General features: G+C 41.1%; 3 protein-coding genes across 7 annotated transcripts; 2 read left to right on the top strand and 1 right to left on the bottom strand.

Annotated features, from left to right (window-relative positions):
* Window positions 1-20,003: 20,003 nt before the first annotated feature.
* Window positions 20,004-27,995, bottom strand: CKAP4 (cytoskeleton associated protein 4). Its single transcript, XM_065679747.1, has 2 exons — window positions 27,557-27,995; window positions 20,004-23,111 (listed from the first exon to the last, which is right to left on the bottom strand). The coding sequence occupies exons 1-2, from the start codon at window positions 27,911-27,913 to the stop codon at window positions 21,783-21,785; spliced, it is 1,686 nt and encodes a 561-aa protein (XP_065535819.1). The 5' UTR covers window positions 27,914-27,995; the 3' UTR covers window positions 20,004-21,782.
* Window positions 27,996-35,308: 7,313 nt separating this feature from the next.
* On the top strand, window positions 35,309-52,560 carry TCP11L2 (t-complex 11 like 2). Of its 5 annotated transcripts, none has more exons than XM_065679718.1 (11): window positions 35,309-35,332; window positions 39,018-39,138; window positions 40,993-41,162; window positions 42,412-42,547; window positions 43,499-43,619; window positions 44,532-44,752; window positions 45,599-45,735; window positions 46,773-46,960; window positions 48,329-48,510; window positions 49,249-49,421; window positions 49,970-52,560. In XM_065679718.1, the coding sequence occupies exons 3-11, from the start codon at window positions 41,027-41,029 to the stop codon at window positions 50,218-50,220; spliced, it is 1,545 nt and encodes a 514-aa protein (XP_065535790.1). In that variant the 5' UTR covers window positions 35,309-35,332; window positions 39,018-39,138; window positions 40,993-41,026; the 3' UTR covers window positions 50,221-52,560. The 5 variants fall into 5 exon arrangements, with proteins under 5 accessions (XP_065535790.1, XP_065535783.1, XP_065535806.1 ...); XM_065679711.1 differs by lacking the exon at window positions 35,309-35,332 and adding an exon at window positions 35,835-36,060; XM_065679734.1 differs by lacking the exon at window positions 35,309-35,332 and adding an exon at window positions 36,091-36,157 and having other exon boundaries at window positions 42,415-42,547.
* Window positions 52,561-54,137: 1,577 nt separating this feature from the next.
* Window positions 54,138-129,310, top strand: POLR3B (RNA polymerase III subunit B). The gene is made up of 28 exons (XM_065679691.1): window positions 54,138-54,261; window positions 55,368-55,400; window positions 57,853-57,909; window positions 57,998-58,062; window positions 58,605-58,680; window positions 61,342-61,442; window positions 62,604-62,695; window positions 63,862-63,979; window positions 64,999-65,107; window positions 72,434-72,556; window positions 74,057-74,173; window positions 74,657-74,791; window positions 80,971-81,132; window positions 83,813-84,013; window positions 85,060-85,222; window positions 86,856-87,009; window positions 88,782-88,856; window positions 89,614-89,712; window positions 93,194-93,321; window positions 100,428-100,637; window positions 102,510-102,668; window positions 104,074-104,191; window positions 104,874-105,016; window positions 116,876-116,979; window positions 117,836-118,002; window positions 119,327-119,440; window positions 124,196-124,369; window positions 128,745-129,310. Exons 1-28 carry the CDS (start codon window positions 54,190-54,192, stop codon window positions 128,872-128,874), a joined length of 3,399 nt encoding a protein of 1,132 aa, XP_065535763.1. The 5' UTR covers window positions 54,138-54,189; the 3' UTR covers window positions 128,875-129,310.
* Window positions 129,311-136,782: the final 7,472 nt, after the last annotated feature.

Below are 136,782 nucleotides of genomic sequence, written 5' to 3'. Positions count from 1 at the left end.
CATATTTGCACTCAGTATTGTCAGTACAGGAATAAAAATCTCTAGAGCAAATAGTACACCAATGTCCTTCACAAGTATGAGAATACCAAGAAGCAAAAATCGCAGAAGAAAGATGAGATGATGTTAGAATGGAAATAGAAAATCTTAAATACTGACTTAGTAGGCAATTTGCATTGTTCTAGCTGTTCCTGTCGGTGTAAAACATGCGGTGTTTCATCCTTTCTGAAATAAACATTTGGTAAGAATTTCAGCTCTCTGAGCTTATAGACATCACTAGGGAATTCTTCATTTCTGACAGTATTATTTTACGTAAATGCATTTCCATATTCACAAAAAGGAATTATCTTCCCATTGAAACCAGCAGACAGCTTCAAAGGAAATAGGATTAGGCTCTAATTTGCAAAATGGCACTGGGGGATATGCTGTACCAAATCTGAGCTATACAGATAAACACAATAACAATAAAGCCACTGATTTCAGCAGGCTTACCTTCTTGAAGACAGTGTTAGTTGGAAAACAATCTATAAAGATTGCAACGTTGGGATTATAAATTCATCCCAAAATTCTGTATATTGCAGTGTAACCTGGTGAGATGGTATAATTTATACACAAACAGACCCTTCAGTGGTTGTGAAGTGTTCAACTGTGTTGTTACCACCCCGTGTTGGCTTCCAGGGGGCTGTTGGAGAACTGAACACCTTTCACTGTAATGTAGAGGAAAGAGAAGAAATGCATACTAAAGGGATTCCTGGATGTAAGGATCTGTATTCTCTGATATTAATGTCCTGCTCTTTTAAGTTTCTGCTCTCTGCTGAACTCTGGTCTGTATGTGGAGAAACATAGAACCATAGACTTAATTAAGTTGTTTTGCTCACGCTTGATGATCAAGCTGAGCATAGGCGTACACATTTGCTGGGCCAAGCTGAAGTGCTCAGCATTGTCCAGTCTGCAAATCTAAAGATGATATAACTGCAAATATTTGGAAGGTGCTGGGAGGGGAAACCAGAGGCCCTTCTCTCAATTGAACTTTCTCCCCTGTATAAGTACCTGCTGAGAGAGAGCTTTTTGTTCCACTGAAGTGAGAGCATGTTAATGTGTTCCACTCAATGATAGGGATTATCCTTTAGAAAGAGGCAGCTGGCAGAGGCGGCTGCTTTCCTGCAGCAGGTATCTGCATATTATCTGCTCTGGCAGATCACACCCAGTTCTTGAAATTGCATGCTTTATGAACATTACAGAAGTCACGCAAGTTCAGGATTAAGACTGTAATGCTGATTTTCTCTGTAGTGAGCCATATAAAAACTTTACCTTGACAAGCAGTTGTCTTTTGAGGTTTGTCTTGTTTGCATCGCACAGATGTCAGTTCACTATTAAAAGAATACTTCAATCAAGTAACGAATACCCACACCCTGGCTCAGGATCCAGGGCTCAGATTCAGAGGTCATAACTTCCATCTAAACTCTTGTTATTTGCTTGCCTCAAGGCTTCGCAAGGTATCCATGCAATAGGCGTCTTTAAGCCCTCTAAATCTGGATCCTGGACCCGTTACAGAGCTTTATGGGCAATGAAGAAGTTGAGGAATACTTTCAAGTCTGTTAGAGGACTCTGGAATTTAGACTAGGGTTCTTTATAAGACTTTCAATAGGAGAGGAGCCATATGTCCATAAAACATCTTTTAAAATTCCATTTCCAAGCCTCAAGCCTTTCTTTCAAGCCTTTCTTTCAGTAGCTTCCACTGAGAATGAACATGCTATCAGTTCTTCCTGTAGTACTGGTTATTTCTTTTACTGCTTGTTGTGTTTTATTGGAATATCCATAGAATAGAGGATACCAGTTGCCTGCTGAATTTACATCTCCAGATCTGAAAGTTCATTTTCATATTTACATATGCATGTGTGTGCCTGTATGCTTATGTCAAATTATTTTACCTATGTAAAATCTGCTTTTCTACACCCTACAGTTCTGTGTGGTACTTGAACTTCTCACTGCTGTTGCTAAACTAGGGCATGCAGGACCTCCGAGAAGTGAGGAGAAACAAGTGGAACCCCATGGGAGAGAAAGCTGGAATGTAGGGTCTAAGGCTCAGGATCTCTTCTGTGGCAGGGTTCCCAAAAGGATTGAGCACACACAATTCCTTCACCTGTTGCTTTTCTATTTCTTGTTCAGCCTAGATACTCTTTCAGTAAAACTCAGTGATGGTGTGTTTATTGTGCTATTTATATAGTATTTTTATTATATAAATGAGCCATCCCATCTAAACTATCAGCTCCGCCCCTCTGCACATTAATGCTTTTGGGATTGAAGTCCACATACATCAGCAGGTTGTAATGAGTAAAAACCAACACTGCAGTTTCCATCATCGTGAGCAGGGAGTTGCGGCAGACCACGGTTGCTGGATTGCGCATCTAACCAAAATAAACTGCAAAAAATGAAGTGAAAAAAGTAATTAAGTCACTCAGCAGCACGCTCCTCTCCTCTCATTACTTCCTTCTTTACCTCTGGTTCCCTCCCTTCCGCCACCTGTGGGTTTTTTGCCCTTATTTTGAGAGGCTGACTGCATCGCTTTCAACCATCAGTGTGTTAGGCCACGTGTAGGCAGCCGGATCTCTGCCTGGCCCATTTCGTCCACTGCTGTCTCCCACACATGTAACAACTGTTCTTGGAGTAGCATATACATGCATGTCTTCTCCAAAGCACCAGGGAGACATCATCTCTGAAGCATGGCTAAGGGACACTTCCTGGCCACCATTTCACAATGCTCCTGACCCCAGCTCCCCCAGCTCAATGGTGCATGCAAGCGAGGTGCCTTGACTTTGGTTTTCGGTGCTGCAGCCCCAAGCCGTTATCCAGTAAACACGGGTAGACTTTGGTAGTGCCTGTGGGTTGTGGCGGAAAAGGGTGGAGCTGTGTGGCTGTGGCTTGGGTTAGGGCCCGGAGGCAGCAGAATGGAGAATGGGGAAGCGAAATGCAGCCGAGGTGCTGACGGCCTGGGGGGCATCCTGCTGAGGGCTGCTGCCCACACCGGGAACTCCAGGGGCCTTTGCTCAGAGACCCTTGTGTGGGAATGTAACGGGGAAGTGTGAACTTTTGCCATTGTGACCCCTTCATCCTGGATGACTCATGGATGAGATAGGGCAGATATGTCCCTTCAGGACTATGGGATTTCCTGCCCAGTCTGATCGACTGGAGATACAGCACAGCCACTGGGTAGATCCTACAAAGAGTGGTGCTTTAGCCTCCGCTGTGGCTTTAGTGTGGTGTTCATTGTGCTGATGCTTGTGATGAAGAAAACCAAAAGTATGTTTTGCACAAGATGTTTGTTTTGATGTTGAGATCTATGTCTAGATTGTATCGCTCTTTTCATGCAGCTATTGGATGTTTTCTTGGAAATGCTACAGTAAGGCTACTCCAATAATACAGGGGGTAAAATGTATTTTTTTTTTCTTAAATACATATATTTTTAGAGTGAAGAAGGTTAAGCACTAGATGTTATGATAAAACTCATGCTGCATGTGGCATCAATGACTTACTGGACGTTCATGACTTTGGATGCACTCATCTAAACAAGCCTTTCCCTAAGGCTACCACTGACCAGAAGATATCTGGGATATTGACAGCAAATCCTGCCCAGTTACTGAAAATGGACCCCATGACACTCAGAACATAACATCTGCTGCGTTATGACAGGTATACGATGTACCTTATCAGAAAGAATAGTATTTGTTATATTCAACTGGTAATACGCATCTCTTCCCTGGGTACAACCCTGGCTTGGCAGTGTGGGTTTGCAGTTCATGTCTAGAGAAGGAGAGGGCACTGCGTGCCACCTTTACTCCTCTTGGGGGACAAATCTGTGGGGAATAGGTGGCAACATGGCTGTCTATTCCCTCTTTCCCACTTGTGCTGCAAGTAACTGGCAGCCTCCTTCCCTCCATAGACAAAGAGAAGCAAGGGCTGAATCATGCCTCCCTGAAAGACAGCCCTTTCCTCTCCTGAAGGTGGACAACTCCAACCCTTGCCATGAGCACCATACTCGGGATGCAGTCTGGCTCTGAGAATTTGCTTCCTGCTCCTCACCTTCCTCCAAATTCCCACTCAAACACTGGAATTCAGCACAGTGTGCATCGAGGCTTCATAGCTTTAAGAATGGCTGTATTTTCCCTTCAGTGATCATTAGTCTGTCAAAATCAAAACAATACTGAATTAGAAAATAGACTTAGCATGGAGGCTGCCAGCTTCCTTTAGTGTTACTTTGTTTACTTTTCATTTGTCTGCAGCGGCTTCCTGGCTTTAGAAAACAGTGTTGCCTATGACTTGTAAATAAAATTAGGTCAAATAATAAAAACTGTTAATAGCAACATAATAATTTTATGGCAAGTGATTAGAAAGCTATAAACAGAATATTATGACTTTAGGATGTGTACCAACGATGCGGCATGGCTTTTACAGGAAAAGGACATACCCAGAAATCTGGGGCAACAAACTACAAAGAGCAGCTAAATGGGAAATGAGTCTGTTTGCGTATAGATACCCGAGAACCAAATATAATTTTCCATTAGATCTTTTTCAAATCCCATCCTTTATGCCTGTTTGCTAGCAGAGAGAACTCTCTAAATCAATAGCAAATTGGCTAAGCGACAGACTTGATCAAAGCCTCATTATGCATGAAAATTTCATTTCACTGGCTAGGGAATTGTGAGGGGGGAGGCTTTGTGGCTCTCTGTGTTTCCTTTGTGCTTCTTATGGAGTATAAAGGGAATTGCAAATTTCCAAAATCCCCATAGTGCCATAGGGAAGCAGAGGACTCCAATGCTGTCCTAATTGCCAGGCCCACAGCAGGGTGACTGTCAGGGCTAGGGTTGGGGGCTTTTAGGGATGGGGAAGAGATGTTCTTGCTGTGCTGACAGGCCATTTTATTTGGAGCTGATGCTAGCTGGTCCACATGACAGCCACCTCTAGGCTTCTCCAATCTGCGCTGCGGCCACAGACAGTCACAGTTCAACAACCCCAAAAAGACAACACAGATCTTCAGAGAAGATGCAGCCACAGTCATACAAGGAGAAGGAAGGCAACACAGTGATGCCAGTAGCTTCCCTGCATCAATGCAAAGCACACAGCACTTTGGGTAAAGCTAAGTGTAGGAAAGACCTACCTTCCCCAGCAAGTCCACAGAGATGCCTCCCTCTCCTCCATGAGCTATGGCGAACCAGAAAATCTGGCCCAGAGCCTAAAAGCACTTTTAAACTTGTCTTTCCTTATCTCTCCTCCAGAACTAGAATGCTCTTTCCTGCCTCCCAAGAATTATACAAAAATAAATCTTCTCGGATCTGCAGAATGCTTTGCCGACATTAATTGTGTTATAGGAAAGAAACAGATTTATTTTTAATGGAACAGGACACTCGCGTCTAAAGAACATGTTTGAAGGTCTGTTACCAAGATGAAAAAAGTGTTCAAATTTAATAAGAGGAGCAACATGACCTCTGCATATTTCCCATTGCTTTAGCAAGGCCAAATCCTCATTTTACCTCAGCTTGTGCTAATCTCCATGAGGGTTCCTTGCACAGGAGCCTTTGTCAGCACCAAAGATGACACCAGTTAGGCTGCCTAGAATTAACCAGATGCTGCTGGAAAACAGCTGGAAATTACTAATCTCCCTCAGCATTCATCCCCTCTTGGCCATGACACTGTGTGAAGTCTTCTGTGTGATCCCTTCCTGCTTCTGTTCTCTTCCCTCGGTCCTCAACCCACTCTCTCTTGCCGGGGCAGATGCAGCAGGCTGATTGTGGGCATTTCCCCCTTAGGACCTAGACATGAAGCTCAAGAACTTTGCCCCATCAGGGCTTTCATCACCGTTCTGCCCTGGCTTGATAAAAAGGAGGGTTTTGACCTCTCATCAGCTGTCACCTACGCACTATGTCTGGGGTTTTCCAAGGAGCCAGAGGGTTGTCGGTGCTCAGATCTCCCTGGCTTTGCACTCTGTGACACACATCCTCTGCTCTGAGTCACTGAACTCTTGAATGTGCAACCTGAACGCACCTGCTTTCTGTGAGTGGTGGTGCTCAAGAAAAGCAAAAAGGAGTGCTGGATGATCAAGAAAAGCAAGCGTGAGCTGGCTTGGGGCTTGTTCATTTTTAAGCGGGTGAATTATCCCAGGATGCTCCCTCTCCTGCAATTTTCAGCTCCATTGGAAATGCATAGATCAAGTGTCTGATAGAGGGAAATGAGTCAGATGAGGCTGTAACTCTACACACACCTTCAGTGGGGAAATGCAATAGCTAGATTTCTAAGATTTCACCCTTGCAATGCCCGTATGAGAAGAGAGAAAGGAAGAAATGTGCTTCTTGCCACAGCCTTATCTAATGTGGTCTCTGGTTGCTGTTGATGAAAAAGACAAAAGCTGCTTTGCTTTAGAAAGCGAAGTAGACCCTTTCTGTAGCACCACCAAGTGGTTGAGCATCTGTAGAAAAATCTATCTGCAAAGCAAGCATGCAGCAGTGCTCGCAGCAACGTTTTTCAACTACTTTACGGTCTTTTAAGTAGTAAATATTATTTTCAGCATGCAAACCTGGATGTAAATTGGGATTAACAACACTGATGCTGGCCAGAGTGTGGGTGAAGACAGTATTAGATGTATTCCACTCAAAGCTATCAGAAGAGTGACAAAACCTGAATGCTCATCTGTCGTCTTTGTGGGTAAGCAGATGTCTTGAAAAAAACCCAGGACCTGGTTGCATTAGGAGTGCAGCAGGTTTATAAAGCAGATTTGAACAGCTATGAAATGGGTTGTGATCAGAAATAGAGATGGGGTCGGGTTCCTGGTTCCATGAGAGGCTCCTGGTGTAAATTGCCCCATCAGTAAAACTTCTTCATATGACATATTACAAGCTGTTGCTGCCCTGCCTTCAGGGTTGCTACCTGAGGAGGATTCCTTTGCCTTTAGTCTCCCTATGATGGAGAGGGGCCTGTAGCAGCCTGGTTGCTCAAGCTCACCCCTGCCACAAAGGGACTTTCAGGCAAAGAGATTGCTTGGGGTGTCCCTTGTAAAACCTGGCTCCCAAAATGGTCCTCAGGAGCGCACAAGTATCTAGTATAAGAGCCCACACCACTGGTATTGTCCTCACGGCTTATTTGAACCGAAAACCTGAGTTATGGAAAGACTAAAAGGGACGTGACCATCAGGCTTCATCTGCATAAACTGGTTTAAGCAGGTTTCAGTGCAGGAGCAAAGCCTTTGTATCTGTGGTAATTAGCCCTTAGAAAGGCACACTGCGTAATATGCCTCTCGGCTACCATGTCCCCCTGCATTCATTAATTGTAGGTGTCATTAGGTCTTAGCCAATGACCCCTACTTGCTTCCTGGCTGGAAAGGAGGACACTGAGGCTTGTGTTCATCACTCACCTTTTGCAGAGCCACAGCAACACTAGCTCCCTTCTATCTCCAGGAACAAAGGGGACCAGAGGTACCTCTGTCTTTCATGGGGCTTGCTCAGGTGGAAAGAGCCCCAGGAGGAATAAAAGGCCACCTTCTGGTGTGCCACCTAACACTTCTGTAATTAATAAAGCAAGTGCTTGGTGGCCATTCTGTTTGCCAGCCTGCAAACTTGAGGCACATCCAACGATGCCTGAGGTGCCACTGTTTGGAAAAGCAGCAGAAGACTCAGCACTCCTAGTACAGAGATAGGCTTTCAAAAATGCATTTCTTAGCATGACAGGCAAAGCTGTCATGGGGTGAAGTCTCAGGTGAAGTATTGCAGCGTCCCATTTTGAGGGACTTCCAGTGGTATGGCTGCTAGACTCATCCTGCAAGATGCTGCAGACAAATAATGGGAATATTCTTACTTGAAAAGAAGAGAAGCACCAACAGACCAGGACCCATCATAAACAAGCTTGTGAGAGCTAAATGTGATTTTCAGAGGAGGTGATTATGCATGGATGTCACAGCGTTTGCTGGGATCAGTGGCTGTTCAGCACTCCTGAAGAGAAGGCTGCATTGACCCTGAGGGAAAGTAGATAAATTGAGTCAAAACACATGGTACTTTCTAGTTTCCAAGAGATTATTATACTCAATAACTACTCTGTGCATTTGTGCATATGCATCTGTGATATAATGAACAGCAGCATATATGTAAGTATATATAAAAATATTATCTGCATATATGTATGTACACAAGCAAGCTCATATTGCTTTAACAGCTATAGTAGGGACCCTGTCAATATTAGCCATCAATATTAAACATCCTTTAATGTTTATCTTGATGCTTGAGGATCTGAAAGCCATAGTTGACAACAAGTTGAAATATTGTTCACTAATAGCTCTAAAACTATAATCGCAGCGGAGCACATCACTGCTTTCAAGCCAAAGTCAAGCTGCTTGTATTAATACAAAGCTGGGCACCCCATTGTAGCTCTGCCCATCTGTATGCACGCTGTATTTAAAATGGAAAAAGGCCTCCAGGGAAAGTGAACCAAATTCACCATGGGTACAAGCAGGCATGGCTCCTTTGAGGTCTGTGTAATGTATTTGCTTACACCAGTAATGGGTTTAATCCAGAGAGCATTGTTCTTTATAAGACTGTATTTTTCTTTGTGTTTATGCCAGCTGAGCTCCATTTACTTTGGGAGGAATAATAATAATTTATACCAGTGTGAGTGGTGCTATGTAACAACTTTCATTGCCTGTTTCCTTTTCTACTTTACTCTACTTTTTCTGCAGGTGCTGCTCCTCTGTTTTTTCTACTTTTAATTCAGATTTCATTGGTCTCAATGAGAAGGCAGCCAGGCCTTCAGTGCCCACATCCAGTACCCTTTTCCCAGTGCACATCGCATTCCTGGTGCTGAGGATTTCTCTGTTGCCTTCACTGGCACTTCCCTCCTTCTACCATCACAACCACCACCATTCCAGCCGGGAAGGTCCATGCGTTCCAGTAGTTCATCAATGCTACTTGTTAATTGCCCAAAGACTGGAGACAGAGGGGTGCTGCTCCGTGCGCATGAGGCATCCCTTCTCTTCCTTGTGGCCTGACTGGATAACCTCATTCTCCATGGAGAAATAACTTATGGTTAATAACACATGCCATGTCAATAAAACTAGGTAGGAAACAACAGTGTGCAAGAATCAGGCAGTATTGTAGAGCACTAGAGCTGATCAAAAGGGCTTAATATTTAGTGGTCATTAAGTGTATTAAGTAATATTAAGTGGCTTAATATTTAGACCGGAGTGAAGGTAATGTTAACTCTCCCTATCATACAGTTAGCAAAAAGCACACATTTATTCTGCCTCTTTACTGTCAGACTTCGTGTCTCCAGACTTAACCTTACAGTGAGTGCCACTAAAGGCTATTTCCTTAAGTTTTGCATTCCCGAAAATCAGTGGCAGAATGGTGCATGAATTTGGGCTATTGACTTTATATACGCTGCTAAAAAGAGAGCCAGTCAGAAAAGGCTACCTAAGCATCACACCATGGGTGTGGTTGGAGAGGTTAAAGTACAATCTGCCTTTCTTAGATGCCTGTCCTCTCACCCACTGATGTCATTTCCCCCTATAGCTGGAGCATTAGCCCTCTCCTCAGTTGAAAGATGAGTCCCCAAGGAGCCTAAATTAAAGACACCCGTACAAAAGTGCAGGGCCTGACCTCCTGCAGCTGCACCAGGGCTAATACTGATTCATTGTGCTGCTCCGTGTTACAGAACAAGGGGGCAGGGGAGGGATACGGAGGCATTTCGGGCTCCTCGTTAGCTCATTCATAGACACCTGGTACCCCGCCTCCTCCTTACGCTTCAGTGAACGCAACCCCTATTGTATAGAAACCCCACTTCTTTAGAGACCTGAGCTGCTCGGGCTGGACAAAGACCAACATTAAATCCGCAGCTGCCCAGGAAGAGGCTTTCTCCGTCAGCGGTTATTATTGAGGACGTCTGATGAGAGACTGGAGTGGGGAACTCCCCTCACCTCTGTCACTTCCAGTTACAGGTTTGGATGGATCTGTCTGCACACAGTTTTCTTCCTTAACATAAAAAGCACGGGCCACTCCATAGCTGATGCCGACTGTCACACCTCTGCTGACCCACTTTAGCTCCAGAGCTCCATGAGAGATATATGACCTGCTGCACTCACCATGTTTGGCTGGACAACACTCCCAACTGTTTACAGCCTGCAGGGGCAGTGAGGCCAAAATACTCCCGTTGCAGCTCCTTCACCCTCAATGAAGTTGCATTAAGGGTAAATTTGAACCGACAAGGGCCAGCTCCTATTCTCAGTTACCCCAGAGAGAGCCTGGAATTGTGTCATTAGTGTCCAAGGAGTTAGTTTAGATCCACATGGGCACAAACGTGAGCAGAATCTGGCACTGAGTTTAAAGGAGCAGAACAAAGAGGGGTTTATGTCAAAAAAGAACAGTGGTAGGTGGCACATATAAGCTGTATAGCCCTGAGTTTTGAAGGGAAAAGAAATGTAAAGTTAATAGAAAACCTTTGTGGCTACTAAATACGTTTTATTCTTGAATCCCCTGTGGAAGCGATCAGCCCCTTGGCTTATAAAATAGGTGCAGCAGGTGTGAGTTTGAAGGCTTTTGTGCCTCGTGTTAAGGGCACTAATGAAAAGTTTATGGTCAGTGAAACCTGGAGGAGAAAGCGGGAGTGGAAAAAATTCTGCCCCGCTACACTAGAGAACATCTGGAGCTATGCCATTGAGCAGGGGAATTTAAATCTACATCTCAAAAGTGTTGCATATCTGATCACCATTCCCACTATCGCTGTCTAAACAGACCTCATGCTGGTAACCTGACCTATTTAGTTGGTGGCTGCGCCTCCTGTTCTCTGCATCTAACTCATTTCTTTCAAGGCGATGCTGAGGACCAGTGTTGTTATCTGACTTTCTTCTGATTTCCCTGTTTATTCTGATGTGTTTCCTGTGTTTTCTTTGGGCACATCAGCTAAGTTGCAGCTCTTGAAGGCAGCCAAGGACAAGTCGCCTCCTAGGAACTGATGCTAGCCAAGCTGCAGCATGGGAGTGTGAACATTATGCAAATAGCAAGATATGGAGCTGAGAGTGGGGATTCACAGCCACCACGGGGAATTGGATGACTGAATCCCATTAGGGTTGCAGTGAGGTTTGGCAACCTTGCTCTTCCTGGCTGCCTTTGAAGAAGTCTCAACACAAAAGCTGAAGGCTAAATCTTGCATAAAGCAAGACACTGTTACTCCCACAGGAATGAGTACTGCTCATTGCTATTGCAGTAGCTGAGCTGGATGCTGTGTAAGGATCCCTAGGCAAAACTCCCATTATCCTGTATAAGGATAGAAGGAAATATAAGGAGAATTTCACGCATTGTCAAAAGATATTATGAGAATGTTGAAGTTCTGTCCAAATCTCTAGAGGCAAATCAGCTAGAATGAAAACTGCAATATATTGGTAAGATTTGTACATGTTTATAATGATACTATATGTATAAAAAGTGATCAGTGTTCTTATTCAGAGATCCACGTGCACTTTAGCAGCTGCTATTACTCATTTAGTAATTAGTGAATATTGAAATAGCGTATTACTAAATAATGAAATAGTGAATTACTCATGTGACTCTTCAACACAGAAAGCCTGGTCATCAGGAACTAGCCGCCCTATGCATTGCAGTATGGAATCATAGAATCATAGAAAGGTTTGGGTTGGAAGGAACCTTAAGATCACCCAGTTCCAACCCCCTTTGCCATGGGCCAGGACACCTCACCCTAGACCATGTTGCCCAAGATTCTGTCCAGCCTGGCCTTGAACAATGCCAGGGAAATTCTGCCCCAGCTTGTGAATACTATGGGATTTGGGACAGAAAGAAGCAATTAATCAACATGTTTAACCCACAGATGGACAGTACCAGACCTGTTCTACACATCTTAAGTAACTCTAGTTCTTGACTGACTATGGAATTGTTTTAACTTTAAAGTACGTTTACACTGCCAGAGTGATGACAAGAGGCTCTTGTGTGTCAACAAACCAAGCTGCAGAATTAGGGGCTTCAGCATTACATCTCATCCTAAGGGTCCTGCAGTCTTCCTTTGCCCTCTGCTGCTGGAGCAGTGCATGAGAGTGAACAGGCAGTGACGAAGGGCTGCTGAACCCCAGTGCTCTGGGAGGGTTTCCCACACAGTTGCTTACTCTCAATTAGACGTTTAAGATCATTAGAGCATCATAACAATGTGCTGCTTCCTTCTTGCTTGTAATCATGCAAGTTTATTTGATAAATTTAAAACAAAACAAAACAATCCCTACTTTAAAATGGTTTAATTTTGACTTGGAAAAGAGTAAACTGAGTTGAACTGCCTTGAAATGCTGTGTTTGTCTGCAGCAAATACTCCTAATGAGTAGGAGAAGGCAGGGAAAGGACATACCCCACGGTTTCCTACCAAGGGTTAATATAATGTAGAGTAATATTGTAGAAGCACAGGAAGCTGTGAGATTCTCCATAATATCAGGACTTACATTGAAGCAAACCGTTGTTTTGAATAAACTTTCTGGTAGAAACTGCATTAGAGATCTGCCAAATTGCCCAGAGTTCTTCCTTGATACCTGTGAAGGAGACCCAGAATACAGCCAGACAGGGGTTTCATTGTCAGAAACGTGCATATAAAGTCTAAGGTCAAAGTACATGAGAAGATTTTCAGCTACACCTCAGAAGTTGCTGTTCTTTTTGAAAGCAGGTTGATTGGTGGCCCTGAGCCTTTCGCTGCACTCGGGACCTTTCCTCAGAGGGAGTTTTAACTGCCCTCGCTCTACCTCACTGTACTGGAAACAATGTGGGGAAAGGTTTTCTCCTGCAGTAAAAGCACTTCAGCGAACGCATTGATGAGGAATGTCTGGGACTTAAACACAGGGAAACCCAGGAAGCCTGGAACAGAGGGAGATATAACAAGGCAACTTAAGAAAATAAAAGCTAATTACAAACATGTGTAAAGCATAAGGCAAGAAAAAGAAAACAGGGAAAGAATGGCAAGGATCCTGTGGCAAAGTGACCGGTGGTGAGCTGTCATGCCCAAAGCCACAGGATGAGGCCCACAGCATTTATTGCTCACTGGAAGTCATTTTTCAAGTCAAGGAGCAATACTTCTCCAACATAAATGAAAAATTCCAGTCAGCAGAAGGGAACTGAAGCCCTCTTTAAACAAAAGTATCATTGAAGAGGGACTAATAAATCACCGAGTGACTACATTTTTTCATCTGCAGTGGAGAATCCTCTCTCAAGCCAGGTCCCTGTGTCAAGCTCATCCCTGTGGTATTAACAACACACTTCAGGATGTGTTTATCTTTACTTGGTACAAACTTCAGAGAGACCTAAGCACTTTGGGAGTATTCACTTTGGCTGGGAATTCCAACTGTCCTAGTGGGAGAGTTAGCTGCTAGCCTGAGCCCCCAGTCCACTTTGCCTGTATAAACCTATAATAAAGGGCTGCTTCTGCTTTCTGAATGCAGATTGAACAGAGGGAAGGAAAGAAGCTCCTCTGGGCTCCTCTGCCAAAATACATACTAAACACCACTCCCGAACACATTTAGGCATGAAGGAAATTTGGGCTCACACTCAAGGCATGGTATAGCTTCATCCTCTGAAAGTCCTTTTGCGGGCAGCAGTGTTGAGGTGGGCTGGATTCACTGAAGAACGTGGCGATATACGTTTGCTTGTTGCATTCTTAATTCCTTTTGCAGGAACTTCGGGCATCATCCTGAGACAAACTTGTCCCCACATTCCATCCAGGAAACGCTGAAATCAGGGCTATATTCATTAACTACCTGTCTGGTGCTAACAGTTCAGACAAAAACGCAAACACTGAATTTCACTTGCTGCAGTGCATCTTTCCTGAGTGTGCTTCTCTTTTGCCAATGCAGAAAAGCACACCTAGTCCTGAACTTGGATTGTGCAGTGAAGTTCTTAGATTTATTTCATTGCTCTGCAGGCATAGGATAACTTTCTGTTACAGTGACATGAGAGAAATTGAAAGGAACAATAAATAGCATTACAACACCTCTTTTTAATAGATTTGCTTCTTTTTATAGTTCAAATACTTTCACAAACAGGGATTTAGCTCTGTGCAACCATTTGAAACAGCAGCTCTGTTACCGAGTTAATTTTATAGGTAAAGCAGTAAATTCTACCAGTTCTAATGAATGCAGAATAGCAAATCTAAGGAAACTGAAGAGCTTTGCGAAGGCACCTGGAGGTAAATCAAGATCTGACAAAGGACAATGTAGTAGGACTCTTGAATATATTAAGCTTTTACACCCACTGTTTGAGGTTTGGGGGCAGACCTCCACATGCACAAGAGCTGCATTACTGACCTGTGTTAGGCAGAGAGTCAGCATGCAGGCTGCAAGGGGCAGGACACTAAGATATTAATATGACATTCTTCCTGGGAGAATGGGCAGAAGAAATAGAAGATTCTTTGCCCTGGAAAAAGTTGTAAACTAATAAAGCTCCCCAAACCCTGGAAAATACGTAATGGGACCAGAAGCTGGAAAGCAGTAGGCATCCTTTGATCCTTGCAAATTTTGCCTTGCAACTGAATTCTTCCCTATTCTGATCCTACACATAATTCATCCAATGACTGTGGAAATTGACAAAGAAGGAGCTATCCATGTCCATGGGCCTTGGAAAGATGTGATATTACAGAAGACAGGGAAGGGAAGGGGCAGAAATACCTAGAAGTTAATGTTATAACAGGTGCAGTGGTTGCCACCAGCCAACTAGACTGGTTGCTCTCTCTGCTGTGTGCCACGTTGCTTTAGCACACCTCGTCTTTGTCTTTGGTTGATCAGCTCCTTTGGCAGGTAGTCTCTTACGTGACTATGCAGATTTTTCCCCATGCTGTTGTTAAAGGATAACCCAAAAGTGCATGTGCGATAATACATACAGAAGGCCCTACAGTGTCCTGGCCTGGCTTAGTCAAAGGAGGCTCCCCTGAACCCAAAGTAGGAGGAGTCATCCTGCTGCAGCTTTTAAACCCCAAGGACTTAGGAAGAGGGTACAGGGCTTTTTCCGATCCTGCCCCCAACCTGGAAGGTTCACTGGAAGGCTGTGACATTCTTCTGGGATGCTGTAATGCCGTTTAATCACGGAATGCATTCAAGTACAGAAGCATTTTTCAAGGGTCTAAGAGGTTATTATCACCTCAGTTAATTATCTGAGAGGATTCAGACTCCAGCAAATGTTAATTATCCTTCCATCAATCTCATGTTCACAAAAGCTTAGTAGGGCTATTTTTAGCAATACAGATATCTCCTTCCTCAATGAAAAAGCTGCTGTTTTCTTGCATATCTTTTTGCAAATGTTAAACACATTAGATGGAACTGAGGGGATTTTCCCTCTCTTAGAAACCATCCTAAGAATGTGCAGTACTTAATGAAAGTGCTAAGAACAATACCATCTTCAGACCTGAATGTATGATGTTAGAAATCTGGTATGGGGATGGGGCAAAATTTATCAGAATGGAGGGTTTGGAGTCCACATTTAATCCTGCAAAATATCCCATTGGTAGAGTGGTACCCAGACCATTCGAGGGGATAGATGCCTACATAAGTCTTCTCATCCAGCACCTATAGCAAGGATTTGAACCAGTGGGTGATGGTGTTATATGCATGATGTAGGAATAACAGTGCTACATTCAGATCAGTCAACATTCCTCGTTTCTAGAGCTGAGGGTTGTGATGGGATCTCTGAAAGCGTCAGCTGGATGTGTACCAGTGTAGCTGCTCTGCCTGAAACCCCAAGCAGCTGGAAGCAATAGCACTGAGAAGTTTGTCCCTCAGTTCAGTGTTTGCTCTGGAGCTTAATGATGAGCATTGGGCTGTCTATACTATTAGTGTTTCCAATTTTTTGGACAGAAACAGGTAGAAAGTATGCCCTGGGGCCCAGCCTGCTTCCCCAACACCACAAACCATATTTGTTTAAACCATAAACCTTACAAGCCAATACTACCTCCTCTGATAATGTTCTTACACTGCTGCATCCAGACCCCAAGAAGGAGACTTTAGAAAGGAAAGGCTCACTCAATATGGGAAGATCTGTTAGGTGTTCTGGTAAATAGGTCTCATGCACTCAGAGGAGAGGATTTTTGGAGCTTTAGGTACTGGAAATCATCACTGGATACATTACACATTTTCTGTGTGGCTTTGGGCAAAGTGCTTTGGCCTTGATTTTGTACCAGGAAAGGAAAGGGGAGTGTAGCTACTGGCTTCAGTGGGATCTGGATCAGGACCCTTGTCGCTCTGTAATTTCTATGTTTCCCATCTGGTTGGAAACTTTCCTTTAAGACTTCACTGTTTTCACTTTACAGGCTTCAAGTCTTTTGCAGTGCTCTCTCCAAACAGGTGGCTCTGCAGTGGTTATCCTCTTCAGATTATTGCTGTAAAGCAAATAATATTTAAGCATCATATTCTGCATCCCCCCTGACATGTAAATATTGACGGGAAGTTGGTACAAATGAAGACGTGAAGGGAAAAGAAAACATCAGCACTTTGTTTGAAAGTCGAAGCACTAAAAAAAATTGGAAGTTTCAAGGTAACCCTGATTCTTTCTCCACTTGTTATGTTTTCCATCCTGACTCATAGCTGTAGGACTCCATCCCAACCCCAACCTAAGCAGTATTGACAGGAAAGGATTATCCGCAGGAATTTGACATGGACTGTGCCAAAGGAAAATCTTTCTGAATGGAACAAAGCCGGCCTTATTTGAACTAGATTCTTCCTCTAGAACTGTGGATGGACACCAGGATACAGGGCACAGGAGTCAACTGCGCAATAAGTATTAAATCAAAACCATTTATTTCTAAACAGGATATGTCATAAAATGAGACATTACCTCTTTGGCTTTTATTCCTCTCACAGTGAAACTGGAATCACTTGAGAGAAGATTCAGTCCAAATGCTAAGCTCAGCATCTAGATAGCATTGTCTTGGAAAAGATTTAGAGATGTTTGTGTATCTGCAGCAGCCAAAGGAACACCTGCTCCATAAGCTCCAATATAAAACAAAGCAGAGTTCAGGGATCTCTTTGTCTGAGGCCTAGCTGGCTACTACTGTGATGCTGCATTAACTCTGAATAGCTCTGGGGTTTAGTATTTGCATTATAAATGCAGGAATCATCAAGCGCTGCTCTTAAAAAGAAATTTCCGAGTTTGCTTTCTCAGTGCATGAGCAATCAATCACTACTGAGAAGATAACATTATATAGGGAGCTTGCAACATATTGTATATTAGAGATTCTAGAGAGGTTTTGCTATGTGAGCAAGAAGAAAATGCACTTTTTGCTTTGGTGTCCAAGGCAGAACTGCTTTTTGAGCATCCTTGGTCAGCATTAGGCCAAATGGGTTCTTGGCAAAAGGGATTGCTCTGTATGCTGTTGCACCGTCTCATGCCAGAATTATAAATAAGCACTGGCAAAGTCCTGCAGGTAAATACTCTGTCTCTGCATCTCTGACACTGGTATCTATCTGCTCATGGTTGGGAGAGAATCACAATGACTGAAACATCTGCAGAAAGGGCAAGGTAACAGCAATGTGTGAGCACTCAAGAGGACCAGGAAGGATGAGTATCTATCTCTTTGTGCTACATATCATATACAGCTGGCACTAAAACCAAACCCAAAACACTCATCACAGCCTCCCCCTCCCTAAACATTTATAGATGATGGCACAAGAACTGGGCGAGGGGCCACTTATTACCCAAACGGCTAACTGGGCAGCATAGGTAGCACTTGCTCCTAGAGTCAGCCCAGCGCTGGCTGAAGGCGCTTTTCAGGGGGGCGATACCGCATGAGGAGAGCATCAAGCAGGGCACACGAGCCCACGCCGCTGCGGGACCAGAAGGGACATGGCGGGGCAGCGGCGCCTTTGCGAGCAGGAGGCGGAAGGCATAGCGCCGGGGCCGGGGGTCGGACGGACGAAAGGACAGCCCCCACGGAGCCGCCGCTGCCCTGCCGCGCCGCGCTGCCGCCACGAGGGGGCGCCCGCCGGTATTCCCGGCAAGTCCCGGTCGGGCGCTGGGGGCCGTTTGTGGTCCTTTCCTCTGAGCGCTCCCTCCGCCTCCTTGGAATGTGAGCAGCCCGGTAGTTCAACTGCTCGTGCCCGCCTTATGAGGAACGGCTGGGGAACGGCGGTGCTTACTCGGGGGGACCTCGGCGCTCTCTACAGCTGCCTGAAAGGAGGATGGAGAGAGGCGGGGTCGGTCTCTACTCCCAAGTAACAAGTGACAGGACAAGAGGGAACAGCCTCAAGCTGCGCCAGGGGAGGTTTAGATTGGATATGAGGAAAAATTTCCTCACAGAGAGCGTGATCAGGCCCCGGAACAGGCTGCGTGGGGAATGGTGGAGTCACTGTCCCCGAAGCGTAGATGAGGACCTCAGTGACATAGAATCAGCTAGACTGGAAAAGACCTGTAAGATCGAGTCCAACCATTGCCCTGGACTGCCAAGACCGCCACTAAACTAAGGGCAAACCGGTCTCCCCTCACGATCTCCACTGACAGCCAGCCCTCATCCACCCCCCCTAGTGGCACACACTGTATAGCTTCTGCTCCTACTCGTCATGGCTGCCCCTCGTCTTCCCTCACGATCACCCCTCGTGGGCGCTTCTCACAGCCCCATGACTGCCCTTCCTCTCCCCTCATGATCTTCCCGCATGTCCTCCCTAGCCATGCCGCTGCCCATGGCTGCTGGGGTACACAGACCAGCACTGGCACCTCCTTCCCTGTCCCTGTCACGACATGCTCCCAAGCACTGACACGGTTTAGCAGTAGACTTGGCAGTGCTGGGGTAATGGTTGGACTTGATGATCTTGAAGGTCTTTTCCAACCTGGCTGATCCTATGATTCTCTTTCATTCTAGAACATTTTACCTCTCAGCATCACCCTCCTCCTTGACATGCTCTCCAGCTCAGCCTCAGCTTTCTCGAAGGGCTCCAAACGGGACAAACTGCCCTTGGCATTACCGAGCAGAACTGATGACCCACACCGGGTATTTTTAGGCTAGTGTCTGTACATCTCAGAAAGCTTCTTTTACTGTGATCATTTAATTTCTCCACAGCTTTATTTACACTACCGAGTTACGTCAAACAAGATGGTAAAAAGACGACATCACTAAACCACCTTTAGGCTCCCAGAAACTCTTCTTCCTCTTACAGGTTATTTCACTTGAGGCAGCAGTTGATGCGCAACTGGGAGAAGCCCTTGCACAACACAAGATTTATCTCCGTCATGTTTGCTGGCACAGCTATTTGGGCAAAGTTCTTTCAAATGTGATCAAGTCCACAGTGCCTTGGTATAATGACTTCTTCAACTCTAAGATGGGATCAAATATAGCCCAGCTGCACTGCTGGCTTTACACCCTCCAAGTTCCCTCATCATGCAGCTACTACCCTTTAAAGCCTACTACATGCTCATGACCACCTTGCTGTCAACAGGTTCTATCAAATCTTTTAGATGGTAGGTAGTCTAATAACAGGGATTGCCTACTTCTATGAATTTGGCCTCACAAATTGCTACGGATGTGATGATGCCCATACTCCTAAAATCATCCTTTCCCAAACTTCTGAATGACAGTCATCTATCATGCAGACTGAAACAGTTTATGTGCCTTGCAATCCAGCATTCCAAACTATGCAAAAGCAGCTGCCACTCTGGAGAGATGACATAGGTCCTTTCTGCACATTATTTCTATTCTGCATGCTTCGGGAATTGACGTCTTACCAAGGCATCGCTGGCAGTGTCCAACAGCATTCATTCACTGCATAAATCACTTATTTCACGTATCACAAGTACCATGTTGGGCTTCTGAGCCTGGAAGTCAACACCACTGCCTTAAGCTGACTCAAACCCCATTTTCACAAGCTCACCTGTAACTACAACAGATGAAGAGTGCCCCCACATTCCCTTACGAAAGCTGAGAACAAGTACAGGGCTTCACCCAGGCCCTTTCCTGTAACCTCACTGGAAGCATCCTGGGAAACACATTAAGTAGCCATCAGATAAAAAAGGTGCAAAGAATATTCCAAATGTTTATTATGTATTAAAAATACCGCAAGTAAGCCATACAGTTCATTTCACAGTAACCTAACCAACATTGTTCAAGAACTTCAGAAGTCAACAATGAACAGTGCAGTTCCGACAGCGACAAATTACCTTAATGCCATGGCTCCCTCTTTCTCTGCCAGCGATTCTTTCCTGTTTACAGTGGGAACAACTCTGGATATGGTTCAATATTTACCTAGGAGAACTCCTTTTCACCTGTGCTGTTCCCATAAGCACACCACTTCTGGAAGGTGATGTTTTAAGGAATTGTTCTAACATAGTCACGGATCTGGCTAGCACAGGCTGAGGTGGGATGATGCCCACAATGCATTTCCAAGGTATCTGTGTGCAGACTCCTTTACCAGATCTTTGGATAAACTTCAAAAGTAAACTTTAAAAAGGAGGGATATTGGAACTCCTTTCCAGAAAGATAGAAACCCAAGAAAGCTCGATGAAAAACTGGGTTTTAAATGAGCATCTAGAGAACTACAACACTTTTTCCTCACTCTCAGCCAGTTCCTAGAAGGATCCTTTGCTACCAGTGCTGCAGGCAGACACCTGGGGACAACGATGGTGACAATCAGGCACCAAGTCCTGAATACATAACAAGAGTTCAGGTTACTGTCAGCTGTGTGAAAACCTGGAAATGTATATGCCTTAGAGCAATTCTGCTGATTTCACAGTGATCTTCCCCTTTGTGTGTTTTGGAGTGTATTGTTATTGTTAGCATGCTTGCTATACTTGGAACACAAGGTGCATTTTTGGTCCTTCTCTTTCCTTGTTCAAATTTGTGACAGCTTTTACAGAAAACCCTGTATTACCCTGTATTAGGCCTTTCCAGAAGAGACACATCCTCATCGTGGAAACAGTCTAAAAATATGACAAAAATATTACTGTACCCTCTTGAAAGTTATCTCACCCTTCAGATGATCCTTCTAAGCACTGATCGGCACCAGCAGCTGAAGATGCTCCAAAGACGCCTGTGATCACAGAGAATGAATCTCTCCAGCCATGTGGTGAAATACCTTTCTTAGGTCTTGGTCCCAGGCAATGCCACTTAGCTCAAACCTTCCTTTGTGTTGAGGGGGCTCCTTGTTAACTCCTTGATACAGATTAAGGACACACAGAAATATACTACAGCTCAGCTGACACCTGGTAAACTGACCACATGGCTGAATCCCAAACTGTGGAAACAGGTAAGTTGCTTCAAACCTGGTCCACACTTCAGGTTTACTGCTCTAAACAGCTTAATATATGGATGTAGTTTTGTTCATGTGTTTCTTAAACCAAAACATACTAGTAAAATTGCCAGTGCGTACAGAAGTATGCTTTTCATACCAGAAGTTGTAGCTTTTCTGTGTGGGGTATCTAGTGTCATAGTGTGAAACACCTTTGTGTCATGAAATACGCCCATGCTGGTGAAAAACCTTCATGCCATTAAATACGTCCATGCTAATGAGGCTGTAGTGCCTCAGTTACACCACTACAGCTACAGCCGTACAGCTTGATAGAAACTCAACCCGCAACTAAACTCTTGTTTTCTGGAAATTAAAATAACATGAACAACCACAAACCAACCAAAAACACTACACAAAAGAGAAATAAGGGAAATAAGCAGAACCGTCTCTATTATTAAAGTATTCTTATTCTCTTTGGAGGTATCAAATTGCTTTTAAAAAGAGTAAAAAACTGGGCATACAAAAGCTATTCTCCTTAATCCATTATCTGCACAAGGAGCATCGCTGCCTAAACTTTTTCATGGATTTTTTCTACTTTCACAAACAACCTTTCCAGGTCATTCCTCAGGTCATCTACTGAGCTCTTCACAGACTCCAAGTTGTTCTCATTGTTTTCAATTTTCACCGAGTAGGAGACTAAACTATCCACTGCAGTTCTTATCATTTTCAAATCGGAATCAACCTGGCTGACAGAGGATCTCAGTTCATCTACAGAGCCTTCCACAGAAGAAAACTTTTCAAGATAGCCTTGAGGCTGTGCTTCACCCTGGAGATTCCCTTGATCCAACAAAGTACTGATTTGCTTCTGGACATCCTGAAGAGCACCGGAGGATGGCAGTTCACTGATGCTCCTCCTCAAGTTCTCCACGTCATTGTACAGCGAGGTCTGTGATTCACCAAGATTTTTCAGAACATCTGTGACTGAAGTTAAGTCCATGTCTGAGATTCCCTGAAGAGCAGCAATGCTTTGTTCTAGGGTACTGAGCTTATTCTTATATTCTGCCTCCTTAGAAAGAAAGGATCGCATGTTTTCACTGTTTTGAACAGCAGCAGAAGTTAGAGACTCCAGGCTGTCTTCTATGTGTCTCAATCGAGACTCCAGTCCTTCAGTGTTCTTCCCAAAAGTTTCTAATGCTTTTCTGAAGAGCTCATTTTCTTCCCATTTGTTGAGGTCAGCTTTAACTTGCAGCAAATCTTCATCGAGTCTTTTAATGTCACTAGGGAGATGCAAAATAGAATCCTCAGCTCTCAGAACTTTCTCCTGTAAAGCTTTTAATGAAAGGTGTTCAGTGTCTGCAGCCTCTTTGAATTTCTCATGTTCTTGTTTGAGGTTGACTAGCTCTTTCACTTCAGTATACACATCCGACTCCATGGAGTCTATTGTACTCTTCAAGGACTCTATGTCCTTTTCTTTGGTTTTCATGGCTGCTTGCATCTCATCAAAAGCATCTTTTAGCACCTTAATTTCATGTTTATACACATCTGCCTCCTCTAGTGAATCAACCTTTGCTTTCATATTGTTGATTTCATCTTGGCTCCTTTGCTGGACTTCGGTGAATACAGCAATGTTATCATTTATAGACTTGGTTAGCTCTGTTAGTCTCTCTTCAACTGTGTTTTCCAGAGATGTGAAGTCTCGTTCCCTTGCATCCTTCACCATGTGGATGCCATCAGACAAGTCTTTCAATATTTCATTTTGCAGCTTTTGAAGCACTTCACTGATGCGGTTTATTTCACTCTCCCCTTGTTTAACAGCCTTCTCAGTCACCTCCTGCTTCTGCTGAGCTATTTTCATCATGGACTCAAATTCTCCAAATGTGGCTTGAAGGGAACGCACCTAAAACAGAAATACACATGGTTAACACAATTTCATCCTCACCCTTTGTGTCCTTATGGCCCTTGTTACTATATGAGATGACCACCTTGCAATCCTTCATGCTCTCTACCCAAGGTGACCCTATGGTGAATGGATACAGGAGGCACAAAAAGCCCATCATCTACAGCCTTACAGCTACATAGAGAAATTCACCTTCTGCTGAGGATCCTTGGCCTCACTGACCTGCCACAGATGATCCAGGAAATGCACGTGTAAAAATCAAATTTGAGCCTCTTGAGTTTGCATCCATGCCCCTGAGCCATCCCTCCCCTATATGATGCCTGGTTTTACAAGCTGCAAGTCCACAAGGGAGGAAAGGGAGGGGGGGAAAGCAAACAAACAAAAACCATCTGGCATCAGCTTCTGAATACAGAAAAGCTGGCATTAGAAGTTAGCAAGCAGTAATACCCAAGGCCAATTCATGAACATGAAAGAAGTTTCACAGTAGACAAGAAAGAATAACAGGAAAAACTAAGGGGAAAGGGGAGGTGGGAATGGCTGGGGAATGGGAGTAGTGACATTTCCTATACACCGAGACACAGATTTTTCTTGTTAGCTATTTTTTAAGATAAAAAACATAGAAAGGCTTTAATGTTCTCAATACTTAGTACCTCATTATTCATACACTCACATGCTTTTAGTGAATGTATATGTGCACAGGCAGAGAACAAAGCCATAGCAGCTGCCAAGGGGACTGACTCGCATCTATCTTAGGTTAATACAGAGGGCTGTTACCACTGGATCATGGAGGTCCAGTTAAAAAACCCTATCTTTACAGCTGGTTTTAGTAGCAGCAGGAGGGGAAAAGGCAAGGGGTGAGTGACCACGACACCTCCACATTGGTTTACTCTTACAATTAAAGGTAATATCCAGGCTAGAGAAGCACACATTACTTCATTTAGGGGCCACACTGAGTATCAGTCTCAGACTGCGGAGAAATCTCGTGTGCGTGTGGGGATTGTACTTTTTTAAACTTTGCAAAGCAGTGTAAGAACTCCCACTGGCTGCAACAGGAATCCATCACGTACAAAATACCTCAAGGCTTTGGCAGGATGGCAAGTGCTGAGTAATGCATGCTGCCTTGCCTCATGCTACTCCCTGTGTCTGAGGGGCAGATTAATCAGTCATGCCACATGGGCTGCCATGTTTACTGATTAGATACACAGCTGGAGGGATGGTTTTATTTTATAAATAGAAGGAAGTATATTTTATATGTTCTTAGAAAGAAATACACAGAACTCCTTTTTTTTCTTCATAACTGGAGGAGGCTCCATCAGTTCCCAGTCAGACTCTGAACCCAGAAATTATTTTCAAAAAAACCCAACAGATCTACTATTTAGAAATTAAATTATTTATAGGTATTTTTGCAAGACTAAATCCCTGGCCAAATCCTCCTTGATTTTCATGGAAGTCTATACTGTGTAAGGATTGTGGGGTTTGGCCATGAGATTTACCCTTACTCCAATAGATCCCTGCAGTTTGAAGAATACCCATATAGACGACTTCTTTCCCCTTCCCTCTGTAAAAAGGTCTGTAACGTCTTTACATTCCCTATGCTTGTATTCTCTAGTGCTCAAATACGAAACTAGAAGCAAGCGGGGGGGAGCAGATAATACTGCCATATGTATAGCAGCAGTGCACCAGCCATTACAATGACTTACAAACCTCATTTTCATTATGAAAGCCTTAGCTTTCATTTATTCCGATTTTTCTCCACACAGACCTTTTTCTGTGTCACTATGAATGGACATCAGAAATCTAAGAGCACAGCAAAGGTCTCCTCTCCCTCTTATGACAGAATTTTTCTTTGACACATTCAACCAAATCACTGGATTCATATTTGCAATTAACTATCTTCACTTATTAGTCTAAGAAAAAGCATCAGAAATGGCCAGGAGAACTCTCCAAAGGCCAGAAGGTCTCTGCTGCTGTATGTTTGCCAGAGATGAATCCCACTCCTCCTCAGTGGAAGTACTTTATACCAGCTCCTCCACTGCATTTGGACAATGCTCATGTTGGAACCTGAAGCTATTCTCCTATACTTCCCACTGGGCCAGCCACATGAAGGTCAGAGAGCTCTGCCATTATAAAATGGACTGGAGTCTTCAAATTAGACCAGCTTCTAATCTGACCTGTCCTAACCAAGAGCCACCAGGACCCAAAGCAAACCCCTTGCAGATGAGGGGTAAAACTGCAACTTCAGAATAGTAGTTTGTATTCACTACACAGTTGGTTTGCATGTGCACCTATGTGTGAGTTTGTGCGTTTGGTGTCCAAGGCTGGTAAGGTTTGAGACCATAGCCCTTGAAAGGTTTCACAGCATAAACAGCACATAAAAATGTATCTATAGCTAACACCTGTGACTTCTCTAACTGGTCATACTACCTTCTGTTTAAACACCAAACGACCTTGGCCTCTCAGAGAACTGGGCTATATTCAAGACTAAACTTCCACATCATTTCCTTTCTCCTGCTGATGTGTAAAGCAGATGAGTGCACATAACACTCCTGATGGGAGCTCTCTGCAATAAAAAGGCTGAAGGACAAAGCCAGTTCCAGATGGCAGCCTGCACTGATGGCACTCTGCAGAACCCTGCACTTTCGGAAAGCAGTGACAGCAGCCTGGTCTCCTCTGCAGCAAGTCCATTCTTTTGTTAAGACATCAAACCAAAGCAAGCAAAGCTTTCAAGGGTTACACTGAAAATCTGTGTAATCTCTTTCCCCTGCCATTTCTGCCTTACTTGTATGTATGTCTTACATCAGCCACCTGCTATACACAGGCAAATAAAGTTTCAGTTCTCTTTGAAACCAACTATTTATAAACATTGGTTACATACCTGTCTCCTTGAGCATGTCAGATATACCTATGATTTTCTGCAATGACATGGAGATGGGAGGCAGCAAAATGTAACAATTCCTATGCTTATATATAGCAAAGACTTATATATATATACTGCACATTCATCTGCATTCCATGCTCACGCATTGTAACCTTGGGTCCTGCACGCCTTGACATTGCAATTCCTTCCTTCCCACAAAGAGTCTGTAAAAATGCCTTAAAAAACAGGTAAAAACCAACAACCCTCACTAGTTCAAATCATGATCCGATCATCAGTGAGTAAAATCCCCAGGATTTAAAATTAGCTTCAGAAACACTACAGCCCTGAATTTTACAACCCTTTTCACCCCTCATGTGAGTTTTCCCTTTCCTACTTGTACGGGAGAAGGAACACCAACGCTGACCCTACGAACTCCACGTGTGCGGGCTGCCTCACTTCAGGGAGCACCACAGACCAGTCAGAGGATCTCTGCTAGCGCCTGTCCCAACCACCCTGTCCCCTCACCACCAGCCCGGAGGGATACAGGGAATCTGCACAGCAAGCAGTCAAGCTGAGACAAGAATTTCCTTTTCTTTGATCTGATTCCCTCATAACTTTACATACCACTTTCCAACCAATTTACCTACTCCCCAGACAGGAGCTTGATTACATGTTGATGATACGCCCTCACAGACGCCATTTTTTAAAGGTTTTAGGCACCCCAAAGCACATCCAGATGGACAGTGCTGTTTGTGAAACTGTAGCTCGGGGGCTAATGAGGCCCGAGAGAGAAAAAATTAGGGAAACCAGCATCTTTCACTACATTTGAGCCGCACCCTTTGCCAACAGCTTGTCAGCTCTTCCACGGCCCTGGCCTGCCATGGACACGGAGAGCGTTGTTCCCTCGACCACAGGTAGCAGCAGGAATGTGGCAGGCAGGGTACTGCAGGCGCAGCGTTTCTGGCGTGGTCTCTGCTGTTTGGTGAAGCTGGCACACGTTTTGTTTTCAGAGGCAGGATGGTGCCACGTCCCACCGCACTGCCACGCCAGTGCACACACCTGCCCGCTCGACGCGGCCACAAAGAGCAGCCCATCTGCCACGCTCGGCTTCAAGTGACTGGCGAGCGTCGAAGATGCGGACCCACCGTCAGCAGGCTCTCGAACTGCGGCTCCTCCGCACAGCTGCCAGCGTAAGCGTGCTGCCTGCGCTGCCTAAAATGGCTTCGCGCCCAAGCCCTGGAGGAGCGAGCTGGGCAGCGGGCCGCCACTGTGGGCTACCCCTCAGGTCCCGCCCCGGCCCGGCCCCTCGCTGCGCTCTGCTCCCTGCCAGGGATTCTCTCTTTACGAGGCCACGTTTGCAAGCGCAGGCCCAGGCTCGATTTGTCCCTCTAATGCCATGAAAGCATCTTCACGGAGGGGGAGAAGTGGAAGCCGTGCGGTGCGGGACACCTCTGCTCTCCCGCAAGCCGGGCTGTCCCACAGCTGCGTGGCTGCTTTTTTAAGGGGTGACCCCGCCGCTCCCCGCCGCCGCGGAGCTACTCCGCAGGGTACCCCGCCCGCCTCCCAGCGATGCCCGGCGCCGCGCTACCTTCTGCACCACGGCGTCCAGGGTGGCGGCCAGCTCCTGCCGCTGCCGGCCGGAGGCCTCCCGCTCCCGGGCGCTCCTCCCGACCTCCTCCCGCAGCTGCCGCACGTACCAGCCGGCGGGCAGCGCGGCGCCCAGCACCACTGCGGCGCCCAGCAGCAGCGCCCAGCCGCGGCGGGGGCCAGCGCCGGAGCGGCTCCCTCCGCCCCCGCCGGCGGCCCTGCCGCCCCGGCCGTGGGATGCCGCCGGCGGTTTCTTAGCCGCCGGCTCCTCGGCGCCGCCGGGCTGCGCGCTCTTGTCGTTGGCGGCGGCGGCGGGCGGGCTGCCCCCCTTAGCGCCGCGGTGCTTGGCGGACGACATGGCGGGACGCCGCCACCGCCGTACGCGGAGCGGGAGCGGAGGAAAGGGAGGGAGGGATGGCGAGAGGGAAAGAGGGAGGGCGGGGGCGCCGGCCCGGGCAGCGCCGCGCTCCGCTCCCCGCCCCGCCCCGGCCCCCGCCCTGGGGTGCCGCCACGCACACGGGGCCGGCCCCGGGCCCGTACGGAGGGAGGCAGCGGGACGGCGGAGCGGGGGGCACAGCGGAGGGCGGTCCGGCCCGGCCCGGCCCGACCCGACCCGACCCGACCCGACCCGGGCTGGCAGACCCGATCGCGGCCTCTCCGGCTGCCGGCGGGACCCAGCCCGCAGGCCTCACAGCGGATTGCGCCGGGCCCTCCCTTGTCACAGCCGCGGGTGTCCTCAAGCCCATCCCGGTCCCGCTGCCGGGTAGTTTTAGTGGCTTCATGCAACTCCTGTTTTGCTTGGTTGTGATTTCGGCACACAGAGCAAGCTCCAAGAGCAAGGCACAGAGAAGTTGTTTTCTCCATCCGCATCCTTGTTTCTGTGCCTGCAGAGCAGGGACTTGGCATAAGGCTGGTCCCTAAGGGACACAACAGCTGCCTTGACTGGCAGCAGTGCTGGCCCCACACGAATTCCCACCGGTTTCGCAGAGTGCTTTGTGTGAGGACACTCTCGAAGATGGGAACTCAGCACTCAAACTCCCTACGGAGCCTTGGCGCTCCCAGCATGCTCTTTTGCCTCACCACGTCGACACGAGTCTGCTGCATCCCAACAGAGCCTGTCCCGACACATGGAAGGAAAGGATGAGCAGGCTTCCTCCTGCACCATGAGCTACAGCCGGGGCCTGCCAAGGTGCCAAGCACAGCCATCCCACCGTCTTTGTCTCTCAGTTTTTATGCTGGTATGAAGCCAGATTAGAGGGAGGTGGGAGCAGACTGATTTGGATATGTCGCCAAGGAAAGAACTGTGGAGGAAAGAATAAAGCAGAATAAAGCAGAATAAAGGGATGGGATAAGGCATTGGTGGAGGAAATGGTCTGCTGTGCACCGGATTAATTAAACGATCCTATGGGAGGGGAGAATTGCATCTGATACTGTAATACAGGATCCTTATGCAAGTTCCACCAAGGAACTGGGTGGACTTGAGGCTATGGTTTTAGGGCGCTGGTAATAGAGGGCTGGCGGTAGGTACTCTTCATGGAGGAAAGTGGTAGGGAATATGCTGTACAGCCGTGTTTGGGTGGAAGGGAGATACATAGGAATAACTTGAAAACTGTTAAAAATCCATAAATTTTTTCAGCATGACAAAGACCTCCTTAAACTCTTCAGAAACTGAGTAGTTGTACCTTAAACTGTTATAATGTACTTGCTTGATTGTGGAAACTTGAAAAAAATACAACCTAAGTGCCTTTCTGCTGCCTGCCTACAACTTTGGCTAGACTATAGGACAGGTGACAGCCCAGAAAAAGCCTTAAATTTTAAAAAAATTGCCTTGAGTTCAGCAGGATTGTACCCCTTTTTTGTTCTTTAGTCCTAAATGAAGAGGTTAACATAGTGACTGTTGTCCAGTAAGACATACAACTGCTCTGCCAGGTCACTATGTCACTGATAGCTTAGAGAGATGGACTTTTTGTCACCTTTGATATCAAGTTGTCCACACACACAGAGCACAAGGCCAAAGTGTGTGTGTCTGTTTTTTCTAACTATGGGTTACAATTCGCAAAGTGAGTCCTAATTTTCACAAGAAAGGACTGGGGCATATTCTCTTTTAACTTCACTGGGTACCTTGCAGGCAACAGCAATACAGACTCACATACTAGCTGAGTACAAATACAAGTGCATTGCACTTGTATTTGCTTGGCCTTCTTCAGCTCTTGAGCCCCCCATGCCTTCTTCCCTTCTTGAGTCCCTTGTGCTGATGTCCTGGTTGCTGCTTCCTTTGAAGTTGGAAGCAGCGCTTACTCCCGTTTCGTGAGTTGCCTGAAGATTCAGAGTGAGATGCGTACTGCAAATTGCTATTTCAGTGTTAGTAGAAGAGAGCTCGCAATCAGGTGGAGACTTGTTGCTGACAGTTTCCATGAGGGTCTTGGACCCAGGATTCTGGACCTAGGACAGTGTTGTAATGAAGTGCCCATGTAGCTAGGGTATCAGGATGGACTTGCCAGTATTTTTGAAAACTGCCTTTCACTACAAGATGATCAATGAACAAAGTAAAGCTGGTCCTGTATTGTTCCTTTCTTTTACAATTATGAAGACCAGATACTTACACAGTAGACTTCTATTACTGCCTCTGTCTCACATTCTCAGGGGGTCATGCAGAGTAATAATGGCTCTAGACCTGGGCTAAATGCAAACAACTGCTAGACAACTAGTAGCAAATGTGGTAGTTTCAAAAGGATTTGGTGTTTGTGTTTTTAAGAACAATGCAATGAAAAGTTCTTGGCTATTGGTTTCTCCCTCAGACATGTTACTCTTCTGCTGTATTTTAATGTGTATCTTTCTAGCTAAAGCTAACTTCTACAACAAAAAGTCTTTACTCATGTTTCTATCTGTTAATATTTGACCGTATTAAATATCTGTGGGGGATAAAAGAAAATTTTGTTCAAGACACAGAATCAATGAATGAAAATAATGCTTTAAAGCTCTACAGGGGCTTCTGGGCAGAGATCTTACGTGTGTTGCTTTGGTGTCTCTAAGACATGAAAGAAAATGTTACTAGCAACAAGCTCGTTCCAGTTCTATGCCTGGGCTGCTGAACTGCTGATGTTAATTTGATTTATTTCCTTCTTGTGCTTTTATGTTACACGGAAATGCATTGCTTGCCAAGAGGCACTGCACAAGTGAAGTTCAGCACATTACTGTGCAAGCCGTAACTCCTTGCAAGAGAAAAGCCTCAGGTGCTAATGTATCTGTTTCTCTGTTTGATTACAGCAAGAAATCCAATCAGGTTTTGTCTTGGGAGACATTTTCTTTTCTTGGTCGTTCATTTGATTCCCAGTACATATTATAGGCTTTATTTTTAACTAAATTTTAGGTTGAGTATTCTTTAGAGACAACAGTCTTTACCTAGGCAGTATCACAGCTCCTGACGTCAGACAAGCAAATCCAGTTCCATTCAATACTTCCGGCAAGGTTTAAGAGGAACTGAACTGTTTAGCTTGTACGTGGTGTTCTAGGCAGTAACTACCAGCATGGGTAATAGAAGCAGAATTTATAGTTGAATGTCTCAGGCATTTTGTCAGCACACTTGTGTTTAAACACCAAATGACCTTGGCCTTGACCTTCTACAGACCTGAAGCCAAAAGTTACTATCTGGAGATGATGCTGAAGTGACTGCAGGTACAGACACCAAAGCAAAACTTGCTTAGCTGATTGCACTGACCATGATAGTCCCACATAGTGGAGAGCTTGCACAGGGTCAAGAGGTTGTCTTGAATAAATCCCAGAGGTGGCTGGAGCTGACAGAAGAAGGAGGCTTGCACTGAAACGGCTGAGGAACCTTCAGTACTCTGTCCACCTCAGTACCATGGGAGTAGAAATCTTCATCAGTAACTGAAGCACCCTGGGAAGGCTAGGACAACAGTTTCCACAGCGAACATCCAGCCACAGCCTTAGCTGTCTCACACTTTGTAAATGTGATAAAGGGGATCTCAGATTTCTCTTAGGAAGGGGCTAGAAGGGCCAAGATTTGTAGCAGTACCTTGAGACCCACCTTTGAATTTGTTTATTTCAGAGAGCTTACAATAAGAACTGAGCCGTATGGATGTTACCAGGGACGATAATCAAGAGGATCACCAATGTTAAGCATGACGGGAAGCAAATCTTTTTCAGATAGTAAGGCAGTGTAGGCAACTGTTCTACCATTTCTCCTCAAGCTTGGCAGTGACAAGGAAAATGTTAGCCATGTACCAGCCAAGGCTTGTTCTCACCAAGGAGCCAAAGCAAACTATTCCACACCAAAAGTATCGCTCTACAATTTCTCATTGTACTTGGTGCAGTGTGTCAAACTCTTTCTTTCCTATGTACAGAAAGACAGAGCACTAGTGCGGAGGAGACTGTGCATTAGGGATTCACTGAGGTGCAGAAGTAGCTGGAGACTGCAGACTGGTGCAGTTGTGGAGTTTACTGATATGCCAGTTTTTCTCAGACTTCAATATTCTGGTTTGCCTCTGTGAATTTGAAGCCAAATGCTTCAGTGTGAAGAAGCAGGAATCCTGTTTGCCTCTCACAAGACTTTTCTCCTTGGAACGCAGGAAACCACAAAAGATCAATCTGGGAATGCATCCTTAACACCTGCCTTGTGGACTTTTTGTCTTACCCTTGAGCCTATTATCAAATCTGGGCCTGATGGTCTCAGCCAACCCAGAGTCTTAACATCCATCTGTTAATGCTAAAGCCAGTCTGACTGGCTCAGTTATTAGGATTAGGGTAAAATATCTTGTGACTTCAAGTTAAGTTCTCAACTTAGTGGTCATGAGCCCTGAGTAAACAATAACATGCATTGTCCTTTCCCTCTCCTCCCAGTCAAACCATAAGTTAGCCATATACTGCGACATTTCTGACTTGTAGGGCCAAATGCAGCTGCACATCTTACCTAGCCAGTAGCTGTAGCTGTTAGCTGGATAAAGCAGTGCATCACTTGTAGGCTTTATTGGCTTTGCCAGTTTTACTGGTAACAGTAAGAAAACGTTACGAACTAACACCCGGCAAAGGCTGAGCACAACCAGTTCTTCACTTCAATTAACAGTGCTTCTATAGTGAGGGAGAATTAAGGCCAAATTGAGATACTTGTCAAAATTCCAGATCTGTACGTTGCTGTGGTTTAACCCTAGCCGGCAGCGAAGCACCACACAGCTGCTCATTTGCTTTCCCCAGTGGGATGAGGGAAAAGAAGCAGTAGGGTAAAAGTGAGAAAACTCATGGACTGAGATAAAAGTAGTTTCATAATTGAAATAAAATAGTAAGACATTTTAATGAAAAGGAATATAACACGGTGTCCTGGGTTCAGCAGTAGCAGTCATTTTTCTCCTTCTGAGTAGCTGGTGGAATGCTGTGGTTTTGACTTTCAGCCTGGGAACAGCGCTGATAACACCAATGTTTTTAGTTGTTGCTCAGTAATGTTCAGTCTGACCAAGGACTTTGTGAGTCTCATGCTCTGCCAGGGAGGAGGGGAAGCCGGGAGGAAGCAGAGACAGGACACCTGACCCAAACTAACCAAAGAGGTATTTCATACCATAGCCTGTCATGCCCACTATATAAACTGGGGGCAGTTACCCAGAAGGGCTAGATCACTGCTTGGTCAGGCTGGGTATCAGTCGGCGGGTGGTGAGCGGTTGTATTCTCTTCCCTTGTTATTTCCCTTATCATTATTATTATTGGTGGTAGCAGCAGTGATTTGTGTTATACCTTAGTTACTGGACTGCTCTTATCTCAGCCTGTGGGAGTTACATTCTTTTGATTCTCCTCCCCATCCCTCCAGGAGCCAGGGGACGGGAGGAAGGGGGGAAGTGAGACAGCAACTACGTGGTTCTGAATTACTGACTGGACTTAAACCATGACACAAGGAGAGAGAAATAAACCCCAAAAAAGACAAGTGCTACAAAGGAGAAAACAATTGCTCACCACCAACCTGCTTGACACCAGTCCCCAAGCCGTGACTCCCCAACAACCTCCTTCCTAGTTTTATTGCTGAGCATGACTTCCTATGGCATAGAATATCTCTTTGGTCAGTTGGAGCCAGCTGTCCCCACTGTGTCACCTCTTAACATCTTATGCACCCCGAGCCTACTCACTGGTGGGGAGATGTCAGGAGCAGAAAAGTCCTTGATCTTTGTAATCACTGCTCAATAACTAAAATATCCCTGTGTTGTCAACACTGTTTCCAGCACAAATCCCAAACATCATCCCATACAAGTTACTATGAAGAAAATTATACCAGCCAAAAGCAGCACATACCCACATGTCCTATATAAGACACAAGGACATTGATCTTCTTAATTGCGCAGAACACGTTCAAAGGTTGTACACTTAATATTCCTGGCTGACATTGCAGAAGACACAAACAAGAAATGAGTGAAATTTCTCCATAGAGAAAATCTCCACAGTAGGTAACCTACTTCAAGATCCATATAATGGCCTATAGATTCAGTGCCTCTGGATCAGGAAGGAACTGAAACCAAGAAGCAGGTTAAGTGTTGAGTGCTCTGGTGTCTAACTTATTCTTGGCCTGTGGACTGGAATCTGGAAGAATGTCTTTGGGGCATCAGCTATGTACACAGATGCACATCTCAGATAGATAGACAGACAGATAGATAGGACCAACTAGGTATTTAATGAGCTCCAAAACAGCTAGTGTGCTGTGGGAGAAGGGCACTGCTACAACTGAAAAAAAAAAAAAAAGCTGTTTTAAAGCCATCCCTTTCTGGAATCCCATCTCTTACTCCATGATGTAGGGTGATACCCCTGAGATACTTTTTTCTTTAAAGTTGATCTTTCATACAAATATTTAGAAGCTAGTTTACCTGGTGAGACTGGGGCATCCCTTTCCCTCCCTGTGCAAGCTAGGCCACTGAGCATCACAGGTTTCCTCAACTGCCAGTCCACACAGACAACACATAAAATGCACCTAAGTCACTGGCCCTGGTGTTTGCAGCAGGTGGATGCAGTTTTAGATGATATAGCTGGTTAATTTATAAAAGGTGCCAGCTGCCATCACAACAAAAGGAGAATACAGCTTCCCCCCATCTTTCAGATGGCATTTAAGAGAAAATGGATGTAAAAAAATAACACTAAATAATGTCATCTGAAGTGGAAACAGTCCTGTACAAGGCAGCCCATCTGTGTGCCATCAGTCTTCTCCAAGGCTGTTTTGAGCTTCTCTCAGATTGTCATTGCCACCTGACATGCAGAAACTGGGGCAAAGTAGTGCAAACACAGTTATTTAAAACGTCGTCTTCTTTCTGGGAGCTATCGGATTAGGCTGTTGGACTTAATCCCATTTAATGTCTCTGGAGGCCAGGCTCAGAGCGCCAGGGCTGGCAGGTGCTCTGTACTGCCAGGAGCAATTGCTCCTACCCAAGCAGGCCACTGCATTTGTGTAGCCAAACTCCCTTGCCTGCTTCAGGACCTCGCTTTTATAGTAGAGGTTAATAGGACCCACAGTGGGCTTTGGTCTATGCAAATACAACATCTATCCCATATAGTTCACTATGTGTGCTAGAAGATTATCTGCAGGAAGGGGACCTCAGTGTCTCCATGACAAACAAAGCTTGATTTAGTTACGTGCTGCCTCAGAGATGACTGCCACTCTTCTCCCCTCCGTGCTTCCTGGTAGGTGGGGCAATGGTGGCACGTAGCTCCTGGACAGGAAGAGGTGATGACCCTGACAGGTACTGCTGGCCCGGCGGGTGCGTGAAGCTGCCTGGTCAATGAGGTCAATACAGTAAGTAATGCATTCACAGTAATAGTGCCGTACTGCCTCATGTCGCGTTCCTCAGTGGGCACTCAGCAGCCCCGCCAGCACCACAGCCATGAGCAAGGCGGCTGACCAAACTCGGCACAGCCCTCAGACTAAGATGGCGGGGGGGTGGCCGCGGGGGGCCAAGTTGGCCGGGGTGTGGAGGGGGGTACCTCACCCCCTCCCCGTCGAGAGACTAAGGAAAGCAGGGCAGGATTGCTCGTGGCGGCATACGTGAAGCTTCCACGGCAGAGCGACTAACACCGACGGGCAAACGCGCCCCGGAGTGCTGCCGCTTCCCGTGTTGAGAACGGGACCTTTAGCGTCCCGCCCCCTCTGCCGTGTAGCCTCGCCCACTGAGGCCGCGCGGGGCGGGGCGGGGCTAAGGCGCAGACCCTTCTCTTTCCCAGCGTGGGGCGGAGCCAGCCACACCGCCGCGGCTCTTCCGTAAACACCACCCCGGCCTTCCCCCCCCCACCCGGTAAGGCCCATTCCACGCGGGGGACTCTGCAGAAGCGTTTCCCCAGTCGCTTGACATATTATCCGCCCTTAGTGCTCGCAGCCGGGTAGAATGAGGACATACGGACTTTTTCTGCGGGGATAGGCACAAGTTGACCCAAGTCATCGGACCAACTGGCCGCTGGCAGGCCGGAAAAGGTTACCTCCCCCCACGTCCCCGGCGGAGATGGACGCGTCCAAGGAAGACACTAATAGTCCGTGCTGGGTATATAGCTCCGGGGGGAGGGGGGGGTGTTTAAAGCTCTGGCGAGCGCCGCGCGGAGGGTGAGCTGCTGTGGCCGCCGGCCCGCGGTGAGTGACCGGGGTGAGCGGGGTAGGGCCGCGTTTGTGCCGGCCCGCGCTGTGCGCCCACGTACTGCGGGGTCAGAGCTGGCCCGTGCGGAGGGCTGGCAGGAGCGGGGTGCGCTCTGCCCTGCAGCCCCAGTAGGGCTCCCGCTGCAGCAGGTGGGCTTCGCAGCCACTGCTGTGGGTCTGTAGTGTGGCCCTTGCCCTGCGTCTCCTGGGCTGGCTCTGTCCCTTGATGTCCGCTGCCCACCGGGACGGGCGCAGCAGTGGGGTTTTCCCGTTGCAGCCCCGCTCCCGCTCCCTTCCCGGGGCGTGCGGGGCCAGGACGCTTGGGGACGGGTTCGCTTTCCACGGGGCTGGCGGAGACAGGATTCCTTCCTCTCTTGTCCTCCTCCCTTCCTCCCCCCCGGCCCTGTCCTTGGAAACGCTGTTTGTTTTGGTCGGTGAGTGCCAAGCTCCTGCCTCTGGTAACTGCTCAAAACATGGGGCTAGGGGAGGAGACAAGCAAAGAAACAGATGGAGGAAGAGGAGGAGCAGGCGGCGGTACCGCTGTCCCGCTGAGGGGAGGGGGTCGGACAGGGTTGGGCATCATCGGCCTCCCTCAGCGGTGTTTCTGGCCCTGGGTTGGGGCGCCCTGTGCCCAAATGCGGGAGGTGAGGGTGACTGCCGTGGGCACGGGCAGTGGGGGACACTTGCTCATCTCGCTTTTACATAGTTTTGAACTCCTCTTCGAAAGAAACCTGTATGTAAAGGAGAGAGCTGCGGAACTAGGAAGGTAAAGGAGAGAAATGACGGCTCTGAGCTGTGAAAAAGGAGGCATGAGGAAATTCCGTAACTGTTAACAAAGGCTCTTTTCTGCTCCGGTGCCGTGAGTGCTGGCAGAGGTGGAATCAGTGATAGGGAAACTCGACCCCGAAGGAGATTCGGTCGGTGCCAGCTAGAAGATAGTAAGGATGTAAGCCCAGTAGAGTGAACACAGTTAAGACACTTGAAGTGGTAAAACTGGACAGAGCGCTTTTAAAGTGCGCATGGATGAAGTGACTTACTTGAATAAAGCAGGGCTGTGGAAAAACTTTTCTTGACGATGTTATCTTAAGTTAAACCCATCCAAACTGCCTTTCCCTCCCCCAAGGTGCTTCATGAAATAACTTTTAAAGGAAGCTTTTGGGTATAAAAAGCGTGTTCTCTAAAACTAATCTGATCTTGTGATCTTTATCAGTTATAACTGTATGATACAGTTACCGCATCACCCAGCCCGATAAGAGCAAGATGCCTTTAGGCATCTACAGTGTTGTATTCGTTGCATCCAAGCTGTTTAAATCACAGCAGAAACCATCATAACTTAGTTAGCTAGAATCTTGGGGTTTGTACACTTTGAAGATATTTTTATCTCGGTCTCCTATTAAGAGTTTTTCCTTAAAACCCTGTGAAATCATACTGATTGAAAGGGAGAAAACAGTGAAGCCCACTGTGAAGGAATTGAACCTAATATAAAAGTAAACGTCATTTGTTTTCAGTTCAGGAAGAGTAAAGCAGGTTGTAACCACAGGCTGATCCTTTAATGGAATAGGTAGGATATTAAACTATGTATTAAAAACAACAACCTAATATGTAATACCTAATGAACAATTGAAAAAAAGTTGGGATTGTCTATTCAGTATGGGGAGTTACAAAGAGATGTTGGAATGTCAGAAGGATTTCTGAAATATTTTTACTTGGGAATTAAATGAAACATAAAGTTACATGTGAACTTGGCTTGTAATAATTTACAACATGCTCTGTGCTGTCTGGAACAGCAGCTCTTCCAGTGTTTAGGCTATAAAAAAAAGGACCAAATGATTCTGTTGTCTTTTGTTGTAACTACTTAGAAGTGCTTTTTTTCCTGGTTTGAACTTCCCTTTGATATGCTCAATGAATGTACTTTTGTCAGAGCTTTTTAGCTGTTGGGTAACATATTTAAAAACTGTAAATGACATGTCCGGATTCTGCTTGCACATTCATCTGTGTTTACTTTGTTGCGCTTACTGCCTTGTTTATCTTTTAAACTTGTAATGTAGCAATAATGTTCTGAATCTGCAGAATGTACCCATTCTTCCTTACCATTCCATTTGAGGCATCCTACTTGGTAGTACATTTACTGTGGCAAAGATTTCAATGTATTTTCAGTGTGTCATCTCCGGTTGCATTGTTGAAACCTGTTATTTAAAACCTTTTATTTAAATTGGGTCTTCTGAAGCACTCTGACAGCTCTGCTATCTGCATGTGTGTATGTATTGTAGGAACAGCTATGGTCTCAGTACTTCAAAATATGTCATGGGCCTCTTTGAAATGCATGTATTTGTTGCTGAAAGATCCTTTACTGGGACTAGTATGTAAAGATTTAATGTATATAGAATTCTATCATCATGGAATCATCATAGAGTGGATTGGGCTGGAAGGGTCCTTAATGATCTTCTAGTTCCAATACCCTGCCATGGGCAGGGACACCTGCCACTAGACCAGGTTGCTCAAAGCCCTGTCCAGCCTGAACTTGAACACTGCCAAGGATGGGGCAGCCACTTCTCTGGGCAACCTGTGCCAGTGTCTCAGAACCCTCATGATGAAATTTTAATTTCTACCATAATGATTTGGACCTCTTGGGAATAAAGATTGGGGCAGAAAATGGCAATACTGACTTTCCTCCATGGCTGGCTGAGTATTTCTGTCAGGAGCACCTTGCAAATTTGAGTATTAACAAATTGGAGTATTTATTAGGATTATTATACTAACAAATTTTTGAAATGATGATGTGAAAATTGTGTGAGAATGTTGGGGTTTTAATGGTCATGTAACTTCTTCCATGTTCTTAACACCTGGACTGGACCAGTAAACACATCTTGAAGTGTTCATACTAGGCAAGTGACTTGCAAGACCTTTTGGGCCAGTACGCTGCTAACAACATTAACTGAATCTTTCGATGGACCACATGCAACATTAACCTTTTGGAGGTTAGTTATTTTTGCATAAATAAAGTTATATACATGACTAACACTTTGAAATACAGTGTTCTGATGCTTATCCAGAAACAATAGCAGGAGGGCAATATAGGCTTTGCAGACTCTGAAGAGTTAAAGTATTTAAATAAGCAGTTCCATGTCAAGAACCTACAGATAGGTTACTTGTCACAACTAGTTTCTGGCTGGCACTAGCCTTGAGATCTGTAGTGCATGTCTTAAGCAAAAAAGTAGTTTTAGTGTTTTGTGTAACATTAACTAGTGATTAATTTCTAATTGTAACTTAAATACAATTTTCAAGTATTGAAATTGCTGTTTTAATAAGTTATGGTGTTAAAGATCACAACGCTCTTAAGTCTTGAACCTATGACCTCTATCCAAAGTGGCTTCTTCAGTAAGATGGTAAACTGTCAATTCTTGCTGCTGTGATTCTTTTCACAAAAAAAACCCCAATGTAATTACATAAATAAGACACTCAAATGCATCTTTTCTCTTGGGAGAGGAGGGAAGAGTAAGCATACACCTAGCAAATGTTAATCATCTCAATTAACAGGGTAGTACTCATCAGTGTAATACCTCATCAGGTTATAAAGGCCTACTCAGGATGAGCTGGTACCCAAAAACTCAAATGCTCTTAAGCTGTAACTAGGTGCCAGTGTAAAAAAATCTTTTTTTTTTTTTTTTTTTTAACTCCCTTTTGTCTGTCTCTTGGCCCTGTGATATGTTGATTCACGTAAATGCACACAAAGATCATCCTTTTGCTTCCAAAAGTGGCTTTTCCAAGTTCAACAGTTGTGAAGTGTGGTATTCCTTGCCTGCTGAATCTGGTGCAATTCAATCATAGATGAAGTCATAGTACTTAAATTTGCTGGTGGAGGGTATTGTTGGCTGTGTCTCTGCATAAAATCTACTACAGAATGCTTCGTGGCTGTAATCAAAGATGGACAGCTACTTTTGGTATCTGGGCCAAATTCCTTTGGTAGTAATTATGGCTGACTTCCTCATTTTAATATGATTAGGAGCATATTTTTTACTTCCTGTCATACAATCATTAATCATCTCTATCGTACTATGCAGCTGTCTAAATTCTCTGCAGTTGCAGTTTATCTGCCTGGGAGGCAGTTTCTTTATGTAGACAGAAGCACTATGAAGCGTGACGTTTCTCGGTGTTGTTATGCTGAATGTAATATTAAGAGGCTCAGTCACCATTTGATTTAAATCGCAAAACCCATCCACCCTCACTGTACCATTATTTTTGGGGTCTATGCCATTGTTGACCTGATTCTGAGCAAAAAATCCACCTAAAGGAGGAGGCCAGGCTTTCAGCTACACCCTGTCAGAATGTAATATTCTGAATTATTTGCCTACTCTGCCCAGCAACTTCTGTTTGCTTCACAATTGTTCCACTCAGTACAGTTTGTTTGTGGAAGGAAGCTAATTGCTAAACATCACTTGCTGGTGAAGTCAGGTGGGGGATGGTAATACCATGAGTTGCCTTTATGGATGTAGAGAACTTACAAAGTTCTGACAACAGGCAACTTCTGGGGTTATGGTGGGTAGTCTTGTATTTTTTATTATTTTTTTTTTTAATACAGTGAATTTACAGACTGTCTCTAACATAACCATGAGGGTATGAAACAGCAGAAGGTACAAAGCTTGCTTGCAAAACAGGTGTAGTTTGTTAATAACTGTATGCGTCTGCATGTCAAGCCAGATCCTTTCTGCAACGCCTTTTTAAGAAAGGTAGCTACTTGGTTTTTATTGACAAAGTAATGATCATTATCTGACTTCTGAGAAATAAACAATAGTAAGCATTGGTTTTATGGCAAGTGTATTTTGTTTTTCCAGGTCTTGTGTACTGTAGCACCTAAAGTGAATCAGAATGCCTCTCAGTGATGAGCATAACAGTGATTCAGAGTCTTCGCGCCTCTCAGAAAGCACAGCTGCTTCTAGTGACTCTGAATATTCAAGACAGAGCTTTAACAGCGATTCGTCAAGCAAACCCAGTTCTCCAGCATGTAAGCCTATTTCATCCTTACCTGCTTTGTGCATAGACAGATGAGGCTAACTTAATTAATTTTTCTTTGCTATTCTGGGTAGAACCTGGGATTCTGTATCTCTGTTTAAGAGTATTAAGAGAAAGGCATGGCTTTCTCTTTGCTGTGAAACAATGCATCTACTTGTGTCTGGAACACCACCAGCAGCTGTATCCATGGGGGTCTCCCTGTGCACTCCTTCCCTTCAGAAAGTGTAAGAAGAGTGTGCCACTGTGGACATCCTAATCTTGATGTGGATAGTGGTTTCCCACTCAACCAGATACAGCTTTGTGCGAAGGGTGCCTTTCTTCTGTTTGCTCCATACATTTAAAAATATAATCTGTAGCTTACAGGTTTATATTATAACATCAAGTTACATGAAGTTAATCCCAAATTCCCTTTTTTTCCTTTTTTTTTCTTTCGTAAATACTAGGATCAAACAGAAAACACATATTTGCACAAGGAATATATTTTGAGTAATTATAAATAAAACCTTGGTTAAGATGTGCTTCACGTTCACGTCTAAGCATTCTTAGACCATGCATACTTTTTAGCATCTATGTAAGTCTGACATTAAAACAATCTTGTTAGTGGAGCTGTAACTGGCAGCTGGCTACCTCTGTCTTTATTACCTGTCTTCAAAGGGTTAATTGCAAATACTAAATTAAAAGGCAGAATTTGGGGGTTTAGAAACTTTGGGAATTACTCTTGCTTTCTAATGTAGAGTTTCTGTTATGATGCTGATGCTTATTTGTAAAAATGTGTAATTTACAAAGCATCTGCTATGGAACATAAGTGGGGGTGTTCCCAAGTCTGTAACTTCAGAATCTTCTCTACAGGCAATAAAACCACAATATAGCTATTATATGCTCAGAATTATAATGGACATCTGGTATCTGTTATTGCCAAGGTTTTTGGTCTGGTGGATTTTATAGAAGAGTTAATAGCAGATCTGTGGAATGCAAGATCCTGTTTTAAAGGGAAAAAAATCTTGCTTAAGATGCAAAAAATATGAAATTGCTCTTCAAAATGTTATGAGGCTTGTGTGGTATTACCCACACACACACCCCTGATAAGCTGGGAGTTTCCTGAGTTAGTGTTTTAAGAAGATATACGAGGTTGTGTTTTCTAGAGTCCAGTTAGCAAGCAGCAAAACTTCTAAATTTTAATATTTTTCAATTGCACTTATGAGTTATAGATGTTTGGCTTGAACGGATCTTGTTTGTTCCAGCAGCAAGTCCCCCTAAGATGATTACATTTGATGAACTGATGGCAGCTGCAAGAAATTTGACAAACTTGACCCTAGCTCATGAAATTGCTGTAAACGCAAATTTTTGCATAAAACATGAAGACTTGCCACAGAACAGGTAAGAGCCTGAATTTTGTGAAAAGCAACGCTGGGGTTAGGAAGAGAGTAAAATAAAATACCACCCCACCCCAGAAATAACCCAATCAGAACAAAAAACTACCAACAAACAAAATCCAAACCCAAAACATTTTTATCCTGCACGTCCAGGAGTCACTGTCAATATGATCTTGCTTGGAACAAGTGGTGGAGTCCAGCTGAGTTGATATACTGTCTTGGCATGTTGCTCTGTTTTAAATGTCATGGAAGATAAAGGGTTAATGTAATATGAATGCGCATAGTGAAGATGAGTATTGGTTTGTTCTGTGCAGTACCAAGCCCTGTGGAAAAGGTGAAATAGTGGCTTTGTATGTAATAGTTCGTTGGTGTGGTATTAAGAAGATAAAGCTCATCATGAACATAGCTCTAGCATTAGCCCCAGAAGACATGCAGAAATACCTGGAGATCCAGAGGAAGCAAGGTGTAACTTCCCTTATGTAGGTAGCTAAATAGACATATCTGTGAGCAAGAGCAACTAAAAAATGACCCTGGTCTTTGCTTTGAGAAAACTTATGTAAAAAAACAAGGGTATTTTTAATTGTGTAAGTCCCTTAACTGATAATTAGTTATATGACAGAGTATTTTTTGAGAAAGCATAGTACATAACATACAAGGTTAGGACAGTGAGTCCAAATCCAATATAGAAAAAGGGCAGTTAATATTACTTTACCCACATCTGAATTGCCAGCACCACTTTGTAAGACACCTGTATTTTATAAAAGACTTGTCAGTCTAGATGATGTTTTGGGAGCAGATGACCCACAGCCCAAGAAAGATATGATTGCAGGGCACAGTAGCTGGTGAGGTGCATTTTCCCTCACCAGTGATTGTGATCAGACTTACCTAAATCACTTTTACCAATGATGAAAAATAGTTGGGAGTCATTTCTGTATCTAATTGAATTATTACACAGTTTTGCAGGCACAGTGAAACAGATTGTACACAAGGCATTTTGGGATCACTTGGAATCGGAACTGAATGAAGATCCTCCAGAATATGAACATGCTATCAAGCTCTTTGAGGAAATCAGGGAGGTAATGTTCTTCCTCTCCTGTGCCCCAGTATTGTTTTGTCAGCTTAGGTCTGAAAGGCTCTGACTTCACTGAAGTGTCTGCTAACTCAGTCAACACCTTTATGTTTGTTCTTTAAAGATGAAGTCATCTCAGAACTGCAAATAGGTGTATTTATATTTATATTAATATATTATGATAAGTTGCAAGTCAGCTCTTCTCTCAAAGCTTTATATTTCTCCTAGTTTCTTTCCAGCAACATACTGTGAGCTTATGGTATCTGTGAGCTTATGGTATGAACAGGAGTATAAATGTGACTGTACCTGCTCATGTAGACTTTGTTTACCCACCTTCCTGGGCATTTCACACTCCGAAGACGCACTCTCAACAACTTTTCTGGTCCTTTAGATTGGATATTAGGAAAAATCTCTCCACTGGAAAGGGAAGTCAGGTGTTGGAACAGGCTTCCCAGGGATGTGGTGGAATCACCATCCCTGGAAGCGTTCAGAAGGTGTGTAGATGCAGCCTTTAGCGACATGGTTTAGTGGTGGACTTGGCAGTGCTGGGGGAATGGTTTGACTCGATGATCATAAAGGTCTTTTCCAATCTTGTTGATTCTGTGATCATAGAGGGAAGCATGCACACCTTCAATCCTAGCACAATACTAACTCTTTAAAAATTTTGAGTTAGGAACTGTTTGTTTTATAGGGCAGTATCCCAGACATGCTTTCTGTTTAACTAGAGCTTTGAGCTTTTTTGCACAACTGTACAGAGATAATTTTAACAGTACTTCTTTCCTGCTACCTTACTGCTCAGTCTTAATATGTCTTGTTATAGTTAGCTAAATACACTTGACATTAAGATCTTATTTCAGCATGTTTACGAAGTGGTTTGGTTTTTATTAATAAGCTTTTTTTTATTTCCCCCCTACTTTAGATACTTCTTTCCTTCCTGACTCCTGGAGCAAACAGGATTCAAAATCAAATTTGTGAAGTTCTAGATACGGATCTTATACGACAGCAGGCAGAACATAATGCTGTTGATATTCATGGGCTAGCTAATTATGTTATCAACACTATGGGAAAGCTATGTGCTCCAATAAGAGACAATGATATAAAACAGTTAAAAGCAACTGACAATATCGTAGAATTACTGAGGTTGGTATTTGGGTGTCTTGGGGGTTTTCAGATGAAAAACTCTTCTGAAGGAGTACTGGGCAGTGGAAGAGGGGGGTATAGTCTTAAAAAGTCTTACATTATGTCAGTTTACATAACACCTGCTCTCAAACCATAGGAAAACTTATGCAGAAGTATTAAAGGGGAGAAGCTATGACATGCTGACAAGAACATTGTCTTACTTTGTAATAAAATGGGTAGAATGCCTAGATCAAGCAGTACCAACTCGGCTTGATACTCAAGCAGTACCAACAAAAAAACACTCTTGCAATAATCTGTTTCAGAGACTGCTTTTTCAGTCTTGTTCATCCTCACAAAGCTTACGCAGTGCATTTGTACAGTTCCATCTTGAACTATTTAGTGCATGTGGGAGGCCAAACTTTGCATTTTAAATATCTCTAGTAAAGATATTATTATTTGAACTTGAGTAAAGCGTAACTGGCAGAAACTAGTTTTAGTTTTAGTAGATGGAGCTGTTCTACTGTTCTACTGTTTTATTGCAACTTAGATCATATGCAGGGATCAAAGCTACTGGGATTGTTTCTCTTTGTACAAATTTAAATAAAAAGTTAAAATATGTTCATTTAGGCTGAAATGTACCAACTTATAGGTGCTGCATATTGGTCTTGGTATCTGTGACTTGCACCAAACCTTATACACGATACTCCTTCAGGTATCCTGGAAGCTACATAACGTATCTGTTACACTGAAATACTGATGCAGTTTACTTCTCCCAGAATTGAAGTTAAAGTACTAATGTAGGTGTATCTCACATGTGCTGATTAAAATCAATAGACTAATTGTCAAATTTTAACTTTCTCCTTTCAGACAAATATTCCGTGTTTTGGACCTGATGAAAATGGATATGGCAAATTACACAATTCAAAACCTTAGACCATACCTTCAGCGTAATTTGGTGGACTACGAAAGAACGAAATTCCAGGAAATTCTTGAAGAAACACCAAGTAGGTATCCTGCTATCTTTAAATCAAAACTTTCTGAAAAAAAACCCCAAACAAAAAACCCACCTATTTAAAGACATGCTATAAAATCTCTCAGTTGCAGTTAATTTGGAGGAAAACTTCAATTTCTTGTCTGGATCTAGCTAACACAAAAGTTCTTTGACAAGCAAGCTACCAGTGGGCAATTGCTTAACTTGCTGTAAAATATGTTCATCTGTAATCTGGGGTGCTTTCAGACAAATTTGTATTTGCCGTATTGGTTTGTGTCTGAAAAACAAACTGTAGCTCTTCCTGTCTGGAGATAGGAGCCTTATATACTGAAAGATGAGACTTTATCTCTTTTGTATACAGCTAGTCTATTGTTAGTTTGAAGTAAACAGATGAAACTAGTTAGTATGCATGAAAGTTGGGACAGGATCCTGTTTTTAATAAGCAAAAGGCAAGCTCTGAGGGAATATCTCTGCAAAATCAACTTTATCCATTATTACAGGTTTTGTGTAGTGTGGCTAAACAGGGTTCAGGAAACATTTTCCAAGAAGAAAAAGTAAGCTTACTAATGTCTGGAGAAGGGGCTTCTGAAATAAGAACCCTGAGCCACTGATGCAGCCTGCAGCATTTATATATGCAGCCTGAGGAAAAACTGTGTTAACAGCAAATGAAATGCTTTTAGAGTTCTTTCTCCCTTCACCTCTATTTTCCAGTCCTGTACCCCAACTAGTAACTTGCCTTCCTGAAAAAGGAAAATAAAAAATGCTTTGGGAGCTCTGAGGCTGCTTTTACCAGAAGATCTTGGCTGAAGTCTTAACAATTTGTTGCTGCGTTAGTACAAGTTAGCTAGAATATTAAGGTGACCAGTGGAAGATAAGTGTGGGGTGGGGAGAAATGAGGGGGAGAATTTACACATTAAAACTCATCTGTCCACTATGTTTGAGTCTTCAGAAGTCATACTCTTGTTTATGAGTGCAACTCTTTTTTTCCTCAAGGTAGTGCTTATTTTGATGAGAACATGCAGTAAATCTGTACTGATTTGCAATGCTTAGGTGCCCTGGACCTCACAACAGAATGGATAAAGGATTCTATACAAGATGAATTGTCATCTACTTCTGATGAATCTTCATCATCCCCTGGTGCTGATAGTAGTTCTAAACAAACCATTAGTCCTACACTGGTGCTAAACAATGGCTACTTGAAACTGTTACAGTGGAATTATCACAAAACAATTCCAGAGGTAGGAAGTGTATTTCAGTGTCTTCAGATTTCTAGCTATATGAAAATATTTGTGTAGAATAATAATCCTTCTGTTGATAACTAAGTGAAGTATTCTCTTGCATTTCTTAAATTTCTGAATAGTAAATTTGGAGAGTATGTGCTAGTGTAGTGTCTGAAATACAAGATGGGCAGCAAAGAACAAGGTAAACCTTGTCTTCATTCTATCCCATCATAGCTCACCAGCTCCACCCTGAGAGCAGTCTTGGCCATGGTCACAGGCTGGGCCTGGTACCGCCAGCTCTTGGCTTTGGGTACCTTAGAGGGAACTGATTATAGCATTCTGTTTTCCTAAGAGCAGCAGGGATTAGTGGGATTGCTCTTGCTTTAGAACAGAGTCAGTAAGAACTTGAAGCCCTCTAAAGTAGATATTCATCCCTTTTCAGTGCATATAAACTATTGCTTTGAGAATCAGTGTGCAGTTTTTCCTTCCAACTCCTGATCATTGACCTCTGCAACTTTCCATAAAGCCAATTTGAAATTGTCCATCAGTCAGGGCTGAAATTAGCATCTGCAGTGAGCTCCTTAGCTATACTTAGGGTAGCCTGGTAGACAACTTGCTGAATACATGGGGAGGCTTTTAGTGTTCTCAGTCAGTGGACACAAGGGAAACCACCTTGTTCTTACCTTAATTTGAAAAGTCTTGAATAATAGCTACACACAGGTATCCTCTGGTGAATGTAGTTTGCCATACTATGAAACTACTACTACTACTGAATGTTAATGCCCCTGTGCTTCACCATGAAGGGGTTTGGTTAGGATTGAACTCTTTCTAACCTAAAAAGTCACTCCAGCTACGTTTTGCTATGGGAATTACAGTCTTGGTATGATCAACTGTGTGTTTGCCTGTAACAGATTATGAATCACTTGCAGAATTTGCTCTGGTGGTTGAGCTCGTGGTTGTCATGCACAGTTGCTCATCACTATCTGTCAGTTCCAGATTGCCATTTTTCAAAGAACAGCTGAATCCAGGAGACTGTCTGTAACCTTGATCATTGCAATGTCCTCTGGATCCCCTGAGCCTTTTGCTTTGTTGAATTGTTGGTTGTAAATTTCCATCAGCAGTGATGAGGAATAACATGCAATGTCCTTGGTTTCCTCTGCACTAAAGACATTACCTTTCTTCCTGCCATAGGCTTACTTCTGGTACTCATACATAATGTCACTTCATGCAATATTACATATTCAGGGTATTTTAGCTGCTGTCTCTTCTGACATTGTGTATTTGTGCTAAAAAATGTCAATGCTTCATGACTATATCCAGCATCTGTCCTTTTTCTTGCCTCTCTCCCTCTGTATTCCTAAATTAGTATTACTCTTTCAATTCCAGACTCTAATAACAGATGAAGCTCGTCTTCAGGAGTTGAGAGAAAAGCTCAAACAATTACAGATCATAGCTTGTGTCTGGCTTATAACAAACAATATGGTGGGCGCAGCAATTGTAGATGTGCCTGATTTTGCTGAGCAGCTGAAAAGGATCTCCCTTCCTCTTCTTGAAGGCATGAACAAGAAGTAAGGTCTTATTTTTATCACTCTCCATATTTATTTATTTATATTAAACAGGAAATACCAGGTGGATCTGAAAACCGTTGGAAACAACTCAAATGTCATAGCCAGTGCTTGTTAATAATAGGAAAATATAAAATTTTAATAATCTGTACCTATATCCCCTTGAAAATGTAAGTCCCCTCTGTTAGGCGCATGCTTTCAAAGGTATATTTTTACGAAATCTTAATCTTGATGTTAGTATACAGAACTTTGGGCTCTAGTACTAAAGTTCATTCATATGCTCCTAATACTGAAGAGACTCTGGCAATACATTCACTGAATTGTCTTGCCAGTTGCTTCAAACTAGTTGTAGTTAAAGCTATTTGGCTGCTTATTTCTGCTGCCTGCAAGTAAGTGATGTGATCTGAAGGAGTGTCTTAAAATAGTCTTTCCACTCTGCTTTTTCTTACAAAATACTATGCATGTGGCCCAGGAAAACACATTAGCATAATGGCAAAATGAAGTGGTGCCACTGCTGTACACTTGAAATTATTTTTCATATTAAGTACTTATTTTATCTTCCACATGAAGATTTGTGCTTTACCTGTAGATGCTTGTAAATCTGCAAAAGATAACTTTTCTAAATTCTTTTATTGCAGAGGGTGGGTTTAAAATAAAAGGGGAAAAAGACAAGTAAAGTCACTTTACAACCTATACTCTAGAAACTGCCAAAGTTAATATTTTTCTCTTTCTTTCTTCCAGAACTTTTGATTTGAAGGAGGCTCTGAATGCTATAGGTGTCCAAATTTGCAGTAAAGTGAACAGGTCTCTAACTGAAAGAGGTCTTCCCACTCTTGATGAAGAAATGCAGAGTAATTTAATGGGTCAAATCGCTCATATTATAGAGGAGAATAATCCTGTCTGTTCCTTGATTGGTTAGTAAGATTATGTATAATTGTTGTCTTGTATGTGTTATGTCATATATCACAGCTTAATCAGCTATGTAATTATTTTTAAAAACACTGCAGCAAAACATTGGGGCAACTAAGAGTAAGGAAATCTTGTTTACATAAAGAGGGTGTTCTTAGTGTGCTGTAGAGCATGACTAGTCACAGCTAGAAACACTTTGAAAAGTGCCTGAAGAAACAAGCCTTGACATGCTCATATTTTGGTGGAGAATTGAGAAAAATGAGTACCATTCAGTCTCCCTTCTGTCAGTTCTGGGTTTTAACTTAGTGGGCTTTGTAATTTGAGTCTACTTAGGTAGTATAACTTGTTGCAGCAGGTTTATGCTGCATCCAGCTTGCAGGAGCCAACTTCAAGAAGCTTTCAGTATTGTTTCCCACTACAACACAGGCTTGGGAAAGAGTTGTTACCCACACTACTGGATTTTGTGCTGTGCTGATGTGTAGGGTGCTTACAAAGTGACTATGGCTTCAGCTTGGTTTCTCTTGTTCTGAATGTACTTTATATTTTATTTCAGACAAACGGATTCAGTTCTTCCTGAGAAGCTTGCTTTCTCTTCCCAGTTTTCAGAAGTCTATGCCTACTATGCCAGGAGGTCTTTCCGTGATTCAGACAGAAATGGAGCTTGTTGGATCTCAGTATGCAAGCATTGTAAACTTCAATAAACAAGTGTATGGACCGTTCTATGCAAACATACTTAGAAAACTACTTTTTCGTGAGACACCAGTGGGAAAAGCAGAAACAGGAACAGCAACAACTACCAGTTAAAAAAATTTCACCTATTTCTTTACCCCTTTTTTTTATCTTCCAAAGTGATCTGTCTTCCACACTAAGAACAGTCCACTCCAGTGAATATCAATGAGAGAGATCTTGTAAAATGTATACAGATAGCTTCTGAAATTCACTGGAAAGACATTCAAGTTCAAGAACATACATATTTTAATAGAATAAATTTGTTTGATGCATTTTGTCACTTGTAATAGCCAGTGAACTATTAGTTCTCATGGCAAGCATTTATGATTTGCATTGGGAAAGGGCTGGCAAAGTACTTGTTTTTTTGCCACCATTAAAACAATGTTATTTTTTCAACATAAATATATTTACATATAGCAATGCAATTATGAAATGAGAAAACAATTGTAGGTAAAATGTACTGTGCTTACATTGTATTTTTGTAGAGCAACATCTAATACAACACTCAAATTTCTGAAAAGACTTTACTGCAAGAACTGCTTTTGTAACCAAAACCAGATTCATACTAGGCCAAGTTCTGGTACTCCTGCAACTACTGGAATGAGAACTTGGCCTCTGTTAATGTTAAGGAATGCCAGTGTTGTAAGCTGTATGAAGTATAGCAGTTACAGAAGAAGCATGCACCATTTGAAGTGGGAATCATTCAGAACTTCTCAATTGTAATTGAGATTAATGATAAACACCTAAGAAACATCATGTTGGTGGGAGGGGGGTGGAGTTAACTTCTGTATATAATGTTTATAAGCATTTTGTTTATCCGGTGGTGGTAATACAGCTCTTAAAATCTAACCTTTAATATGTGTATGTACTAATCTTTGATCTTAATGGGTATTAAGTATTTTTAAGTTGGGTCTTTCTGACCTTTATTCCCAAAAGCACTTGAAAGTGACCTTGGAGAGTACCACAGAGCAACTTCTCCCTTTTATATTCTGTTGGCTGAGGGCGTAAGCTTATCAAAGGATATTCTGGGGTCTGAAAGCAAGAACCCAAGTGATTAGTCATTCTGAAAACGTGATTGAGTTCACTTTCACTCATTTTGTGAGAAATATTGCGGTTTTCTTTAAAGTTCTTTGTAATAGGCCCCAATAATTAGTTCCCATTTAAGGCATCAGGAATCTTGCACACAGAAAATGAATAGGCTTGAAATTGAGAAACGTGGAAATAAACTGTAAGTTTACACAGGCTTTATTTTGCATATTTCAGATTACTGGGAATAGATACTGCTGGAATACATATTATAGATATGTTATCTATGAAATTGAATCATAACTTACTTGAAAATAATCTTTTAATATATTACTACATAATAGTCCTTTTTAAAATGTCATATAAACTCCATATGGTACAAGTTGTATAGCTTGTTCTAATATTTTATATTACAATCTATTTTTTATGAAGAGACAAGATCACCCATAAAAGCTTAATGTGTCCCACAAATTGTGTATGTACTTTACTATGTCTTACCATAAAAGTCTAAAAAAACTGGGCATTATTAGCACTGTGGTTTTGTAGTCCGTTTCTAGAGAACTGTGTACTCTTTTTGGTAAGTTGTTCCTCACTGTTGAAGAATTTTGGTCACATGTACATAAACTTTCTCTAAAATGCCTTTTTAGAAATTCCTCTAGTGCACTTCTGCTCTATCCCTTGTAAAAAACATTGCACAAAATAAAGATGAATACATATTTTAAAGGGAACTGTTTCCTGAAGCCTGAAGAACCTGTGAGAAAGAAACTCCTAAAATACAGGAATTATGCCACTAGGTAGAACAGGCTTGCTTAGATGAATATGAAATTTTGATATGCAATTCAAAATCATCAAGAGAAGAATGCATTTCAAAAGCAATTATGGGAAGTTAAATCCTAGTGATTTGCTGCATCTTTGGAAAGTCTTAAACTATTTTAAGCTTCAGCCAAAAGAGGATCTTATCAGTGTTTTGAAGATGATTTATAACATGATTATGATTTTTTTTTTTATCATAATACTTTATATGCATTCTTCTATAAAATTAAATACAACTATAGATCTTCAGTGTTCTGGGGAAACTCTCATACTAGGTCTCACCAGTAAATATTATAAGGGTTTGTTGGGATTGGTGGTGGTTAACTAGCAAAGGGCATTTTATTGCATGGCCTATGTTTTGATTGTTTAATGTACCTTAATTTTTATTTAATGTTTGAAGCATAGGCACTGCATCAGTTTAATGTCATGTATTGCATGCTGTTGACATTACTGTGGCTGAAATGCACTTGCCTTTACTCTGAAGTTGTCCTTGTGAACCAAGATGCAATTCTGTAGCAGCTTTCCCTCTTGAAATGAATTTGAGGGTTTGTATGCATTAAATTGTTTGTGATATGACTGGTGGTGAGAAGTCATTTATGCCAACTTGCTGAAATGTAATGGATTATTAAATGCTGAAGATAAATGACTGCACTAATAACACATCGTGATTCAAATTTCTCAGTTGTAGGTGGAGTCTAGAGCTGTGATTTAAACTGGGCTACACAAATAACATTCAGAACACTTGTGTGCTTAACTCGGATTCCTTGGAAGAAGGTTGTATTGGGTTTGCAGGGCATGGTTTTGACAGCAGGGTGTCTACAGGGGCAGCTTCTGTGAGAAGCTGCTGGAAGCTTTGCCGCATGTCCAACAGAGCCAATGCTAGCTGGCTTCAAACAGACCTGTCACTGGCTAAGGCTGAGCCTCCCATCAGTAATGGCAGCACCTCTGGGGTAACATAGTTAACAAGGAGGAAGAAAAAAACCTGCTGTACAACAGCAACTAGAAGAGAGGAGTGACAGTATGTGAGAGGTCAACCCACCAGGAAGGTAACGTGTACTTTATCACAGCTCCGCTCTTGGGAATGATTAAATAGATGGGAGGCTTCAGACTGGAAGATACTGGGGTAGAGGGCAATGCCACATCCCTATAGTGAGTGGCAATAAAGACATGGGCAAGCTTTCTGCTTTTCCTGTAAAACGTCTTAATCTCCTAGAATCACCGAATGGTTTGAGGTGCTTGGTTTAGAAAGGTAAGAATAAACTCTTAATCCTCTGAATATCATTGTTTGTTTATTACTGTTTTCTATTGTGGAAGTAATCATGATTTCTGATTATGTACAAATGGAGCAGGCTACAGGTCACTGGACTGGAACAGTTACTCTTTGAGCATGTCCTTAGTTAGATGGAAGGGCATGAAGGATGTTGCAGCACTGCTATGCGTTGAACTCTTCAGGCTGACTGTGAATGGAGGTGATATGAAATGCCGCCACTCAGGTTTAACCTGGGCCTTTGTGTCTAGGATGTATGTGTGGAGCCCACACCAAATTCAGCTGTTCATGCAGAATGCGAGCCAGAGCAGAGGTGTGTGCACAAGTACTGTTTTCACTCTACTTTTAAAATGTACTCAGCAACTGTTACACGTGAACTGGCAAAAGCTTTCTGCCACGGGAATCTGAAAAGGTCAGTAATGTGCTTTGTTCAAACTGGGGAAGAGTCCTGTTAACTGTGATTTGGGCATCTCTATAGCACTTGGGGGTGGGGGGGAAGCCCAGCTGTAGGTGATCCAGCTGCAGCACTGAACACTAAGCTTGGGAAGAGACAACACTAACAGTAATATTTTCTGAAAGCTTTTCTTTGCATCCTAAACCGTGTAAAATACCAGCACCCCGCTTGCGCTGTGCCCTTGTGCGTGCGTCCGCCTGCCCTCCAGATTCAGAGGGAGACCCCCCAAGCGCTGACAGGCATTAAAGTCCCCTCCGAGGAGCCAGAGCAGCGGCGGAAGAGGAGGTTGGGGAGCCCCGGCCGCCCCTACCGAAGCCCCCCTTCCGCCCCGTTTTCCTGCCTGCGTCTCTGTGCTCATCCCGTCAGCGCCTGGCGGCCCCGGAACATTCGTGCAGTGTGCGGCCGCGGCGGGAGGACGCGTTTGGTTGCGGCACAGCGGTCCCTCGCCGTCAGGCTCCGGTGCGGTGTGTGTGTGGGGTTGGGGATGGAGGCGCTGGCGGAGGAGCTGGGGGCCCTGAGCCCGGAGCAGGCGGCGGCTCCCGTGAACACGGTGGAGGTTAGCGGCGGGGCAGGGGCCACGCGCGTTACGGCGGTCTCCACTCCTGGGTTTGCCCAGGAGCAAAGAGGCCTCTGCCCTCGGCGGTGTTCCCTTAACGTCTGGGGATTGCCTGGCGTGGGGATAGGGAGGAAGCGAAGGAGGCCGTGTGTCAGGTGCCTTTGGCTGGACTGGGCTTCGCGTGTGGAAAGAGCGCGTCAGCAATGCAGCCCAGGAGCCTTGTGCTGCGGTTTTCCCTGAGTTCCTCTACCAGCTCCACCGTGGAGGATTATTACACCACAGCTGCAGCGCTGACATGTGCTTCTGGATGTCAGACTGAAGTGGTGATGATCTGTGAATGCTACAGTATGCTGTCTCCCCTGGAGCCAACTGCTGCAGCCTCGTCCTCCTCACCTTTACCCTCCACCCGCATCCCTCATCTCAAGTGAGGGGTGTGCTCCCCGTGCCAGGGGGGGTGAAGGTGGGGCTGATGTAAGAAGGTGTTCCATGGGGTCATCAAAGACTAGAAAGGGAGGAAAGCTTGTAGGAACCTTGGTGTGCTTGGACTGCACTTTGTTTGATATCAAACTTTGTGTTGCATCAAACTTTGATAGTTTTGCTAAATCTCCATAGGAGTCAAGGTAGTGGTAGGTTTTACAGAGACTCATGTCTGTAAGTGCTGCTCCCAGGACTGAGATTCTTACATGTGTTTTGTTGAGGAAAAGTTGTAGCAAGTCTTCCCTTGCTAGGAATATAATTTACGGTGTTAACGACTGAAAAACCATTATTTATTCTTAAATGAGGGTGTGTTAGTAAGGAATGTTTTAAGAAATATATATTGCCACATCAGTTGCTTTTAGAAAACAGAATGTCCTGTTGCATCCTGACTAAATACTGCATAGTACATATAGACATATAGCTTATTAAGATGATCCGAGTCATCTCTCTGTTTTGTTTTTTCTCATCTAGGTTGGTTTTGCAGTCTGTTTTTATAAATGGATCTGATTTTAAATAACAGTGTTTAAAATTGTAATGATAACAATAGTAATAAACTAAACCCAAGCTTAAGCCTCTTAGATGCTTGGTCACACTTCGGAAAGATATTTCAAACTGTTTTTTGTTTTCAGGAAAAATGGAGACTTCTTCCAGCATTTCTGAAGGTTAGTGTTGTGCGTGCATTTCATGGCATGAATATTTCGTCTCCTTTCTAACTTTACATTCCTCTCTTCTAGCTTTTGCTGTTTCCCAGAATACCTGTCCTCATCTGTGTGGATTTCGCTGTTATTTTTTTCTTAATTCCAATACAATTACAGATAAAGTCATTACATAGATAGGTTTCTTGATTACTTTACAGATTAATTTGTGGGGGCATTCTTTTTGCTGGGTTTTGAATGACTATTTTCAATGAACAATGTATATATGTAATGTTTCCAGATTATTTTGCTGGTTTGCTGGCACTCAGAGGTCCTATCATGGTCTTTATAGAAGACTGGGTGTTAAGTTTGTAGTTGTGTTTGTCACAGGGATCATATAACTACAGTTCTGGGTTCTGCAAAGGCTTGAATATGTGTATATCTTCCCTTGTGAAGTCTCAGCCTGACAGAACTCAGATTGCTAGCGTCTTAATTTCAGTGCTACTCATTTAATCTGGTATTAGTTTAAGGCACAGTTCTATATAAAATGCCATTGGATGTAATAGCAGGGCTAACAAACAGTTGGAAGTGAGGGAGGAGAAAGGCAGTAATGAAAATTGTATCATAAAGATGATAGGTAAAGTCTGTGATGTTCATAGGTACCTTCAGGGAATTGCAGCCACCTCTGCACCCATCGTCAGTCTTGAGAAATGTTGCCCGCTTCAGCAAGCTTCTTTTCAGCCTCACTATGTTAATTCCTTTCCTTCCCAGTTTCTTCTTTCTTTCCTTCTCTGCACTTCTCTTTTTGTTGTACCCGTGAGTGTTTGATCCTGGCAGGAAAACAAAGCTCAAAAGCCAGTTACTGATTGTGTATGTTTTCACTTTGGCTCAGGGCTCTGAAGATGCTTCAGGGCCCTAATGAATCCTGTTTCTGTGTCTCTCCTAGCAACCACATGGACTTCCATCACAAGCTTGAGCTACTGATATTGTCTGAATTCTTGAGACTGTGAAAAAGGGAGGGTTGCTGCTGATTGTGAGGTGCAATTTGCTGTGTGCTTTATGCCAAGTGTATCCATCCCACATTATTTCCAGCCAGTGAGCCCTTTGCTACCAGGCTGCTGGTGGTGGTCTGGCCTGTCTGATGCATGTTGATTTATTTATGCCAGCAGTGATACAGTTATACAAAGCTGATGCTGTGCATTACAGTTTGTAAAGTGGAGTTTCCTTCAATAAAGCTGTTGAGATCACCTCATTGAAAAATAGAACTACTAGCCTGATTTCGAATAAATGCATATTTTCCATAATAAATCCATAATAATACATCTAATCTAATAAATCCATAATCTAATAAATCCATAATATTTTTCTTGCTTTATCATATGATGTGCAGTGTTGTTGTAAATTAGGGAAAGTCTTATCTGAAGAATTCTCCTTTGTCTTAACCCATAGAGGTTTCAATGAGAAGCCTGATGAGTCGTTCTGAGCTTCCCATTTCCTACTAATAATTTTAGAATAAACTGTTGCCTACCATGCGAACTACGTAAATGTGTCTATTTTCTGTATGAACTTTTAAGTCTTATAACATGTTATTTGTCATGAGATGTTTCAAAGCTTGAAGCCCTCTGTAAGCATGTAAGCACGAGTCAATATCAGCTAGCACTCTCCTTTTCAAGGCTGGATTTTGCACTGTAGTGAGGATAGTTACACCTTCTATTTCTGCAAATGCCAGTCTGTTAACAAAATTAATGCTTCTCTTAGTACTCCTTCAAGCCAAAATCTTTCTTTTCTTGAATCCCAGATAATTTTATTTCTGATAATACCCCTTCTTTTGATTACTCTAAACACTTTAAACTTAAATCCTTGAAATGTATCATATTAACCCACTGCCTGAGGGAACGGGGTAATGTTTATTGTGTGATATTACCCCTGCGCATGTCCTCTCTCTTCCTGCCTACAAATCAAACTCAGATTTCTTAGCAGTGTCCTGCCCTGCTGTGACTGTTTCCTTGCTTGTTGACCTCTTTCACAGCCCACTTCTGTTCCATTTGCCCCATCTCATTTGCTATCCCTCTCATTCTTTATGCTAACTGCTCTTGTTAGGGTGCGGGCAACTTCTTTCTCAAGCAGCACACATGGCTAATTATAGTCTAAATGCTTAAAATTATTTCAGAATAACAGCAATCTGATAAAAGATTTTCCCTTGTATTGGCTCTTGTTTGTTTATATGAATTTCAAAGTCTATTGGGTGTTTACTTTGTACGATTACTGAGTTATTTTTCTGACTCAAAAGGCAATGACAGCTCATGGCGATGCCTAGTGTAGAACCAGACTGGTTGTCCAGGCACTTACCAGGATTTTTTAACTGAAAGAATTTATCACAAATTCAAAAGTACTTATAAATTCTTGTCTCTTAATTTCTGCCTTGTATGATTTATGTTACTGACACTAATTCTGTTTGCTGCATGCATTTATTTTTTAGGTGAAAGGACTTGTGAAGCAGCACATAGACTCGTTCAACTATTTCATCAATGTGGAGGTATGTTTTCTTAGTGGGAAGAGAGTGGCTCTTAGTACTCAGAAATGGCACGTGATTCTCTGTTGTTTTGTGTTTTTTTTCCCTCCAGATAAAGAAAATTATGAAAGCAAATGAAAAAGTTACAAGCGATGCTGACCCAATGTGGTACTTGAAGTAAGCATGAAATGTTTTCCATATCAGCAGTAGCATCTGGTGCTGTCTTTCGGGTTTGTCATTGGCTATGCTTATAGGCACCTGTGTACGTATAAATCAAGAGAATATTTTCCATGGTTTACCTCTTCTTTGGAGCTTCTCTTCTTTTCTATTGAAATATAGGAATATTTAAAGAATAATTATGTGAAGCAGGCTAAATAGCCAGCTGTTATCAATACTTTATGTCATGATTTTATCTGTAATTTAGTAATTTTGGGTGACAGGTGGAGGTTTCTTTTTGTCTATTTGCAAAGGTAACTTGGGGCTTATTGCGTATGCAATTTAAATCTTAATTTTAACTAACCAGAACATAGCTCAAATATAATGGGTTACTTTGGGGAACTCATTAGTAACCAACCTACATTTATCAAAACATTTTTCAGTAATATTTCATATTACTGAAACCTATCAAAAACATTTTTCAGTATATGTAGAATTCTGCTTCCTGAATTTCCTTAAAAATATTTGCCTTGTTGCTCATTTTGGAACTGTTTGTGTTACAGGTACCTCAACATCTATGTTGGTACTCCAGATGTGGAAGAAAGCTTCAATGTGACACGACCTGTATCACCTCATGAGGTATTAATGTTTGCATCTGTGTATGTTTGATCTTGGGAATGTCTTGGGTACTAGCTGCAGATAACTTTGAGTATGGGCATGCTACCTGAGGTGATACAGTGCATGCCATCATCACAGTAGTAAAAAGTTTCAGAGATTTAAACATTGTGTAATAAATTATTTTAATTTTTTTTAGTTCTTTTTCTGTGACATGTTCATAGCTGTATTTGGTGTTTCATGATAACTGTATTTGAGTGAGTTTCCACGAAAGTGGTGAAAAATACTTCTCTTGCTTAGTCTTGTGGCTCTCCTTATTACAGCTGAAGTCATCACACCACAATGTGGTGTTCTTCGATGTTTTTATTAGCTTCTTTTAAATATTAGCCTTGCTACTGTCTATACCATAGGTCACTTCAGTCTTCCTTTCCCTCTCAGTCTTCTTTGAGAACATATGTCTGATTTTCTTCTTATAGTTCTTAACTCTGAGTCAGAGAGCAAACACAAAAACTTTGAGAAAACCCAGGTGGAAGCTGATAAAATTACAAGAAACTGCAGAAGAACATTAGCTTTATGGGCAGTATATTTAACTTCTTTGCACTGCTGTAGGCATGTAGGTTAACAAATGGATTGTGTACTTCTGGAATGAAGATGCATGTTGGAGAACAGATGCTGCTGTGAACTGACATCAGAATGTCTGTTGCTTTTGGAAGGATATAAGGTAGCTTCTGTACATATAAGAAGGCCATAAACTAAGATGAGTTTTAGACTTTTTAGGATTGCTTCCAGGTATTTGAAGTCATTCAGTTCCTGTCAAAGGTTGCTCAGGAATAAAGTACTCCTCTCCTGTTGCTATGCTTCAAGATATGTGCCACTGCAACAGAGGTACTGACAGCTTCTTTTTTAGCCCCAGAACAGAAGCTGAGTTTGGAACTTTGCGTACAGCTTGTTGTCAACCTGATAAATCAGGTCATGTATCAGATGCTTTTTATCTTGCTATATACACTTGATTCATGAAGTTGGATTGTTTGGGTTTTGGTTTTTTTTTCATGTAGACTCTTACAATGAAATACATTCTGTCCTTCAGAAAAATACTGGAAAATCAAGCCATCTAGTGGCTGCCTCTTGTGCATAGCCACGTTTCTGTCTCCAGTGACCTGACTGTAATTTGTATTTTGTATTTGTGTCTTGTGTGGACAAAGCACACACAAAGAATCCCAAAGCCTTTTCTCCCCCCCCCCCCCCCCCCCCAGGTAATACTAATGAGGCTGTCTAAATCCCCTTCTCACACAGTTCTCATGGAGTTTCATGAACTCTTCATACACATGAATTTAAAGTAATTAGAAAACAGAATTATTCTCAGTTACTTTTAAATTTGATGACATTGTTGGGAGCACAACAGGACCTAGTTTCTTACAGGTCACAGCTGAAAACTGCTGGTGCATATCAGTATTTTATTACTACAGAAGTAGTTTACTTTTTAGTATGGCAAGAATGAGCAACGATGTTGTGAGAAAGTCTGCAATGATTCTTGAGGTGTTTTTTTCCATACAGTTGCATCTTCAATGTGTAGCACAATCTTAATTGCATTTTATTAATGCATAATGAACACATTGAAAGACTACAGTATCATAAATGTCAAGTTTGAATCCTGATAGATTTATAATCCTGGAGCTCAAAGGTATAGAATGCTCAGTGAGGTCGTGAATGGCCTGACGTGCATTGCTCAGTTGTATTCAGCAAATGTTATAAACCTTGTCTGTATGAAGCTAAGCCATACCTTAAAGGCTAGCAAGCAGTCAAAGAGTGAGGCTGGGGAGAGCAGACCGGAAAGACTGGATTAGAAATGATTGAGCCTTGAGCTGAGTTATGTCGTAAATATATATATCTTGCTTCTCTTGCTGTTTGAGGAATTTGCAAACTAATTCTGGGAGTCTTTACGGGAAGTGGTGCTGTAGTGAACCTTCTGTAAGACATGTTTAGAAAAGATACCATACAGTGAGATTTGCTCATTCTGTTAATAAGGTAGCACACTCTCTGCCTTGCTCACATGTGTTTCTCTCCCAGCAAACTTCATATGACAGCACAGCTTTACAGCTTCTGAGAGTCTTCATGCAGAAATGTCCCTGAGCTGAGCGCTGCTCTCAGAGCCTGTGACACAGTATGGTCTTTGTGTCAGCTCTGTGGATTTGGCCTGTTTGTTTGATTAAACTGTTAAGAAGTTGAAGAAGTTGCACTCTGCAGTGCTGTCCTTTGAAGATAGATCCACTGGCTGCTTTTGAAACATGACAGTATTTGGGGTTTTTTTGTTATTGTTTTGTTTTAAACAGGGATTCATAGAATCATAGAATGGTTAGGGTTGGAAATGGGATGACCTTAAGATCATCTAGTTCCAATCCCTATGCCATGGGTGGGAACGCCTCACACTAAACCATGTCGCCCAAGTCTCTGTCAAACCTGGCCTTGAACACTGCCAGGGATGGAACATTTGCCACTTCTTTGGGCAAATTGTGCCAGTGGCTCACCACCCTCACAATAGCCCAGGTACCATAAAAAGCTTGGTCAAGCTTTGCTTTGCTTGATTTCTTTGAGGATTTATAGGAGACAGAGCAAACACAAAATGTTTTAAGAGAACCTCTTCAGCTTGTAAGCCAACATCTAACCACATGACTGTTCTCCTTTTAGTGCCGCCTGCGAGACATGACTTACTCTGCCCCGATTACAGTGGACATTGAATATACACGAGGAAGCCAGAGGATCATACGTAATGCATTGCCCATTGGCAGGTAAGGTACTGTATGTCAAGCATCTGGTACTAGTTTTCATTTGGTTCTGTGTCTGGAAGAGGTTTTACTGCAAAGTAAATGTAGGCTAACCTTGCTTCCTTGTTAAAAGAAATAGTGACCAAATTTTCATGAGCAGCTATACAAGATGTGATTGTCAGGTTCTGTGGTAAGATCCTGTTTTGCAAAAGCTTCTGGAAATCCCTTTCCTTCCAAAGAAGGGTGGATATAAGGACAGATGTTGTCTATGTTTATACTAATATAAAACCAAAGAGGGAAATATATGAAAGAACACTGGAGCTGCAAAATGAAAATAATCATGTTTGCTTTGTAGTCAAATTACTTGTTCTTTCATATATAATATGCAGAGATATATCTGTAGAAGGTGAATGCTAAAACCAGTAAGGCAAGCATTAGTTCTTCTGCACGAGGTTAAGATCACCTTTAAATTTTGTTTGGTTTAGAATTAAGGCTGAAGGACTTTTTACTGATTTTGTTTTTCTAAACTCTGTCAGATGACTTGAGGTTATTATTTTTTTCTTTAAGTAATTAGATGTCCTTCTTAACCATACCAAAAATGCAAAATCCCTGACAGTTCTAGCATTTAGTGAAAGCAGAATTCCATTTTAAAGACAGTAAAGATGTCTGTCTTTTGTAGACCATATTTCTTAAAGACCATCCCTGCTGGCTTTAAAGGTCAGTGCCTTACAGAGATTGTTTACTGTGTGACTGTGCATCTTATTAAAGGTGGAGTAGTGGTAGGAAAGAAAAGATGCTTACTTAAGGAGCTACACTTGTAGTGAAATTTTCTGTTTTCATATAAAAAAAATACACTTTAATTCTGTCAGTAGAACGTGATGCACTACAATGCTTTTACAAAGCCGAGCTTCTATAGGTGTAGTGACAGTTTCTTGTTCTAAGTAATTTCTTAAGAAAAGTCTTGAAAAGACCATCTAAATTTGAGTCCTTTGAATTACTTCATGGTGTGTGCTAAAGACAAAGAGAAAAGTTCAAGTAAATGCTAATTTTCAACAAAATACATTACCAGTTTCTATACAAAAGACAGTCTTTAAAGAGTTTATTCAGCAAGGTTTTGTTCAGAATTTGGCTCTTCATATTATTCTCTCTGAATCTAAAGTAAAAGTGTATCTGGTTTTCTTGCAGAATGCCTATAATGCTGCGTAGCTCCAATTGTGTTCTTACGGGGAAAACTCCAGCAGAATTTGCCAAACTTAATGAATGTCCTTTAGATCCAGGTACTTTTGCACTCATGTTCTTTTTTTGCCATCTGTGTTTTTAGTTTTAAATGTTTTTCAGCATAGAGCTACCCCATCGTATTGTTTCCTGCCACTGTGAAGTCATCACGGGAACTTCTCAACTGTATGCTTGTAACTGAAAGAAATGGGCAGGCTTTTGAAAATAGTAAGAAATGGTTGACAGCATGAAATCTTTGTATTTGCAGACAGTTTTCAACCACAAAAACCATACACCAAAATGCTGAAAAAGTTAACAAATGTGCATAGTATTGTAAAGTGGTGTGGTATATAGGAAGAGAGACGGAATTTGTTCAGGAAAATGAAGAGGATCAAGGGAGAGCTGCATATAATGCTGTACTCCAGAGTAGGAGCTCTCATTTGCTGTCTTTTTTAAAACAAGAATTACGTGTTACATGATAATATTTGGAATGTAGAGAGGAAATGAAGGGTTATAACAACCAATTTCTTTAGTTTTTATCTGCTGCCTTTGTAGCATGCACTGGACATGTGTTGTGCTTGCAAGATGGACTGAAGGAGCATTAATAGCTACAATGTAAGAGATAAATCTAATGTGGCTTATGTGCAGATTCTTTATATTGCCTTAGATAAAACAAGGGTTTAAAATACGTTTTTAAAAGTAATAGAAATTGATCCCTGGACTGCTGGAGAGAGCGAGTCAGTAATTATGGAATGCTTTCTTCATTTGATACCAGGCATCTGGAATGGACAGTTCTTTTTTGATGCCAGTTCTGTTTTGATATACCCTTCTCACATGCAATATTTTTACCTAATTTGTAGAACTAACAATTCTGCACCATCTTTTAATAAGTATGGTAATCTTACAGGTTTGGGGCTTTTTACAGCTTTACAGTTTTTGGTCTGCCTGTGGGTTCGTTCTTTCTAAGTACTTCCCACATGAAGTCTTAGATCTCAAATGCTGTCTGTGAACCTCGCAAAAGTTCTGTTTAGTCTAGTGATAAATTGTTTTAGTTATAGGTTCCACACAGAGTTGGAACTTTACTCTTATAAGGGAGTATTTACTCTCCTGGTTTTTTTGTTTGTGTACTCCCTGTATACTTTAATAATTTATATTCAAAGGCATAATGAAGGAGGCAAGTAAGGTGCAAGGGTACTGACATGCAAAATCTTTCTTTTCCATTCAATAGGTGGCTATTTCATTGTTAAAGGTGTAGAGAAAGTCATTCTTATTCAAGAGCAGTTATCCAAAAACAGAATAATTGTGGAAGCAGATAGAAAAGGCACAGTTGGCGCTTCTGTTACCAGGTAAGGTAAATGCCTGCAATTACGTACAGAGATAAATACAAAGTTTATTGTTTTATTTTAAGTACCTGTGTAGTTTTCTTCCTAATATAGTTTAACAGGAAAAAGCTATAGACATTCAGTGCCCCTCTCTTGCTAGCACCATTTTGTACCCTAAAACGTTAATCTCAAAATCAGTTAGTACAGTATTCCTACAGAAATCAGTGGGAGTTGCTCATGCACTTGAGGATTCATCCCAGACTAGAAAAAGCAAGTTCTAATTTATAACATAACAAAGTGCACTTCCTAATTGATGGTGTTTGGTCTCATTTTGCAGCAAGTAGCATGAAGTTAACTGGATATTGGAAATTGGATAGTAACCTTTTGTCTGACCATCTAATTGGTGTAAAATCTTTTAAAGGCAATTGAGAAGGAAACAAAAATCATGTATTTTTGTACTGAACAAATTATTGAAAACAGCAAGATGTCTAAATTTGGCCTTTACTCCTTGACTAAGTTTTCTCTGTATTTTGTTTGCTTTTTCTTCTTTGAGCTGCATGCTGGTATAAGATCGTTATTGTCACTGTTCAGTATGAGGGCTGTTTTTATTTCTCCAGAAGCCTCTCTCACATATCTCCTAGCCTAGCTACTTTACTGTTCCATAGTAAACCTAGATGAGGTTAAGTGTATAATACAAGGTACTGTTATATCTCATTACTGTTATTGCTGCAGTAATTGTGCCCAGTATGAGCTTGCTGATTATATCCAAGTCGATAATAAAATCATGCAAAGATGATTTTGAAAAGTACAGGCTTCTACTTGCTTAAGTCAGATATTGACCTTCCCCATCACAGGTGATAGTACCCTATTGGCTTGGAGTTACAGGGTGATGCCTGGCTGTTCTAATGTAATTTTTAAAAGAGGAGATAGTGGGATTAATTCAGCTGCAACATTGGTCAAGCTTGATAAGTCTTACAGAGGAGATTCTAGGAGTGTCAGTACAAGCTTTGTTGAACATATGTTGGTTGTTTTCTTAACTTCAGTTCCACTCATGAGAAGAAGAGCAGAACAAATCTGGTTGTGAAACAAGGAAGATTTTACCTGAAGCACAACACTCTGTCAGAAGATATTCCCATTGCTATCATATTTAAGGTAATACAGCTGTTACATTTAAGGTAATGCAACTGTTGGTTTGGAAAGAAAAGAGAAAAAAAAAAAACCCCAAACTGTGCTGTTGCTGAAGAATGAAGATTGGCAGCAGCTCTTAGAGGTTCGTACATACAGAAGGACTTGGCAGGGCTTAGGGAATACAAGCTTTTTTCCCCTGGAAAAAATCCTTATTGTACAGCAAAAGGAGAAAAAGCACTGCATTTTTCTGCAAGGAGAGCATTGGTGTGCCAAGACAAATGCCTGCTACCGCCTTACAGCTTTGTAAGGTCCCTCGGCACCACTGTTTGTGCTCCTGCTGCTACAGAAAGTCAGAAGGGTTTTGGTTTCTTTTGTTATGAGCTATGTTGCAAACTTGTGTTAAGGCTCTTCATTTCTGGTTTTGGTCCCCACTACCTCCAACTTGTGGACTGCTCAACATCCTTTGGATGGACTGGAACATCCTTTGTTTCAGATCTGGGGACATAACATAGCCATGAGGTCATTGTACATGACTGTAAACAAAACTGATAGCCTTTGGGGAAGTCTTGCAATTCTTAGACCTGTTCCTAAATCTGTTAAGATGACTGGCTAGGCTTGCATGTCTTGGCAGTTTACTTCCTTCCCCTGTGAATGAGCTCTGCCTCAGTCAGAACACTTCAGAATCCCTGTTTGATTCAGGAACAGTCACTGGTATTTTCAGTGCAGTGAATACCTGGTTAGTTATCTGAGCTTTGAAGCGCCCTCCAGTGGGACTTAAACCTGTGAGAGGCATCTCCCTCTCATTCTGGGCAAGAATTGAGGAGTATTTCCCCTGCCAGCATAGCTAGTGGTCATGTCTTGGCCCTCATTGCATGTGAAACTGCTACAGCTGCTTTCTCTTTCTCTCTACGTCTCTCAATTTCACCCAAGGGTGCCCACAACTGAAGGCATAATGGTGACTTCTGCCTAGCTGCCCTAGGACTGGAAGCAGACAGGTAACCCGCCTGTGTGCGGTATCAAATGCATGGGCTACGTCCAGTGAAGATGATTGGTGGACATGCACTGTCCAGCTGCTGCAGAAGACAGCAGGGCATGGCCAGGCCTTAAGCTAGGACCTTTTCCTCCTGGGGGTTGGTAACTTCTTCCTATCTTACAGGCTTCACTGCTGCCTGTGGGTTTTCAGCATGGTGCGCTGTGTGTGCAGAAGGAAATGGGTGGCAGTCTTGGAGGCACTGTTCACGTGGAAGATGGCTTAGGGCACTAAAATGCTTCTGACTGGGTCTAGCAACCAATAGGAGTAAATCCTTTAGCTTCCTTTTCATTTTATCTGTTTACACCGCGGAAAGTTTGGAAGGTGGTAGTCGCTCGAGGAATTAAATTGCCAGGAGAGGGCAGCACTTACTCACAGCATCCAAACAGTTTCTGCCAGCCGGGCTGATTTGTTGGCCTTGGCAAGTACAGACTTTTCTGTATTACCACAGCTCTTCAGCTGATTGGAAACTGTAAGAATCGGTTTTCTTGTAGGAAGTGCTTTGGCGTGTGTACTAGAAAATAGTGTAATAATTGGATTTAGACTTGAGAAACAAATCTGTTATCTCTGTTTAAGCTGGTCGCTTCAAGATGATCGCTTGAAGGAGATCATCTAGTTTTAGTGACCAGTGTTAAAGGAGGTTGAGAAGTTATTGTGGACAAAATGCACATAAAAGCATCAGGATTAAAGTCACAACTTTTCCGTTGCAGGAAAGTGTTAATGTTGCTCCCTTTGCTGGAGTACCAGCCGGCTGGATTCCACCTTTGCTTACAGACTTTTATTACATTTTGTCACCCCCTGTTGGTGTAGATAAATACCTGCTCACACAAGAGTAACTGCTCAGGGTTATTAAGTCTGAGGAGGTGGTTGTTGGGGTTTTTTTTTAAGCAGCGTTGTACTATTTGATCACCTTCTGACAATGCTTCCTATAATTATTCCCTGTCTATATTTTATATTCTATACCATGTTATAGTATTTTTCATGTATTTATTGAATAAGGGGTTACAGTTGTTCAAGCTCTTTGCTGTAGTGCCTTTCAAAGATTTCTACTCATTTAATCCAATAGCAAATTAGCCGCACCCACTTCAGCTATTCTCAATGTTCTGTTCTTGACCGGCATTTAACTGTACTCATGAGTTCTTACTTTGTCTTTAATGACATGGGAACTTTAGGGATCTTCTGTCCACTTTTGATGAGTGTCCAGCTGGAAACTAAAAATCACAGATAGTCTTTTCAATGGATTCTTAGGCAGGCACCAGCCTCTGATCTTTCTTGGGCATTGCTGTAATGCAGTATTACTTTGTTGTATTTAAGTACTAAAAGCAAGGTTAACAAGTGCTACAGCTCTGAAAATAGAAAATCCCTATGTTAGGGATCGCTGTATAGCTTCAGCTGTCTCACATAGTAGTATTATGCATAGGAGATTTGTTGGAAAAGCAACGAGAATAGTTCCCTTCTGCTCACTCTAAGCCTTGGGCATGAAGCATGGGACTTCCTCATTACTAGTAAGTGCTGTGGTTCTTGTTATGCGAGGATACACATCTACAAGGGTCAAAGTTAAGCTGCACAGACAGTATGAGGTCTGAAGTTTTGGTTGCCTTTGCATCCTTAACTTTTGCTATGACAAGTGCTTTTATAATCTCTGATTAAAAAATAAAGGGAGAAAGCAGTGACAAAAATTTCCTCCCAGAGCAGCATTCAGGCTGCAACCAAGTTCCACACACCTCAGTGTTTTGACTAAGAAAATGGCTAGTAATTGGTCACCTAGAGGGGACAGTTTTGTCACGGGCTATCTCTTATTCAATGGGAGAAGACTGGGCAATTTTAGATTGTCTTTCTAGTCCCACTAGCTTTAAATGGCCCAGTGTCCCCCCAGATGATTTAGGATGTAGATTTGGTTCAGAAAATCACTGTAACTTTACGGAAAAGAGAGCAAGTATTGGAGATGTATGATCTAATGTGGATTTAAAGCTACTGCAACTGTAAAATGGAAGTGTACTAATAGCCCTTAGACATCTTTGTCAAAAGCAAGGGCTATGAAGTAGAAAGCGTTACAAACACTACCTGCTGGCAGAGCTGAGGCCTAAAATTCATAAAGAGCTCCCTAGACTAGATCTAAGAGCGCTGTTGTGCTTCAGGCATGAGTCATGGACACAGCTGCAAGGGCAAGACCTGGGTATACAGTGCTCCCATCCTACATTTTCTTTCCTAGTGAGGAAGGAAATACAGGCACGTGAGCTGTTGGGAGGGGTGGAATAGTGTGGGTCTAGAAGTCTGTTGGTCTGGATAGGTGTGGAGGGGGACAGGACTGTGTAGGATCACCCTAAAAGGTGCATCTGCCTTGCCCTTGTGTTTTCTAAACTGGAAGCTTGAATGACTTTGTTCTGCTGCTTTGCTTTTCTGCCATTCAGACCTGTAAGGATCTTTGCGATAGACATATTTGTAGATTAACAGCTCATTGTGCTGAGAACAAGTAAAGTTGTGGTTTTGTGAAGTTTACCACATTAACACAGCTAACTGAAATTTGATAGGCTACAAATGGCATTCTAGGACAGAAGTGTCTGCTCTTCGGGTGTGGGGGAGTTAGTGCTTGGTTGCTGTGCTAGCTTAAAGATGTTTCCCCTAACCTTTCTTCTTGGAAGTGACGGAAGTATTTGTGCAGCCCCTGTATGTGTAACCGAAGATTTTGGTTTGAAATAATGATATAAATTGAACAGTTTTGCCCCCAAAGTATGTATTTGTTGAGATTTCTAGAGGGCTGTTATCTGCCTTGTAATGGGAAGTAGACACAACTAATTTGTTTCCTGTTCATGGTGTAGCACTGCTTCTTTAGCTAATATACACGTGCAACCAGAATGGTATTCAGGGTGTTCTGAGTTGACTTGCAACCCCAGGAGACCTTTACTTTAGCTGTGTGTCAGTTGTGCACAGGTCATAGGACTGTGTGAACTGTGTATTGTGGGGTTTTAGTATGTCAGGCTAAGAGCTACACACGCTTTACCTGGGGCGCTTGAACAGTTTTAGGTAGCAGTGAGCATTAGAGGAGATGTGGAATATTTGTGTAGTACTTAAGGTGTTTCTATCCTGAAAAACATCAGGGTTAAAGGTGAGGTAGTGCTGCTCCTTATGCAGGGAGCTCCCTACATTGCAGGTAAGGTAAGGGGTATTTCTTCTTTTGGGTTTGTAATCTTGATTCGGTAGGCTTGATTGTGTCCTGAGAGGTGAAGTAAATGGAGGTTGCATGCTGCACCAAAACTGGCTGTGGAGAGAAGAAAGTATAAGTAACCTAGGGGGACTTAAAAGTTGAATTTTATGACCTCAATTGCTAGGTGAAGTATTTTTAGTTTATGTGGGAGCTATAAAGAACTGCACTAGGACCTGCGGCAAAAGGTTTGAACAGGGGGTCAAGTTTCATTTTTACAAATGAAACCTGTGTTTGTCTTGGAGCTGTTAAAATGCAGCTCTAGAGGAAGAACTGAATGGTGGTCTTACATGAGCCACAGAATTACGGGTTCCCATGGTTGCAGTTTCATAGCTCGTAACTTTTGAATTATGAAAGCTCCAGACCAATTCTGTCTGTGATGTCAACCTTGAACTTCCCTGACATCTTTTTAATCCAGTCATCTGCCTGTCTCCATTCTGTAATTTAGCCTGATGGCCTGCAGAACTACATTCTAGGGAAGTGCCATGGAAACGCCCAGATATCATCATTAAGACACGAACTGGGGGAGGAAGAGCCGGGCTCACATTCGCTCATATGCTCTCTAATATGCACATGTGTGTGCGCACACACACACGTTTTGGGCAGCGGGAACCTCCCCATCCTAGGAAGCGGCTGACCCTATTTGGACTACTTTTCCCTGCTTGAACTCAAGGGTGATCTGAATGTTTGCTTTGATTTGTCTGCCTTCTGTCCATCGACTACTAGTCTTCCAGCCATGCTCTTCAAAAGCCTGTTACCGTCTCTTTCCTCATCCTTTCACTGCTGATGTTATCCCTTTGCAATGTCTCCTTCCCCTCCCCCCGTAAAATCATCCCTTTGTGACATTGCCTTCCAATGAAAAATAAACAAGACATCTTGTCTCCTGCTTTGCTTTTATGTTAATTCCCTTTCTCTTGACTTTGTCCTAGGATCATGAGCACTGTAAGAGTAGGACCCAGTCCTACTTTGCATGTACTCAGTGTTTCTGTAACGCAAGCAACAACCCAGGAATATTTTGTTCCTATCCTTTTGTGATGTTACAGACTCATTTTGAAGTCCTTTTTTGTTTTGGTTTGAGTTGTTTTTTGGGGTTTTGGTTGGGTTTTTTGTTTTATTTTGTTTTGGTTTTTTTTAGAATTGTAGCTTCAGGGCCAAATTTACCAAAAAAAAGGAATTCAGAATTCTCAAGTGAGTTTGCTGCTACAGAGTTCAACTAGAAAATATACATGTGCATAGTGATATGTCCTATTCTCATCTTGTTGTCAGATTTCTGATCAGAGAATTCATTAAGTTAGAAGAAATAATCAACCCTTTTTAATTTATTGTGGCTTTTCAGATTGATTTCCTGTCACATACACTTGCTTTGTTCGCTTGTTATGTGACTCTTATGATCTGGTTGTCATCCAAAAACCAACTGGATGGGCAGAAATACGGTGGTATTTATAAGTTTTTGATAAATTTACTCATGGTATATGTGCCTGGTATGGCACAAAGATTCCCTTAATTAAATTTTGTTCTTCTGCAGGCTAAGTGCAATAATTGTATGAATCCAGTTGTGGTTCCTAAACTGGTTTGCTGATCAGCAAGTCCTAAACACATGGAAAATGACTATTGTGAAGCTTTCATACTTCTGTAGAGTTTCTGGCTCTCAGGTCATGAGGGATTTTGTTAACTACTGTGTGACCTTATTTAAAAGGGTGAGGAAGAATAAAAATGTTGAAAAATAGAGATCTGAACTACAGTAAGATCACTTGGGAAAATTCTGGCACTGAAAAGAGCCTTGAGATCAGAGGGGTTACTACTCAGTGGGAGCAAACTACAATGAAACTTTCATCTGGTGAAGTAACTGTATCTTGATTTGGCACTCAGGTCTGTCTGAGATGGTGGAATTGTGATCTGTTCTTTGCACTAAAATGAGAATGTTCTCACAGTGGGTGTGTGCTACTTTTGCACTGCTTTTAATTTCTGATAAGCCACATGGTGAACAGCCAGAGTTTGAAATTAAAGGAACTTCAACCAACCACTTCTTTGTTGAAAAAGAAAGCAGAAATGAAAGAAAAAAGGAAAACAAATGGCTGGATACTTCACAATTAGAGCAAGAGTTTTGTAAGGGGATAGCGCTGGCTAGGTGCTAAGCAGAATGTCACCCAATGAAGGCAATAAGAAGGGAAGGTATTTGGGCATTTTTGAGGAAAATGTGACTTTTTGAGGCAGTGCCAGTTTTTAATAAGAACCAGAGTACGAGGGTCTACATAGGCCATGATTTACAATGGTCTTTGTGGCAGGCAGTTTGAGGAATAATACGAATGCAAACGTAACTTCCTCACAAAGTTCTGAGGAGCATATTCCCACTTAGCCAGAAGAGGTTTAGTGAGATTATTCCATTTCTTGATATGGCAGAGCTCCAGGCAAATGTGTGAAAGGGGGAGCTTTAGCACCATCTGGAATCCACAAAGGCCTTCACTGTTGGCTGCCACCTTGAAACACTTACTGATAGAGAGATTTTTCTAAACCTGTTAAGCACTTTCTTAGTTTATTAAGCTTTTTCCGCAGTATAAAGTCTAACAAGGTGTCCAAGGATCAGTGAAATAATAGGATGGCTTTCAAGAGGAATTGTGTAGTGAAGTCATCCTCTAAATGCAGAGAGCTGCAAAGGAGGTAAATTGAAACTGTTTCCCAAATAGGACATGCTGCTTAGTCAACTGAGTTGACAAAATTGCTTGTGGCAAGAGACCATGTGTAATCTTCTAATAAATTCCGCCTCCCTTTATTTATTATAGATTTTTACTTGGTTTTCATTGTTGCACGTGTAAGGTTGTTATTACCTGGTATTTATTTATTTTTCTGAAGGAAAATAAATAGGACTTAACTTCTGTCCATGAAGAAAAAAAAAGCACTCCAAAAAGTATCTGTGTGTTCCTGCTGCTTATTAAGAGTTCCATTTAGCGTTCTTCCCTAGCTAGAATATGTGCTGCCAGTGCCAGATGGCACCGTTTCTTAGAGAAGAAGTAGCTCTTGCTTAGTAGTAATGCAGACAAACAATACCAAATTAGCATAAGCAAATGTCAGTGAGTTAACATAAAGCCTGTGCTATTTCTGTCTTTTCTTCTTTTCCTAGGCCATGGGTGTTGAGAGTGACCAAGAGATTGTACAGATGATTGGCACAGAAGAACATGTGATGGCTGCATTTGCTCCTAGTCTGGAAGAATGCCAAAAAGCTCAGATTTTTACCCAGATGCAGGTGTGTCTTTTCACATGGCCAAAGGCCATAAAAATCTAAAGACAGTATTGACCACTTTGCTGTGTCAGCAATTGACACACACTTTGTGTTTTGCAGTTTCTTTGGGGGGGGGGGGTATTTTAAGCAGAGAGTTTTAAAGGGGATGGGTCTTGTCAAAAGTGAAGCTTTTCTTTCATTGCCCAACTGAGAAAAAAAAAAACAAAGTCAAGAAATGGTTCGATTTCAGAAACCCAGGGTTATGTTTTATAATGCATGGGAGAAGTAGTTGATGTCCATAAGATTATGGGGTTTTGTGGAGGACAATTCCTATTTTCTAAGATGTAATTGCATGCTCCATTTCACAGAAGCCCCACTGCTGAGATGTGACCATTTCATCGATAGTAGATGTTCTTCTCCAATTCTGATTTCTTGTATAAAGTCCACTATAATAGCCACCTTCCATCCTACTAAAGATTTGCAAGAATTCTCTTCAGGTCATATGTAGTTTTATAATTAGCCTCAACACAGACCATTTTACTGGCAGCATTTGCGTCATGTACATATTAATCTGCTAGAAAATTAGTCTTGTTTCTGCTATTTCAGTGTAAACTTTATCAAATCTTCTAATGTGTGATGTTGAGTGCTGTAAAGTGAACATCCTTCTAGTTTGCATCTTTCGGGGCTTTTCAGGGATAGAGGTAGTGTCAAGGCCTCCTAATTCAAAGTCGTAAGAGTACAATGATGATGCTGGAGGAACATAGGGAAATGTGAAGCATCCAGGAAAACAGAAAAAACAGAAATATAGAAGTTGCTCTGTGCATGAAATGTCAAATTAAATGAAAGTGAGCTATTTGCGGAAGAAGGTAACAGATGGAAAGGATAGCCTGTTATTTAGTGGAGAGGGTAGTTCTTTGACGTAAGGGACGTGACTTCATTTCCAGGCAATAACTTCCTGTGTGGACCTGGATAGTTTCTTTCACTCCTCTGATCCTGAATTCTGCAGATTGATTCCATTTCTTGGACAACTGACAAGAGAGTAAGAATCCATTAATCATTGTACTCTTTGAGACAGATGTAGGTACCAAACAGCAGCGTTTGTTCCTATTAAACAGTGAGTGCCACCTCACAGTTTAATATCTGAATGAAATTTAGCAAGTACGCTAAAGAAAGGTGGAAAGTCAAATTGAATAAACTAGACATCTCTCAATTTTCTATAATCCTTTTTCTTATCTCTGCAGTCTCCTTTCTTTCAGTATTTTAATATTGCTTTTCCACTGGTTCCCATTCCATTTGCTAAACAACAAGTTATATATTTAATTATAATCAATTGTGTCAATTTTCAAGATTATTTTTTCTTATTAGCCTCACTTACATGTTTCATATTTTGCTCTTTGTTTGGAGTTTGCATCGTCTGTGGAAACTGGTTGTACAGACTGATGAATACATACTGATCTCCATGCATGTGCATATTTGCATAGGTTACAATTCTGACATTGACTCATTAATTCCCACCATTGACAGGCACTGAAGTACATTGGGAATAAAGTGCGAAGGCAAAGGATGTGGGGAGGCCCAAAGAAAACAAAGATGGAAGAAGCACGAGAGCTGCTGGCATCAACTATTCTGACCCATGTTCTTGTATGTAATGTTGTGTTGGTCTTTTAAAACTGGTGTAAATTTGTATGGTTTTTTATGGTGTGAGCTTTGTTGGCAGGGGAAGATGTTTTTGAGTGTTTAGTAGTTGAGATAAAGCAAATCATCCTCAAAGGGAAAGATTAGGTTTGAGTCAGAAGTAATTTTTATGTTTATGAAATGCTGTACCATTGAACTACGTATCATGCAATGCATTTTTATCTGCATAGCCAGGCATATCAGCTGTTAGTTCAGGTTCTTATTCTCATGATCTATACTTTTATTCAGATATGTTTTCATTTACTATCTGTTTCCATGTCATTATTGTTTATTACTTCTAGCTTTTTTTAAGAATGTAATATGCACAGATCCCTTTTGTAACTCCTCAGTCAGTCAGATTACCCACTGATTTAAATGGATATGTTTGAGTAAGAAGGAAGGAACTGATCCTGAAACAACAGTATGGTTTCAGTTTTGTTTTGTTTACAGGTGAAGGAATTCAATTTTCGTGCCAAGTGCATATACACAGCAGTGATGGTGCGCAGAGTCATTTTGGCTCAAGGAGAAAATAAAGTAGATGACAGAGACTACTATGGAAATAAACGTTTGGAGTTGGCAGGGCAGGTGAGTTTTTACTTAAGAGTGAGTTTTTACTTAAGAGTAAGCTTTTCTTACTATCTCTTTTTAAAAGATGCAAAATACGGAGCATCCCTGTCTTCTTGACTGAAGTGGTTTTCCTCTCATTTTATTTTTGTTGGGTTTTTTTCTGTGTTGACTCATAGATATGCTTCTCTGATTAAGACTAAGAAATTATATCCTCATTTCCGTATTACCTCTTTATACCATATGAATGGACAGAGTAATGTAAATATGGTATTCATCGTAACAATGTTAGTGCCAAAAAGGCAGCAATGAGATCCAGCGTCCCTGCAACTTAGCAACTGGGTAATAGAATAAACTGGAGCCAAGTAGGTGCCTGTGTGTCAGCTCTAGGCTCTCCCACTGTGGGGAACCTAGCTTGTGTAGCAGCTCACAGAACAACTACTCAAACCTCCTGTAATTTGCAGAAGCCCATAAGATTGCTTATTTGTTGTCATCTGCTTTTCTGGTCTCTAGAGCAGCATGAATTAGCAGAATGGTTTAAAGTTGACTTAAGCAGCTAAATGAAAGTGGATTGTGTGGACTTCTCTGCTTGCAGAATTTTGACACTGAAGGTAGAAGTAAGAAAGGGCTGTGAAGGAGAGAATGGTCTGAGGTGTTTGACTGGCAATCTTCTTTTCCAGAGAGAGTGGCAGTTCACAGCTGTTGGCCAAATTATGTTCTCCTAATGCAGTTGGAATTTGCCTATCAGGTGAAGAAACTGCTTTGTTACCATGGCATGGATTTTTCCTTTCCATGTGTGGTTATTTGATTAACTACCTTAGTTTAGGATTGGACTAATTTACTGTGCTCTGATTTAACTGAAGTTGGAGTTTTGGCAGTCAGTATCATCTGTGGTTATTGATCATGCATCAGAACCTCGAACAAGTATACATAATGCACCAGGTGGGAGAAACTGCATCTCTGCTCCCGCCATGGGTTGCATTGGGATTTCTGTTGTAGCACAAGTAACAATATGCATTCATTTGTGTTTCTGTCCAGTGGGAATTCTCATCTTCTTTTACTTTTTAAGATGTGTGATTGCGTATTGTCTCATGCTCCTGTTCACCTCCCCACCCTGCCCTGTCCTCCTTGCACACATGTGAACGCACACACACAGAGTGCACAGTCATTTCAGAGTAAAAACACATTTCAGAGTAAAAACACGCTTTGCTTCCTAGTTCTCTAAAGGAGCTAAGATGATGCTCTTGAACACACTCTAAGCACAAATACGAGGGGAACGAAAACGCTCTTAAACTATTGGGAAAAAAAATCCTTTCTTGAAAATAATATGTTTACTGTTCATCAGACTTTTGTGCTGAAGCAGGACATATCTGTAAAGGTAAGGAGTGGTAAGAGGACATAAGTGCAATATTCTAATGGAGCAAATATTTTAAACTGTGATGGATTTATTTGGATTCTGGTGTAATGTTGCTGTAGTTCAGTATGACTGTAATCAATAAAATTAGTTGTTGCTTTGTCATCGTATTGTTCTCATTTAACTGGACTGAAGGAGTAGTTTGGTTTTTCCCAATATTTCTAGAAGCAAAAGGTAGAGCAGGTGAAAGGTTTTCTGCAAGCTGTATGAAAAAGGCCTATGCTCTCACAGATGTTAAGAACCAAAGTCCTTTTAAATTAAGTGGGAAGAGGTTTTAAGTGTAGAGGATCATCATAACAAAGCCAGTGCATATTTTTTCTGCATCAAGGAGAACTGTGCTGGGGTGTGTGCGTGGTGTGGTGTGTTGTAACACTTGATTAAGAGTAGTTCTGGCTCCCCTGTGATATTTTAAAAGCTCATTTAAAGCTGAACACTCTAATTCCTTTCTGCCACATTATCAGTGTAATATTAATTTGATTGGATTACAGACTATAAAGGGTAGAGATTTTTTGCTGGTTTCTAAATGTTTGTGTTTAGCTAAGGTTGCATGGATAAAATGGTTGGTGCAGGGTATTTATTTTTTTGGGGGGGAGGGGGGTGTTCTGTTTTGAAAGTTTTTTTTAATGCCAGCATGTTCCTGGAATAAAAATCCTGTTAATTTAAAATTTGAATAAAGACAGAAAAAAGATTCCCATATGAGGGGAAAAACATAGCGGACTAAACAATGTAAAGACATAAAAGGCATTGTGTTTATAAAAATGTGTGAAAACAATAGCTGCTAATTTCACACCCCATGGGACAAGAGAGTACGAAATGTGCTTTAGCTTTAGATAACAGAGTTGTATCCACTAGCCAAGCTGGTTTACAGAGCTTTCTCGTAGTCTTTCTGCCACTAGAGGCTCGGTAGGCCAGGTGCCAGCTGAGGTGTTAGCAAAACCTACTGAATTCAGGCTTAATCTTTTCACCTACCTTTTCTCTTTCCTTAATGTGTTCATTATTTGCTAAGCATTACTCTGTTCTTTGTCCTCATTTTTTTTTGTTTCTAATGCAGCTTGCTTTGTATGGGTGAGATATGGAACAGCACCAAAATCCGGCACCCTGGAAAGCAAGGGATTTCTACCCTGTGACAAAAGAATACCGCCTTGACTTCAGAGATTGCCTAATCCCAGCTGTTCTGATAATATAATTAAGGCTGCCTAATGTCTTTAATTTTGCAACCAGTTTGTGTGAAAAGGAGAATTTGGCACTCTAAAGGCTTAAACGCTAAATAGCAATCTCAAGGCGCCTAATTAGAATTCTCTGACATTAAGCTAATTGGTGAAACTGTATTTCAGCAGCTTAACTTCTTTATTAATTTTTCTTAGCATTTTCAATGAAAATCAATTGATGAGCTGTCAGTAGGTTTTTTTCTGAAATATAATTTGCTCTTTAGTGCTCCTGTCTGAAGCAGGCTGAAACGCCCTGGACTAACTGTGAAATCCGTTGAATATTATCACTGGCATTCCATCCTTTTTCTTTAATCTCTTGCTCTTGACCTAAATAATGCAGTTATTGTGAGATTCAGCCTTGCCAGATAGTCAGAGCTCTTACAGACCGCAAGTCGGGGAGTGAAACTAGCAAACTGACGCCTTTCAGACTGGCAGATAGTAGCAAGTTTATGTACTTGGGGTATAACTTTATTAGTTCAGAGAAGAGGAGGGATGGTGTGGCTTTATAATCCCTATGGCATGTAGAATTTGGGGATTTTTGCAATTTTATGATCAAGAAATCAAATATGAGAAATTTTCTGAAGTGACTTTTTTAGATGTTCTATTGAATGTTTTGTTAAATGTTTAAGTTCTGCTCAAACCTGTTAAGATCAAATGTACGCCATGACTGATTTCAAAAGAGTCTAGTTGTTATTTGACAAGACATCTTAAAACTGGGCACATCCCTTCCTTTTACTTTTTCCCTACTTCTGCAATAATTCCCTCAAAATCTAGTTTTTGGAGACTCCAGTGGGTTCTACTTCCTAATATGATGCTTCATAAAAGATGCTTTTATTTTTGATGAGAATACGACTTAAATGAACTGTGGCATCACAGGTGAGTTGAAGGTGACTGGATTTCTGTTGACAGTGGTGAAAAGGTATTCCCTTGTACCTGTTAATGGTACTAAAAGTGTCAGGGAGAGAAAGAAGGTGTACAACACCTTCCTCTCATGCTAAGGCCAGGTCTTAAAAAAAACACTAGACCAGTTTTCAGCAAAACCTCTCTGTCCCGAATGGAAACAGGTTCCATTTTTGCCAAAGGTTTGCATACAGTGTGTATTATCGCTGGTTTTACAATTTAGTGGCTGCACGCTACGTGTTATGGAATCATAGAATCATAGAATAGTTAGGGTTTTAAAGGACCTTAAGATCATCTAGTTCCGACCCCCTGCCATGGGCAGGGACATCTCACACTAAACCATGTCACCCAAGGCTCTGTCCAGCCTGGCCTTGAGCACCACCAGGGATGGAGCATTCACCACTTCCTTGGGCAACCCATTCCAGTGTCTCACCACCCTTACAGTAAAGAACTTCCTCTATATCCAATCTAAACTTCCCCTCTTTAAATTTTAACCCGTTACCCCTTGTCCTATCACTACAGTTCCTAATGAATAGTCCCTCCCCAGCATCCCTATAGGCCCCCTTCAGGTACTGGAAGGCTGCTATGAGGTCCCCACGCAGCCTTCTCTTCTCCAGGCTGAACAGCCCCAACTTTCTCAGCCTGTCTTCATACGGGAGGTGCTCCAGTCCCCTGATCATCCTCGTGGCCCTCCTCTGGACTTGTTCCAGCAGTTCCATGTCCTTTTTATGTTGAGGACACCAGAACTGCACACAATACTCCAGGTGAGGTCTCACGAGAGCAGAGTAGAGGGGCAGGATCTCCTTATGTCTTCCTTTTGTCTTAGGTGTTCCTTATATCTTGTAGAGTAGACCGTTGAAGATAATTGTGTCTTGCTCTCCATGAATGCCATTGGTAGCATTTTATTGCAAATCACGTATTGCAAATCTGAGTTCTCAGATTTTATTTGTTACATTTTTATTCTTAAATGCATTTGTGATGCCAGTGAAAAGAGTAGCTTATAATTTAGTTAGTTAGCTGCTTTACAGTGTAGTTTGCCGAATGCTTTGATCAGCCTAGCTGAGGCATGTAGGCAGAGGAGAGCAAATGAAAGCTAGTGTCCCATCCCAGTGACAAAGAAATGAGTGGTTTGCTTTCTTATTTCCAGAAGGTGGGGAAAAGTTTGGAATATGTCTGATGGAGACAGTTAAAATTCAGTTTAATTCTGCACATACAAAATTAAACAGTACAACTGACTCCAGAATGTCTTAGCTTATGGTGGCTGAATACCTAGTTTGTTCAGCCCTACAATGCTTTGTATACTAGGAACTGTCGTTTCTGGCATTGGTCGCTGCTGCATTTTTAGTTCTTCTGACACTTGGGAGCTGCTGTAAAATAGAGTCCCAGGATGGGAGAGCCAGGCTTCAGAATTTACACTGCTTGCTTGCAAAGCTAACAATTGTGAACACTTAAAATGTATCATGTAATGCAGATTTAAGTGTTTTGGGAAGCTGTTAGTGTCTGCAAGGAGAGGTTGAATGAACTGCAGAAGCAAGGCATATTGGAGAGAAAAAAAAAGTCAGATCACAAACTTTGGTAGCCTTTTCCTTTTATTTATGTTAAGGACTAGAAGTGATTAGTGTACATCTACAGGAAATAATCAGGTTAAGTTGCAGCACTTTTGAAAGGTTGTATTGCTGTTAGTTTTTTTGGTTTTGTTTTTAGTTCAGTTTTGCTGTGTTACATAGCTTCTTTGCTTAGTAGACTTTACTCACATAGCAGTGATAGTAGCACTTCTAGAAAAGGATATTGAATCAGGTGGGCTCTGTGGCTGTGACTGGCTTTGCATAGATAGTGATGGGCAGAAAGTAGCGGAGTAAGAGTGTATCTGAGTGAGGAAGCTGCCTCCATAACCTGAAATATGTCTTGCCAGCTGTCAAGAGCAGAGATTGCTTCTGGGCCCCTAAAAATGCCTCTTTTAGTTCTGCTTGTCCAGAAAGAATGGTAACTGTGCACTTCTTGTGTTTCAGTCTGCTCTTGCAAACTGTGCACTGCTTCCAGACTCTGTGCTGTTGAGTTGCTTGCCCTAAGGGCCCGTTAACAGTTGCTTGGGTGTCTGTCTTGTCCATTTTAAGTAGTTCGTAGGAATGGGCACTTTAAGCTGCCTTTTTTCAGTTTTAATGATAGAAAATCTCAAAGTGACTTTTCACTTACTTCTTTACTGCAGTTAGTCCATCCAGTGTTAGAATAGAAGCTGGTCTTGTCTTCAGATCTTGTGCATAATTCAGGGTTGTACATTTAGGACATTAAATCTTTAAACGTTTGTGACAAGTAGATCAGATGGATTAGAATGTGATAGTTTAGGAAAAATAGTAAATTGATAGCATATGGATGGGTAGGCTAAGGTATTGTGAAGGGAGAATTAAAGCAAACCAGAAAGAGATGACTGTGTAGGCTTAGGCCATTCTTCTACTTGATTTGCTTTCCATTATAATTTCTTTGATATTGTAGTTTAATTTAACAAAGCAAAAATCTTGTGAGAAAAACATCATTTGAGAAGAGAGAGGATATTTTTTTAACTGACAAGAAGTATAAAGGTAGAAATATTAAACGTATTTATGTCATTTCCACCCTCCCCCTATTTCCAAGACCTGGAGAAGTATAATTTTTGCCTTAATCCAGTTGTTTTTTATTTCCAGCTTCTTTCACTCCTGTTTGAAGATTTGTTCAAAAAATTTAACTCTGAACTGAAGAAGATTGCTGACCAGGTAATCCCCAAGCAACGTGCAGCTCAGTTTGATGTCGTGAAGCATATGCGTCAAGACCAGATCACCAATGGCATGGTCAATGCCATCTCCACAGTAAGTATTTTCGTTCTAGTATGTAAAGCTTTTCCACCATAGAAACCTTGTAGAGCTAGATGATTTTTGAGGTCCCTTACAACGCAAACTGTTCTTTTATGATTCTGTGGAAATGTATAAATTTTGTTCTGATGACTACCATCTTTGATCATAAAAGCAATTCTATTTAACATTCTTTACAGATTAAAATTGCAAAACTCTGTTGTAGGCAGGGCCTTTGGAATTCACTGAAGAATCATTAATCATCAAACCACTTTTTATTCCACCATTTATTTCAAAGTGATGTTTTAGTGTCTATGAAGGAATGGTAGAAACAAGTAGATTTCACATAGTGATCATGTTGGTGTTTATCCAACTTGCTGCCTTCTAGGTTCTACTTGATTATGTGGTTCATGGTATTTTTTTATTACCTGGATTTAGCTAGGGTCACATTAAGTGATCTGTCCAAAAGCTTGTTGAAAAACAGCAGGAAAACATCATGAACAGAAGATAACTGGCGGGGGGATGTAGGCAGAAAAAACCACAAAACCAATCTGAATTTTGAGCTCTTTAAGAGTGGCACTTTTTTGTTCATACAAAATTGCTAGTATGAGAAAACTTGCAGCTTAGATATAAGTACTTCTCTGCTAATGATACTGAAGTATTTAACAGGGAAAACTGCTACATGCAAAAAAAAACCCCATACTTAAACCTTTAAGTATTTGCCTTGATTAGATCTTTGCCTGTGTCTGCCTCTGCCAGAATGGATATTTTCATTTGCGCCAGTGGACAAGAATAAAAATACAATTACTAGCTTTGTTCCTTACCTCACACATCTGCAAGAGTGATTTGTGGGATGGTTCCTGAAATCTAACTCCTAGCTTGTAAGTGACTTTGAAATCCATGATTTTTTAAGAAATTAGATTAGTCTGAGTATTTTAGTAGCTGGTAAAAATTGTGCAACTTCATTTTTAATCTTTGGAATTCTTGAGAGGGCTTTTCTGCTTAGCATGAAACTGAGTTTTTTCTTCAGTTCTTGTAAACAAAATTAGCTATACAAATTGCATCCAAAACCACCAACAGTCTGTTCTTACAAATCCCAGTGTTAAAGCTTATCACTGTTTAATTTTATGAGTGCCCCAAATGTAGCTAAATCTCTACAGTGCACATAACCAAAACAATTGACATATTTGTTTCTGTAAATGCTAGTGCTTTCTCCTAGCTGGTGCCAGTTTTTCCATTTGGACTGACAGAGATAAATCTGCAAACTATTCAGTACATATTGTAAAGTCTTCCTTCTTCCACTGTCTTTGGACTTTTGTTTTTTTTACTGCCACATAAGCAGTTAAACTCCATCTGCTCTTAAGCATTGAAAATAATTTCTCAGGAACAATGCCCAGTGCATACTATTCAAGAGATTAAGCAAATACCATAAAAATCATTCTTGGAAATGACAATCTCCAATCTCTCCAGAATGCTTCAGTGATAGTCTCAAAGAGCATAAAATAACTTAGTAAATTCATAATTACACCAGAAGTGTACAAAAGAATTCATAGCACTACTGTATCAGCTGTACGGTGGTGTTCAGTGATATTTGCTGTACGTCTTTTTACCCTGGAAAATAACAGAAGAGAGGGTAGGTCGGGCAGTAAGGCCACAGGCCTAATTTCAGCATCTGCAGAATCATCCAGTGTCGCCGAGAGAGCAACTTTTAGTTCATAGGAGTTTTCAGTAGGAAGTTCTCCACTGGGGATGGTCTCACAACAAATTAGCAGAAGGCAATCCTTGGGAAAGTGCTACCTTTGAAATCTTCATTGCATTTGGACTGACCGGTGACGTGGTGGCTGGGGTAAAGAGTAGTTGGGACAGAAACTTGCTGTATCTACTGACTCAGGTGTTGGAGCTGTATATGGGGTAGGTGTCAGGACATCAAAACTTGTAGCACCAAATATTCAAGATCTTACAGTAGAGATTATTAAATCTGCTTGGCATGGAGACGTAACTGTGTCCTACAACATATGCTGAACTCCTCTGTCATCTTAATTAAACCCACAACTGATACTGCATGTGACAATCCTCAAACATGAAATCTGTGACCATCCCTACCAGAGAAGTCAGATAAACTGAATGCCCCCCAGTCTTCTTCTATGAGAAGACACATCAGTGAGTCTTTTTCTTCTGGATTCTAAAAGACTTCAAGAGCGTACAGATGGGTTTGAGGTCAGACTTCTCCAGCGTGAACGGTTCTGTTCCCTACAAAAATAACAAATTATGAAAAAGGCAAAACTGAAACTTTGTGGGATCTATTGTAAAAGTGTGTTTCACTCAAAATACCTTTTAAAAAAAGAACTCAAAATCTATAAAGGTAGAACAGGAAATAATTTAATTTAGCTAAATTTGAGTATTCATTTACCTGAGAGGGACACATGATGAAGAATCCTGGTGTGATTGAGTATATATTAGCAAAAGTATCCTCTTTTCTGACAGAGCAGTTTTCTGTTTAAAAATACTTAGTACAAGTATGTTAGATTTAGTAGCTCGTATGCAGATAGGTAATTAGAAATCTGTTTTATGTAAATGGGCATCATTTGCTGTGTAAAGCTGCTGATATCATTCTGTCTAGGTTCTGAAAAAAGACATATATTGTCGAGAGAGGGATAAACTGCAATAACTTTTCTGAAACAGTCACTTTATTTTATAGGGGAACTGGTCTCTGAAGAGATTCAAAATGGACCGCCAAGGCGTGACACAAGTGTTGTCCCGCTTGTCTTATATATCTGCCCTGGGAATGATGACTAGAATCTCTTCTCAGTTTGAAAAGACAAGAAAAGTGAGTGGTCCTCGGTCACTTCAGCCATCTCAATGGGGGATGCTCTGCCCATCCGACACTCCTGAAGGAGAGGTGAGGAACTTCTATTTTGCTTTCAGTATTTCTTGCCTTGAGGAATGGAGACACTGTTTATTTTGAAGCAGGTGAGCCTCCGTCAGAGGAGGAATTCTGATGGGGAGGTTTCTGGAGAAATAATTATCCTCAGCTTGATAACGTCTGTGTCTTCTCACATCCCATCTATTTATATCCTGGTCCTCCTTACTATATTGCCTTTTTCATCCTACCTGAGAGGACTGTCTGGAAACTGTTCAGAAATCGTTTGGCTGCATGGGAATGACATGTGGCCTCCCAGTTTTGCTCTTTTGAGCAGAGCAGAGAGGAGTCCTAAACTCTTACCCTTTTGTTCCATAATAAACGTTCTACTCTGAAATAGCACTATCAACCTGCAATTTTTCTAGAAACATTTATTATTACAGAAACAGCTTTGCCCTACAGTTTGAGGGAGAACACTGTCATATGTTTTACTTTAAAGACATCATCCAGCTCTTTCAACTGAATGTTTGATAGTGGCAGTCTTCTTTTTTTCCCCTGAATAGAAAGTACTGGGGGAACTTTGAACTTTCTGGCATAACTATGTAGTTAATATGAGCTGGTCTCATTAAACAGTGGAAGTAAAATTGCACTGTATAAGTACTTGGATATTTTTCATTTTAAAATGTTGAAATTTGTTTTAGAGCATACTGGATGTTTGGTAAATTGATAACTAGACTGATTTTGTATTTCCGTTATGCTTTTAAGTAGCTGTTGCTTTAAAGGGAGAAATACAGGGTTGTACATGGTTGGATAACTTAAGAACTACAGCTTCATCACCTGTAGTTTTTATTAGTTTGTAAATGCTAAAACATTACATTTCAGTGTAATAGAGAAAAGTCTTCCTTTCTTCCCTCCTAATTTTCAGTGTAGTTAATTTGGTTTATTTCTTTCACTTAGACTTTTTTTATTGTTCATAAGGACAGTTAATAGCAGTAATACTGTTACCACTATTAGTAGTAATACTTCGGATTAAAATGGATAAAAAATGTTTTTTGGTTTTGGGTTGGTCTTTTCTTTCATTTTAGGCTTGTGGTTTGGTTAAAAACCTTGCCCTCATGACTCATATTACTACAGATATGGAAGATGGCCCGATTATTAAATTAGCTAGTAATCTTGGAGTTGAAGATGTCAACTTGCTCTGTGGTGAAGAACTTTCATATCCAAATGTGTTCCTTGTTTTCCTTAATGGTATGTAACTTTTCGGCAGTCTTGACTGATTTGTGACTGATGGAGAGTTGGGTTTATAAGTTCAGAGCTTTATTCACAGCAAGTATTTAATTTTGCTGTAATCTTTATGTATTTTTATACTTATTCATGCAATGCCTTTAAAAACTTAAAGGAAACAGCAGTTGTTTGCAAAGTTTAGCAATGCTACTCTCTTTAAAACTACCTTTTAAGGGGCAACTTGCTTTGTGAATGGTTAGAAAAAAATTAGACCTTGGAAAATAGGCCTTTTTGTTAAAGGGATGATTTGACATACGTGCTTTTCATCTGCACACTTATGTTCCTTCTATGGCTTTCTATATGTACGGGTACCGTGATATCACATTTCAAAATATTGACAGGTTAAAAACTACAACTGCGATTTTTACAGTAACCCTTTGTCAATAGCATCTACTTCCAGGGACCACTATTTAATGTCTGTCACCATGAATAAGTTCTCCATTTACCTTTGAATTAAACAGCAGTTGTTCTTCAGTCCTGCCTTTTCCCAGTAACATAAAATCAACACTTAACCCAACTGCATTGCTTTGCTCTGCTTTTCTGCAGCAGTATGTCGAAGATAAGGTTCAGTGAAACCACATGCACTCTTTCCTGTCTTGTTTTATTTTCCAAAGGGGAGTGCAGAGCAGAATTAGACTCTTCTTCACAAGCTTAATCTGTTGTATGGAACAAGGTAGTTACGGTCCTACATGTAGGTGTTCAAGCAGTAAGTGAGGCAAAACAATTTACGATTCAGTCAACTAGTTTGTAGGTTTAATCCAAGAAAAGTTTCAGGCTTGTGGATGACTGACTTGATTCTGATTTAAACTTGTAACCCAAGAGGGCAGAAAGTCTTTTAAGTACAAATCCTTTAAGCTATAAAGATCTTTTTATTGTCTTACAAACTCCTTACACTCTTGTGCTTTGTCTCCTCCCTTAAAGTTTTTGTTTAAAATGACGCCACAGTTATTTTACATACTAAGATAACTTTGGTCAGGTGACTCTAAATTAATTTTACTCTCTTGTTCATTAAGAGAGTAAAATACTCATCATCAAGGCAGTAAGATACTCATCTTGTTCATCATACTTAAGTACATCAGAGTACTTAATTATGCACTAAAGTGACCTGCTTAAATAGCAGAAGCTTGTTGAGCTAAGTTCCTGAAGGAGGAATTATGGTGCTGTTGTGAGTGATTGCATATATCAAAAATACCAGGTCTTTCTAAAATTTCTGACAAGGCAGCAGAACAGTTCCTTGGTCTGTTCTTGGAAACCTTGGATTCATTTCAGTAAAGGCTTCAGAAGTGTTGTTTGCTTGTACACCAGTTGCTGAATGGGCACCTGAGCAGAAGCATATATGAAGAAGGATGGTTTCTGAAGCTATTTGGAGGCAAATAGATAGATGACCTGTGAAATTCTGATACTTAGGGTTTTTATGTTTCCTGAGAGAAAAAGAGCCAATTCTTAATTCATGTCAGAAAAGGGAAATTTTATGACAACTCCTGTTATTTGCAAGAGGTAGGAAATAATTCTGTGCACGCTAGATACAATGAGAATTTCTAAGTAGAGTTTTGGATGTGCAAAGAATGCACGATGAATTTGTTCTCTTTCTGAACAGGTAACATCCTCGGTGTCATACGTGATCATCAGAAATTAGTCAACACGTTTCGGATAATGCGTCGGGCAGGTTATATCAATGAATTTGTTTCCATTTCTACAAATCTTTGTGACAGATGTGTCTATATTTCCTCTGATGGAGGGAGATTGTGCAGGTAAACATCTCATAAGAATTCTCTCACTAGTGAACTTACTATAAACATTGTTTTATGCACTGTAAATACATTGGGCTAAGAGTTTCATGGGTACTCTTACATAAGCAAATTCAGTAGGATTTGGCCATCTTTTTTTCTGCATAAATAGCCCTCTTTCAAAACAGACAGGTCTGAAAAACATCCTATATAGTCAAGCAACCTAAAAAAAAAGAACAAAAGCCCAGAGAAATATGGTTTATCTGTAAACAAAATTCAAAACAAATTCTTTTATCTTCTTAAAAAGGGTGAGAGGGGATTAAAATCAACCTGATTGGCAACTCTAGTAATATCCAATGTCCTTGGAGGGGGTTTTTGCTTCCTGTGAAGTGAGAAACAAGCAGCCATTAGTCTGGTATCCCATGGGTGTGATAACATGTTTTAGAATGAGAAGCTACTCATTGTCTTTACTTTGGTGCAAAACTTCCTCAGGTATATATACCTGTTTGTTATAATACCAAGAAGTACACTTTGTTTTTTTTTCACTGCTTACCCTTAAGTAGGTAGGAAATTCAGTAAACCAATAAGGAAGGTCTCTGCCTTGAGATGCGTTTGCTCTTTATTAGACATAGGAAAGCAGAAAGGAATTGGGTGTCTAAAATGACAAAGAATGGAACGTAACATTTTGAGATAGAAAATCATGTTCATTTATAGCACAGGATAGAAACTCTGGTCAGATTATGGTAACAGTGTGCAACTGGTTCAAAAAGGGGGTAGCCCACTAGCATTGACTACTTGTGTGCATATTTTGTGTGTACTTTAAAGAAGCAGCAGTCACAGCTACAGTTGGCATTCCACCTTATTCATAATTGAATTTCAGAGTATGTTGAAAGTTGCAGATACACTAGAGGCTCCAAAATAGTACATGTACAAACCATCAGTTAATCATGCCTCAGGAGATACAGAGTAGGGGCATATTCAGTGGCAGAGAAAACACTTCTCCAGTCAGGGCTAATATCGGCCATTCTGCAGGTTTGGAGATGCAGCAAAACTTCTGATTTGTGATATAAAGACAAGTGATACCATGTAGATTTCCAGGAGTTTACCAGGTTTGCTTTGTGGCAACACCACCCTGCAATTGTTCAGCTACCCCCATTAACCATTTGAAAGCAGTCTTCAAACTGTTATTTAGACTTCAGAGTGGACTCCACAAGTATCTTGTAGCTATTTGCTGCTCTTTATAAGAGCAACTTGTCCAAATAGCAACAGCTCTTGACATTTCATTCTTGCATGCCATCCTTTGTGTCAGTGTTTTTGTGTGGTAAGGAAGAGATCCATGTGTTGTTGAAATTTATGGATTTATCTGAGGTCACCCATAGTAAATGCCTGTAATTTACATTATGTAAGTAACAGCAAAATGCATTCTTGCATGTGGACACTTAAGCACAAACTGTTCACCCAGTGTTGTATGAAGTCCCTGCAGTATCTGTAGAACTCACTGCTGTTCTTAGATTTGTAGATTGGGAAATCAAATCTTTTAAAGCCAACCACAAGATGTGATGATAAAACTTCTAAAACTTTAGTTTAAAGATTTGGAGGGGGGAAAGAGGCTTCCTCCTCAAAATTGAAATCTTAATTTTTCTGGTATACTTTTTGGGTACTTCATAGACAATATGTCAGTTGAGGATATCTGTGTATCAAACCAAAGTTTGAATAATTACTGTATTTATGTGTTAGCTGCCTAAATATTTGTTATGATAATACTTTTGTTGGTTTGGTTTTTATTTTAATTGTAGACCCTACATAATTGTCAAGAAGCAAAAACCTGCAGTTACAAACAAGCACATGGAAGAGCTGGCTCAGGGATACAGGTACACAATTCAAGTAGACCATATTTGTGTTTACTAAGTAAATACTATGTGGAAATCAGTCAGTGAGTTTTTCAGTATTTTGGGGTTAGCTATGTAGAGAAGTTTATTCTCTTAGATAAATTAATAATCGGTGTATTGGAGATTTAAAGTCTTAATTAAGTCTGGTGGTCTTTTTACTGCTAAGAAATTGGCAATTATACAGAATAAATACATCTCACAGGCTCGTCTTTTTGCAAGTGGAAGGCTTGAGGCACTATCGTCCTTCTCCTCATTGAAAAAATCAAACATTTTGAAGGAATATCAACTTGATTGCCCTAAACTAGGCACATGCAGAATTAGTTTTGAAACTCCTTGCACATTCTTAGTTTGGTTGTTTAAAATAACACACACAAAAGTGTTTAAATTTAGCTCTAAATAAGTTTTGCAAACCATCACAAAAACTTACTAGATTACCCTTAAATTTGCCCACATTTATTCACCTCATAGTGCCAATGAGTACATGCAGGAAGATTTTATTTAGTTGTTCAGATAAATGACATTGGTCAGCCAGACTGTGTGAATCAGTAAATGGGCAAGGGGCTTAATTTTAAAAAATACATTTTCTTTAAATACGCAAAATGCACAGAACATTTGATGTAAAAGGATTTTTCTAGTGTAACTTCTACACATCACATTCCTCCAATACACGTATTATGTATTTGTGCAGAAATACAAGCAAAGACAGTACTCCTAGTGTAATTTTTGAATTTAACTGTAGGAATTTTGAAGACTTCTTGCATGAAGGCCTTGTTGAATATTTGGATGTGAACGAAGAAAATGACTGTAACATTGCACTATATGAACATACAATTAATAAGTAAGTATGCATTCAGATGAAACACTGGTACAGGAAAAGTTTTCATAGGGTGACTCTCTGAAATGCAGCCGTATTAATAATGTTACTGTTTTCACACACACTGCTCCATTGCAGTACAGTTTTCCTTGGTGGAAACCACTCAAGATGAAAGCTAAAGAAAGAAATCTGTTTACACACATCCTAAATTTTATGCAGGGGGTGGTTACAAAAAGCGGTTTAGCTTTTCGGTTTTGGGGATCTAAACTACGAAATACTTACAGATATATCCTGTTTCTTTTGTTCTAATCATTGCGCTGCTCATCATAAGTAATTTTATACAGTAGGAATCCACAGGGAAAATGATTGCATGTGTTAAATCATGATCCTAGCATGTCATGACTGTTATTTGGGAAAATCTATATGGCTGTAGAGAGTCCCTAAGCAACCATCTTACACTTTGACTTTTAGATGCATAATAAGCCCTGATAAAAATGTCTGTATCGTTCTGTGTATTCATAACCCTATAAGTTAAACCCATTCCTGGTATGTGATTTTCATTGAGAAAGGTTTCTAGATTTGTTGTGATTTCCATGTATCTGAAGGACATGGTGCTTTGTTTTTTCCCCTGTGTCTTGTGACTGTGATAAAGAGCTCACATTAAAGGAAGGATTCTTTTGAATTGTTAAATCCTCCTGTCTTTTTTCCTTTTATTTAAAAAAAAAATGTTTTTCTGACAATATCCTGTCAAGTGAATGTAAGATTTTAGAAGATGTTAGAAGTTATCTCCATGAAATTTTTGATCAGTAAATTTATGCAGAAAATGCATTTTCTAAATGTTTTGTCCTGGTCAAGCACTTATGGAAGCTGGCAGAAAGACATCATTGATCTCAGTGGATCTGGTTATCTTTAACCTTTGCCAGATGAAATGCATTAAATCTGCTAATTATATGGTATTGCTCCTGTCCAGGCTTTTGAAGACTTTATCCCTTTAAGAAATTACTCTTGCATGCTCTTGGCTGGCTTCTGTATACATGAGCAGAGAAGAGCACACACAATTGCTGTCATTTGTGCCAAAATTAAATAACTTCCACAGAGCACCAGAGCTGAAAAGTTTTAAGTTACAGGACACCTGGCACAGCTAGGAATATTGATGGGAGCATATCACATGAAATCACTGTTTAATCAGAAATAGGAGACAGTGAACTTCCAGTAGACCAGTGTAAGGAAATGATTCCACAATAACTGCCAAGAACTTTGGGATATTCTTGTGTTATCCATCAATTCCGTTTGAGTTTAGCTTCAGTGCTTGTAGCTAATAGTGCCATAAGTATTTGAGCTTATACTGGATGAGCATGTTGCTCCTTGTGTTTAGTAGTGATATTCCCTACATCCTGAGTAGTTGATTTGTGTACCCCCTTCCCCCAGCTGATCATCTTGCATTTTAAATGGTGCAACCATGTTGGTACAGCTTGTTCTGGTAATACAACTGATGCAATCCACTATTGTGAAGTATCCCATTAACATTCCTGCTTTTGTAATGTAGGGTTCTTCTAGCTACAGTATCCTCTCTTTACCTTCCCAATCCAATTAGGGGGTTTTTCTTTGGAGGATTTGACTCTATTTAATGTGTTCAATTTCTTCCTCACACATTTGTAACTCTGATTTTCAAACTCATGAGATTACCTCCCTTTTCTGGGCTCATTTCTGGCAGTGACATTTTGACTTACAGAAATTAAACTGCTCTGTAAAGTTTGAAGATTTCTTATTAGCGCTGTGGAATACTTCATAAGATACTAGGATCTGCAGATGTTGTATCTTCTTTGGTTGAAATAGGAAAAATGGAAAAATGCTTGTATTGAATCCCCTAGCTGAAAATGGATATGTAGTTCTAGTATTTTCTGAACAAATTCTCTGACTTCACTGTCAGTAAGTCTTAAGCCTTTTGTTTTATTGTTTGAGAAGTGTCAGCAGTTCTTGTGAAGTTCTGCAGAATGGGGATCAGTCTGTGCTTTAAGTTTGCTACTTGCTCCTGAGACCATTTTGCAATTACTTGACTGCAATTAGGATTCTGCCATTCATTAATTGAAGCCAGGTTTCAATTAACATAGCTGCTTTTTATCAAGTGAAGAATAGTGGCTATCCTCTGACCAGCAGGTGATTTTTAGGTTGCTTAAGCATATTTGTGATTTGCAAAGATTTCTGGGTATGATAAATCATTTCACTAGGTTTGCTCCTCAGGGTTCCCAGATTTTTCAGTTTTCAGGCTTCATTTTTTTCCAGTAGTACATCCATTGTTTATGTAAGTTCCTGCTGGTCCTTGTCTTCAGTCTTGTGGGTAATTCTTCAGCCTTTTTGAGCTTGTGATGCTTTGCTGGCTTGTAAGCGTTGTAAAGATTTTGCCAGTCATTTCCTTTTCCAGGTCCTAAAGTTTTGTAATCAAATTAATGTGATTAACTAATTCTAAAAAGTCTTCCAAAAGACTTCTAAGAGAAGTCAAACATTAAATATGGGATTTTCATAATGCAGTGGGTTAGGCGTGTGGGAGAAGCAATCCATGCCTAAGCCCAAGCTCTGTGTGATAACTCCAAAACATTGTGAAAGATATTCTTTGAATAGGTTTAGTTAATATTGTCTTTAATTCAAATTTCCATATTTCTTAGTTACTTATCTTGATTTAAATTCAGATCTGCTCCAGCCTAGCTTTATTGTACCCTCCATCCTTAGTCTTTAGTCTCTCCACTTGCATCCCAATGCATGTTAAGGTTTAATTGTCTTTATTGATCATGGACTTTCTGCTCTGAAGCTCATGCCAAGTGGAAAAAGTTTTTGTATTTCTTAGTCTTTACTCCTTATCCCTGTGTTTTTACATGTTATCGATACTGCCTTTTAACAATGTAAATACTTCCAAAATATGTGCAGAGCTTTTCCAATAGTGTTTTATTATGCCTTATCACCTGTGGCACTGGATTTGTTTTGGGCATAGAAGTTTTTTCTCTGACTACATAACAAACCTTGGAAAACTAAAACCACACTTTTATTTTTTCCGGTACCTGAATCTGTCTTGCCTTTCCTTCCTCCACCTCCCCAGTGGATTCCTAAGATCTCTTGAGATTTGTAATTTCATGTGGAGGACTCTCATTACGTGAGAAGACATTCCTTAAGGCATTTTAGGTCTTACTGTATAAAGTGATGATTTATTGTCTTACTGAGCTCCCTCAGGTTGTCGTTATCTGGAGGCTTTTTGTCCATGGTGGAAATTCTTAAACCCTCATTTATTTCTCCTTTATTTCTTCTCATGTGGAAACACTTAAAGCCAAAATAAAGCTTTTTGTAAAAAATAAATAAAAAAAATCCCATAGTGAATCCGTATGTTGAGGTCCTGCTGACTTACGTTTTCCTAAACAGAATTAACTGAAGTATTATGAGATACTGCTAAATTAAACAAATTCTAGTGAAGATATTTGTTCACAAGACTGCTATAATTGCTATCCTTTCCTTTAAGAGATACAACGCATTTGGAGATAGAGCCTTTCACACTTCTTGGTGTCTGTGCCGGACTGATTCCATATCCTCACCACAACCAGTCCCCAAGAAACACTTACCAGTGTGCCATGGGGAAACAAGCAATGGGTAAGACTTTTTTTATTCCTTTTTTGAGTGTTACGTAGTTTTTGAGGCTACATAGCAAAAGAAACCAGAAATTCTTTCTTTCTAGTTCATGTGAAAGCTTTGCTGGGAAGAGGAAATCGGCGCTTCTTTTTAGCTTTGAGGAAGAAAGAATTTACTTCTGAAAGCTGGAAAAATTAAAAGCAAAAATACCATTCAGTTTTACTCAATGAAGAGCAATCATATCTGCAGGTCTTAATACTTTAAACAAAAAATGGAGAAACTGGGGCGCTATTGCTTTTTTTGTGGGGTTTTTTTTTAATAATTGTCATGGTTTTCACATTTTCAGCATAGCTGCAAGATTGACAGAGTGTTTTTTTCCTCTTTATGCTCTAATATGCTGTGGGTTTCCAGACAAACAGAGTTTAAACGTGTTCTCACAAAGAGACAGATCATGGAAAGAGGAGAGTTTCCCTGAATAGTTGAGTAGGTGTCCTAAAAATGAATTAATAAATAAATAATTACATTGACATTAGAGAAGAGTAATCAAAAATGTGAAAGACAGTGTTTAGTTCCTTGATCACTTCTGGAGCTGTAGTTTCGATTTTGGGCTTTTTCTGGTTTGGATGAAGGGGGCAAGTAGCAGCTCTCAGTAAAATGACTGAAAACTGCATCACTTAATAATTGTTTCTACAAATGTGATAGTTGTTCATTAAAACCCAATGGTTTTATATTTGTTATCATGGGTGATTGACACTAGGTAAGTTCTGATCCTTCCTTTAATACACAGCTAAACTAACATTAAAGCATCCAAGTCATATGGCCCGTGATCAAGCCAGAGTGAGTCCCAGGAAGAACCTGACCAGTAGTACATCAGTTCAGACAGCTGTATTCAGACTGGTGCTGTACATGCCAGCTTTATGTGTTATATTGATGACTTGCAAGTCGAGACCTATAGTAGAACAACTCTGTGTCATGGAAAAACTACCACTTCTATTAGGTTTACTAAACCATTTGTTGGATGCTGTGTGTTCAAAACTGAAACACTGCACCTTTTGTGAGACTTCTTCAGCAGAATTAATAGCAAAGCAACTGCCTTGTGCTGAACTGTCATGTTTGGTGCATCAAAATAGCAGAAAATAGCAACAGATGCATGTCCTCCCTTTACATTTAAAAATAAAGAGGAGCGATGCAATCTTTTTCCTTACAGTTCTCCCCCATCCCATTATCTTTCCCCCACCCCCGAGTCTCTATTTTATGACTATTAGTCTCAGAAGGTTTGGTTAGTTACCACACACAGTTAAGCAGGATCAGTGTGTACAGAAAGCCAATTCAGTATCTGTGGAGTTCTTTTGTAGTTTTCTGTGTGAAGGTTTTTTTCCCGTTTTGTTTTGAGTGTCATTTGCAATTCATTGTCTGTGTTTTCTGAGGTTGGTGTATTCAGCTGCTTTGACCCTAGGTCTTGCACATTTAGCTCCTTGGATACAATCCTCTGACGTTCCTGCTGACGCTAGGAACACAAAAGCCATTGAATATCTTGAGCAATAAAAAAAGCCTTTGTTTCGGTTTGTTATGACAAAACACCTGACTCAAAGAATAAGCAGCTAGATAAAAGTACATTTTAAAAGTTGGCACATGACCTGAGCTGTATTTTCCTCTGCCTGAAGTGTCTGCAAACACCTGAAGATTTTTATAATAACTGTTAAAAAAAAAATAAAAAAGCCACCATAAGTGACAATAAATAGAGGCAGAAAAGACTTTTCTCTACATTTATTGATCAATTGACACTTAGAGGATATTCCTGAAGCTTTTCACGTGGAGGGGGAGTTCTGTTTGTGTTTAGGAGGAGATGTGATGTAGTGCTTCAAACCCTTGTCTTTCAGTAACTACCTTCTTTCTCCATACTGAAATTGCAGAGCAGCTCCTGGTCCAACATTGCCATTTAGAGAGTCTCACGTCCAAGTCCACTGTGCCACTCCCTTGACTGTCAAAACCAGGGGGCATGGAGGGGAGCCCCTGGGGCTCAGACTTGGAAAAGAGCCCTGTGCTGCTCAACACTGACCCCCTTTGACCATGTCACAGCGCTGTGCGCAGCAGCTTTCAACGCTCTTAGCTCTTTTTTTAAGCAACATCAAGCCAAGGAAGGGTGTGAAAGCACAAGTAAACGGAGAGTGGGCATCAGAGCTTGCAATGGGGTCTGTAATACAGTATCCCTAACAAGCATTAGGTGTTAAAATATTAATGTTTCTGCAGGATAACATTAAATGTCCTGAAAAATGTCCCTTTCATGGGCAGAATGAGTCATCTTGAAGGAATAGGGCTGAGCAAACTGGGTTTCACTGAAATGAAGTTGGAAGAAATCCTTCTATTTTGGCATAGGTAATTTACCATATGTTGCAGGTCGAACTGTAGGACTGAGGGAAAGTTATGATTATGTGGCAAATAAAACAGCAGCTGGAAAGACCTCAGTTCAGTGTTGACATTTCAGTGCAAAGTTAACAGTTGTAGTTTAAATCTGAGAAGTATTTAAGATTAAAATACAAGAGTCTGTGCTGTTTGTATTCCATGTGTTGCTAAAATAATGTGGAAGAGGATCAAGGGCTTCTACAATTAGTGAAATCATTTTAAATGGAGCTCCTCAAGTCCATTAAGACATAGTTTGACACACTGTACCGCTGTGACTGTGAAGTGTTGTATAAAAGCCTGATGTCAGATATTAAAACATACACATTTTCCTGCCAGTAATCCACCATATTGCACACGCACATGCACATCTGTGAGAGCATCAGTGTGGGTACACAAAGCAAGCTGTACACTCTCACAGCACAACTGTGTGCTGCACTTTCAACGCATATGTCATGACATGAGTCTTGAGTAAGGAAAGGAGGGTTTGGATGCTAAAGATTACTTCAAACTGTGAAAGAGGAGAAGTATTTTAGGGGAGGGTGGTAGGCGAACAAGCTTTGTTGCAGAGGTTTATGTTAAAGCAACTTCTTTGATACTACAAAAGACCCCTCTTACTGTCATGTGCATACTGCTTTGCTTCTGTGAAGTAGCAAAGCCCTTTATGTACTGCCTTACCTTGTACTGTAACCAGCTGAATATGTTGAGTTGAGAAGACAAATGTACTTCAAGGAACCGAGTGCTGGGGGCTGTTGGTTTTGGCAGTTATGAAAGGCTTGTTAGTAAGATAAGAGCTAACAGAGAACTGAAACAAACTTCAAAGCAAAACCAGCTGTTGCTGGTCATCACAGCTGGACCTGGGTATTTTGTGGTCAGGGCTCAGTTTTGCCTCTGTTCTTTGAGGAGCAGGATTTGTGCTCTGTGACATGGTCTCTTTTTGCCAGCTCTTCTCTCCCTGGTAGCAGGCACAGAAGTGCTGGAACAGAAATGAGCCAGACTGCTAACCCCAGTTTACCCATAATCTTTTTAACTGACTCCTTAATCTTTCTACGGTGAAAAGAGTATTTCAAATGCTGAATGTCCAGATCACTTAATAACATGTGCTGTGAAAATCTCTCTGAGATGAGTTGGAGTCCCTTCTACAAGGCTTAGTGCAGCATTTGAAAATTCCTTTCTCTGTTGATTTGTGGTCATATGTAAGAACAGAATAGTAGAAAATCCGTGGTGAAATCAGGAGAAATACAGTAGTACAGCAGTTCTTTTCTTGGCATGTGCAATAATAGCCCTTTTGACTCATATCTTAAATAGATTGTTTTCTGTATCCTTCGTATTTTGATTGTACTGTGTAAAGTTGCTTTAAGTAATACACCAGAGAATTGAATAAATGTTTTAGCTGGCTGTTCTGGTGAGTTCTCAAAACTCTTCATCAGAATAAAAATACCCTACTTATGCTAAATATCAATAGATAGCATTTTTATAGTGATTACTTCACACTGAAGAATGATCAAATGATACTTAATAAAAAGTCAGGAAATGGGGAAAAAAAGGAAGAATGCACACACGCATTCACAATACACCAAGCAGGGAAAAAAAAGAGAAAAGCAAGAAAATGATCTTTGTTGTATCCAGGTCAACCTTGTGTGCTTTGCTTTAAACAGGGCTAATTACCAATGAGGAAAAAAAATTGCTTCTTGCTGTTGGGATCATTATAAACATGGGTCATTGTGAGCAGGGTTTGTTATGGTGAACTTTAATTATACTTTACTTTCACTTGGCTGTTTGGCTGAAGCAAACAAGGGCTCTGTTCTTTCAGAGAGAAAACAGAAATAAAGCTAGTGACTTCCCCCATTTCAACACCCACAGTGAGGTCTCGTCCCAACACACCAGTCCTCAGAAGACAAGAGCTGCTTCTCAATTTTAAAGAAGCAGATTGTGGTTTAAAGCTGTGGTTTGTTAGACATTATTTGTATAACCATTAAATCATAGCAATTAGGACAAATATTGTTGGCATACAGCATGCTTTTTGCCTAATTTATTTCACTTGTACGCTTGAATCATTCTCTAACTGGCTTCTTTCCTGCTAGGGTATCCATCATTTGTACATATGTATATGTTTTCCATTTGATATGATACACGATTCAACTCCCGAAGACTTGAACAAATACAATTTATTATTGAGGCTCAAAATCCCAGTGTTGTCAATCGCTCATGGCTCCTGGTCTGATACAAACAGTAATAGTTTTGTTAGACTGATCTGAACCTCTGATTTCAAAACGCCAACTTTGAAATACATGGAGCTCTGAGAGAGAAATAATTTGCATTGCCTGAAATATGTAAAAGCGTCAGCTGTAATCCTTGGTATATAGGGGATTTCCACGGATTTTTATTGGGGTATAAGACAAGTTTAGCTATGATCAGGTGCTCTGGACATTGTTGCATCTTAGTATCCCTAACCACTGAACCATAGCAGACACAGCATATAAGCATCTCAGAGGAGAAAAACATTTGCAAGCATTTAAAAAGTGAAAGTTGACATGGCTTTCTTGGGAGAAGATTTCTCTCAACAACAGGAAAATGTACCTGTCCATGAAACTCTGAAGACGAGCTTTACAGCAGAAAACCTGCCCTGAAAGCACTCAGATTATTCATTTTAGGTGCAGAGGGAAAAATGGTCTAAACCTTAAGCTTTTTATTTGGAATTTTCCTACCTGTGTAGTAGGAAAACCAAGGTGTTTTCTCTTTTTTTTTAATCAAAGTGGAATGAAAACAATGAAAACAGTGTGTAATACTTGGGCTAAGACAATACCAGAAGTAATAGGGGCCTCAAACAGTAGACCTTGAGGGGAGTGACTGGGAAGCTCTTCAGTGTTGATGAATCCCGGCTCTATGAGCTTGTTTCTTATGGGACACAGAAAATACTGCTCAGAGATGATTAATTTCATTCTCAAAGAAGAAAAAAAAGACAGAAAGGCAGCTGCTCAAAGTGAAAGACAAGTGAAGCCCATCAGCTGTACCAAATCTTCCTTGCCATTTGAAAATGCTGTGCCTGTGGCTTCAAATCCATTTTCTAGAACCAAGACAAGTCCGAGTGTACAAGAGTCAATTATGGCAGTTTATTTTCAGACAGTATCTGTTGAGCTATCTCATTATTATTGTCCTTTGAAATCATCACAGAATAATAGAATGGTTTGGGTTGCCTTAAAGCTCATCCAATTTCATTCACCTGCCACAATCACCTTCCACTAGACCAGGTTGCTTCAAGCCCCGTCCAACCTGGCCTTGAGCACTGCCAGGGATGGGGCAGCCACAGCTTCTCTGGGCAACCTGTGCCAGCGCCTCAGCACCCTCATAGTGCAGAATTTCTTCCTAATGACTAATCTAAACCTACCCTCAGACCTGGGGTGGTTTAGGAAAGAGAGCTTAGTGCCAAGGACAGGATAGGTCTTTGGAATACTCATGATGCTGCCTGGTTTTAGAAATCTGCTTTTCTAGACACTTTACTTAAATGCAGGAAATTGGAAATTGCAAGTATATGCATCTGAAACATGAAGCTGCCCTCCCCTAAGCAGATTTGTGTTCAGTTGTACTATATTCTGGCTATGTGAAGTCTTCATTATACACTGGCTGTTTTCACCTTCCCTTGAAAGCAGCCAGCCTCTGAAATTGCAGGAGAAAATGAAAAAGTTTTGAAAGACTTGCCTCCTAAGCACAGGCACTGCAGAATATTTAGCACTTAAAGCTCTAAAACTTTAACTTTTCAGACTATAATTTCTTAATTACTTAGAGACATAGCATAGTCCTGGTACAGCAAACTCTAATAACATACGATTGCCTTAACTTTTGTTCTGCTACACAACGGTTTATGTTTCCCTGCTGGGTGTTAATTATTTTTTCCTCAGATTTCCGAAGACACTTTGGCAGTTTGATGGGACTGGGCCAAAAATTTCAGTCTCAAGCTGGGAGGTCTATACAAAGGATTGAGTTCTGAACCATAAATTTAGAATTAATTTCATGTAAAAAGACAAATATATTGTGAGTGAACTTCTACTGTAGGCTTTCTCGCAATGATGCCTCTAATTTCAGAAAGTAAATCAGTCTTGGCTGCTGTTAACTGTATGCTTTGTTCGTGCTTTGTGACATTCTAACACAGGCTGCTGTTGAACTAATTATTGCCCAGAAAAGGAAGGAAATATAATGTGGAAGACACAGAGCTTGATCCACAGTTCCTCTTGAACTCGATGGGAGTCTTTCTATTGCTTCTCATGAAATTTTGGATCAGGTCTATGGAATCAAGTTGAGCTCTCCAGAGAAAACCCTGTGGCTATCAGAACAATATGAATAAAACTTCATGCTTGCAGTTTTAGTCAGTGTCATGATTTTTAAAAAACTGGCATTTGCATTCAGTTGTATAGGACCTGACTTTGATTTCTTTTGTTGTTGCTCTTTTTGTCTTGATGCTTAGGTTTTCTATGTTTAAGAAAAAATAAGTAATTCTTCCCGGAAGCATAAATGAAGAAGCCACTTACATCTTTATTTAAATATAATAATATAAAGTAGTTTTAGTTCTTTCACAGTTTTCTACCATTTTTCCTTAAGAATTTCTATTATTAGATTAAATTCCTCAGTTTGTGGGTCTAGTTAATTTATATCTTGGTAATTTTTTTAAGCCAAAACATTTCTAGGTAACTCACTTTGTTCACACAGTTTTGTTTTTCATTTACATACAGGTACTATTGGATACAATCAAAGAAACAGGATAGATACTCTCATGTACCTTCTAGCCTATCCTCAAAGGCCAATGGTAAAAACAAAAACAATAGAACTGATAGATTTTGAGAAACTGCCTGCTGGACAGAATGCCACAGTTGCTGTGATGAGCTACAGTGGTTATGATATTGAAGATGCTCTTGTCTTAAACAAGGCCTCTTTGGACAGAGGTAAGAGCCGTCAGTTCGTTCCCACTTCTCTAGCGTGTGTTTTAGTACATATTTCCATAAACTTGTTGTCTCCTGGTGTTATCCTAGAATAACTCTTATTGCAGTTAAGAGTAGTACATCTCCAATTAAGAAATCAAATTCCAAAACTGCTTTGTATGCATTTGTTTGTTTTCTGCATGAATAGTGATTGTAACTCAATGCTTGCAATAGTGTGGTGAAGTTGCCAGCATGGACGTAAAATTGACTATGGATATTATAAGAAAAAATGGCTAACTTTGGACCTCAAATAAAAAAACATAAATGGTCCCTTTTAAATAAATATTTTACAAAAAATGGAAGTTATTATTAATCTGTCTGTTGGGCTTGCTTTATAGATGGTTACCTGAACCTCTCATTACTTCTGCTCATTACTAACAGAGGGGGTGTCTCATTATTTTCACCAGTAGAAAAAGCAATAGATGAAATTAGACTTCTGAATGTATTTGGGAAAGGAATGGAACGTGTGGCAGTTTGTGTCATTGTCAGCTTATGCTCTGAGGGAAACATACGAGTATTGCCTACTTTCTGAGAGAAAATAACAGTGTTTTCCTAAAGCAGAATAATTTAGTGTTTATTCAGAGATAAACCACTGACCTGCCTCCTTAAAATAATAATCTCTGCAGTGCTGTGTAGCTTAAGTAAAAGTATGTAAGCACCAAATATAAGGTAACTAAGTGAAATCAGTGCTTATGCCTGTCTCGCTCTCTCCACAGTTCCTCAGCGCTTTGTATTAATGCTCCTGGGGGTTGGAGGCGAGTTGCTGTAAAACTTTGTCTCTCTCTCTTTTCTAAATAAATTCCCTTGAGAGAAGACATAGTACAGTGTGATCAAATTGGTTTTAGTTTCGGGTGGCCAAAATCAGATTCTTCCATCACTTCATTCCCCCTACACTCCCTTCCTCCTCGTTGCTAGGCAGCAATAATAGTATTCCTAGACATGTATCTTTGGCATTAATGTCTGCCACATTTAATTTATGCCTCCTTTTCTAAAACAACAACAGGCATGATTTAAAACTGAATGTTTTCTTTTCTGGTAGACTGGTAACATTTACAGGGAGAGCTGTGGTGCTTGTCAGGAGTTACTTGACATAATCTAAAGATGTAGATGTACTGTATGTGGCTGCAATGATATTTCAAATGAACTAAAATAATGTAGGATGATTAGAAAGCCTTTCTTTTGGCTGTTGTAATTCTAAATGCGATGAAAGTGTTTAGTGTTGTGGGTAGTTGCTGTACTTGGAGAGAAATTCCAGAGACGCTACTTTTCTCATCTAAAACCCAAAACAAACCTATTTTATAACAATATATATAACTAAGAATACTTTCAGATGGGAAAAAATGTGAGCAACAGGGTGATTATATATGAAATGCTCAACTAGTACTTCCCTGGTAGGCTAGCTTGTGTGAGCCACAAACATGAGTAAAAGTTCAGGTTTCTTAGAACTCCTGAGAGGAAGAGGTGCTGTTCTCATCCTGTCACAGTCTTCTCTCCTATATTATGTCTCTCTGTGAAACCACCAAAGGTAAGAAAAATGATGTGTGTGTGTGTGTGTGTGTGTGCAGAGGTATAGAGGTAGATTAGCACAACTTCAGAATTGGACTGTAGTCCAATGTCTAAAAAAAGTAGCATGCATGATCCAATTTTTAAATTGTGAGCTAGTAAGTGTCCATGTACAATGTTACACATGTCCAAGACAGTGAATAATCTGATTAATAAAAAAAATAATTTATGTTCTGTCACTCAGCAGGTAGATCAGCATTCTTGGTTTATTCTGGTAATGCGTTATAAAGAATCTTTGAACTCCTAAGCAGATGAGTTCGTGTTGCATTTTAGGTTTTGGAAGGTGTCTTGTATATAAGAATGCCAAGTGTACCCTGAAGCGCTATACAAACCAGACGTTTGATAAAGTCATGGGTCCGATGTTGGATGCAGCTACCCGTAAACCAATCTGGCGCCATGAAATTTTAGATGCTGATGGTATCTGCTCTCCAGGTATGTCAGACTACATGTTAAATCATAGCATGTTCATAAACTGAGGTAGAAATTAATGTTCTGTTAATAATTCTTGTGCACCTTGTTTTATACTTGGTATAATAAGTTTATTTTTTTCTTGAAGGCGCAGTATTGTAATGGAAAATTAAAAAATGTTAGTTTCTGAAAGCAGCAGGATACCAGTCACTGGGGGATTTTGTGCTTTATGTTTAGGAAACTTTAAGTAGAAGAGTGAGTCTTTAACAGTGTGAATCTATTGAAGCATTAGAACTTGTATTCCTCTTCTGTTCCTGAACTGGCAAACTTGATACTGTAGTTTTTTACTGTTGTCTTTCATATGTTCTGTTATTGCTTTGTAAGGATAGATTCCATATTACTTCTATTTCGCATGTCAAAACCTCCTGCCTTGCTGTCAGTTAGTGCAGCTGTTTGAGGAAGTAAAACCTTGTGGTTTTAACACTTCAGCAATATGTTTGGAGGGAGAAAAGAAAATAAATACAACTACATTTAGTTCTGAGGATAAGTGTATACGTTTCCAATGGAAATAAATTTGAGAAAGAATCCTCCCATACTATCATCCTTCAATTAGGAAGTGGCTTAATAGAGCTGCCAAGATTTAATAAGAAAGGTGCTGTAAAAGGCACTAAACTTAATTCCATTTTAGCAACACAACTGGGTCACTTTTGGTCTTTTACCCATCACAATGGAGCGTTCAAAGTCAGTTAAAGAAAAAAAGGCAAGAATCTCCTGGAGTATTAGGACACTGTTCTCAGTGTGGAGGTAAAAAACCTCTATAAAATAGTTCATGTAGACAGAAAAGAGACATAGGCTGAAGTTCAGTGTAATTTTGTGGAGGAGATCGGAGGCAAGTATTTGATGTGCATTTGTATCATTGGGCATGCTACTGGTCTGGTTTTCTATGTGAGGGGCAGGGTAAGGGAATAGAAAGGAAAACAGCTGATATATGAGACCCAGAAGCAATAGAAAAAACTAAGTGCAAGGAGAGGCTGGAAGTAGTCTTACATAACTCATTGTGGAAATGATGTGATGTCCCAAATACAGATGTGAATTTCTAAAATTTGCCATTTAGTCTTGCTTGTTAATTTTCTCCATAATTACAGCAAATTACTTCAGATGCTTTTGTGTATTCTTTAGACCCAAGGTATGTTGAACAGCTGTTCTCATAGTGCACCAGAATGCATCTATTCTGTTTTGGTTACCAAAAAAAACAACCAACCTAGTTTAATGATTCCCTTACCATGTAATAGTTAATAAGATAACATGGCAAACTTCCTGGATATGTTCCTATCAGTCCAGGTTACCTTTTTTATGAAGCTTAAAATGTATTTCCAGCATAGGTAGCCAGATATGTTTTCATGGTGCTTTTTTTCCTTGTTCTTTATAGGTGAGAAAGTAGAGAATAAGCAAGTCCTTGTGAACAAATCTATGCCAACTGTGACCCAGACGCCCCTGGAAGGAAGTGGAGTGCCTCAGCAGCCACAATACAAAGATGTGCCAGTAACGTATGTTGCTTCATAACTTTGTACTTGGGGGAGGTACTTGGAGGAAAGGTATCTGAGAAAATATTAAATTCTAGAAAAGTCAAAGGAATATATTTTGCGATATATGGAAAAAAGCAAATAGCAGAATAGTTTCCTTCCTGCTCTGTGATATCTGCCTCTTTTTCTTTTTTTTTTCCTCCCAAAAATCTCTGCATCTCAGACTCCAGGGTTCATCTCTGTTGGTTTGTCGTACTGTGTTCTGCTCTTGGTTCATTTCCACACCTGCACCTGATACATAGTTTCAGTCAGGATATTATACCATAATTTTGTTCTTAAATACTGATGGTATGTTCCTTAAACTTCCTCGTCAACTGTAACTGTGTTTGGCTTTCGCTTGTTTAACAGCCATTTGCAATATACTAGGAAGCTTTTTTCCATAAAGAAGAGCCCACATGACAAAAAAATACACTTTGTTCTTTACATGTTCAGCTTAATTCTCACTTTCTTTCTGGTGTATCTCTTAAGCCTTTTACAGAAACATACTGTACTCTGGAACTTTTTATAATCTTTGTTTCATTGGCTTCCCATATCTAAGTTCCATGAAGACTACAGTTTGGCCAGAAGCTTCCAAAACACAGATGCTTGATTGTAACTTGTGTTTGGTTCATAGATATAAAACTTGTCTTTTTTCTTCTTGTACTAGCTACAAAGGTGCAACTGATTCTTATATTGAAAAAGTAATGATTTCATCAAATGCAGAGGATGCTTTCTTGATCAAAATGTTGTTGAGGCAAACTAGACGTCCGGAAATTGGAGATAAATTTAGCAGTCGTCATGGACAGAAAGGTAAGCTATACATTTAATAAAAATAAATGCATGTTGGATATGCCTGCTGTACATGCATAATATCAATGTGCATCTTTCCATTGATCATTTCAGATCTTTTATGAATGGAGTAGTAGAAGACCATATCCCTTTTTTTTGTTAAGTTCATCTAATTTACCAATGATGTTTCTGGAACCAAGGAGAGGAATTGGTATACAACTGTCTGACTTACAAATCTGGAAAATACAGTAGTTGCCCATTTTAAGCAAGATCAGGGTTTTGAGGTTTGGTTGTTGGTTTTGTTGTCTTTTTTTCCCCAGAGTGTGAATTTGGGTTTAGGTGATAGGTTTATCAATGGGCTATCAAGAGAGATTGGAGAAAGGGGTGAAAGGGCTTATTTTGAATGGGCAAAAAAAGACCAGAGATAGAGTGGGATGTCTACAAGTCATCTGCACAGACATATTTCTTTAAAGATGAGACTGCAGATAGATGGCTCAGGGCTGATCAGGAATTGATTATGAGTGCACCAGCAGAGACAGGAAAAGGGGGAAAATGCTTTTAAAAATACACCTGGGACATGATTTGGGGCACCTCTGGATCTTCAAAGTGAGAACTGAAAATGGGTAACTACTAGGAAGCTGCTTGGTGGCAAGTAGCCCTCTAGTGTTAATAGTAAGATGAAAATCAGGAACCTGTTTCTGTATCTGTTGAAAAAAAGCAGTGGATTCCCTTTGACCTTGATGGCAAAAACCCATGACTTACACCATGCTCTCTGAATCTTGAAGGACTTGGAGGTGTGGGAAGGGTGTTAAGTGACTGAAAACGGTCTGACTGCAACTTAAAAGTGTTTTGATGCCTTTGGTCTCAATGGGGGACAGGTTGAGACATCTTTTCATCTATCTATACACTTGGAAAATACAGGTTCTGCCTCACTTTGTGCTGTGCTAAGCCTATTACCTGCATGTTACAATCTTACGACATTTTTAGGTATTACTTTTTGGTGTGAGAACATTGCTCAGTCTCTTTAATATGTGGTAGGGAAGCAAAAAGATTGATATTACCAAATCCTTTCCATTGTAGCACATGCCCTCCTTTTCTGTTGCCGGGCAAATGTGATACTGTTTCAATAATTACTGAAGCAAAAGAATTCTTACTTCTTTGCTTTGATTTCTGAGGAACTGGAAGCAGAGCACTGAGTGTAAAGCATACCAGCCTCTTAGCATCTGGTAACACAAGTATCTGCTAGGTCTCTGTGGAGACCAGAGGGAGGGAACTGAGGAAATAACAGAGGACACTGTTTAGATTTGAAACACTAATATTTAAAACTAGTTGTAGTCAATGAATTTTGCAGTAATACAACAAATTGCGATACTAGCTAAGGGATGTCTTGTAAACAAACTGGCCTTTTGTGAGCAGCGTTCTCTTTGTCAGAAGACACATGGAAAAAAGAATGCTTTTTGTTATGAGGGGCTTTCAAAAGCATCCCTTTCAGCAATTTCTGATGTGGTCCCACTCTAGTCCCGGTATGATGTGGGTTTGACCTTGTGCTAATTCACATTCCTGTATTCTTGGAGTGAGCCAGAGAACTCTGTAGGCAGATATGCCCTGGAGTGGCTCAGCAGAGAGCTGGTACTTGCACAACATCCATATGTAGATATAAGCCAGTGAAAACAGATGAAACTACAACAGATGTCACCAGAACACAGGCAGTATCCAGCTTTAAAGCTCTCTTACATGAAGCTTGAACAGAATCATCTTCAGCTTATTCGGTGCCTGTGTGACTGGAAGAGGTATGAAAACTGGTTGCTTCCAAATGGACCCAAGGCACAAGTAAGAAGTATTTTTTATAATGCTTTATGCCACTGTTTACTTCTTTACTCACATGTGTAGACTAAAGTCAAACTTGAGGTCCTTTATGACTTTCTGGGACTATGGAAATATATAAGCATCAGTGGCAATCAGGTGGCCAGGTGTAACCGAAGTGAAAGACCACATCGCTGTCATGAGATGCAGACCATAGTAATCCTTATTTCTGTAGTCTCTAGGTTTGGTGATCAGGACATCTACCTAGAGCAAGCCATCAGTCAAAAGAGGTGCAATAGGTGCAAAAAGCAGTAGTTGATCATAATGTCAGCTGTTACCAGATGTTGCCTCAAGCTTGCGTGTTTTCTGTAGAGTACAGTCAGAATCCCACCTAGACGTTTGATGTTGTGCTGTTACATCATTGGTTGCTCGAGATTGACCCAGGAGATGACAGTCTTGTTCAGAATGCATGGGTAAAGCCCTTCCCGAATCTTCATTAGCAAAGACAGGCCATCCTCACAGGAGAAGGGAAACTCCTAACTTCAAACCCAGGCAGATGGAGCTCATCTAGCCATGTTAGGTGTTCCATCTAAGAGAAGGACACTCTTACAAAACCTACCACCTGAGGACTTTGCTGCCACCGTCCTAGCTAGCTAGGCCCTGGCAGATAAACCTCAGGTGTAAAGGGTGGGGCCTGTTCTGCGCACGCTGTGCCTCACCTAAAAAATCCACTGCGCAGGCTGGAAGGGCTTTCTGACACTTGTCTGTATGGACAGGGGAGGGTCAGAACGGCAGGTGACAAGGTGGGTGGGAAGCTGCAGATCCAGCCTTGCATGCGGGCAGATCAGGGCATGGTTCACTTGAGATTGCCCCAGGAGATGACAGTCCTGGTCGGAAACTTCCTGATTGCCTAAGCAGCCTTTTTTCCTACCAGATTTGCCTATCTCACATGCCCTTGGTCATCGTGCTTGTAGTAAGCGTGGGTAAAGCCCTTCCCAAATCTTCGCTTGCGCAGCCAAGCCATCTATCAAATCAAACAGTCAATGCAGGCTTTCTCAGTACACCCAGCTCTTCCCAAGATCACTCCTTCACAGTGTCTTTCCATAAACCCATAGAACTGGTTCTTGAAAAGAAGTAAAAGAAGTTCTTCCATTGATTCTGCTGTCATTAACAAATAGAAACTCTTCTGGTAAGCACTGAAACATTTTTCCTGATGGCTTTTGATCTAAAAATAGGAGGTGATTTTCACAGGGTCCCTGAGTGATTTGGAAACAAGTACCTGTTGAAGGCTTCAAAAAAGTAAAGAAGCAGCAGTACATTCTTGACCTTTCTTTTAAAATCCAGTCTAGTTCTTGCCCTACAGCCACATAGGGTGGTTTCAGTAAGTGAAGGGGAAGATCATTAGCTTCAGAGGCAAACAGAGTTGAGCAGTTGGAATCCTTCAACTGCCTCATTCCTTCCTCTTCAGGAAGATTCTCCTTCAGGAAGGTTTCATGTAGAGTCTCTTTCATATAATTTTTTAATCTCATACACGATGAAGATGTGCAGTACTTTTAAGCCTATGACCGCTTTTAGAGCAAAGCCCGTTTCTTCCTGTATTTTGAGCTTTGTAGTTAGTCCTTTCTCCTCATAGATGGCATGTGGTGTTCTAGCTGCAAGTTATTATTATAACAATATGATTGCTACTTTGCAGGACATTTTCTGACTAGAATGAAAAAAAAAACCCAAACCTACAAATTGTAATAAAGAAGCTGCTTGGTTAATCATGATAAATATTTATGGGCATTTGCGTAAAATATTTAAGTAGGTAAGATTTTTCTCCTTGCTTGGGCTATTGATATGCACCTATTGTAATAGTTGAACAGGATTTAAATGGAACTGATTTTCATACCTGTCCAAAAATTAAGAAAAGGGGGCCTCCACAAATCTACAACTAGAAGAGGGGAAAAGGTGGAAGTGAAAGAATGACAGAAGAAAGGAGAGTTCTATCAGGCAGGCTGCATTATGGCTTCAGAGAACAGAGGGCCTTCGGTAACACTAAATGCAGATAAAGCATCTCACTGTCCATAGCAAGCTCATTTTAGAGGCCTTGATGGACAGACATCTCATGAGTACTTTTGCTACTCATCAAACCCTGATGCTCATGGTCAAATGCAGAAACAACTAATGTGCACTCTACTGGACTCTGGTGGTATTTTCTTTAATATCCCCAAAGCTATAAAGAGTAATTTTTTTCCCCCAAAATATAAAATACTTTTGGAAATCCCATAGCAATGAAAAACAACAACCTAAATGCTGTAGGGAACTTGAGGGTGCCTTTCATTTCATCAGGTTAGAATGACTTTCATTTCATCAGGTTATAATGACTGATCCCCCAGGTATTTCTATTTTCGACCTATAATAATAACAAGCCAGAATATCAAAATAACAAATGTCCCTTTCAGCTTGGTTTTGGAGATACAGGGTTGGTGTTGTTCAGCCTGGAGAAGAGAAGGTTCCAGGAAGACCTTACAGCAGCCTTCCAGTACCTAAAGGGGACCCACAAGAAGTCTAGAGAGGGACATTTTACAAGGGCATGTAGTGACAAGACAAAGGGGAATGACTTTAAACTGACAGAGGGGAGATTTAGAATAGATAGTAGGAAGTTCTTTCCTGTGAGGGTGGTGAGGCACTGGCACAGGTTGCCCAGAGAAGTTGTGGCTGCCTGAACCCTGGCAGTGTTCAAGGCCAGGTTGGACGGGGCTTTGAGCAACCTGGTCTAGTGGAAGGTGTCCCTACCTGTGGCAGGGGGTTGGAACTGTGTGAGCTTTAAGGTCCTTTCTAACCCAAGTCATTCTGTGATTCTGTGATATGAGTGGCAACATTGCAACAGTTGTATTACAGAGTTTGTGGGCATGTGCTTGTTAGCTGTCCTGCACATCAATCTGTAGTAATCTCTTGTGATTGTGGGATGGATCATATTCTAAATTATTACACTGTACTAGGATACATGGCCGTGCTGGTAGTAAGCCTCTCAGTTTGATGGCTTGTAGTACATTGTGGGAACAGATATCATAATAAATGGGAGAAAGGAGAAGTATGCTTAGTGAAGATGCATGTGTTAGATACCATGAAAAAAAACCCCACCCTATTGACAAGAACAGTGGTATTCCCTGTTTTGCAACTTCAGTGTACAGCAGAAAAACAGATACTGAAATTAATCTTAGATTACAGGCAATGATAGAACTGGAGAAAAGGCATGAAAAGGAAAGGGAAAATCTTCTTTGCTAGCTGTTAAAAAACACAGCTGGTATCATCCTTCTCTGACGTCAAATCGGGGAAGGATCAGTCATAACAAAGGCATATAGACAACTGTGAAAGTGAAATCATTATACTAGCAGTTTAACCTTTTCCATTGAGAGAATTTTTAATTAGCCTGAATTTGTTCTCTCATCTCTGTCTGAATGCAGGCGATTACCACTTCAAGTTTAATTTGTGAATGTTAGCCTTAGCACATCATAGGGGCATTTAAACCTACGATAAGCTTAAACTAACAAGTACCTTGATTCAGTGAGAAGGAGAGAAAGCACCTTTCTGTCTGTGTTATGTCTTCTCTGTGAAACATTTTTGTGTCCTAGGTGGAATGCATGAAGATGAGATTTGATTTCAGAGAATTGTAGTTTTAAAGTTAATTAAATATGTGCAAAATAAGAGACTGCACAAACCACATTTCTCAGATTTTTTTCCTAAGTTTTTCCATCTATGCCAGATTGATTTGTACGTGTTCCTTGGGCAGAAGTGAAAGGAGTGAGAGAATTGGAAAGTGTCTGGAATACAACAGATTAAGTCTCGCAAACCAGCTTTAGCTTTTTGTTACAGAAGAGCCTTTCATTAAATATGTAGGCAGATTTTGTAGGCTTCTAATAATACAGACCTATGCCACTGCCTATGTAATTGCTGTCTTTGTGTCCTCTCACATGTCAACATGGTATTGGTAAGGGTCACCACTTCTGGCCTGTCCACCACACCCTCTTTTCATGCAAGTCTGTGTTTTAAGTACATTTCTAGCAAAAAGCTAGCCTTTCCGTCAAGACCTGACAACAAAGGAGTAAATGAATGAGGCCATCATGTTGTGTTCTGAAATGCAAATATTTTGCTCTATTTCAGTATTCATCTTCAAACTGGATATTGCAGTAAGATCATTGGGACTGAGACTGTCTCTTTAGTCTACAAAGCCCTTAAGCTTCTTCTGTCTCATAAACATCTACCTAGCAGGGAGGATTTATCCTGAGCTGTAGGACTTTGTTTTAACTATATTGCATCATATATTTTCCAGAAGGATAAAGAAACTTTTTTTTTTAATTATTTTGGTTTTTTAATCTTGCACTCTTCAAGCAAAGTCACTTTTCAAAGCACAGAAGGCTAAAGGATTGTTAAGCTAAAGAAGTTTCATCTGAGTTCCATACAAACTAAATTATTATATTTCCAGATTTCCTCTTGCTTTGCTACAAGTCACAATGAGGAAAAAGTTGGGCTCCTTTGATGTGAAAAAAAGCAATATAACACTTCTCTGAAAGAGCATTTCTCAGTCTCTCATGTGAAAAAGGATTAACACCTCCAACAAAGGTCCTGTAGATCACAGAACTAAGCAGCAATACTGAACAGTATTCCTGAGGAGTGGAAAAACTGTATTTAAGCAAGAGATTGCTTGAACTGGCAAACAGAAGCTTTTTAATAGCTGAAGATCTAAGATAAAGGATTAAACCTTTCTGAAGTATCTGCACTTAAACAACTCTAAAGACAAGGAAACAAGTTTAAATTCATGAAAGATGGCCTTTGTTTTCCTAAATGAACCATGTTCCTTAGTGTCAAAACAAAATCCATTCACGGCATTGTCAACTACATAAACTTCATGACAGTGCCATTTATCTACTGAAGTCTGACCTTGCTTAGTTTTAAAAATGCTTTCTAGTTTCAGAATCTGCCTTCTGCTTGCCTAACTTCATAGCTGAGAACAACTTCTCTATCTCCTTTAAATGGGCAGTTGTACAGTACGTATAGCAGAACATGTAAAGTAAGATGTTAGTTTTAAAAGGCTACTTGTGTCATTTTTCCCCTGTGTTACAAGTCAGACTTAGCACTTTATCTCTAATAAAACATCAGTGGATTTATAGGAATTAAATGGTTCAAGTGGCATTAGAAAGAATTTGCTGTTATCGACTGCAGGAATGTGGGATGATTAGTAATTATTAGGCATCCGGAAAGGTAGGAATTTCTTACCTTATTTTTATCTTCAGAAGCTGAATATGAGAAACGGAGGTGTCAGAATGCCATTAAAACTTCTCCTACCATTGTTTTCTCTATTTTTAACAAACCTTCTGCTTAGCTTGCTGTCTTAAGAAAAAAATCACAGCATTTTTTTATCTCGAGCAGCAAACAGGTAACCTTATGACCTTTTCAGTAAATCCTCAACTGAACCTCTGAAATTAGGGTGATTTAGCATTTTATGGCACAGAATAAAAATCTCTAATTCTGTTTCCAAATAGTGTATCCTGAACACACATTTTATTAAGCTCTTGACTCATTCAGCCATGTGTATTTTGTAAAGTTCCTATGGTTATTGTTTTACAATAGCTGCTTCCAGAAGCATTGTAAGGGTTTCAATTAATCAGCTCTTTGTGTGCTTCAGACTATGCAAATTTATCACATCAGACCATTCAGCAGCTCATGGGAAAGCAGTGTACAAACTGTATTGTCTTCTAGCACCTCCTCTCATTTAGAGTGATGTTTTTAATAAGAAAACTAATCAAGTTTACTTATGCATTATTTATCTGTTAATTTTAATTCTGTTCTTTACCTCTTATGTCAAATGGGATGTAGCAAGTGATATGATAGATCAGTGAATGATTCAATATTGAACAAAGCTTATGTGATGCAGCACTTTTTTTCTTCTGGACTTGTTTTATGCTTAGTTAGCCAACACAGTATGTAATTAAAGAGTTTGGAAGCAGATGTACATTTTTGTTTAGCCTTATGGATGTTTGCAAATCTGCTTGTCACTTGCCCATAATATAGAGTGCTGAGTTAGTTGTGTTACTAGTACAACTAATTACATGATGTAGTTTTCCTTCTCAAGAGTATTTCCAAAGTCTGGCAAATCTGGTAAATCTAAAATAGACGCCTTTCAAGTTAGTTTTAGCTCTTTTACCACCGTATCATCAGAATAAGTAAACAAGCACATTTAGTAATGCGCTTCTTTTTATCTTGCTGATAGAAATTGGTATTACCGCTGCTTCTATTCACTTTGTCTCCTTTGCTCTCCAATGTCCCTCCTGCTGGTAGTAATTAGTTTTCTATATTAGGTTGTTTTGACTTATTTGATGATTTTTTTTTTTTTCATTTGGCATGTGTGTGTATAGAAGGCATCTTACCGTAGCCCTGTGAAAAACTTTCCCATACTGTCGTGTTTTGTCCCTGCCCCCTCTCTGCCGCCCCCCTTCCCCCTCGTTGCTGAATTGCTGTTTTACAAGTCTGGGTATGTTCATGTTTGTCAGCAAACCGTAAAAGCAACCACGTAAGAGATACACCAATTCTGGAAACCTGAATTTCTCCTGATTAGAAAGTCTCGAAGGACTAGAGTACAGGGGTGAGGGGATTGCTGTGCTCTGAGGAGGTACTTGGGTGGTGAGATGCTGTTGGGATAGCGGGCGTGAAGATGGGGGCCATCATGCATAGTCAGAGGGCTGTCATTTATTGGCTGGCATACAATAGCATTGAAAAACACTGCCTATGGCTGTTTGATACTTGCATGTTAAGCCACTGTAGGTGTCGGATTTAAGTTTATCCTAATTTAAAGTGTTATCCTTGCTGTAAACTGCCACACTTATTAATAAATATTTTTTGGAGGGATATTTTAAAAGAATTTGTTAGCCTTTTCACTGATTTTTCCCCCTAAGGTGACGCTATGAAATTGATGTGCGAAAGTTTTTTTTCTAGAATTTAGTTTGTTTTTCAATTGAAAAGAAATAAATGTAGCAAACTGCTGGTGCTTTCTTGCTCAAACATACAATCCTCTTGTTAGCCCACATTAAAAAAAGTAGAATTGTTTCTTGTATTGTCTACTCTTATTGTTAATGTTTGATTCTGGTCATAGATGAAAATTCCAGCGCTATAGGTGAGAGCAGATTCAGGCCCAATACAGTATAGCATCTAGTCTAAATCGTATTGCCAAATTTCAGCATGTAAAATTGTGAGGGGAAGTGAGTGAAACCAAATTATTTTGTATGTCCTGTATGAATGCTGGGGATCAATTTTCATGCGATGTCTAAATGAATAGTAATTAGGAGATATTTATAACCTGTAGTAAGCGCCACAGAGCAAAGTTACCTGTTAGTTTGAGTGCGTCCTATTTATGAATACTGTGTGGGGAGTACTTGGGCAGCTCATTTGCGAAACGCAGTTCATGCTTGCACAGGGCAACATTCAGAACTTGAGACTCTCTTAAATCCTGCCTCTTCTTTTCTCCTTCACTATTTCATTAGCCAGTTGCAAGTGATAATGCCACTTATATGGATTAATTCACTCGATCACTTTTTTGCAGCTGCTTGGCAATGTGGATCTGCTGAGTTTGCCTTTTACTGCCCTGCTGCAAATCCTGGCTCAGTGATATGGGATAAAAAAGAGTAGGAAACTCTGAATTTACAGTGCAGACCTGAAAGCGTTAGTCTCTTAAAGAGCTTCTGAAGACAAATGACTGCAAAAGAAAATCAGGTTTTCATTTTAAAACTAATTGCAATTACTTGCTTTTATAAGTAGCTTTGTCTGAAGAGTGTCTTTCAGCTTTTTTAACAGTTTTTTATGAGAAAGAATGAACCTTCTTAAAATATAAAGGAGGCAGAAACTTCTCTCTGTCCTGTTCTCTAAATACACATGGACATCCTATAGATCTGTTATAAACTCAGCAACTTCTTAAAATACAGAAGCTGAGAATTGAGGTTTTATAGCTTTCTCTTTTTGTTTCTTTTTTCTGCCTCCCCCCCCCCACCACCACCCCACTGTAAAATAGAAACTTTATAAATGGCCAAGTGAGCTTCACATTGCTGGATTCTGTCTAAATATTTTGTTTTTAACTTCTAAGCTCATTATGCTGTCTTTGTGTTAACTTGTATTAAAATCTGTCAGCTATGACTGGTCTCATAACCACAGTCAGCGGACCAGAATAAGTTAATTATTTACTTGTGTCACTAGTGCTCTTCATCTAATGAAATGCACAGCTGTGTTAGATCTGCAGTTGGGTGTGTAGGTCCCATTGTTACACAAGTCAGCGGAGGGTAGAAGCCGCTATGATGGAGAGCCCTCAGTTCTTTCTGCTGTTCTGCCTTTCTGTGTCGATTTCATGGATCTTTTATCATTCACTTTCACACAAAACAAACAACACAGTGGCTGTCTGCTATGGGAACCAGCTTGGCATATAAAAGGTTTTCAGAGCCTAAAGTAATTTTAAGTTAGCTAAGATTTAATTTTTGGCTTACAGGTGCCGTGAAGTCCAGATGCAAGCGAATGCTTTCTTAGAAGTAAATGGGAATAAATCAGAATGTACATGCCATAATACATACATAATAAAGTATTTATGGATACAATTTTAAGATAAAAAAAAAGCTGTGTGCACAAGAGATAGTGAGTTGGCTTGGTTTTGGTTTTCTTCTTTTCCATTTTCAGCTAATGACTGCAGCTTGGAGTGGAGGGGTTAGAAGGATGTTACTGATTTATCATAATAGAACAAAGAAAATTAGTTTCAAGAGGTTCAAAAACTAAATACAACACACACATCCCCTTGCCCCAGACACTCCAATCCCTTTTTCTTCCCTGCTCCCTTCCCCCATACTTACCATTCTCATTCTATTAACTACTGTCCCATACACCTATCCCTGTCTTGCTTGGACAGTGGAAGAGGAGCTCCCTCCTGAGCAGACGCCAATATCCCCCTGTGAACTGGCTGGTTGGGGAGATGCCATTTTAGGGATGTAAGCAGCACCCTCAGTCTTCCAGGAGCCCCCTCCACTCCAGCACTGTTCCCAAAGCATGCTCTGGCAGTTGCAGCAGGCTGATCTCAGATGGCTTGCAGACTTTTTCAGCTCTAAGGACTTCTGGAAGAAATTGTCCAACTGAAACAGTAGCTTTGGTTCAAAGGAATATGGGCTTAAGCAGCTGCATTTTAGCACCTGATTTTGAATGCTGGATCTCTTGGTCATTTATAGCTGCAATATTTTGATCTGCAAAATATAGAAACAGTCATAAGGGGTGGAAAGAGAGCTTGGGGATGTGTGATAGAATATTTTAAAGACGTTTTCATATTACTGTTTTATCTCTACTAGAGTTTCTGAGTTTGGGGTGGGGGGGGGGTGTTGTTTGTTTTACATCCAATACTGATGGAGACTGAAAAAAGCTTCCAAAACTTTTAAAGGTACAGTTTGTGTTCATGGACTGACAAAATACAAGCAGTCTGTGGAGTAGATTGTACTTTGTGATTCATCAAAAGCAGTCTTTGCTTTCCTGAAAAAATAATTGCAGATTTATTTGTTTTAATTTTCCCCTACTTATGTCCTCTTAGTCCCTGTCAAAGTCCTGCCTTGATTTGCTTTTATTCACAGTATTTAGCAAACATACATATGATGAACAAACTTTGAACTAATAATGATTTTGTATGTCCAAAGACAATACTGTAAGAGACCCAATTTCTTCTTTTTTTGCTGCAGGAGATTATAGCATCAGCTTTAAAAACAAGGTCTTCTCGAAGATGTTTCAGTCTGACTGGTCAGAAGTTTGCATCTGAAAACTGTATCTAAAGCTTTCTCCCCTAATTTGCTAACTCACAAATCACTGGGAGCATTATGTAAGGGTATGCTAATTTTGCCAGTCCTGTCACAAGGGCTCTCTTCTAGCCTGCAGGTTGTGAGCACTGGTCATGGTAATGAATCTGGGTAAAAAGTGATCCATGAGAAAGAGAGGAGGAGGAAAACACTAAAGAAAATCTGGTGATGAGCGTCAGCCCTGCTGGTGGTTCACTGCTTGTGAATTGAAATGTTTTCTCTTCTGCAGGGGTGTGTGGACTGATTGTTCCTCAGGAAGACATGCCATTTTGCGATACAGGAATCTGTCCAGATATCATAATGAACCCTCATGGCTTCCCATCGCGTATGACGGTTAGTAGTTATGTTACAATTAAAGAGACAGCGTCCCCCGAGAGGGAAAGTGAAGTAGATCAGCCAGAAGAAACAAAGTTTGAAACATGGTTTCACTGAGCGTATTATTCAGTCAGGCTACATGCTTGCTGTCCTACAAGTGTTCAGCCCTCTGTTTTGCATGTGTTGAAACATCCTACTCTAAAAGGAGTTGGGATGTGGGCTGTTTGTGCATCATTCACATTTTGTTCTGTATCAGACTGATAAGAAAGCAACCGAATACTTCATGTGCACCCTTTCCGTTTGAAAATGTCTTGCTCTTCTTTGTTGCTTATGCCCATTAAGATGGTGGGGGCAGACCGTGAAGCAAAAGTTGGAGAGGAGTTTCAGTAATGCTTCTAGTCCTGTGTAACTTCCTACCTTACACTCACCTCCCTGGAACTGATACGAGTCTTGCACTTGTGCTGCAGAGTCACACTGCCTCACAGTCTGGCCTTTGTATGGGACCTCTGTCGATTACTTTGTACAGCCTCTGATCTTTTTTACTGTATTAGCTTCTTCCTTTCTGTTCCCCCTGCTGTACTGCGGCATGTTGATCTCCTAAAGCAGAAAGCCACATTGGATGTGTGGACACCTGGGAAAGATAGAGGTACCTCACTCTGGACCTTAAATGACTTCCCAGACCCTGCGATGAGTCTGGTTTTGCCCCTTCACACAGGAGTGCTCCTTGTTCTTGTGCTTCTTCCATTCCTCCCATTGCATGCAGTAACCCAGGCTGCCATGTCAGACTCTTTGCCTGGCTAACTTATTCCGTGTCCAATCCAGCAGTGTGCCTGTACTTGTGAGCGGGCTATTAATTCTGCTTTTCTTTGCACAGGTAGGAAAGTTAATTGAACTCCTGGCAGGAAAGGCTGGGGTCCTCGATGGCAGATTTCACTATGGAACAGCTTTTGGAGGCAGTAAAGTTAAGGATGTGTGTGAGGATCTTATTCGCCATGGTTATAACTACCTAGGGAAGGACTACGTAACATCTGGTATCACTGGGTAAGAATCTGCTGTATAGATTTAGATGTTTCAGGGAAGTGGAGAAATGCTTTTGAGACACATCTGAAAAATCTTCTGTCCCAGAGTTCAGGAACTTTCACTTATTAGCAGGCAGCTCTGTGAGATGGAGGGAAAGTGCTGTATAGTCTGCTACTTTCTTCTTTTCTTCCCTTTTTTGTGCCTTTGAAGTATTTTGTAGTTCTGCATTTTAAGAATTATTGGTATTTGTGTGGCTGTAACGTGAATGGTCCTTGTAGTACATATGGAAACTTCCCAATCTACTTGCATGACAAAAAAGGTAAAATCGGGGTTTTCTTTCCGAGAGCTTGTAAGAAATTTCAGGTTTCTGTTGGCAGCAAATCACACATACGTGGAATCAAATAAGCGTTTGCATGTTGACTTTAATAGTACTGTAAAATATGGGTTTGGAGGCAGGTGTTTGTTCTTGGGAATATTTTGTGTGTGCTCTTTTTCTTTTTTCCTTTTCTTTTTTTCTCCTTCTTTCAATTACACAATGATTCAGTCTGGCATAATACTCTAATCTGCAAACTTCCTGCTGTGTTGATCAGACTGGCTTCTGAGACACAGAGTTCAAAGAATATAAGATAGTTTAGGAACAGGAAAAGGCCATATGGCTTCACATGCCTGCTCTTCCAAAATGTATCTTAATCCTACCTTCCTGCTATTTTTATTATCCTCCCAGTCCCCTTCTTCCCAAGGAACAAGTTTAGGCCTTTTTTGTAAGTTAGGGGGCAGGGATTTAATACTTTTTATTTTAATTGCTTTTCTTACCAACTTATTCCATATGTTGTTTCTTTTTTTATTTTCAGAGACATGATTTTGTTTTCCTTACCTACTCCACATTCCATAAACTTTATGTATCCTGGTGTTTGAAAGACTTTCTGTTAACACATCATGGTAACTTTTAACAAATCTGACTAGTCTTGTTTCCTAGGGAGAATAAAATAATCTAACTCTAAAAATGCCCCCATCCCCAAACTTCAGCTTTGTAGTACCCTATTTAGAAACTTTGCTTTAGGATACTGATATTCTTCCAGGCAAATTTCCCATGCTTCATCTATTTGTTATGAAATGTGAAGGCAGATTTCATAACAGTGTGGAAGTTTGCAAATTCCAAATGTCTAGTTAAGTTTTATTCTTTTCTTCATAGGCAGCTTTTGGAATAACACTGCAGCATGTTCAGACTGGTTGCCATGAAATCCCAAATGCATTTTTTCTAGGACTCATGATTCCCAAATTGTTTCAAATTCCTCATATGTGCTAACTATGAGTACTGGTTTTGGTTTGTTTTTTATTCTTTCAGAGAGCCTTTGGAAGCGTATATCTATTTTGGCCCTGTGTATTACCAGAAACTAAAGCACATGGTGTTGGATAAAATGCATGCAAGAGCTCGAGGACCCAGAGCGGTGCTCACCAGGTATTGTTACCTAAGGCTAAGCACAAAATTCTTGCTTACATTCAGAAGTGTGCCCAGTTGACTGGTGGATATAAAACAAAGTTTGTTTACCTTTTGATACATGACACAAAATGATGCTACCTGTTAGTGTGCTGTTACAGACTAAAATCTCTCACAGTAGACTATAGCAGGAAGTTGCTCTGAATGTCCAGGTGTGCTCTGTGTGGTCCAAAACTTAGTTTGCTTCTCAGACTTGTATTGACAGTTGGTAAAAATGCCATCACAGTTCACATTGCGGCCCTTTCCTGTCAGATTGCTCATATATCCATATTTGAGGAGGATTATTTTTCTTTCTATAACATTTGTACTTTTACAAAATCGAGTATGTGTAGAAGAAATTAATTTCTTTTAATATTTCAGTGTCCTTTGGTATCAGGTTGATATTGATGTGGTCCATGTCTCCATCTGTCAAGGCAAAGCAAATGCCCTGGCCCTAGCGTAGTGCAAGCAAGCATGAAAATGATGTACATCACTGGTATACTGCACTTTGCCTTGTAGATGCCTCCATTCACCTGGAAAACCGAATTTAGAGTTGTATGTGCTGGTCCACATTTGTCATTCAATACCGTGCAGGAGAATAGCACTTTTGCGCTAATAAATTGCAATTTACAGAGATGCCAACAGTAAATCTCCATTTTCATTTGACCAGTTAAAGATATGAAGTTGTCTCACACTTTCCATGGAAGTCAATACCAGTGGTTGAACTGGGAGAGGAATCATGAAAAGGTTTTGTAGTTCTTGGCTGAACATTTCCACCAACCACATTAAGAAAAGCAAGGGTAGCATAACCATTATTTTCTACCACACCTGCTTGCCTATATGAACATAGGTGATATTCCCAAATAATGGGCTGTCTGCCCCATTTTCTGTTCTTCAGTATGTTAGTCATGGGATTGGTGCTTCACATGAAAATGAAAGTTCTCTGTCTTAGCTAAACCAGTTGGTTTACCGGTGATCGTAACTTACCCAAATCCCTTGATCTGCCTTTGTATTGTCTCCTCAACTTCTCAGCTGGTTAGAGATACTGAATTTAAATGAAACCTGAATCCCAAGTCAGGGTAGTGTTTACATATAAAGATGAGGTAGTGTGATTTCCCCCACCCCTTACTTTCTTTGAATTCTTTGTTCCAGTTGGTGCATCATAGTATGTAGCTAGGGCTCTGTATCTGACTTTCAGGAAAGCTAGTGGATGTTCAGTTCATGCTGCCTCTTGACTAGTCTTTTAGGAATTTTCTTTTTTCTTCTCAACTAATTAAACTTTTGTTACTTCCATCGCCTCTGCTGAGAGGCTGCTTTGCCAACTTTCATACTCACTATTGTTTTATCATCCATTGCGCTTCCTGGAGAGTAGATTGCCTCTAACATTGTTTTTGCTTTTAAAAGTAATCCTGTAACAGTTTCCAACATCGAGTTTGGCTGTTGTTGTCTTGAAATGCATTTTACTCTATATCAAACGTGCCTTAATTGATAGAGCAAAGCTCTAGTTCCATCTGGAATAAGGCAGAAGACCCGAGTTTCTTGAATGGAACTGATTCTAGATATTGTTTTGATTAAAACAAGACAAAGCAGGGCTCTTTGTCAGCACAGTCAAAAAGCACCAAGATGTTGCCCTCTGAATTGGTATTATTAAATGAAATGCAATACTCTAGTTTATTTTGCCATGAGTAGTTGACAATTAATTTAAAACATAGTTCTACATAAGGTGTTGCCTAGGTACACAGTCCTGCTAAATCTTTTTAATAGATAAACTGCTTTTAGTTTTCCTTACAAGAGGTCAGTATAATTTTGCCCCACGCATAGTTGTTTGGATGGACATTGTCAGAGCTGCCACCTGCATGTTGTTTGAACTTATCAGATATGGCGGTTCCTATTAAAGTGCAAGGGTGTCCTGCAATGATGCTGGTCAGGGCTCCTCTCTGCACTCTGGTTATGTGGGAGCATGGTATGCCCTCCTCCTTCAGGTAGTGTTTTTCTAGGGAATACTCTGCTTCTTGAGATGATTTTCTGTAACAGGCACAACAGTGAGATCTGCTGAGACCTGCAATGCCTGCTCTTATTCATGGGGGTAGACCTATTTCCCCAGACTGCCCAGTGAAACAAGGAACAGGGCCATAAAGCTGAACCTGCTGTTCTCCCAGAAAATGCGGAATTAGTGCCAATAAATTCTTAATGTGCTTAAAAACATTGGAGTTAATTGGTTTATGCTTTTTTCTAAGAGTAGATTTAAATAGTATGAATACCATTTGGCCTTATTTTTTTTTTTATTTAAAGTATCACTGTGTTTTATTTAGCATGTAAGAATTTTAAGAACTTTTTAATATGAAAAATACCTCTTTTTGGTGATATTCCCAGTCTTATTTTTAAGAGTCTGCTTTGTTTTCAAAATGTCATATTTAGAATAAAAAGTGGAAGTAGTTGCCCAGGGCAACAGCTGCAGTGTACATGTGTATAGCAGGAAAGGGGAAAGACTAATGTGTTCTAAATAATGTTTTAGCAGTTTAAGCAACCTTTGGTGTGAGGAGTTTTCGAACTCATGTAAGCCAGAAGGCAAATCCAATAGACTTTGGGAGCATAAGGTACGTTTTTGGTAGTTTAGAAAACTACTTTTTAGAGAGGAAAGACTTTGTTTGTTTTGTTGGGTTTTTTTTTTTTAATGAGGCCATTTTGACAGTGGGAGTGAAACACTCAGAAGCTTATGATTCAAACTGGGAGAGGTGGGGTGTTTTGGGGGCTTTTCCTGGGTTTCTTTAATAGGATTTCAGCTGCCTTCGAAATCTTCATCCTGTATCTCTTGGAAGACCCATGGTATATCAACTCCTAAAGGGCTGGAGTTGGCACCCCATCATTTTTCAAGAGGTTTTGTCCTCCTTTAGTTGGAATGGGACTTTGTTTGGACTCATTTATAGATGAGGCTTGTATTTATAAAGCTATTTTGTAATTTTATACTGTGGAATAACGCCCAGTAAAAATTTGGGAAGTAGGACTATGCATGAACTAATATTACAGAAATCAGCTGGTAAAAGGAACTTGGGCACTCCTAGCACTGCAGCAAATGCCTGTATCTTTGGAGGCCCCAAATGCATTTAAAACCTTTCTCTTGGGACTTCAGAAGAGAACTGCATTCACCACAGGGTTAGTCCTTTAAAACAGCGACTGAACAGTGGTGGTGCTGTCATCTGGGGAGGGGGGTCCTTAGGAGTTTAATCAGGATGTAAACAACCTCTATCCATTCTCCCAACAGTGGGAAAAATAGCAGGTTATATGAATGAAAAGGACAATTTGAATTACAAGCAGATTAGTTTTAAGGTTCCAGTATGGGCGGAGTAAGGGAAACTATCTCCCCCTAAAGACAAATACAACTGGCATCTGTAGAAGTTACTTGGGTCTGGAAATTTTGTTACACTTGTTACAAAGTATTGTTAGATGTTGAAGGCTTTTATAAATCATTTTCTTTGAGTTGCAATAAATAGGCAAAAACTTAGTGTATTTAGGATGCTTAAAATGTTTGGTTGTTTGAAATAATATACATAAAATACACTCCAAAAGTTATGGGCCAGATCCATCACTGGGTATTCAGTGCAGGTATCATAAACAGCACATAAACATGGGGTTTCACTGAGCACGAAGCCTCATGATTGCCAATATCATTTTTTAATTCCTTCTCTTTGCTGTCATGTTTCAGGGAATATACTAAGGTGGAAATATTTCATAAAATGCATGCGATATATTAGTGCAATCAGGAATTAAAGATTGGTTTTGCATCATAGTTCACTCTAATATCTGCAACCTAAGTACTACAGCATTGTGTTAGTGCCTGAGAGTAGAACTGATATTGTATAAACTAACAGTATTACGGACAAGAGGTTAAAAGTTTTGACTGTGTTCAACAAAAAGAAAAAAAGAAGTGGCTTAAACGGTCATAATATTAAGATTTTGTGTCTTGCCTTGCTGCCTCAAGAGCTTTAGTGTGCACTTAAATGCTTTGTTAAAAGTTGCCTCTAGCACCATGAGGAAAGGAAGCCTTTCGTCGAGAAAATGAGAGTTTGATTTGTGTTGAGGAGCTGGAAAACCAGGAATCCCTACAATACAAAAATCAATCTATTAACTGTCAGACATGAAAAAAATAAACTACATAGATATTAATAAAAAAAAGAAAAGATAGGTTTCCAATAATGAGTTACTAATCTACGTACTACTTGTTTGCTGCTTTGATTTGGTATTATGCTTCTGGAGAATCTCCCAGGTGCTCCAAACTCAAAACTGGTTCAATTTTAAGAATTTAGTCTTTGCTGTCGTTCAGCTGAAACGTCAGCTCAATGATTCATTCATTAACTGCTGAATATTGTTTCGTTTAGTTGGCTACAAACTATAATGGATGTTTTGCCAAATAAAGGGTACCAAATTGGTGTCCAGATAGTCTTGGGTATACTGGTCAGTCTCTTTTTATTCTCACTCAGCTGTGTTCTATGAGGTAAAGAGCTGGAGCCTGGCTCTGCAGTTGCCACTCACAGAACTGCAACGTATTGCTAGTGCAGGAGCAAAGATGAACTGCTGTAACTTGGATAACACATTTGTGAGATCAGCAGTTTTGGTTTGTAGAGCACTGTTGTTACAGTGCTCCTGTGCTGTTCCTACAGTTGCAGACAGGCAGTCCTAAAGTTGTAGATGGTATGTTCTGGAATACTTATTCATTTTTTCTCCAACACTTATTTAAAGGCAACCCACTGAAGGTCGATCCCGTGATGGTGGTTTACGTCTTGGAGAGATGGAACGGGATTGTTTGATAGGTTATGGAGCCAGCATGCTATTATTGGAGAGACTAATGATTTCAAGTGATGCCTTTGAAGTGGATGTTTGTGGACAGTGTGGCTTACTGGGGTACTCTGGCTGGTAAGTTTCTAACTGTAATGTTTTCTTTACGTCATGGTGTCACCTCCTCACTTTGTCCATGTGACGTGTTTCATATTTTCATAAAATCCCTTGACCGCAGGTGCATAAAGCAAAGTAGTACAGAGTAAATGTGCCTCTATGTAACAGAATCTTGCCCTTGGCTAAACCTTCTCTGTTTTAAAGTGCTCACAGACACCAGTTAACAGTCCCACACGCCTTAATCAAAAGCAGTGTCAACGTTCAAAACTGGTGTTTGGAAAATTGGTGACAGGCAAGTGTTCTTTGTAATGGTCTGATTGAAAACAAGAAGCTCCTCTTCGAAGCATCAGACAAATACAGCAATGCCATGTTGGAGCATGAGAGACAAGCAGCTCTCTAGTTGGAAATTCAGCCAGCTTCTGCCCAGCTGCCTTGTCCGTAAGAAACTTACCTCTATACTACCTAATGGTCTTGCTGTCTTACTCTGAGTCCTAAGCCAATACTGAGTTCGTCTGCAAACAAAATGGTTTTCCAGGTAGGGGAAGCATAAAACTGGATGTCAAAACTATATGGAGCTCACTGTGTGTTATACTATGAGCTTTGCTCTAACCATCTTTTCTCCACAGTAATTTTGAGATGCTAGATTTAGAGTTGCCCTGTAGTGTGTCGGAAATACACCACTATTATTAGAAGATAGGGAACTTCTTTTTATGTTCTTTAGAGGTGTGAGGGAAATTATTTGCTTTTAGTTTTGTTTTAGCCAGGCAGAAAAACAGACTTGTGAGACCAATAGGAATTTATGAGATACAGCGTTCTTGCAAGCTGTGAAAACAGGTGGCCTGGAATACCAAGACTAAGGGAGGAAAAAATAAATGGTGTGAGTTCAAGTTACAAGTTACTGTAATATTTATGTCAGGGGAAGATGGGGAGTTGGAAGAGGAGAAAAATTCATTTCTAGACACCTCAAAAGAACATTGTTGGAAACTTGCCGCATCTTGGAGATCAATATCAATCTATTGGAAGAGGCAGGAAATTGGACTTTATTCACTTCAGTGCTTCGAGAGTGATTTTTCCATGATATAATGAAGTAGGAAAGTAAGGTGTGTTCTCAGTTTGTAGATGTGTAAAAGTGACAGCTACCGTTTCTGCCCTTTGCTCAGGCCTTATTCTGAAGCACTGAGCTTCTGCCTGGAAAGAAAGCATCACATCTGTCTGCTAACAGTAGTTAGCAGTATTTCTGCTCCTTTTGGAGCAAAAGTTCAGACAGAGCTAGGTAAACACACGTGAAATCCAGGGGAGAGCTAGGGCCTGCTCTGTGCATCCTGTTCTGGTTGGTGATTTTTAGTTCGGTGTTGTCCTACTGGCTTTCGTGCAGTATTTTTGAGAGTATTCGAGTGTGTTTACACTGTCTGTAACAAGTGAGGCCTTTTTCTGATCCAGCGCTCTTAAAACCCCTGCAATGTAAAGAACAGTTGAAGGAAGTTGTGTGAAAGGAAGGGCATGCAGTAAGTCAGCCAGCCAACCACTGCCTTAAAAATGCTCACATGCAGATGTAGCTCCATCATTTTTTTTATAAGACCTTGGCTTTCAGAGCAGTCCTTGAAGATTTTCAGAGACCACAGGACTTGAGGGTGCCTTGGAGAAAATTGGGAGTTTGAACTTAAGAAATCCTATTACATTTTATTTTTAAGGTCCTGTTGATGTTACAAACTCCATATTTTGTAACTCTTTTTAAAAGAACTGTGAAAGAAAATACTCTCAGACAGAGCCAGACATTCGTACAATCTGGTCCTGTGAAAGGCTGTCTGATGTGTGAGAGTAATCAGTACAAGGTAGTTACTGCTAAATGGTATGCTGTGTCTACCAGTAACAGAAGCAAGTGGCCCTATAATGAGCATCTCAGTAGAGACCAGGTCACAAAGAGAAACATCCAAAGGGGCCTTTTCAGTGATTGTGGTATTAACAAGACATTGCTACAAGAAACCTTTTAAAACCGTACTGTTTGGGGACTGGCATTAAAGGCACTTGTCCTAAGGAAGATGAGCCCTGCCTCCTGGACAAAGACTGGGTGCGTTTTTCTGCAAGATAGTAAAAGCAGATCAGTGCTGGGGACTGAGCTGATACTTTTGCAGGGGAAGGGAACTGTTGTGGCAGTGACAGAATTTGTCCCCATAAAAAATACAGTAGAAACTTACTGTGTCGTACCAGTTTTATGCAAATTTTCCAATGTTGCTGTTGTACAGGTACTTGGGGGCAGGACTTCACTGAACGCAATGAGCAGAATTTGGTTCTTTCTTATGCCAAATTGAGAAGTCCTTCTGATCCCTGGAGTCTGAGCATTTTCAAATATACATGAGGAAAAACTTTGTTTCTGGTCCAGATTCAGCCTTGGCAAAGTTGCCTTTTCCTGTCCAGTTTAGTATCAGTTATCGTACCAAACTGGCCTTTCAAGTACTTAAATTTGTGATTTCTGTTTGGCAGAGCTTCGTGCTTACTGCACCTTAACCTTTCTGGGTGATCCCCATCCAAGTACAAACCAGGCCCAGAAGAGTGTAGCTTTCAGCCTGGGTGTAGAGAGCAGTCTCTGCTCCTCAGTCCCTAGTAGCTGTAGTCAGGCGCATAGCGGAAAACTTGTGCCTCATCAGACTTCCAGGGCTTGCAAGGCTGCTTCTGTATAGGGCAATTGCTTGGTATGTTATCATTGGAAAATGGCTTCTGTTAAGGTTGCTTCTACCTGCCATAAAATATGCCTATCCCTATAGGTTTGGGCTGGGGAGTAGTTACAAACCTGCAGTTGAGGTCTGTTCTGTTTTAGAGGCATGCTAGTTAACATTTTACCTACGCAACAGTGTCTACAGGAGAAGCCTATTGCAGGGGAACACCTAGTTCAGTCTATTACCTTTGTCCTGCCTATAGTCATATATAGACAAATCCAAAGCAATTACTGGGATTAAGTGAAGCTTTATTGCTCATCGTGATATGCAGAAATGTAATTAAGGCTTCTGTATCATTGGTTAAAAGCTTTCTTGGTTTGAAGAAAAAGTAAAGAAAAAAGAAAAGTAAACAGTCCAAATATGGAGCATATGGGGGACAAGGCAACCACAATTTTCTTGGAAAATAACCAGCTCTTTGGCATGCTCTTTAAGTATGTCTGTAAAAGAGAAGTAGCAGTCTGAAAAAGTAACTGAAAGACTAATGCCAGCTCTCATAACCAAGAACCTTGTTAACACTAACCAACTTTATTGGACCTGTCTCCAATGACTTCCACGTGCTCTAGATCAAGTTCACTGGTAACAGAAACGAGTGACCAAAGCTTTGGCTTTACTGTAGGTATTGACTCTCAGCCTCATTCTGTACCAGAAGCATGTAGGAATTTTGCTAATTCTTCCTTAATTGGATCTTCAAACTCTTGTGACTTTATGCCAGAAATATAAATCTGAAACACAGATGCAAAAGAAGACCTTTGTCAGATCATGAGAAAGTGCTGAGTTCCTCTGTGTTCCCAAAGGCCTGGCATTCTCAACTCTCTAAAACCAGAAGATGGAAAGATGGAATATACAGGAGATTGGAAACTGATATTTATATGGAAAGATGTTTTGGTTTCCTTTGTGTGTACACAGAGTTTGAAATGAAATAATTGAAGCAGTTGCCACCACCACTGAATTTGAGTCCTGATAATGGAAAGATGGCTGAGTGACCAGCCTATATATTCCTTATATGATCAAGGTTATATCTCTATGACAAAAAAGTTCCTTTCCCCAAATTTTAAGATCATTATTTGACCAAAGCATGCAAAGAATAGGTGCTAAAACAGTTTTACTGGTTTCCTGGCTTGACTAAAGCTTTGGCTGTTGACACAGAAAGATGTAAGATGAAGAATGCCTCTTTTCTGGAATGTGACCCGATTTGAGACATTATAGGGTGAAATTATGTATAAGGAAAAAACCAAAGTGTGAACCTTCTTTCTTCCTGTTGTTTTTTGTGGCATGTATGTGAGACAGAAACTGGACCATTAGCCACATTCTCAGAAATAGCTGGCTTTGTTCACATCCTTTCCCTCATTACTCAATGCTGAATTTGCCTTGGCAGTTATGTGAGTGGTGAAGAAGCAGCTGTCAGTCCTGTTAGCTACTGAGCACTGTGATTCTCCTCCAAGAAAAGCATAAGTTTAACAAGAGACTCCTATTGGCTTCAGTCAGATGGTTTAAGGACTTAGTTACTACTTACTTAAGGGCTAAAATGTGTCTCAAGCACTTGGCTCTTCGTAGGGCTGAGCCCAGTGTTTAAATGCAGGTGGACAAAGAAACCAGTGGATAGCAGTCACTGTTTCACTGTTGTGTTCTGCAGAGCTTCATTTACGTACCAACTCTGACCTTCTTTCTGTTTGTTTCCCTAGGTGCCATTACTGCAAATCATCATGTCATGTGTCTTCTCTGCGCATACCTTATGCCTGTAAACTCTTATTCCAAGAACTGCAGTCAATGAACATCATACCTAGGCTAAAACTAGCTAAGTACAATGAATGAACATGAGGAAAAAAATGGGGGAAAGTACTTTACAGAAACTGAAATCCAGCATGTATAACGGAAGGATTTTTTTTGTAAACAGGAGTAACTCTAAAATCTGAGTGGGTAGAAGGGAGGTGCAAGACAATGTAAGGGATCTTTCTGACAGATCCTGACTAGTTTTAAGGTGACGGGGGAGATTCTGTCAGTAGAATACACTGGGAGCAGTTAGGAAAGCCTTGATTAGTCTGAATGAGCGGGACATGAAAGAATTGTGGAGTAAGGCCATGATCCAGCAAAGTACTTGCATCACTTCAAACAGCCCAATGCTTGGTTTTGAAAAGTGCTTTACTGGACTAGGGCTTGAGCTGAGCTAAACACAAATCTTATTCAGAGAGGTTAAAAATGTTTTCCAGACTAGTGTGATATGAAAGACTAATAAATGTTTTAAATAATACTGCCTGAATACGTGTTGATGGTTGTGTAAGGATGGTAAAGCCTTCTTATAATGTCTAAACCATTTTCCTATTCCTAAAGCAGTTTGTTAAGTACTGTCAGGCTGAGAGAAATGAAACTACTTTCTTAAGAACCTGAAATTGGACATTTGGACTGGGATTTCAGTATGCAGGTGCATTTGTGTGCAAGCTATGGTAGTGTTATAGTCAACCTGCTTTCAGCTAAACGTATGCATTTTCCATGAAGTTCAAGGGAGGTGACTGTATATGCAGCAAGTGCATGATAGAGCTTGTAAGCTTGTATTTGTAGATATCGTTTAAAATCCTACTGAGTAGAGTAGATATAGTAGTATACTAAAAAGCCAAAGCCCTGAAGAGGTGGTCTGCAAACACTGAGGTATACTATCCTAGAGGTACTAAGGTATGCTAACCTAGAACTTCAGAACCTTTTTAAACTATGGGCATAGCTAAAACTTTTTTTAAGAACAAAAGAAACAGAACAAGAGCCATGAAGAGCAGCAAATCCTTCACTGACAGTGAATCAGGTGTGAATGACCTGAAAGGATTTAGGAAGGGCACAGCTGATTTTTTTTCATGAGATCTAAGGCCTAGTACTAAAATAGCAGATGAACTAAAGAGTCACTTAGTACCCTAAACTCACTTGAGCCCTTACTCAGCAAAGCATGTGGTTAATGTTTTAAGCAAAGGAGTAGTCCCACTGAGGTTGAGATGAAGTATGTGCATGTTCAGGTGCTTCAGAGCAAGGCAGCACTCGAAGTCAAGGAGGATGTAGAACACTGCCCATGATCTGGAAGTCCTGAGATGCTCTTTGGCTCCTTGCATGGCTGAATTGTGCATGCTGACCTTGATGCTGTTCCTGCAGTCGTATTGCTGCTGTTCTCTTAGCTACATAAGAAGCACAGATGAGTATCAGCCTGAGAAGGCTTCTTTGCAAGCTTCCACCAAAATGCTTAAACTAGTAGTTTTGTGTCTGGGCATACAAATCAAGTCCGAAGGGATAGTTTCTACTTTTCTAGGGCTTTTTGCAATTGGACTAATGACAACACAGATGTGAACAAAGGACATTTGGTTAGGAAAAACCTTTTGAAACACCTCTATCAGGATCTAAATGGTTCAGGACTATTTACAGAGAGTTACAGGAGTGATGTACTTGCTTCGAACTGGAGGAATAGGTTAAGCAAAAGCTCTCACCAAATGAAGAACCTTTGCTCTGCTCCCTGAGAGCCTCCAACGGAGGCTCGGGTGCACCAGCAGAGGGAGTGAGCCTCAAAGACTACAGCCCACTGGTGGGGGAACGTTTGGCCTGGATCAAGTAAACTACACTGAGGGTAAGGTGTTCTTGCTAGCTAGTCGTCTCTGAAGTGGTCTCCTAGGTTAGAGGGTCAGAGCTGCAGGACACTGAAGACTAAGGTGCATGTACAATTACACCTGCAGAAATTGAAGCAGACTTAGCAGAGATGGAGAAAGGAGCAAAGGAGTGTGCTCATGAGTAACCCTGTTGAGAGAACAGGTCTGTGTGCAGCCCTAAGGGGGAACCTTACAGTTAATTTACCTCAAGCTGACGAAAGTCTGGGGATTAAAGGTTTTGTGAGGGTGAAGGAAATCCCCTGTAATAGATAAAGTTTAGGAAGAAAGGGGCAGCCTTAGCAATGATGGATCCAGAAGAACATACATAGAAAATAGATACTTCTGGCAGAGCAAGTGAGGGTCACCTGCTATCTAGTGATACCTGCATTGGTTCCATTTACACACGCTGCTGTCCAGCCTAAGCCTGTGCATACAGCAGAGGCTTAGCTGAGTGCAGATTTGAGTTGAAACTCAGATTTTTACTTCTTGCCTCTCTTTAAGAGGCTACCCACGTTCCATTGTAATAGACACCTGCACGTAATCTCTTGGCAGTGCAATAAGCATTACAAAACCAGTAGCAGAAAGGGAACAAACAGCCGTGGATTCCTGGAACATGGTTGGTCAAAGTGGCAATTCAAGGAAGAAATCCTGCTGCAGCCAGGAAAATATTATGACACGTGGACTGATGAGGTAAAATACATCCTCAGAACGCCAGAGCTGTCGCACTGCTTTCCTCTGATGAGCCTCATCTTTGCAGCCCTTTGAATTATCTTCCTAGCCAACCTCCCCTCCCCCCTGCTTTATACAGTGAATGCCTTCACAAAGAGGTCTTCTGTCAGCCAAGGGCTGTGCTGCTGCAACTAGACTTGGCCAAATCAACCCTGCCATGACTCTAATTGCTGAAAGAGATACGATATTCTGAACACCGCTTGGCAAAACCTTAAGGCTTTAGCGCAAGGAGCTGTGGCTAAAAAACTGCCATAAAGTTTTCATTCCATCACAACTTCTCTCTTGTGTTCAGTGTCCAGGAGAGGCTCCCTAGAAATGCTGTTCAGCTTTAGTCCCAGCTGAAATTCCAAATCCAATCCACTCTGTGAGATAAACTGCTGCTGTTGGAAGAGATACCTACCTCCATACAGTATGTTTAAGTTGCCATTGACTTTGCAGATGAAGTTCTAAATGTTATGAAAAGGTCAGAGCATTTACAGGGTTAGAATTCAGTCACTGAGTCTATTATTTCACTGCCAAAGACATTAATTAAAAGCCACCCCTTCAAAAGCTATACATGGCCAGCTCTACTGTTCTGTTGCTGGAAACAGAATCAAGCCAGGCATGGGCTATAGGATGCTGTGGGGGACAGCAAAGCATAGATCGCTTAGCCAGTTCTGGAACTGTGGGCAAGGCAGGTCATTTGTTCAGAGTTCAGACAAACACCTTCACTTCTAGTTATTTATATAACCTTTAAGTTTTTTACTTTTTTGAAAAGGTAAATGTTTCCCAACATAGAACCTAGAAAAACAAACTATAAAGAAAAATGAAAACAGACTCGCTAATTTTGGCATTCAAAGCCATGGCATGAAACATACGTGTACGGAGATCTAATAATTTTAAGATGTGGAAAGTAAAAGGCTTCCACTAAGCACAATTGGGTTGGTTTGTAATGTCCATATCTCATTAGGAGTTTCGTTTACAAAGAAGCTTCAACATGCAGCAAGGAGAGCTTTTAATACTGTGGACTCCCTACTTAACTTGTTGCTTTAAACAAGGAGGAAAACCAATTAAAAGTGTAGACCTATGATGAAGATTAAATTCTGATGGTAAATAGAAAAATACCTGTGGTTTATAGCAAAATGGGAGTGCTTCATAATTACACGCCTAAAAAGACAAGACTATTTCATTGGTTTGTGATAACAAATGGCAAACTAATGAATAGTGCTGTGCATCTGAAAATGGATTTGCGAGCCCAGCTCAGAACATACTTGTAAAGCCTGACGGTAAGAATAGCTGGTGTCCCACTGCTGTAAAACCAAAACTGGAGGGGCTGAAAACACATCTGTATTTTCTCTGTATGAGGCTCTTGAGGATGGCTCCAGTGTGAGGGAGCACAAACCCTGAAATGACTTTGAGGGCTTGTAACCCTCCCCACTGACCCACAGAGCAGTGTGTGGAGGGAACACCAGCCCTCCTCAGCACGAGCCTCTCTGGGTGGTGGCACAGAGCTGGCTCAGCACTACCCAGAGGCCCCTCCAGCCGCCTCTGCTCCAGTTGGAGCTCAGGATTGTTTTACAGCCTATTGCGGATGGAGCGGGGCCACGGGGCACTTGATGGATTCCCTCCTCCTCAGACGTGACTTGCCCAGGGCCACAGGAAGACCGTGCCAGAATTGGGATCAGGACTCCGCAGTCCCCAGGTGCCAGACACGTGCTTGCCTTAAAACTGAGCACTTCATCAAACCGTAAAACCCAGCCAGATGGTGACTCTTCGCTATTATCTGGACCAGTGCTGGGGGGCTTAATGTGTGCAAGGCATGGTCAAGATCTGGATTCCAGTTTCTGTGTCTAAGGCTCAGAAGCCCAGATAATGCATCCATATTTTAGACCTAACTGCTGCTAGAAATTTGAGCATATTTGAAATCAAGTTCTGACTTCGGTCCATCCTTCTCATGAAACGCTTCCACCTCAGCCTTGACCCACCATTTTCAGTGGGGGAGTTCTTTCTTTGCAAAGGGGTAGAGAGACATGGGAGTAAGGGCTAGGTACTTTGTCAACTTCATTCTGCCCTGTGTACGTGGTCCTGGCAAGACTCTCTTCTTCCAGGCAGCAAAGATTGCATGGATCGAACAGTGAACCCATTTTGCCTGTCGGCAATAATTTAAGAACTCACTGTATGGACCCAGAAGGTAACTACACCCTCTCGGCCTTTCATACGTATGAACATATGTCCCAGAACACCAGAACCCTCAGCAAAACTCTCCAAACCCAGGTCAGAGCCAATACAGAGATTTTTGAAGCTGCAATATTTAAAGAGCAGTTTGTATGGCTTTATTCCTGTCCCAAAGTCAACAGCACGGATTTCCTTTGGCTGCCCTGTGAATGGAGTTGAGACTTTGTTCCACCTTCCAAAAAAAATCATCCCAAGCTTGCGAGCAGACCATTGCTCTTTGCATCTTGCTGCTGGGGAAGAAAACCAAACCAAACGAAAAACTATTTCTCCTAATCGCAGTTACCCATTTATTTGTGTATTTCCTGAAGCAGGTACTTCTAAGGTGGTGCCAATGGCCACGGATCTTTTCCAATAGCTTCATTGTGTGTGTCTTGGTCCCCTCCTCCCAGGCAGTATATAAACAGCATGTTAGTTCCAAATCAAAAGCAATTCCCTGCTGGTAACTGCAGCAGAGCCTTTTGTCTTTCGTTAGCATGAGTTTTGGGGGGCTACTTGACCTATGCATATGCTTTTGCCATTCCAGACGCTGCGCAGTAGTTATTGTCCACTCAGCAGCAAAACATTGTCAACAGAAAAAAGTAACTCAAAAACTAGGAAAAGAAATCAGTGTGATGAACAGTGAAGTTCTAATTTCTTGCTAAAATTATGTCTAATAATGGAAATGGTTTTCCCTTGAACTCTAGTGAACTGGAAACATAAACTCTGCATTCAAGTCTCACCCTGTGAGTCAAATGCAGGTACTGAAGGTAATTCTCTGTGCTCAGGCAGATCAAAAGAAACTCATAATCAGTCGGTCATCTAAAAGGATATGACAGCCTCACATCCAGTTGTTCAGCAGCTTAGACGCAGTCTGGAACGGATCTTTTCTGTGTCTGTTGTCTATAATAGCTTTTAGGGCTGGCTCTTCTTCCAACACGGAGTACAAATCCTCTGGTAACTAGTACCAGCCACACACAACAAAAGCCAGCTAAATCTGGTGTGAGCTCAGAAATCGATGACTGCTTGCCCTTTTCTCTTATTCAAGTCAGCAAGGGTCTCCCAGGCCAAGCGTTCTGGGCAGCAGAGGTACTTCTAGTCTCCTGTGGACACTGATACCACCCAAAAGAGTCAGTTCTCTTCCTCCCTGCAGACTGAAGCTGACCATTGTGAACAGAATGCTTTCATTGATCCCTTTGGGCAACGCTGGCGCTGCACTTCTCCATGAACCTGAGAACTGGAGCTGAGCTGAATTCCTTTCACAAGCACTAAGAAGATCATCCAAGGCTGACCCATGCTCATCTTCCACAGAACTGCTTCAGATGTGTCTACAGTCGCAGCAAGCCAGCTGCAATTCATGTTGCTTCTCTTTCAACCTAAAAAGAAGTTCCTCCCTGTCCAGTGCATGTGCAATCCATCATTTGCATGCCTCAGCTCTAGTGCTCCTTTTTCTCCCAGATACCTGCATATGTGCCTGCCTGAGCCACTTTCTCTCAGTGCTTGTGTCAATTAAAGCCTTTGAAGGAACTGTGCACGTGTTTACCTAAGCAGCCTTTTGATGTTCCTCTTCCAGTTCCTGCATCTGTCAGCATCGTGCTCCCCAAGCACGTACACAGAGTTGATGCCAAAAGTTATCTGTCAGCTTACTCCATATCCTGTCCTTCACCTATAGCTTTCTCAGGGCTGTTAATAAATGTAAGAGAAAGTTAACATTTCCTGTTCTGATAATAAAGATGAGTAAGCAGAAAGGGAAGCCAATGCAGACACAAGAGCCTTCTCTTTCTCTTCCATGGGATCTGCCCAGTAGGCAGCAGAGGCAGCGGAATGGAGCTGGGAAGGAGGGTAAAGAGAAACATGGGTTCGTTCTGAGAGGAGGAGGCTGCTGGCTCAGCCAAGCACAGAAGTATGGAACCACTCACAGGCTGCAGCCACTGCTAAAATGATGAAGTGTCACTGTGTGTCTGGCTGCTGCCAGCAATCCTGCAGTCTGCACAGGGATGCATCGGGTCCAAAAGCATCCCCTGAGTCACTGAACTCAGATCCCTGGTATTGCGGACAACAGTTTCACACAACCCCTTTCACAAGCCATTCACACTCATTCCTAAAACTAATGCAGGTTCTTGTCTCTAATAGTCTATGGGAAAACTTCTCTGGAGAACTTCAGCCTGAGGTTCTAAATTAATAGGGAACAGTTTGTGCCTTTTTGTTCCTGTGCCAACAGTTTTCTGTTGTTGGAAAAGCTCTTCTTGGTGTTTACCCCTGAAATAGTTATGTTAGAGTCTAGCACTGAGGTTTGGAGTCTAGTACCAGCATGAGGAGCTTTTTATGGCAAGAGTTTGTGTGGTCGCAGCCTGTTGGCACAATTTACTGTGGAGTGGAAGCCAGTCATAGAAATGTGGGTTTGGAAGAGCTCAAATTATCTGGGGGATAAATTGATAGGAGCTGTCATACTTGCACTCTGCCTCTGCTTTGCTAAACCACCAAAAGAAACTCATTCTCTGTCACCTAAAGGCAGCTTTGCATCCAGTAGTTCAGCAGGTTAGATGCCTGGTGTCTTCTGTCTGGAACGTGTCTTCTGTTCCCTTGATGACCCTGCTCTGCTCTACACACAACAAGTTTGTATTCTTTCCTGAATAAAGGTGTTGTTCCTTTCACAATGACAACAGACTCCCTCTCCACTAAAAAGGTATCATCTGATTCAGTGTAGGGTTATACTGATTATTTTATGGCTTGTAGATCTTCTGTGTAAGCACGAACTTGGAGTGAAAGTTCCCAATTGTATACTTTTTACATCCTTGCAGAGACCTGCCCTTTACTCTGTATCAAATCAAATCCTGCAGTCTGCATGTCACTGTGACTTGCACTTGTGACTTGCAGTGCTTCCATCTGTGCGTTGCTGCCCACCTGCAGCACAGGAGAGATGCTCCACACTGCAGCACAGGAGGAGATGCTCTGCTAAAGAATCAAGTACTTTATTAAGCGTCATGTGGGATGTCCAGGAGCAGGAGATGCTTTCGAAAAAGCTATACAAACCCCAAAGAAGTAATGATGACCAAGCTACGGTAGTGCACCAGGGTGATCTGACACCCCACGGGGCAATTAGGTGAACAGGAAGACAATAGCACTGACATATTCCACAAGAATGTGTGGACAGGAACTCACCTGGAAAGGCAGGGAGCAAACAGAT

This window comes from Lathamus discolor, chromosome 1, assembly GCF_037157495.1.
Source record: "Lathamus discolor isolate bLatDis1 chromosome 1, bLatDis1.hap1, whole genome shotgun sequence".
In the NCBI taxonomy this organism is placed as follows: domain Eukaryota; kingdom Metazoa; phylum Chordata; class Aves; order Psittaciformes; family Psittacidae; genus Lathamus; species Lathamus discolor.
This window is presented reverse-complemented; position numbering and strand designations above follow the sequence as displayed.

What these genes read in the sequence shown, in the direction of transcription:
- CKAP4 (XM_065679747.1), bottom strand. Translation starts at nt 27,913, where the DNA reads ATGTCGTCCGCCAAGCACCGCGGCGCTAAGGGGGGCAGCCCGCCCGCC. An exon ending in TGGACGCCGTGGTGCAGAAG is followed by an intron (nt 23,112 to 27,556) that starts GTAGCGCGGCGC and finishes TTTCTGTTTTAG; the next exon opens with GTGCGTTCCCTTCAAGCCAC.
- TCP11L2 (XM_065679718.1), top strand. Translation starts at nt 41,027, where the DNA reads ATGCCTCTCAGTGATGAGCATAACAGTGATTCAGAGTCTTCGCGCCTC. An exon ending in GAAGACTTGCCACAGAACAG is followed by an intron (nt 42,548 to 43,498) that starts GTAAGAGCCTGA and finishes ATTATTACACAG; the next exon opens with TTTTGCAGGCACAGTGAAAC. An exon ending in AATTCTTGAAGAAACACCAA is followed by an intron (nt 45,736 to 46,772) that starts GTAGGTATCCTG and finishes TGCAATGCTTAG; the next exon opens with GTGCCCTGGACCTCACAACA.
- POLR3B (XM_065679691.1), top strand. Translation starts at nt 54,190, where the DNA reads ATGGAGGCGCTGGCGGAGGAGCTGGGGGCCCTGAGCCCGGAGCAGGCG. An exon ending in TGAATGTCCTTTAGATCCAG is followed by an intron (nt 62,696 to 63,861) that starts GTACTTTTGCAC and finishes TCCATTCAATAG; the next exon opens with GTGGCTATTTCATTGTTAAA. An exon ending in GATGGAGGGAGATTGTGCAG is followed by an intron (nt 87,010 to 88,781) that starts GTAAACATCTCA and finishes TTTTAATTGTAG; the next exon opens with ACCCTACATAATTGTCAAGA.